The sequence below is a fragment of the Xiphophorus couchianus genome, chromosome 14, assembly GCF_001444195.1.
Source record: "Xiphophorus couchianus chromosome 14, X_couchianus-1.0, whole genome shotgun sequence".
Classification (NCBI taxonomy): domain Eukaryota; kingdom Metazoa; phylum Chordata; class Actinopteri; order Cyprinodontiformes; family Poeciliidae; genus Xiphophorus; species Xiphophorus couchianus.
The window spans coordinates 11,995,452-12,138,328 of record NC_040241.1 but is presented as its reverse complement, the minus strand read 5'-3'; the positions used below and the strand labels follow the sequence as shown (position 1 = coordinate 12,138,328).

The window sequence follows — 142,877 nt, the reverse complement described above, 5'->3', positions numbered from 1 at the left end:
TAGTGAGGAACTAGACGACTCCCCAAGCTGTGAGGCGGTGACCAAAGCGTGTCGATGCGTTTACCTTGCTGGACTGATAGGAAGGCGTCTGCGCCGTCTGGGTCTTCTCTATCCCTCTCTTTGACAGAGGAACCTGGTTAACTCTTCCTCTGGGCCCCGGGTTGTTGCCCTTGTAGCCCCCCTCAGAGTGCAGCTCCTGGACCTGCGAGGCCGGGTGCGGCGGGTACCAGCCCTGCTGACCCGTCTGGGTCTGGGCCGGGGGCCGTGGCGACACGTGCTGACGGGGAGGGGGCGGGGTGTGGGCCTGCTCCGCCTGCCGTCCCGTCTGCGAGTAGGTGACGGGCTGCGCCGTCTTGACCTGGACGCTGAACCTGGGCCCGGTGGGCGTGGAGGCGGTGGTGTAGGAGGCCGGGACGGGCTGCGGAAACGGCTTCGGGGTGGAAGTGGAGTAGAAGTCCTGCTGGTGGGAGTACTGGGGGGCCGCGTGCTCGCCGGGATACGGAGGGACCGGGTGATACGGACTCTGGGGGTGAGAGTTGTAGCCCATGGACGGCCGACCCTGAGTGGAGGCTGCGCTCTGGTGCGCAGACTTGTAGTGATCCCCTGAGATGTATTTGTTGTAAGGCACGTTGTCATAGAGCTGAGAGGAGGCACACATCATGGTTAGTTTTACTCAAAATAAGAAAAACTCTCTTATTGTAGAGATTCAGTGTTAGATGTTTCAGTACTTGGTTGCTGGCGTCCTGTGGGTGGCTGTCCAGATCGGCCAGCATACTGGTGAGGGAGTCGATGTCGGCATCAATCTTGGAGTGGTAGTTGGCGGGTTTTTCAGAGCCACGGTGCTAAACGAAACCAAAACAAGAAATGACACTTTAGTTCACAAATTCACAGTGATAATTTCAATATTTTTGTCTCTTCAAGGAACTTTGAAAACAGACTTGGAGGCCAGAGTCGTTTCCTGAAACTTCTCAATATTTACGAAAACAACTAAATTTACAACTTGTGCGCACAACCTCTTTACTTGTTTAATGGTAATTTCTTTCCCTACGACTGTCAAATTCGCATTTTTGTTTTTTCAACCAAAACAAAAAGTTAAAGTAAGGAAATTACTAGTTGCATTTGCACTGAAATCTATAAATTGTTTTAGAACATTAAATGTTGTGATGACATTCTTCATTAAGGTTGTTAGATGTAGAAATGAGTGGCTCTCACTGTGAAGATGTGTTAAACAAATTGATATTTTACTTTGGTATCATAATCTCAAACTGAAAATAGAAAAATGTAACAGAGTACATAATCAGAATGGAAAAAAAAAATTAATTACTATTTTTGATGAATGAATTTGTGTGAAAGTTAATGGCACTGCGCAATACAACCAACATTTGCCAAAAGGACAGCACTTCGCCTTCCTTCAAATTTCATGGGGATACACAAGTTTTATAAATGATTTATGTCTAAAGACTGATATGGGCATGAAGAACATTGTTTCTTTAATTTTGGTCAATTTTTTTTTGTGCTCAAAGACCAATCAATGTTCAGATTTCTGGCAGAGTTCAGAGCATTTATTCAGTTTTCTTATTTAAAAGGTTTTGGTATTTTTGAAGAAATCATGCCGCCATGCATTCTGACGAGGCTTTCGGGGTCTTTGGAGGAGAAATAGAAACAAAAAATAAGCCAAAATTGAAGGTTGGATGTTTTTACTCCACCAGGGGTCAAATAAATGTGACGCCACCCAAAGCTGTCGAGCAGAAACTTCACCCACCATCATGTCATAGCCGTCCATGTGAGAGCTCCAGCCTCGATCGTCTTTGGGGCCGGGAGGGGGAGAGTAATAGTGATCACTGGAGTGATGAACGAGCCCACCTGGAGACAGCGCAACAACAACAATAAAGCTGATATAATCAGGCCTATATACCATTCTGAACACTTAAATCAGTAGTTTAATATCTATTTAATACGCTCTTTCTACTGAAAAATGTGTTTCAGAGTAAACTCACATTTATGTTAAAATAAATGGAGTTCAAAATAAAAGGTCTGGGCCAAAATCCAACAATTATGCAGTTATTTTGTTTAATGTTAAAGAAGGAAAAGAGCATCACTGACAGCTTATATTTCTTCAGTTTCTCCTGAGGTTAAAACACTGAGATCAGAATGAGTGATTCAGTTTTAAGAAGCGGAGCTGTGAAAACTAACATAACTGAAGCCTCGTCTTCCGCTGTGTTTTTCCCAGAACTCGATTTCCACACAGAGGAAAAAGGAACCGTGACTCAAACTAAAACGTCCACCGGTTTAAAGCAGAGAACAGATTTTTATTGCTCAACCGTGAAAACGTTTACAGAAGATAAAGAATTGACAGAGAGCAGTTTCCTTTACTCATCGGCCCAAACGACATTCTTTGTTAAAAACTTCCTCTTTGTCATCACTCCCAATAATTACTAAGCAAAGCCAGCGTTAGTCACATTGCTGCCATGAGCATGTCTAGACGTTTCTTAGAAACTCTTAGAATGGTCTAGTCAAAGTCAAACCGGGAATCTATAACAAGGCTTGAAAACCAATGTTGACAGATGCTCTCCCTCCTTGAACTATTTTCCAAAGAACGAGTAAACATTTCCATCTGCAGACCTGAAAACTGGTTGAGTCGAACTCTGCAGCCGTAACGGCAGAGAAAAACTGACTTTTGGGAGGTTTGAATACAAACGCACAACATTTCTTTTGGTATGAAATGTTTTAAAGCATAATTTCCATTAACTTCACAGTTACACTGCTTTATGTTGGTTTGCCACATGATTTGTAACAAGATGTGGAAAATTTCAAGAGAAACTTCACAACAATTTTTATTTTTATTTTTTGCAGAACAAAGACTTAATACAGAATCTGCATAAACTACAACAGGAGGTGGATGAATAAACTCAACCTTCAGGACAGGAAGTAAAGGCTTGAAATGCTAATATTGTTCTCTGTTTCCGTATATCAGAAATCTCTTATTATTTTGTAAACTGCATCGTTCTCACCTGTGGGTCCAGTCGCCATGTACCTGTTGGTCATCCCCGCTCCTCCGTTCTGGTCGTAGGGAGAGTATTTTGGCCTGAAGTCGGCCACGCCCTTCTTGTTGACGGTTTGGTAGATCGGTGCAGAGTGGGACATCTGGGGGACGGATCGCTCTGGGCTGTCCAGAGTCCTCGGCGGCAGCCAGGTGGGACCGGACATGGCAGGATTCTGCGATCAGAAAAACCACACGTTTCATTTTTCTCGCTTTAATTTTTGTTTTTTATATTTAAAAAAACAAAAGAAAACAAGAACAACAACAAAAAAAAAACGCTCTGGTTTCTTTATGTGTTTATGTAACCGGTAACCAATGGAAACCGCAGGATGCTCCAGAGTTTGTTTCCTATGGTAACAGGAGGCTTGCAGGCTGAACAATGGACTTCGAAAAGAAGAGGAGGAAAAGAGAAACGAGTTTAATGCTTTTGTGTGCACCTCGAGCCATAAAAAAAAAAAAAAAAAATCATACAAACGCACAGGAACCCCAGCAGGTGTTAATCCACAATAGTTATTGTGTTTGGGTGTTTACACACAAGTGTCGCGCGTTTCCAATTGAAGTCGAGACAAATCGAGACAGGAAACGCTCCATAATGATATTTATCTGTGTCCGTGCGAACACCTGGCTCTACACAATGCGTCATGTGGGATAAACATCAACGCCGAAAGCCGACAGCTGAGCTGCACCTGAAGGCTTTCAGGATATGATGATGATTATGTAAGAAGTCGGACCAATTCAAAAACAATGGGCATGCAGCGCGGTAATAAAACGTCATCCAACAGAATCAATCAAATGAGACTTGAGGAACAACAAGCTTTACTGATCATGAGTTCTTTTAGTCCCAGTTTATATAGGAACTAAATTAAAATAAGTGAGGAACAGAGGCGTCTACTGTGAGCAGCTCTTCTTGAGGCCTGAACAGTGTGAAAGAAACACTCATCCCGTGTTTCCATGCCTGCAGAGTTTAACTGCTTGCTTTGAGGAAAGTCAAAGAGACATTTAACTCAGTTTTCAGCTTCCTTGGTTCTGATGGGTTACTGATCATGGCTTTCATACTCAAACATGTATAGCGCCACCTGTCCATGTCTGTGTAGGTACGCTGGTGCTCAGATTGAAGTTTCTACATAGATTCAGGTCAAAATTATACACTTTTCCAGGTTTAAATTAACACCGTTTTCCAACAAACAGACAGAAGGATAAAAGAAAGAGCACATACACAAGCCAAATTGAACAGACAGAAAAATGGGCAGATGGATGGATGGAGGAATGGATGGAGACAGGTTGAGAAATGGAAAGAGGAACAAACAGATGGTTAGAAATGTAATTAAAGACTCCTAGTTTAGAGGTTGAAATGAAAACCACTGAGACAAATTGCATCTAAACAAGAAACTAATGAATTATTTTGTGGTTTGTAAAACTATCTAATTTATCCAGATTCAAACACAAGCAAAATTAAACAGACGTAAAGTCAGCGTGGAGACAAAAACAACCCACTCACACTGATTGCATGTGGATCGTGTCACCAACCATGTGGCTAAGAGGATTAAAATGATAGCTCCAAATAACAAAATGTACTTTCTTTGTTGTTTTAGACTTCCTGTCTGCGTGGCTGTTGTGTCGGCATTTAAACCCTGCAGGGTCAGCATTCATCAAACTGCGTCCGCGTGGAAGGAGGGGGTTCCACCAAACCCACTTTTTGTTTTTTTCTTTTTTAATTATTTATTGCCTGTCTGAATCTGAACGAGTGCAGACGCTCAAATCCGAGGAAAATTAATCCCTGCAATTTCATCCCAGGCGCCTCGCTTACGTACTCAGTTTTTATTTTGGTTGGGACTAGAGGGCAAAAGAAAAAGTTAGACAAGCATCAAGCAACAAAACAATATCCAGTATACTTTAAAAAAAAAAAAAATAAATCTGCTCTATTGTTGGTATGTGTGTATATAAAATAGATATGGTCCAAATTGTTAAAGTTTCAAATATAAATCGCATTTTTTTTTTGTTTTATTAAACTTTTTAATGTTTCTATAATAAAATGGCTCTTTTCATTTGAAAGCAAACATTTAATGTTTAGATTGGATTTTATATTTTTATGTGCTTATAAAAACAGAACAAACATTAAACTTACAAAAAAAACAATTTAACAAGTGTAAAGAAATATATTATAAACAAAACGAACGGAATTTTAGGTGGGATTTTTTTATATATAAATAAAAGCAAAGCTTTTCCTACCTTTTTTATCGCAACTCTACAGTCCTCCTTCTCTTGGTCTCATCTACAAAACAGAACAAAATCAAATCGATAAACCAAAGCAAAACATGAGCAAACATCCCAGCGACAGGAACCACTTTATATCCGAACTGAATTAACGGTCTGACTTCAGCAGAAACTGAAGAACCTTTACTTTAAATCCCATCCTGAATCTTTACACGCCTCTCATTACTGAAGAACTTACCGCCGATGACATCATTTAGCCCACAATGCAGGAAGAGCAGCGATAATTAACTTTAATAACAGCTCCGTGGACCAGTTTCCCACCGTGTTATGAAGTGGAGCGGAGCTTGTGCCTTGCCCCCCCGGGGCTAACTTTCAACACGACCGAAGAGGAAACAGCGCGGCAACCGACACCCACCGCCCCGAAACAAACGCGGCCTACACCTCCACTTAAACCTCCACGGGTTAGTGAAAGTTATCCGGAAAATCCTCAGTGTTTGCTGAAGCTTTGTTAACCTACTTTGTCAGGGAACCGAAGGCCTTTAGCAGCAGCAGCAGCAGCAGCAGCAGCTACTGGCTGCGTTCCGTTGAGTGACGTAGCTGACGACAGCAGCGTTTCAAAATAAAAGCGCACAGTTAGACGATACGTTATCATGTGATGCACAGCATTTTACACGTTACAATGTGATATGACAGACTATAATACTACGCATTATAGGTTAAAATGTGATATATTAGGCTTATAGCATAATTACCCAAGTCTCATTTAAAAAAAATAGGACTTGGGCAATTATGCTATTGTTAGACTATTTTATGACAAATTTATGAAGTGATTTATGACAGAATGCAAAATTATACATTAATTAGGTTACAATAGCATATGATGTGATATCATACATTAATTTATGAAATTATATGACAGAATAGATTAAATTACAACATGAAACAACAATTATCCATAAAGTTACAAAATGATATGACATGATTTGACTTAATGCAACATCACAAAGTAGCTTACAATATTATTATAATTTGGAATGCAGCTTGATACATTAACATAAATATAATAAAATGCTATGTGACATCAGATAGGTTAGAAAAGTATAAATAGTAGACACTAGGCAATTTGAGAGAATCTAATATGTGAATATAGAGTAAAATTACTTTCCTATTTCAGACATGCATTTACTTCTGAGCTCATTATTTGTTTCTCTCATTTCAAACAACTTCTGAATACTGTTTGAAAGGACATAAGATGATTTGTACATGGCCAGCATAGTATTAAGTGCTAATAGACTGTAGAATATAAAATCTCCAATCTCTTTCATTGCATATAAATGGTTTTCATCTCCCTACACTTTTACACTGAGTGATTTGAGAGATCAGATTACATTATAGGTATTAGTTTTAGTATTTACCCAAAACTGTTTACATCAACAATTTAACCAGCTCAGAGAAACACAATTTTAACAAAGAGCTATTTGCTGTAGTGATAGACTAACATTAGCATGTTTCCTTTGATATGACGTGTTGATGATCAGGTTACGTCAGATATCTTTTATTTGTATTTTCTTTTTTTTTTTTTTAAATAAAGGGGTTCTGGATCTTGTGGCTACAAAAGCATCATCACTTCACTACGGTGTTTAAAGTTTGAGGTGTGTGGGCTGATAATATGGCTCTGTTTTCTCCAAACATGGTGCTATGCACTAGTTGCCATGTGTTGTCACCTTTCCAAAACACATTGCTCCAAAAGTTATGGGACTCATTAAGGCACAACTCTGCACACCTCAGTTGCGCTGCCATATTTTTCATAGATCATCCTCCTCGTGATTCTTCCAAAAACGTGTCCATCTTGTCTTGCAATCAGCTTTATGCATTTGATTTGCTGAGACCTGCAGAGTCTGACACTGAGTTTTCAACAATTATTTTAGAGAATTGCTCAGTCTGGATTTGCTGGATCGAATTGGTCACATCTGTGGATGATTGAAGTGCCTTTGATAAGCAGCGTGTGGTTTATGCTTTCCCTCCTAAATTCTGCAGAAGCAGCTAGGGTGTACTTAGTTTTCCACACGGCTCATTTTGTGGCTAAAAAGTCTTCATTGAATCCCCCTGTGGGTTTTATATTCAGGGTTTAGTGAAGAAGACTCCCATAATCCATAATCGTACAATAAATCACGATTTGGAAACAGTTGCGACATAAAAAAGTTGGTCCTAATTTACTTTCTACCCCCACCTCACACACTGAATTTCACATGAAGGTCAAGTGAGGCTTTATAATTTTGCGCATGATCAGATTTGGGTCAACTGTCTCTTACCCACTACTACTCCCACCCCATTTCCCCTTCTTCTTCCTCCTCCTCTTCCTCTTCCCACACCACTCAGCATGAACATAAACTGCTTCACCACAGTAACTTCTTTCAATGGCATCATTTATTCATATATTCTCTCTCTATGTTGAGCTACTTCCACCAAAAAGACAAACAACAATGGTTTACCCTGGGATCTCCCTTCTTCCTCTTGCTCCTCTGCTGTTTGCCCTTATATGTCCAACCAGGAAGAGGCAGTTTACCCAGATCTGTGTTATTGTCAACCTTTTGGCACTGACTTGGACTTTTGAAGTCACTGCATGGCCTCAGTCCATATGTTATCAGATGGATAAAAGTTCTTTCCAGGCAAACCAGGAAACCACAGAATGGCGGGAAGCCTTACATGTAAAATACAGACAGGTGGTACAGCCTCTTTATTTTGATTTTAAATAACATAATCTCCTCATTTTATCACAAACAAGACCAGTCGGCCGCCAAAGGGCACTCACAGATGGGCTTAGATGCAGGAAGTCACAGAGAGTGTTGCCCGGTTCTGCCAACGGCGTAGACTCAACGGCTTCCGGCCATTGGTGAACCCGTTTAGTAATGTTCTCACTTTTCCTCAACCTCCCCCCTCATCCGTTCTTCTCACAATGCCTGGAAGTAGCAGAGACCTACATCTCCCACTCTGTTTTCTTAATCGTTGTTTTCCTTTATGGTTTCTTCCTCTGTTTTTTTTTTTTTCATTTTAACAAAGCTCACAATTGATGAAACCTTCCATCCAAACACATTAAAGCACAAGGACACTCTCGTCTTACTCTACATCCCATGCAAACAATATGCTTCCGATTCTCATTTTCAAAGGAGCAGAAATCATGTTGGGCAATGTTTAATTAAAACTTTGAAGTCTCAAAATTAGGGTTAGATTTACCTGCTGAGATTAAATTTCTTTGAAGTTATTTTTTGTCACAGTATGAAAACAAATGTCAGTATTCACTGTATTAGGTGTAGCATGTAGCATGTATATGTATTCAGCTCCCTTTAATCTGATAACCCCAAATAAAACCCACTGCAAATAATTACACTTCGTGCAATTTAAGTATAAATGCAACAGGTCTGAAAGGTTGGTTTGAGAGCATTAAAAAAAGCAGCATCATTCAAACAATGAAACAAAGCAGACAGAGTAGAGATAAGGTTATGGAAAGTTTCAAGTATTATTATGCATAATTATGTATCAGAATGACCCAGTCAAAGCCCAGATCCAATTAACAATCTACACCAGAACTGAAAACTGATGTCTGCAGATATTTTTATCCGATTTAACTGCTCTTGAGCTACTTTACAAAGAAAAATGACCCAAAAAAATTAAGTCTTGCAGATGTAAATACAACTAAAGAAGGTTCCACGAAGAAGAGAAGGGCTAAATACAAATCCACGACACACTTTTCAGATTTCTGTTTGTATAAAATATTGGACATTATTAATAATTTTCCTTCCAGTTTGTATACAATCCAAACTGGACCTAACAACCTACAAAATGTAAGGTTGTGGTTGTGACTTGACAGGATGTGGAAAAGTTAACGAGGTAAAAATACCTTTGTCTATGACTTATGATCTGTTTAATTTTGATTAAATTGCCTTCACTATAGATTCAATACGATCAACATTTACCTTTGATGATATTTTGCCTCCTTTTCCTGTAGCGTCGCTTGTTCAACACATTTACAGGAAACATTTTAGTTCAAAGTTCACTTTTTCTGCGACTCTATATTAGGCGCTCAGAGAGTGATACCTGACTGCCTCGATGCTGAGTTACCTTTCCGCTTGTTTTTCAGCTATTCGTGACCTCTTGACCTTTGTCCCCTCGCTCCATGACTACCTGCTCTCTCCATCAGTGTCTCCCTCTTGCTTTATGTCACTGACGGATGTCCTGCACCGGCGTTTTCATCCCTGTCTCTGTGCAGTCTCGCAGGATGTATTCAGAGCTCTGTGTGTATGCGTGTGGGGGGGTGCGTATGTGTTTGTGTATGTGTTGGGGGAGTTCCTGCACATCTGTCGGCTGCATTTCTCTCTCTTTGGGTGGGGGAAAGGTTGTTTTTCAGCACTTGTAGGAGAACGTGTCTCCCAACTAGAAAGATCAAGTTTGTCCCGCTTCCTTCCTCTTCTGGTCCTCATAAACACTTCTACTCCCAGGCAGCAGGCCAGAGGCTTCCGCTCAGCGTCCGGAGTGGTTATTACCTCCGCAAGAGAAACAACATGATCAATACCACTTGTTGTTTTTCCCATTAAAACACAATTTCTTAAATATGTAATCAAGTCTGAGTGAAAATACACTGTGATTTAAGGTTAGCTCAATCCTAAGTGATCAACGTTTAGTTGCATTACTCAGATCTGAGTGTTGATCACTAATTTCTTAATTAAGTCCAACTAAATTTACTCAAAATGAACTGCTCTCCAGACCTTTTTACCGTACAGGTTCAATAGGAGTGATTGTGCTTTAAAAGATCTGTCAATCTCGCATCAATAAAGGATAAAATCTCAATGATTAAAGAATAGCTTGTTTATCAAACAATAAGATGGAGTTCCAGCTTCCTCTCCTGCAGTTTCCTCTCTCCTGGATGGGACTGAAGTGTCGGAAAGCGTTGGTGGGGAATGTTCCCCAGTTCTACCCCTGAACAGCCAGGCACGTACTGCTTCTCCCCAAGGGGTTCCACTATATATTTTTTCAGCGTGGCACAAAAACACCCTGAGCTTTCCTGCCATTACTCCTCACCGAGCCATGGGGGTTTAGAAAAACTAATAGGCCACTAAAAATACTCAGGGGCCCGGAGCCTGCAGCCATCTTTTTTATTTCCTGCCTCTCTTCCACAGTGCGCGTGGGCTATTGAGGAAATAGGAAACAAGGGACTCTGGTTGTAAGGGAGTTTCCTGCAAGACGTTATAAAGGGCTCTGCCTACAGTTGAGCCGGTGTCACAGTGTTGGTGTGAAGGTGAACTCCAGCTCCTCGTCCCTCTGACTGAACACAGACTCAGGGGGGGTCTGAAGGCAAAGCTGCGCGCAGTGTTTCTCGTCCCTGCTGGTCGGGGTAAGTCCTGAGACCACTTCTGTTTAATTTCTTTCCTATTTTGACTGTCGGATTGTTGTCTGGTTGCAAAGGATTTTATCGTTTTGAGTTTTTTAATTGAAGGGATACAACAATCAGTCAGCTCAGGAACTAAAAATAACCAATTTGTCTATTTGATAAGCAGGTCAAATGATGAAAAATACCCTTAGCTTTTATCACCTATTCATTAAATGTATGAAAACAAAGAATTTTCATTTGCTAAGCGCACCGTCCAATAGCATGTATACTTGGTTGAGTTTGATTAAAAGCAGATGAAAGTGAAGGACATTCACTCTGCACGGGGATAATCTTGTAATTACATGTAGTTCTTATTTTCAGGGATTGTATACTTTGTAAATATAACAAAGTAAAACCAGGGCTGGAAACCATTTACATTGTATTTCCACAAAAACTGGAAATAAAGCACAAAAACTCAGCAGCACAACAGGAGTTTCAGAGACATCTAGCAAAAGTAATGCTTAATATTTACTGGAAGCAAAACTGGGGGTAGGATCACCTGGTTGAGATATCAGTGAGAGGGTGACTAATACAAAAGAAAACAAATGAATTAAGTAAAACAAAATTAATTGAACGTGACTAAAAGAAAGAAGACAAAAGTAAATTATAAAAGTGAGAAAGTGAGTTCAAACCATTCAACTCAGGACAGCAATTCCTTAATTTTTTATTCAATCCACAGCTGCTACATCTATTAGAGAACATGCAGAACATTTTACTTCTCTTTTATATATTATAGACATTGGAAAAGTGATTTTTGCTTCTTTTTAATCTCAAAGAAAACCTCAAATTGGCATCATCTAGGAAATGCCTGATCATCTCCAGTTTGTGTTTTTCCCCCTAAAAGTACCTCCAGCTTTTTCTTTAAATATTCTCAGAACCTAAAATCATACCGACATAAAGACAAAATTTTGTGTTTTTGTTTGTTGTCATGCAGGTACGAGTAGGGAGCTGGTCTCACCTAACAGATGTGTCTGGGACACTCCAGTTTATTTATTATATCAGTTAAAACCAGGTACGTCATTCTGAAGCTCCACGCGTCCAAACAGGCGCCGTTCCAGGACACTCACAACGCTTTTCTGTTTTTCCACAGATCCAGGCGAGCCTGATGGAAGTGTTGGGGGTCTACAGGGCGGACAGAGGGCAGACCATGAGGGCTGAGGGATACGTGAAGGAGTTCACTCGCCACTCCGACGACGTGCTGCTGAACCTGAACGAGCTCCGGCACAGGGGCATCCTGACTGACACCACCCTGGTGGTCGGCAGCGTCCAGCTGCAGGCGCACTCCGCCGTGCTTGTGGCCTGCAGGTTAGTGCAAAGGTCAAGATGCTGCATGAAGCACCATTTTTGCTCTAGGAGGCAATGAGGCAGGGGCGTGGTCGTCCCCACCAGAGCTGCCAAACAATTTGTTCACATCATATTAAACATAGATTCACGTTTTGCCCACTCCATATCAGTAGATGACAGAAATGCTCCTTTTGTTGTTTTACAACCTCCATTAATAATTTTTCTTGTTGATTGTTTTCAAGTTGATTTTTTTAGCAAAGTCGCTAATTACGATCTCTAGTCCCATTGGTAAGTATGTGATGTTTAGTAATGATAAGGAAAAGCAACCTCAGAGTACTGTACAAAAAACTCGTTATAAAGAAAAGAGGAGGGAATTAAACGGTAGTTTGCAATTTGTAATCAATTGTGGTGCAATAATTTTGACTTTAAGCTGATAAGTAATTTGAATAGCTTTAGTATTAGAGCTACGACAAGAAAATAATAAAAAAATAAAATAAAATTATGAGAACAAAGTCATAGCCAGTCAAAGTCACAATGAAGTCATAAAAATATAAGAATAAAGTCAAAATGAAGTGGTAATATTGCATCTTTTTTTGGGGGGGGGGTGTAAATAAATAGTGTTGTTATTCCAGTTTTGGCCCGCTGTCTAAGACTGCGGCGCATTTTGGTGAAATTGCAATTTTAGTGCAATTTGTGTCCCAGTAAGAAAAAATCTAGTCAGCATGCACCTTTAATCTCATTTAAATCCTCCTCGCTGTGTCTGTGCAGCGGGTTTTTCTACTCCCTGTATTCCCACCAGGTGATGCTTCAGGGCCGTGGTGGCGGCAGCAGAGAGCCGCTCAGGACCGTGTCTCTCCCCAGCAGCCTGGACCCGTCCTGCGTCTCCCTGCTGCTCGACTTCATGTACACCTCCCGCCTGCCCCTGACACCAAGCATCGTCTCTGGCGTGCTGGCCGTGGCCGCCTATCTGCAGATGGACCATGTGGCGGACACATGCAGGGACTTCATGCAGCTGCACTGGTGAGGGCCTGCAGCAAATCTGCTGCCTCTGCCAGATATTGTTAAAGGGGCAGAGTCGTGTATAATCAACTTTTTCAAACTTTACATAATGTTATTCCGTAATCCAAAACATGCAAGGAGTGTTGTTTTGGTTCTTTCATGTGTGTTTGAGAAATTATTTAATCTCCCACGGCAACCATTCAGCTGTGCAAAATGTCTGGGCGGAGCTCCAGTTTCCTCTGAGCTGCAGTTTCCAAACTTCGGAGCTTCCGCCACACAGCAACTCCCCCAGCTCCTTCAGACTAGCCAGCAGCAATTAGCAGACACCTGGTGGAACTATGCATCTGCTGAGCTCATTATTTTAGCCACTTCTCAGAGCAACGCTGGTAAAAACGTTGTTTTAAGGGTTAATAGAGGAGCAGTGTTGTTATGACTTCCTCAAGACAGAGTTTCAGAAAGAACAGGAGTTGTTAAAAAGACAAAGGCCCAATTTCAAGGTGCTAAATCAGGAACCAACATTTATTTAAGTCATATTTGATAAATTTAGCATATATCACAGCTATAAAATGGTGCTATGTGCTTGAAAAATACATAATACTGCCTGTTTAAGCATGTGTTGTGAATCTGCTTCATGTTTTTGACTTTTCTTTTCCAGCACAGAGAACGTGAGTGCTAGACACACGCGGATGGAGCTGGACTCCAGCGTCTCTGTAGCCTCTGTGTCCCCTAAAGGGGGGGAACTGCCTGGTCCAGGACCCCAGCAGTCCCTCCCAGCAGCTGCAGACAGAAGGTTAGTCTTCAAATGACAAAAATGGATTACTCAGAAAATGGAGGAAATTGTTATTTTTGTTCCATTTGCACATTGCCAGAAGTACAGCTGCCGCTGCAGCTTGTGTGCCTTTGTCTGTCGGCAGGTTGGGCTCATTACAGAACTTCCTTTGTTTTTCCTGCAGGTTCCCTGTTGTTGCAGAAGGCTTTCTCAAGCCAGGGGTTTTCCCACCCTGCCAGCCTGGGTCAGACGAGGTGAAAGAACATCCTGACTCACCCGTCCTGAACGCCCGGACTTTATCCCCAAACAGCCCAGACCGCTCCAGCTGCCATCCGAACTCTCCTGCCGAATCTAGCACCTGCAGCAAAAACCCAGAGGTACGTTCTCCCCCCTAACCTCCCCAAAAAACTGGTGGCTGTTATTAAAAAGAAAACTGAAAGAAATATGACTAGTTTTACAATTTCTTAGATTGAAACCAAAGCCGCACCAGACCCAAAGGCCTGCAACTGGAAGAAGTACAAGTACATTATTCTGAACCCTCTCTGCACTGCTGCTGCTGCGGTGAAAGTAGAGGAGTCAGAGGAGGTTCAGTGTCAGGATTTGGCTCTCAAAGCTCCAACAGAGGCGTGGTCTGGAGAAGTGCCTGGTCAGATTGATAGGTAAACCTAACAAATGCGAGAAATATGAGGATAAAGAAACAAAAAATAAGCAATTATGGTAAATATATTAAATTTCCCCATCAGACAGGGGCAGGCCTCCTGCTACGAGGGTTCTGGCCGAGCCCCTCCCCTCGGGCCGCCTCCCTCTCTGGATCTCCCAAAAGGGTCTACTTCCCACAAGAAGGAGCCAGGTAGGCCCAAACAAACAGGTCATTAAGAAAAGACAAAAGTGTCTAAAGGAGTTTTCTTTTCTTATTTGCTTTTCCAGGCTCACCTGGCACCATTATCCCTAAACTTCTTCCATCTGATCCGGAAGCTGCCCAACTAGGCGAACCTCCAATCAAATGCGAGAATCGCTACCTGCCCTTTGCCTACTCTGGCTCTCTTCAGGGAACCAAATCTGTGTGCTCAGGTGAAACGTTCATCATATATTTCTAGGTTTTTTTATTGCTGATTTTTGTTTTGGTTGAAAAAAAAACAACAAGTGTGTAAAAGGAGTGAATTTTGTTCTGGCAGGAGACAAGCCGTACCGCTGTAACGTGTGCGGAGCTCAGTTTAACCGACCAGCCAACCTGAAAACTCACACCCGCATTCACTCAGGAGAGAAACCATACCGCTGCGACACCTGTGGAGCTCGATTTGTTCAGGTCAGGAAAAAACGGTGCACTAAAACAATTGATAAGCTTCTCATTGAGTTAGCCATGATGGGTCAACACTGACTTCTAATCTCTGCTTTCTTATAAATATCTTAGTATTTTAGATGAGGTTTGAAAAGTTACACTTGTTCTTAAAAGCCTACAGATAGAACATGGTTAAATTGGGTGTGGCAGCACTAACACATATGAGTTTTAACTTCCAAAAAATATCAACACAGTATTGCAGTGCTTAGAATGAATATACTTACAGAAAAATATAGCCTCATGCCAAAAATTGTTCCATGCAGCAGCCATCCATCTGGTTTCCCTCACTGCAACCCCTGGTAAAGATGCACAAAAGCCTCTTTTTTTGGTCTTGTATCAGTTTCATAACATCAAATTGAAAACCCAACATTTAATCTGAGCATACTTACTCACTTGGAACATAATCCTCCTTGAACAACAGCTTTTAAAAAATCTGTTGTTCAAGAGTTTTCAATTAGTAGTTCACAACTTCCTGTTTTTTGGGGGGTTTCAATAAGATGTGACACAGGGGCCCATTTCTCTTAGCCAATCTTCAGAATGGGAAAAACAAGAGAACTGTGTCACGTCTCAACCTTTCCTTTGCTCTGTCCTGGTCTTAGGTTGCCCACCTCCGGGCCCACGTCCTGATCCACACTGGTGAGAAACCCTACCCCTGTCACACCTGTGGAACCCGCTTCCGCCACCTGCAGACGCTCAAGAGCCACCTGCGCATCCACACTGGAGAGAAACCTTACTCCGTATGTTACAGAAACAACTTACAAACCCTCCCACCTGCACAAAAATAAATCCAACCAACCTGGATTAATAACTCTGTTCGCTCTTTAATCTGTGGGGTGTTTGTATTTTTGCTTTGCAGTGTGAGAAGTGCGACCTTCACTTCCGACACAAGAGCCAGCTGCGTCTGCACCTACGACAGAAACACGGCGCCATCACCAACACCAAGATCCGCTACAAGGTGCTGACCGAGCCCTTCCCGCCTCTTCTGCAGGCCTGCTGAGGAGCGCTGATTGCTACATACCAGATCACATCGGTTGTAACTAAGTCTGTCAGAAAATGATTGACCTGATTCTTAATTGACTTACAAAGAACTGAAAGTTAGATCTTGGCGTTAAAATTACTGCAAACGTTATTTTCACAACATTTCAGCCATCTTTACCGAACAACGTCTGGACCGTATGTGGCACGTTTCGTCAGAAATGTTTGGTGAATGTTGATAAAGGAAGAGGGAATGAAAAGGACTGGAGTAAAGTGTTGATGAAGGATTGTGAGGAGATGTAAAGATAGGAAGAGTGCAAGAAAAAGGTGGGTTGATAAAATTTTTGTAGAAAGATATTGGATGTGGATAGAAGGAAGAAAAGAAACAAATGTGTATTAGGGAGGTGGTGAGTGAAGGTTTTGAATGTAGAGAAGCATTTCATGAGTTGTTTTCATAAATATGTATTTAACCTGACGGCCTGGGGCCTCTATATTGTTTTTTAAGCATCTATAAGAAGTAATTTATGATCTTGGAGTTCAAACCAAACTAAAGGGATTAGTTCTCTTGTACTGAATAAAGACTAGAATAAACTTAAATGACGGCATTTAAATGAAATCTTTTGAAGCCACTTAAATGTGTATGAGTTCATTTGCAGGACAAATTTGAAATAAAATAATTTTTATATCATATCAAAGTCTTTTGGGGTTTTATTTACTTTCAATACTTCAAAGATTTGTTTCCTGTTTCTCACTTTATAAACCAGATCTTGTCCTAAAAGGTTGCATGGTGTCGCCGTGTTCAGCGCTGTTGCCCCTTAGAGCAATAAGGTTCTAGGTTTGGCTAGCGATCTTTTTGCGTGGAGCTTCCATGTTCTTTCTTTACATGTAGCTTTTCTCTGGGTACTCTGACTTCCTCTCACATTTAACTAAAAGGATTGTTAGGTTAAGTGGCCTCTCTAAATTGATCTTATGCATGAGGGTGTGTGTGTGTGCAAACATAGTTTGTCAGTATGTCTTTGTGTAGTCTTGTGATCAATAATGAATGATTTTTATCCTAATCCAAATCCATTCCACCAATTTTTTAGGCCGTGTTCCGTGTTTTTCTTGCAGTGGAAACCATGAAGCAGAGGGCACCTGCTTCCTCCAGAGTCCTAGCTCTTCTCAGCTGCGCGCGAGACTCAAACACGTGCGGGGGCTTCCTGAAGGTGATGGGGTGTCTGTGAACTCTCCCACCCTCTGTCATCCCCGCTTCCTGCTCCCTGATGAGCCATGGCTCACCAGGCCTTATTGTCTGAGCTCTGTGGACAAATACTGGAAGTTTGACGGGACTTTCCAGGCTTCATTTATACTCCTACCCTGTTTTCTTTACCTAATATTATCATTTAAAGTAAATTCACCCCCAAGTCAACTTTATTTTGCTTATAAACTGTCTAAATAGGTTATTTAGGGTACTATCTTTGGGTCGGTCAAACGATTCTTATTCAATTTAATTTTTTTATTGGAATGCCAAACAAAGAACTGCTTTCATTGGACGACCACAGTTCGGTGAACACTGGAGATGGAGGACTGTCTGTAGGTGACATGTGAACAATATGGATATTTATCTGTAGGTGACATGTGAACAATATGGATATTTATTCAACATTTTGTACAAGAAATATCAACAGAAGTGACAAGGAGAAAAGTTGGGAGCAAAATTGCTGACGCAAAACATTATTTTGTGCCCATTGTTTTCAATGTAAACATCAATTCAGCAAATACTTAATCAAACTTAAGCTGGCGACGCTAAATGAGACGACAGAACAGAAAACAATCCAAACACAGAGTAACAAATGTTAATGAAAAATCTGAACTCACTTCCATATCATAATGAAGCAAATAGAGCAGCTGCTCACGCTGTCTCCACTCTTTAATGCAATGCCTTTTCTTTTTGTTACGTCTTATCACTTAGAATGAGTCCAGAAACTATTGCTATTGCTTTTGCATCGTCGGCCATGTTTGTTTACTCTAGTCAAGTATGGTATGGCGGGGTTTTTATGGGATTTTCTGCCTAGAATCAGAATGTTGGTGAGTGAAATCGGATAGTGTGTGGTGTGTTGCTCCTGCCGTGTGCTGGAGCAACCGCCCGATACCACCCGATACGATCCAACCGGTTATACTTACGGTTTTTTTATCGTATCCTGTGTGGTTTCAGGTTTTGAAAGTTGGCCTACAATTTTAAAATCCTGCCGTGTGAACTCGAATACGTGGTGATAATTTTTTGTGTCTTGATTTGACTTTTAGTTCCAGCTAACAGATCAGCTTTATTAAAAAACAAGTTAATTTATTGAGTAATTTATTTAATTTTCGTTATTTATTTATTGTTTTTGCAAATGTTCATTTTAGTTAGTGGCCATATACACTGTAAATCAACTGTTCTACGATTCTTTCTGAATGTGATTAAAGCTTGATTGTAATTGAGGAGAGGCTATAGTTGCTCAAGTCGGACTTCAAGACCTTGAGGTTGCTTCCCTCTAGTGTCAATCATGGAAACTAAACAAAAGAAAAACCAAACGGACCATTCGCTTTCTGGACAATCCAATTGCTGGATTAGAAGGCTTTTATAAGACAAAATCCAATATTTTAAGCAACTACACATTTTTACCGTGTTTTATTCTATTTAAAATTAACAGAAAATGTAGAACACTTGTATTTCTCACGGATTTAGTTAATCGGAACCACCGATGGATCCAGTGAGCTGCAGAGTTGACTGCGCAGACTCAGCTGCTGCAGCGGCTCCGGCTCACCTTAACAAACCCTGTTAATGTTTTCACTTTACTGCTCTGAACCGGAACACTGTGGACCATGAGGTGCCGTGGAGCTGACACACGCACACACACTGGGTGAGTAGTTGAGTCGAGTTACGGACATCTCGGATAAGTTTTTTTTTTTTTAAGCAGGCGGTTAGAGACCGGTGCCCTAACTGTCCACTCCGGCCGGGTCAAAGGAAATTAAGTTATTATTAGTTCCCCCCACTTTATAACCGTTATAACCTCGCTCTAAAAATTGTTTTGGATTCTTTCCACTAATAATTTTGTTTAATCTATTAAACTGTGTTAATTGCACACGCTTTAGGCTATATGTTTTGTTTTTATAACTAGTGGCAACAGCACAGCAGTAACGTGACCGTTACGTCACACGACGTAACGGCCGTGTGACGTTACGTCATTGTCCATTTACTAGAGCAGCGACGTTATAAGGTGCAATCAAACTATAAGTGTATGTTTACATTTAAATTTTAAATGTAGCAAAGAAGTCCCTCTAAAGAAATGTTAAGAGTTTTTGAGATGTGGTTTCCAGGTTAGGATACAAATAGTTACAACATAGTTTAACTGCAGACATCTTGGCATCTTCATTTAGTAAATCCAGGAAAATTTAGGTTTCTGATGATGGCTTTATTTATTAGTTGTCATGTAATTTATTATTTTTTTTTTTTAACAGAGTTGTGTAATTAGACATTTTCGGGTGGAACTGTACTGATGACACTGTAATAGCTTATTTGCTTGTGCACACCAGTTCACCATCAGTAATCAATAACCAACATGTGAGGAGCTTCTCCTAGTGCCCTCTGACCTACATCAGGTCAATGAAGGCCAACTTGTTAAGAAGCTTAGTCTCACATACTCCACACCGCGAGAGTTTATTGCCCCATTGGAGGTTAATCATTACCACTTTGTCAACTCCTGCAAATATCTGTGACTTTTTCTGCACTTTTACTTTTCCAGAACCTGACAGGTCCACTTTTAACAGCCCTCTTTTATTTATTTTATATTTATATGTGCTCACGTGTTTATAGATAACATGGCCAACGGAAAGCTGAAATCACAGAGCCAGGGGGATGGAGCAGAAGGCCCGGACGGAGGCTGGGGCTGGGTGCTGGTCGTGGCGATGTTCGTCAGCACCAGCCTCGTGTTTGGACTGATGCGCGGTTTGGGGATCTTCTTTGTGGAGTTCGTCCAGTACTTTGAGGAGAGCGCTCAGGCCATCTCCTGGATCTCATCCATCGGCTTGGCAGCGCAGCAGTTCTTCAGTAAGTCTAATGTTGAACCCTACCTTCTTATCTTTAAATAATGAAAGAATACTGTAATAATCTCTATCAGACGACACTCAATTTCCTTAAAATACTAAGAAAAACTCTAGAATATGTAGTGATTTTATCTATTACACAGTACCTTACTATTTGGTAAATTATTAATTTATTTATTGTGCAAAAAGTACATTTCTATGATAAATATGTATCATAGAAATTTAAAATCAAGTTATGTTTCTTGAATTAATTGCTTGACAACAGCTGTGCAGTGATCAAGCCTGAGTGTGATAAACCACAGTTATGTTTTAGCTGGGGGGCAATCACTTTTTTACACTGGGCCATGTAGATTTGGATTTTACCGTCATTTAAAATCTGCATTTCATATTTACATGTGTTGTCTGTGACTAATATTTAAGTTGGTTTTATGTTTTTGAAATACTGAAAAACATGAAAAATAAAATAAAATAAACCAAGAATTGGGCAAACGCTGTAAATTACGCTGATTTTAAGGAAGTATTGCACTGTGACTCTATCATGGCTTTTCTAAAATGACTCAACTCTTGATTTTCTCAAATCCAAGGAAAACATCCTGTGTTTGATTTGTTTAGTAAGGATTAATTTATAGTGTTTATTTTGCAGGCCTGCTGGGTGCAGCTCTATGTAACGCATATAATACCAGGCTGGTTGTGATGACAGGAGGTTTTCTTTCCGGACTCGGACTCATCCTGGCCTCACAGGCCACCTGCCTGGTTCACCTCTACCTTTCTATGGGAGTACTCTCAGGTGTGTTTTGCGTTAGCTTTTCAAACTTCTGTACTGGTCAGTATTTTTTTGTTTTTCTTTGCTTATTTCTGCGGAATAAATGAATTAAACTGTTTAGATGTGGTTTTTTTAGGGTTGGATGAAAAAAGTACAATTCTATTTCTTCATTTAGCCTTTTGTCCTCCAGGTTTGGGGTGGGGGCTGGTCTTCACCCCAATGGTGGCCACAGTCATGGCTAGCTTCACCCGTAGACGAGCGCTGGCTGTGGGACTGGGTTTCTCTAGCATCGGCCTTTCTTCCTTTGCTTTTAACCCACTTTTCCAGCTGCTGGTGGAGACATATACCTGGCGCGGAGCCCTGCTCATCCTGGGGGGCCTCAGCCTCAACATCATGGCCTGCGGAGCCCTTATCCGACCAGAGTGTCGCTCTAAAGCCTCAACAAAGGTAGAAAATGTTGTCTTCCGGTTTTTATAACTATAAGGAATAAAACTTTGTTATTAAATAAAAGTATTACAGCAAGTTTTCCCTTTATGCTTTTAAGCACAAAGGGAACAGCTATATGTAGGGTTGTGTTTAAAGTTTAAGTAAGGCTGGACGATATGGCTGAAAAACACTATCACGATATAAGGATTTCAGATCAGTCGATATTGATAATTATGGATTAGTTTCTTGTTTTAAATTTCTAAAATAAAGCCAAACTGGTGGCGTGAGCTTTCCTGTTTTATTCATAGTTTCCATTCAAAGTCTTTGGTTTTTATTTTTAAGCAGCTAGGCGGCATGTTGGTGAAACCTGAAGCTGCTGCTTAAACAAGGTATTCAACAAGTTGTTGCTAGGTAACCAAAGAATGAATGAGTTGTTGCTAGGTAACCAAAGAATGAGTGAGTTGTTGCTAGGTAACCAAAGAATGAGTGAGTTCATGTCAACAAACCAGCTTAGCTCGCCTTGACAGGTGGAGCGGGTAAAGTCTTTCTTCTGCCTACATGTCCCAGAATGCTGTGCTGTTCTGGTTCGCACATAGATTTATTGTCCAGCCCTAAGTTTAAGGTTTGCGTTAATTGAAGAATTGAGTAGAAATGGTGAATTTTGTCAGTGATTAGTTATTTGTCTCTGTAGGTGGACTCACAGAGCAGATCATCACTGCCTGACCTCCTACAGAGAGTCTCCTCCTACCTGGAGGTGTCGCTGCTTTGTGAGAGGCCGTATCTCACCTACGCCTTAGGTGTAACTCTTTTAAACTTTGGCTACTTTGTGCCATATTTCCACCTGGTGGCCCACAGCCGCCAGGTGGGCTTCTCCGAGTACCGAGCGGCATTCATCATGTCAGCTGCAGGCATCACAGACATTTTTGGCCGAATTGCCTCAGGCTGGTTCTCGGACTTGGGGCGCTTTCGGGTGGTGCATCTGCTGACCTTGTGGACAGCTTTGGCGGGAGTGTTCATCATGCTGCTGCCCGTGAGCTCCTTGACGCGCTCCTACACTGTAATGATTGTGATCAGCCTTCTCTACGGTTTCTGCTCCGGCGCTTTGACCTCCATGGTGTTTGCTGTGGTGCCGATGATCATGGGCGTGGAGCGCATGATGGGAGGCCTTGGGCTCCTGCAGCTGATCGAGAGCTGTGCAGGACTGCTGGGTACTCCACTGTCAGGTAAGAGTTCACCAATTCATCACAACAATTAACACCAACTGTCATCGCAAGCCACCGAGCAAGACAAACAGGTCCACAGACAGCTGAAGCATAAAGATCTCAGTCATTTCTGTCGGAAAGGAAACAAAGACAATACAGAAAGTGTGTGGCAGTCAGTGTCAGTGATTCTGTCCAGAAAACAGATACATGTAAACACAGCAACAGGTCATTCAATGTCTGACCATGAAGGAGATGCAGCTAAACCCAAATTAATGGCACCAGTAGCTCTGTGACTGGCTCTTAGCTGTGTCTCTAAGGGGACAGAGCTAAACATCAGCTGAGTTTCTATTAACCGCAGAATTGCGCAAATTGAAATCATAAAAATAACCTCGCTTAATGGAAACCCGCCTACTTCGAAAAACACATTTTCTATTGACTAAAGGTTTTGGTAACACTTCATTTGACAGGGTGCGCATAAGACCGTCGTAAACGTGACATAACACCCGTCATGAAGATAAAGGAGTCTTCATGAATGCTTACGACTGTTGTCTTAACGTGTCAACAGTTTTAAATAGTGACACTTTTAATGCAAAGTTGACAATTTTAATGGACTTTTAATGAAAGTTTTTATGCAACTTTGCATCAGAAGTGTCATTTTTTTACCAAATGCAAAGTTGACACCCCCTAAATTAAAGTGTTACCAAAGTTTTGTGCGCTAGGATGATGCGTTTTTTTTTTTTTTTGTTGCATCAAAACACTTTTTCCGCGTCACCCGATTCACATCATCAACAGCTGGCTGTTGAAACTAGCGAGAAAGACGAAGAAGACGACAGGAAGTGGCAGGAGGATGATGGTTTGTTTTTGTTTTAAATGTGCAGCTGGCTCCACCAGAGCTCTCATCGCACTGGTATTTTTGATAAGATCACCTGTAGAGGTTAAATCAACCCATAAAGACAAGTTAGCCTGAAAGTAGCTACTACCGAAATCTCAAAGTTTGCTCTATTTGATTATGCTGAGTGTGCTTCAGCATTTTTCTTGCTTTGTAATTCAAAAGCATTAAATATTCTATGGATGATTTAAGGTGACATTATAACCATCTGCCTTGCATTACCTAATTATCCTGTTTGTTAGATTTGATTTGAGTCACAATGAATACAATTAAAAAAGAGGCACACAAGTAGTGAGAAAAAAATTTGAGACATTTTTATTAACTTGAGATTAGGTTAATCTGAGATTTCCAACATTGTTTTAGAGAAACGACAGAGAGAATTGGAGGAGACGACTCTGTTTGGTTTCATAGAGGAAAACAGCAGCTCTGTAACTCCTTTCTGCTGTTATTAAGTAGATAATTTTAGATATTTTAATGAACAATTTCTTAATGAAAGCATCTTCTTGTGTAATCTGTTTTAATTACTCAGGATGAGACGGCACACTGTTCAAAGGTTCATGCTCAATTTGCTAACTCTGTTTCACTTTCACTTATAGTTGTGATAATATAAGTTATGGGCATAAATCCCAATACAAGTCAATATTAGTGAGGATATATATATATATATATACTGCTCAAAAAAATAAAGGGAACACTTTAAGTGTTAAACACCTGTTTCAGTGTTCCCTTTATTTTTTTGAGCAGTGTATATATATATATATATATATATATATGCATGTACTCTTAACTTTTGGAGAAAATTCTGAAATTTGAACTTTTGTTTTGAAATTCATTGAAGCATTACGTTGATTATCCACCCCACCCTGGGAAAGGAAAACTCTAATCGACTCCATTTTTTTGTGCTGCAGGTTGGCTCAGAGACATGACAGGAAACTACACGGCCTCCTTTGTGGTCGCCGGCTCTTTTGTGCTCCTCGGTAGTTTGACCATGACCACGCTGCCTCACTATTTCTCCTGCGCGGAGCCTCCACCTCCTCAGAGACCCGTCCTCGTTGATAACAGCGAGACTTTGAATTTAGAGCTCAGACAGGACGGCTGCTCGCCTGAATTCAACCATCAAACCGCGGAACAAAGAGAACGGTGATCTTATCGGGGAACGTCTTTGTTTGCAAAAGGTGAGCTGAGTGTTATTAATAAATACACCTGAGAGGATTAGACCCAAAGCTTGTGGATAAGGAAAAGAGGCCAGAGTTGGAGTGGAGAAAAAAAAAACAATGCATTTCAGCGAACGTGCATCTTCATCTTACTTGACAAAGAAATTAAGAAGCAAGAAAACATTACTGTGAACAAGTATTGCTGGGGCAATAAGTGCTGAAACACATTTTGTTTCTGAGTCTATCTGCAGGAAATGTATAAAAGATGTCGGTAGCAACCCTTGAAATCCCCATATGCAACAAAATCAACTGAAGTTAGCTCATAAATGGTTTATTGCAGGTTTTTATTGCAGAATCTCAGGTTTTAAATGTCTTTTTGTGAAGATTTTAAGTTGTTTCTTAATGCTTTTTTGTTGATTTTATACCAAACAGCACACATCAAACCTGGACCAGGGTGCAGTTTTCCACTTCGATGACTCCGTATTATTACTAAGTCATGCGAATGAACGTCTGTTCTGCTCACTGTTAGCGACTCGGTGTTGTCAGAAGTTTTTCCGCTGGAGCACAAGATTGTTTTCTCATCCGCTCTTCTCGATGACCCTCTCATTTTGTTTGCACGTGCTCTCTGAACCTCTGTAAACCATAAACCAAGAATGCCTTTGTAACACCAAATATGTTTGGCCTTGGGAACAGCTGGGTGAACATCTGGGTCACAATGAACTGCTGGTTACTGGCAGGGTTGCTGCGACCAAACAGGCTTTTGGATAATACTAAACGCTGGTTAAGGCAACTGTTTAAAGGTGAAAACGTTTTACTTAGCAGGAATATTTTTTAATAAACTCAAATTATGGTATTTTTATGTAAAGCATTCAAAGCTGCTGCAGACTCTCAGATTAATCACATTAAACAGGTAATCTGTGTGACTATTGGTTCTGTGTATATCCCAGCCTTATGCATTGTTGCCCTCTGGTGGACTTCCACGAGAAAAGCTCTCACACCGAAACGCACTGTCGCACTGTTTGTTTTATTCGGTCAAATGCAAATTTGATGATGATGTCACACGATGTAGACAAAATACACATAAATATTGTCTTTTGTAAAGTTGAAATCTGCCAACTGCATAGATTTTATGGTATTTTATTGGAATAAAAATGCTCTTTTTGTAAAATTTCTGTTTCTTTGTAACAAACATTTAAAAAAGTCAGTATTAAAAGAAGAATAAAAAAACAGCCCATTTTAGAAAGGGGGGAAGCAAACTTAAGAGGAAAGAAATCAGATTTTCTGGTTTTAATTAGGATCTCTTGGCAGAGCGTCGCTCTGTGGGTGATAAAAACACCTCATGCTGGACTCATAAAGCTGCTCCAGTGTTTCCACTTGGATGCGATTGTTCTGCGCTGACGTGATCACACAAAGCGTTCCCTGTTGGGAACATCCAGGCCCCAACAGCTAAACTCAACATGTGGACGGTAGCCAAAGAGAAATGTTTGCAAGCCTCAGAGCTCAATCTTTTCTACATTTGTGTAAAAAAATTTTTTAAAAGTGTGTGTGTTTGGGTTGAGGGCTGTGAAAGGAGGAACTGGACAGAAGGACGGGTGATGGCCGGTTACGGTTTAGGGTCTGCACTGCGGCGCCTGAGCTTCTCCGGGTTATTGGAGGCCATGTGTGAAAAGTCTCTGAAAATGTCCTGGTACGTTTCATCACCTGGAAGATATAAACAAAAAAACAACATGAGCCTTAAAGCTGGAAGCTTCACATTTCTTAAAGGTGCAGAAACTCCCAGCTCTTAGTGTACAATCCCCCGCGAAAGTATTCACACCCCTGGATTGATGTCACATTTTGCTACAACAAACCTCCAGGTATTTTATTAATGTGACAGAGAAACTGCAAATAGTGCATAATTCTTACATAGAGAGGAAATGAAGCTGGAGTTTTGAAAGGCTTTTGCAAATAAATATCTAAGATTTATTTGCATTCAAGTATCTTTACTTTGATCCTCCAAAATATACGACAAGGTTATAAAAAATATTCAAAATTTAACCATCTTCCAGAGCTCTGTTCAATCCAAAATCAAACATGAAAAGGATAAGACAACAAAAATGAAGCAGTCCAGCTAAACTAACAGGCTGGGCAAGGGGGGCATTAAATCAGCGTTGCAGCCAAGAGGCCCACGGTAACGCTGTAGCAGCTGCAGACTCCCACAGACGACCTGCTGGCAGGATGACTATTAGCTGTGCTCTCCACTAATGTGACCTTAATGGGAGAGTGGCAAAAAGAAAACAAGGCGACACAGCAAAAGCGTAGAAGAAAAGTACACCTTCTAGGACCCTAGACGTCCACAATGTTTCTATCGGGACCATTCATGTGTTGTAAAGGCCTAGTCAAAGCCCAAATATAAATCCAACTGAAAGTCCACGGCAAAACTTGAAACACGGTGTTCACGGTCTGTCTCTATCCAATCTGACAGGGCTGGAGTTTCTGTATTTCGCAAAGACTAGGAACAACAACGAGTTGGTCGCTACGCTGGTAGAGACACCAATATCAACTCATGCAACGTTTTCAGACCTTCGTCTGAAAACATAGCAGAAAACAATGTGTCCTTTTCCTTCCACTTCACAATTATGCACTACTTTTTGTTGGTCTATTAAAAAACATGCTTTGAATGTGTGTCTGTAACATGACAGAGTGTGGAAAAGTACGGGGTGTGACCATTTACTTTCTTGTTTAAATCCAGTTGTTTTTGCACAGAAAGCAAAAGAAAAAAAAAAGTTGCATAAACTCGGTCGATATGCGTTTATTCCAAGAATCCGCCAGAGCATATTCAACGAGCAGAAGCCCTGAAGCACAACGCATGCAACAAAACAAACGGACACACACACACACACAGAACGGCATGCACATGCAATTTACCTCTCAGATTTCTGCAGGTGGCACACTGCGCAAGCAGTTGAGACCAGATGGACATCTCAGCGGGCAGAGGAGAGCACACAACAAAGACAGACAGTGAAAAAAGCAGAGCACTTCAAAAACTGACCAGCAGACAAACACGTTTCACATTTCTCCTCCTTGGTGAGCAAACACACCCCCACCCCACTACTTCCCACTGGAGACGGGAGCGAAGGCAGGCGGACCACACTGACCTCAGCAGTCATGGAGGAACGGACCGTGGAGACAAAAAGCAACCAAACCGACCAGAGAGGCACGGAACCTGACTAACAGGAGCTAATAAATTAATAACATTACAGCGTAAACCAAGCCACTATTCACAGAATAGCAGAAAAAACAAAATCGCACCCTGAATTTAGCTTAGATACCTGGGAGAACCGCCATGCTCATATTTACAGGCGATAAAAGTCGTTGTGAGAATGTCGAAATAGATCCAAACATATTGGAAAAGGTTTGTCGTATATTATACCACGGCTAAATGTTGAAAACACATTTAGCATTTTAGTTGTAGGCTTTGCTTCAAAGTGTCGATGTGCATTTAGTGTGAATATGAACAGCACACACTCATGTAAAAAACACCAGGTTCGTGTGATGTGAAATAATTATGACTCCTTTTCAAACTTTTCCTCCTTTGACATCATATCCTGTACAATCTAGATAACAGACCAGTCTGTTGGGTGGGAAAATGTAAGCAATAAAAAACCTGGTCGAAGCACCTTTTGATTCAGTTCTTTGGCTCTGTTGTCCCAAATCATGATGCTGCCACCACCGTGTTTAACAGTGGGGAGTATGGTTTCATTTTGGACTAGATGGTTTAACAAATGCAGGTTTTTAGTAGTTTTTACTCTTTTGTCATGGAATGACTGCAATTAATTTCCACAACAAAAGGTGTTTTTTAGATTGTCTTTAGGTTTGAATCTATGTAGTGTTTTTTTTTCATTATTTACACAAATATTAACATCCCAGAAAACGTATCTGTCTTTTTTTTTTTTTTAACAATGTTTTATGTTTTTCTTTATTTTAAAACCTACCAGAAGAAATAAAACTGCAGTTCTATAGAAATGACAACAACATTCCTATCAGTTCCCAAAAAGTCACGCAACATTCGTGGCTCTAAATTAATTTTGAGTCGCTGTTCAAAACGGCTCTATGCCTAGTAACGGCTGGTTTAGACAAAATGCAGTACATCCTTTCTCCTCTTTCCTGACATATGGATAAATCAGGAGTTTGTCGATACTCTGCGCCAGAAAATAAATGTAAAATACTTTTTTACTGCAAGGTATGAGTTCAGCTAAAGGACGAAATGGGCAGATGTCCAGAAAAAAATGGCCGCTCCATTTAGTTAGAAGTGCTACACCTGATGGCAAGTGTGACCCCAAAACAAACAGGCTGCTGGGCTTCAACTTCGCTTCCATCTTGCATCGACTAGGTGATTATTTTTTAATTGTAATGTACAGAATATCCATCAAATCAAAGGTGGAAAGGTTTTGAATCATTCATTTCTGTTTCATATCACAAAAATCTGGCATTTTAATGGCAGAGTGAACACTTTTAATATTCACAATGTGATTCACAAGGATCTTCTTAGGATAGGATCCCTACATTTCCTTTCATCTCTACTGTTTGGTTTGAATTGAATATAAATATTTTTTTGCTACATTGTTCATGTTTTAAGGTCTGATTTCAGCTCTGCTAATCGTTCCACCCCTCCTAAAGCCCAGTCGCTTATTTGATTCATTTTGGCCTGGATTCTCTTCCGGGCGTGACCCCGCCCACCTCTCGCCCCACCCACCACCGCCCCGCATTCCTGCCCCGCTGGAAGCGGACCTGATTGGCCGAAGGCTCCGTCCATCTCCCGCATCTCTTTGTTCATCTTGGCGATCCTCAGCCTGAAAGGTAAGTAAGAGGGCGCAGTGAGAACGGCGTCTGTCTGCGCCGGATTGCGGAGTTTCTCTTCACACGAGCGCTTACAGAGTGACGATGTCTGCGTTTGCGTTGTCCACGGCGATGGTTATGGGGTCTTTGTCGTTCTTGTCTCGGGCGTTGTAGTCTGCTCCTCGTTTCAAGAACAGGCAAACCAACCTGGACAAACAAGGAAAGCAGATTACAGATGAATATTTGCATTTGTGCCTGACGCCACGGCTGTGGGTTTTTGTTGCCTTTGTGGCTCGGACAGATTTACGGTTTTAATCTGGCAGAAATCAAAACAGGATTTAAACATGTTTTAGTTCCTCATATTGTTTCTGAATTTTTGTATAAACAGTCCTGCATCCTCTTCCTTCTAAGTAACCTGAGCTACATGAAAAGATAGGCAGGCGATTTGTGACTGAACTTCACATTTGTGTAATTGGGTTATTACTCAAGGTTTTGTCTGAATGTTCTTCATGTACGATCATAAAATGATGCATTTCACACATCATGTGTTTTTTCTGCGCACAAATGGATGGCTAAATGGTACTTGAATCGAAGAGAAAAAAAAAACTTCTTTAGAGTGATAAAAAAATCAAGTTTGTCAAACTTATTAAAAACCTTAAACAAAATAAACATTAAAATCAATTCTTATAAAAAAGTGATTAAAATTGAGCATAATTATGCAGTGTGGAAGAAGGTTTTTAAAAAGGAAACTTTACTTGAAAAAAAATATATATATACTGTATATATATATATATATATATATATATATATATACAAACAACTTTATTTCACTGTCATAATCGATACTACAAACAGTACCTGTCAAATAAATTTTTTTATTTCATGCTGAACTTTTTTAAGTTGATCAAAGTTTCTAGGAACTTTTAGTACTCAACGACACACAGAGGCCCGTTTCTACTTTTCAAAAGGGGAAAGACACCAGAACATACCGTCCAGGTAAGTCTCATGAAAGATGTATGTGGATCCTTATAAAGAAGGTATTGGCTGCAAAAATCTACGAAAAGAAAACTGCTACTCCAACTAAACTTCTTCGTATAAATACAGTGAGAACAATAATTAAAACGATGCAACAAACAAAGCTGGGCAAGATCCCAAGTTTATCTTTCTATGATGAACAGTCAGAAGGATAAGAAGGAGGTGTAAAAATATTTTCCATCACTGAAGCAAATATTGACTCCACAACAATCATCAGTTTGTTTTCTGTCCTATAAATATGAAGCTGGACTTTGCTGAGCTACACTGGGACCTTCACTGGAACCAAGTGCATTGGTCAGACGAGTCTAAAGTGGAACTTTTTAGCATTAAACACTTCAGATGGGTTTGATTTGAAACAAAATGAGGAATATCATCTGCTGACTAAGCGTCCCACTGGCAAAAGGTGGTTTATGTGCAGCTGCAGCAGATGTGCCAATAGTTGAGACGTTGGTGACACATTTTCCTATCAGGCTAAATGTCATAACATGTTCTACTGTTTAGGATTATGCAAGAGGATGCTTGTTCCACATCTTTGACTAAAGTGTATAAGTGCGAGTGGTGGCGTACGTATGGAAATATGATTTTTGTAAAAGAAATTGCCTTCAGTTCACTGAAACAAATCGTTTCATTGTTTTTTTGAGCTGCTGGCGGAAAATGGAGGAAGTTGCACTTTATTTGTGTTTCCACAACAGGAACTACAACACACAGCAGTTTATAGAACTGCTTTAAAAAGATGTTTTTTCAGAACAAACGTACGCAAAACACGAAAACAAAAACAATGCAAACACTGGTAAAAGTCAGAAAAAAAAGTAGAAACCAAAACTTCAGAAGAAGACGCCGTCACTAAAACGCAGAGTCTATAGCGTTTTTATACAACTGAGGAGTCAGATAAATGAACCTGCATCTGTTTTTTTTTACAGGTTTTGCAAACAGTCAGACATGCCCTCTTTTGCAGTGTCCAAAAAAAATCATTTCAGACTCATCTGTCCAATAAATGATATTCCAGAGGTTTCCTGTTCTTCTTCAGGTTTCTTTCTTGCACACCTCCCAAAGAACTTCATCTTGTTCAGTCTCTGTCTGATGGTAAAGCCATCCACCATCATGTCTACTGCAGCAAGACTCTCCTGAAGGTCAAGTTAAGACAGTTTAGGGTTTTCTGCCAGAATCTTCCGGTTCTGGTGATTTTGCTTAGATTTCCAGACCTGGACGTGTCGGCATTTGTTTTTAATGTCCTCCACTTAGTTTGGTTTCTGCAGATTAGATTGATTTATTTCTATTCCTTGAGACTTCTATAGTTCCTTTATCAGGCTCACAAGCTACAAAAATCTTCTCTGTAAAGGCTTTGGACAGATCTTCGTATCTCACCATGTGGTTGAATCTCACTTCAAGTAAGAAGCACAAGAAGCTAAAGATCGGAGGTTTAATGCTGCTTTAGAAAGCTGAGTAAATGTTGTAATGATTATGTATATCTGAAGTTTAAAACGTTATTTTCTTTGTTTTTAGTTGTTTTGATTTACTCCTTGAATGTTTCAGTATTAAATACCACATGCCCAAATATGTATATCTGAAGAAGTAGCTTAAGATAAAAAAATAAAAGTAATAATACTCAGCATACTGGAGCTTTCTTTAACTCGTCCAAACTTCACCCGAGGAATTAAGATTAGTTCATTGCCAGATTAACTAATCTGGCAACCAGTAAACTAGTCGGGGTGAAAAGCAGGCTCTTAAAAAAAATAGATAGAGGTCCGACAAACTTCCTCTACCCATAAATCCTTCTACATAGTTTTAAAAAGTTTCTTCCTCCCAGCTTGAAGCTGAAAATAGTAAATACAGCTGAAAGCATTTAAATAAATGGATCATGCAGTGAGACGGGTTGGCTGTTTGTGTGACTGCGGGGTCGGTCGTACCCTGTGTGGCCCAGTATGGTGGCGTGGTGCAGCGGCCCCCTCCCGTTGCTGTCCGCCTGGTTGACGTTGGCGCCATTCTGCAGCAGAAACTCACAGGCTGCCAGAGCGTTCTGGTCCAAACACAAGCAAAAAGTTAGAGAATGACTCAAAAAGTACCAAAGTCTGACAGGTGGCGTCTAAGAGTTGTAAAGGTCTGTAAAATCGGTACTTGTGCACAATTCTTTCCCCCGGTTCTTTATGTTTTTCTTCCAAAGAGCCACATTTTAGTTGTTTTTTTTCACAGGTTTTCTGGCTTCTCAGCTTTTTTAAAACTCATTTTGAGTCCAGCACAAGAGCTTTTTCAGAGAAATGTTATTCATTACTGGCAGTCTGTTACAACAACATAATTTGTTCTCATTTCCTGAGTGGAAACTGAAATATATTAAAGATAACAGAATTTTAGATGTGATTCACAGAAGCACAATTGCTAAAACATTTTGTGAAGATGTGGGAAAACATAAAATAAATCCATCTTTTGTCACAATGGCAGTACTGACTTTCTTTTTTTTACTTGCCTTATCATATCATGTGCAAAATAAATATGGGTCATCATTTTCCACAGTTCCAGCTGCTATTGTAGATATGAGCAAGTTGAGGCAAGTTGCCATTTTCTTGGAGCAAATCCCAGACTTGTGCATATAAACACACAAATGGTAAGTCTGATTAAGTTATAAAGTGGGGATGTTTATATGTTGACACCCTTACAAGTCTGTTTAATGAGTTTATAACCACGTTTAACCTCAGGAAATCTCACTGAGAAGCTGTTTCTGCAAACAGTCGTGGAGTGTGTGTTTACATGTTGCTGCAGCAGAGTGGTGACTTGTAGCAGCCACCTGTAGCTTTCTACAGTGTTTTATCTGATCCACAACAAAAGAAAGAGCTTTACACAGATATTGTTTGGTGAAAAAAATGGGGCAACAGTTGCTAATTATTCTTAATGGCATGTTCTCTTTATTTTCCATTTTTAAAAATGGCTAAAAGTCGTTGACCACCCAGAGAAAGAGGAAGTTACAGGTGTCTAATTCACCTGAACAGACTTATTAACATGATACATTAATGCAAATAATTATAACAGTGATTATAACTATGTTAAAGTTGATTATCTTTTCTCCACCAAGTAAGCATACTCAAGTTAAATGTTGGATTTTTCTAAACTAAGTTAGTGCAACAAAAAAAGCTGACCTTTGTTTTGACCAGGGTTGCTAATGCTAGTTTTAGCTCCACAGCAGTAATTTCCATAGAGTTTTGCTTCTCTCGGGTTCAGTTTCAGGTCTTTCATGGATTTTTCTAAGTTCTTTTTTAAACACATTTTATGCTTTTTATTGTAATGTCAACTTTTACCAAAAATCTTTGAAGGATCCCTGAGAACTGGATATCAAGACCAGTATAAACGATTACAACAAAGTGCCACCAGGACTGAAGAAGACCTTTGGGTCAGTAAAAGTGCTGTCCTCACCACAGACACGGCCTGTATCAGAGGTGTGCTCGAATCCTCGCCCACGTTCACCCAGTTGACGTCGGCTCCGTGGGCCAGCGCGTCCGCCATGACAGGGAAGTTCTGCAGCGCAGCGGAGCGGTACAACAGCGCCCCGGGATGAAGGCCACTGAGATCCTCTTCTTCGTCTTCCTCCCAATCTGAGGACAGCAGGAAGTCCATTTATATTCACTCATTTTATTAATGACGGTGGTAGCTTTCATTTAGGAGAACGGTTTCAAAAACTAATTTCATTTGTTTGATCCCACCTTTATGAGCGCTTGAGTTGTTCTTTAGGATGTCGCTGGGGCTTAGCCCTGAGGAGAGACAGACGGATGCAGTGAAACAGGTTTATCCCGCATGCTGCCACAACACACACATACACACACACAAAACCCTGCAGGAAAATCCCTCAGGGAACACCTCTTCTGCTGAAAGAGCAAGTGCTGAGATTGGCTTTATTATTTATTTATTTAAAACTCATCAGATTGAAGAGAGGAGGTGCAGCGTCTTGCCAAAGTATTGTAGCGGTTAAAGGGTGCTGTTATGTTGTTATGTGTTTTTCCCATGAGGCTTAGCGGCAGAGAAGGGAGCGAACCGTGAGCGAAAAGGCTATCTGTCCGAATGAAAAGACCTGTGTGTTCCGCCATTAAAGTTGTGAATGTTCTGGCTATCCGACCCTGTGTGTGTTTTCATTGAGCCCTCAATAGAGGTTACAGTATTAACACAATCTGAACTTTTTCAGATTTGCTTATTTTTTGTTACATTACAACCACAAACTTCAACGTGTATCATTAGGTTTCACAATAAATTGGTGCATATGTTTGAAGTCGAGGCAAAATAATGGTCGACTTGTTTTTCTGCTGGAAGGTGATTCCTAGTCTCAAGTCTTCTGCTGCCTCTAAAACTTATTGGACATGACAAGATTTGTCCTGATTTCCCCTTCCAACAATCCTAACGACGATTATCTTGATGACTCTTGTCAAGAAAATCCGAGCTCATCCCACTTCCCCATGCTGGAGATTTTAGTTTAACAGTAATAATAAATAAAGTTATCTTTAAAATGAATCACTCAAGTGACATCAAGGCCCAGCAGTAGACTTAAGTGTCAATAAAGTTAGTTTAACAGTAATAATAAATAAAGTTATCTTTAAAATGAATCACTCAAGTGACATCAAGGCCCAACATTAGACTTAAGTGTCAATAAAATAAATCTAGTTGTGTGTGTTGTTTTTGTCTCATGCAAACTTTGCTTTAATTCTACTTTTTTCTATCTAATCATAAGAAATCATAGTCAGTCAGAGAGATTCATGAAACAGGAAAAGCAGGTTTCCTGGAAAAAGAGGAAGTTTCCAGCCTGCAGATTTATAAAAATAGCTGAGACTATTTTAAAGCATGAAAGTTTTAAAAAATTAAATCTAAACATTTTGAGTAATTTGATAAGATTCAAAGTAAAATACTTATATTAATATTGATTTAATTGTAATAATACTTACACTTACATTTGTGAGAACACTTACAAGAAAAACAAGTAACTGTAACTTTAGTAGTAAATAATTAGAATCATGTATTATTCTTGGTTTCTTTTCAGAAAAACATCTGTAATAACTCACATTAAGATTATAATAAATATAATTAATAAGTTATAGTTATAAAATTATAAATGAATGCTAAATCAGAGAAGCTAAAGAAAATAAATGTGATATAAATGTGATTTTGACATTGAACTTGAAATGGTGTAAAAGGTTGTAAAACTGCAATTAAACATCACTGATATGTTGGAGGTAGATGGTAGGTGAAAGGTGACAGGCTAAGGGAAACAGGGGAACTAACAGGAGAGCAGAGATGATCAGCACCTTATATGGAAACAGGAGGTTGAGCAGCCCTGAGACATTGGCACAGATATCATGACATGATGTCTCTTAAGACAGTGACGGATATGAGATCATCTGTCTAAGCAGACAGATGAACCCTATATAAGGTGGGTGCAAAAGAGGAACCGTTCGTTGGATCCTCCGGGCAGCTTCGAGCCAAGATCGAGATGGACAAAGAACTCTGCAGCTGAAGAAGAGCCGGGGCCACGGAGCCGGAGACTGTCCTGCACATGGAGACCAACCCGTCTGGCCCACAATCTGTGGCTTCGAATCGCACTTCTCTCATCGGCTGGGTTCTGACCCCAAAGACAAAGATGAAGACAAAGACAAGGAAGAAGAACTGGTGCCTTTTTTCCTGCCAGCACCAAGTCCTGTGTGACCTCAGCATCCATGCGGAGAGGAGGCTCATCAGACCTGCGGAGATCCTGGCCTTCGCCGATCAACATCTTCCTCCTGCTGCCACACCTTCTTCATCATCAAGCCAGGTCTGGGGTTCGAAACGCCAAACTCCGTCCGTCTCGCTCTAAGGTTCCTTTTTTAGTACTCAGTATCAGCAGTAGGGAAAGATAGACTAGATGATTGATTTTACTTATTTGATTATTTCTGCTACTGAATTAAGCTGTACTGACCCTTGCAAAAATGCCTTACTAATAAAATATTTAGCATAAAGAAAATCTAAAGATGTTGTGGACATTCAGTTAATGAGTCACCTTAAAGTTCTTTGATGGTTGTAAAATAGCTGTGATGTTTGATTCTGGAGAGGAAGAGGTGGAAAATGTTTTTAGGTTGCTGGTAGCCCATATTTAAAACCTCATCCTTGGGACTCGCCCGAGTCACTAAAACCTACCTGGTTCAATAACAAATGCAAGTTGTAAAATAGAGAACGAGCGACCGTTAACAGGTGTGCTCTGTGAAACTAGTTGGCTGTAGGCTGCTCAGTCTGGCTAATTCACAGGGGGAAGAAGGGTGGGACACCTGGATGTAGGCCGTCAGATAACCAGGCGAATCGTTTCTCGAAACCAGCTTAAACAGAGTTTACTTCAGTTCTGGACAGGGTAAATCCCAGCAGATTTAGGAAACTCAACGGACCCGTTAGACGGAGAGCTGGTAGCACATCTCCCCTCTCAGAAGAGGAAGTACGAGAGTGAGAGAGTAGAGACAGAAAGGAGGGGGGGGGTGTTGCGCAACAACACTCTATAGATAATCGGAGGAGATATTCCCGCAGTGTGCGGTGTGCTAGGAGCAATCGGGTTGAATCAGAAGGACGTCAGGACTGCTTCGATCTAAAATCTGGGACACTGAACATGTTTTTATTGCTTTTTCGCTCTTAAATATAGTCCACAAACTACCACCAGTGCTTCTCACTAGTCAGCCATGTTTGTTTGCTCTGAACAGCCTCAAGAGATTTTGGGAGATATCCTGTCTGACACCTGAATGTTTGTGTGTGAAATCAGTTCTATATTTTCCCACTAGAGTGCATCTCTGCAGCTCCTCTGTAGCTACCATTCTGCTGCTTCTTGTCAGTTTAGGTGGACAGCCATGTTGTGGAAGGGCTTACATGTGAGTGGAACTGTTTTCATGTTCAGATGATTGATGAAAAAATTCTCTGTAGAACAAATATCAAAGTTTGATATTTTAAACGCCTCCACAAACTTTTCCCTGACACAATCAGTTAGTCTACTACATTAAGAAACTAAAGTTTGTGATCAGAAAGCGACAAAACGTTCCCAGGCTACGAATACTTCGGCAAGTATCGTGGCGCTTTTTACCGGTGAGCCGAGGCAGCGTGGCGCGGGTCGGCTTGGGCTTGAGAGGCGGCCGCTGGGCGTTCCGGTCCTGGGTGGTGGCTCGGGTTCTCCTGGCGCTGGACCGCCTCACCAGGTTGGATTTGCCGGTCTCAGGCAGCTTCTGGATGAACTTCTTTTCAACGTACTTTGACCTAATCCATGACTCCTTGTCGCCTCTGATTGAGGGAAGAAAGAGAAATATGTCTGCACAAACCTCTGAGAACTATGTTTTTAAAAGAAAAAACTACCAAAGTCTGATAAAAAAGTCTGTTTAAAATTCAAAGTGTCTCTTTGTTTATTAAAGTTCACCTTTATCACACCAAAAACCCACAGCTTTCAGATACAGCGTGAACGTCTCAGTCTGTGTTTAAAAAAAACCCAAAACCCTGAAGCATTAAAAACTAGTTTCCGGATATAACCGCCTCGGCTATCTGCATGAAATACCTGTCACTTCCTGTCTTCTGCAACGTGACACGGTTAAAGAAACGAGGAAGTCGAAGGACGTGTAGAAGTAGTCGCTGTCAGCTGAGATCATATTTCTGAAACGCGTCGATCTATAAACAAAGCTGCTTCTCTGCAGAAAACCTTCTGAAGACTTAATGTTCTTATTTAAATTTTAGGCAGGATTTTATTTTAAAAAAGCCACAAATATCACAGCTCAATAAACCCGCTTCAACAAAATTTGAAAACACTCAAGTTCAACAACGTGGATGAATAATAGGCTTCAAAAATCACCCCAAATAATTAAGAACACAATCCAATTTAAAAAAGCACATTTTTGGATAATATTGCTGATAAAAATGCATCAAAAATAAAAGATACATCATTTTTATTGTGTTTTTTTTTTTAGCTTAATCAAACTACTCAATTGAGTTTTATCATTCCTATTAAGGCAAAACCACATACATGCATAAATTACTGTGCAAAACTTTAAACTGAACTCTAAAACTCACTGAGTCTGTGGCTGCAGACCTCCAGTGAATACCGCCTTGAGAATCGCCTTCCATCATGTTCTAAACATGCATTATTGTTGCTACGACAGATATTAGTATTATCTATTAAATTGTATTTTTGGAGTAAACAACATCGTATTAAACAAAAACCCTACACATATAAATTTACACTGCATTTAACAAATATTCATTCCTCTAAGGGTTTTTTTCCACACCTAATAGTCCAGTAGATTCAGTTCAGTTGGGGACCAAAACTGCAACACTTGTTACATTTTCAGCTAATGCGGTTCGTTTTCACACAGCACAAACGAACCAGACCCTTTGAAAAACCTGGCTGTTCCCCCAATCGCCTGTGGTGGCGCTGCATCAAGAACCACTGAAAGAAGCGACACAAAGAACCACCGAAGGAGACAAGAGCGCGTCGTCTGTCAGTAGTAAATGTAAACAAAAACGGAGTCAGTCCGATTTTAGCAGTGTAGGATTTTTCTTCTGTCTTTGATGAAGGACTACGAGCCATTTTTCCACTATCATTAAACCCGTTCATTTGTTTAGGTTGATTCTAAAAGACCTTTATAGAGAGGATTATAATAAAGTCTGGGAGTGTAAAGGTTTTTACACAGTCTTGTTGTGTTTCATTCAATATAAAGTTAATGTGTCAGAAGTCATAGAGGATTTGTGGTTACTTAAGTTTTCACTGAAGGTTCTGGTTGCTGTCTCAGGAATCGAAGTGTAGTCTTTTCAGACTGATTTCAGACAGACTTGCATGATCTGATGTGTAAAACCTGTGACATTTTCTGGTAAAGTGCACATCTACACGCCGGATCCTCTTGACTGACCTGGGACTGGACGGGTGGGGCTTCTTGATGGTGATCTCATCAATCCGAGCCTCGTAGATCCTGTTGATCACCGAGTTGCCCAACTCGCACATCAACTTGAAACAAAACAACGACAGGAATTTGTTAAAAAGCTTGTTGCTTTTCCAGGGAGACTCTCTCCCCTGAATAATCATTATTCTCACAGGAACTTCTTGTCCACACAGAAATCGCCACAATGTGGTTTGCTAAGCTGTTGCTGTTTAAAGGTTAAATTACCTTAATGAGCTCTGGTTCCCAGGTGTCCAGAGTGAGGGAGCGCACTTTGGAGAAATGGACTCCCAGGCTCCTATTGGGAAAGAAAACCATTACAGCATATGACTCAAGCTAGCACTGTGTGTGTGTGTGTGTGTGTGTGTGTGTGTGTGTGTGTGTGTGTGTGTGTGGTCTAGTATCTGATGCACTGTGAAGACCAATATCGACAAAACTACGTTGTGGGGACCGACGGCTCATTAAGCAGAAACTGTATTCGGGTTGGGGTTAAAGTGAATCGAGTTCATTTTAGGTGTGGGGTTAGGAATGGCTAGGGTTAAAGGTCAGAGTTTGGCTATAGAAATGAATGAAAAATGAAAATGCAAAGGCCCTATGAAGATAGAAAAACACAGTGTGTGTCTAGCTATTTTGTTCAAGACCATTTCTGTCATATTTACTAACCTTCTGAAGGGTCCAAAGCCTGGTGCTAATATGTTGGACCCTCTTGTTAAGAGTTACAGGTTAACTTTAGAGGTATGGTGTGAATTAGGTTTTGGTTAAGATTAGGGATAGAAATAAACTAGTAATGGTTATGGTTGGGGAAAATGTCTGAGTTAGGCATAGATGCTGTTATAAAAATGATTAGAAGTCAATTCAAAATCCTACTTTGATAGTGAGGATATTTTCTGACCAGTTTTGGTAACAACTTATAATAACTATATTAGATATCAGGATTAAGCACTTATCTGTGTTAGGCCTTTGACAAAGGCATTGCTAATGTTATTTACATTTTTAGATTCAGTTCTGTTGTCCATCTGAGCCAATCCCAAACATGACTATTACTTCCAGGTAGAAGAAGCTTGTGGGTCAAATTAAAACATTACTCTAAGCCTAAATCATGGCAGGAGAATGAATCATTCTGGGATTCACTGTGCGCCGAGGTTACGATGGCACTGCTGGTAATGTGGTTTAATTAGAGAGCATTGAGTTTTGCTGTTAGAACAGGGAGAAGACTGCAAAGTGAAAAATAAGCAGAATGTTGCCATGTACTGTGACAACTAGGTGACCGATTTAAATCTTTTCCCCCCGCAGAGTTTTTCTCACAAGGTTTTATGGCTACCTGTGTATCCCCGAGCAGACGATGCACAGAGTGATGCCCAGGTTGATGGAGGCCCAGTCGGGCCCGGGCTCTCCGCAGTCGCAGCACTGCTTGTTTCCTGAGATCGCCTGAATCTCCTCCAGAGCCTTGCAGCCTTCGTTCTCCTGATCCCCGATTCCTCCGCCTCCTTTCTCCAAGCTGCTCATCGACACTGAGGTGCAGCGCGACCTCTTATGAAATACGGACACACAGGAATTTAGAAAAGATCAGATCTGGAAGCTAAACTTTAGATGTTTAAACTTCGTGTGTTGGGTTTTTTTTGTCCTCACGGGGCTGTGTGTGTCCTCTCTGCGCTCCTGGAAGGCCGAGGCGATGCTGTTTTGGACGGCAGTGATCCACGCTTGCTGCTCCCTCTCTGAGTCTGCCTGCAACAAACAGCACCTGCACACAAACACACACACACACAAACCCATAAACACACACACCGTGATCATCTGCTGAAAAACCAACCCCCTCCCTCCTTTGCAACGCAGGACGTTTTAATCCTCACACTCATCATTGATGAGCATGGCAGTGGCCCAAACACACGTCCGCAGCGACGGCGCGCTACGCGGCCCACGCAAACTCACTTTGACGGAGACACCACTTCAAAGCAGAACCGCCTCTCGTTTTCGGCGCTGGGCTTGACGGTGCAGAGGCGCAGGTCCTCCACCACAACCGTGGGCTGGTCCTGCACGAAGAACACACAGTGACGACCGGGCACACCAAAGTACAGCCTGTCTGCTGTGTGTGTTTTAAATAACTCTTTTAAGAAAAAAATACCTTAAATTTCTTCTGATACACCAGCTGATTCTTCTGAATTGAAAACCAACGTCTGGGACGAAGGAAAACAAAGAGAATTTAGACACCACTGAGAGACATTGCGTTATGTATTAGTTTGTTTTTTTTGTTTTGTTTTCTGTGTGAATTATGTAATGGGTAAAGTTCTACCTGCTCCAGGTCTTGAAGGCATTGCTGGCTCGCTTGTAAAGGTAACCATCCATCGCTATCCCGTTAGCCGCATCAGCATTAAAATCCAAAATTGACTCGTCGTAGGACATGTCCTTAAAAGTGTAAGGAAAGACACAGATCCGTCTGACTCAAAGCGGATTTCTGTAGTTTGTAAGGTGTTTCTAAGTGTGCCTTTTATAAACTTTTACCTTTTTCTTGATAGCTGCGTGCCTTTGCTCCATGTCCCTCTTCTCCCTGGCCGAGTTTAAGACGAACTGGGTGTGCTGTAAACAAAAACCAATCAGAATTTATATACAGATTTCACAAAACTGATTGTACCACTTCAAAGTTTTTACAACTAGTCACGTTACAACCATAAACGTCAGTTTATTTTAACGGGACTCTGTGTGATGGAGCTTAATTGTGAATGGGAAGAAAAGAGATTGCATTCACAATAATTGAGTCGACATTTTACATTTTTAAAACATCAGCTTTGCACGTCTAGAAACTTAAATCTTTGTTCTTCTTTTCAAAATAGATCAACTAAAGTCAGACTTGAAGGAGAACAACTTTGAAAATGAATTTTAAAGTTTTGCAACTCTAAATTGACTTATGTCTGGACTTTGACTGGACCGCTCCAACTGAAGAACATGCTTTAATGTTATTCATTGCATTATAAAATATGTAGGGATTTTCTGTTGGAAGGTGAAACTTCCAGGTCTTTTTCTGCGTCTAATATGAGTATTTAACTCATTCCGTCTCATCCCCTCAGCATAATACTGCTACCACCATGTTTCACCATAAGGATGGTGTGTTCAAACAGATGTGCAGATGGTTCTCCATTACACATGTCGGTCAAAAAGTACAATTTTGGTGTCAAGTGACTGGACCACCGTCTCTCGTGCGCTTGTTGTATTTCCTAAATGGATGGCAGCGAGTTGTTCCTTTGTTTTTGCAGCTTTTCCATAAATGCCAGATTTGTGGAACAGATTGCCACACCCGAGCTGTGGATCTCAGCAGCTCCTCCAGAGTTACCAAGACTCTCTTTAATGCTTCTCTTATTAATGCTCTCATTTGTTGTTGGGTTTCCATTGGTGCCATACTGAGATGCTCAAAGCTTAAGATATTGTTTTACAGTTTAGCTCTAAGCTCTCCCTGATATGTCTGATGAGATATTTGGTCTTCATGTTGATGTTTTCTTCACTAATGTTCTGGATTTACCCTGAAATTAAATCACACGGATGAACTCTATGCGATAACTGGGTTACTTCTGAAAGTTTCACTGGATTTTAATTGAAGAATATCAGAATAAAAATGCAACCTGGAAAAATGTATAGAATTTGAAAGCACATAAATACTTTTGCAGTCTGAGTACTTTGCATTTTATGTCCTGTAGTCAAACAAAAAGCTACCCAAACTCATTTTACTGGAGAACATTGTTAAATTTACATTTAGTGGTGTAACTCTAGATCACAAACAGATGTGAGAAAACAAGCAAGACCAAACCAGTCACTAAGAAACCAGTTAAACTACAACTACAGTCAGGAGTTGAGATGAGTTGGCATGAATCTTTATTTCAGGAAAGGGAATCAAATCAATGGGAAACAAAATCCTGCTCTTATGTGTTTTCACTTTTTCCACATTGGCCATCGATTTGTGGAGTACGCCAGCTGCTGAGTTACAATAATTCTCTCTTTATTTCCCCCTCAAATGTATTTGGCTCTTGGACAAAAAGAGAAATGGGAGATTAAGAGGTAGGATTTCCCTCCTTTGGGCTTCCCTGAAAACAGGAAGTGGAAAACGTTGAACTCCTTTGCATGCCAAAATAGTAAGAAAAAAAAGAAAAGTAAGAAAAACAACACATGGATCATGTTGCTCTTGAAAGTCCAGATTTCAGCGGTAAAAGTTGAAACAGAAGAACATTTTGGCTCTTCTTGGTCAAAACGACGGACTCAGCAGTCACTGCCAGAGTTGACGGTGCAGAAACGTTGCTTCCAGCTTCCGCAGACTAAAAGCCGGAGCACAGAGATAGAGTCACACAGACATGTGAAATATTTCCTGTTGTTGCTCATTTGTTCCTGTCACGATGAAACCGTGATGTCATCCTGTGACTCTGCTCCCGCCCCGGTTGGATGTGGTTTTACTCCGTCAATGGTTCGGGACCTCTCTCGCCGGGGTTACCAAGTTGCTTCACCAACACAAGCAGAGCGTCGTTACGCTCAGCTTGTGTTTTTGTTTGTTATTGACGCAACCTTCATACCTCAGGCCTCTGACTCGGTTCTGCTATGCAGCAGATAGAAACAACACCCAGACTTGGAGTGTCGTTTTGGGATTGAGGTTTGCAGTGACAGCAGCGTGGCTCAGACCCAACGTGCTTCAGGGTTTAACCGACACTTATCAAGCTGTATTCAGTATGAAAGAATAACTACAAGCAATTGAAGCACATTTCTTATCTGATTGTATTTCATTGCAATATGTTTGGAGAAAGTCTTATGTATGATCATAACGAGAAGCTACTGGGTCATTTGATAAGTTAATAAGCTTCTCATCAACAGATTATGTTACTTTTTTGTAAATTTTTCAGAAAGTCTTTTCTACTGCTACAACACCTCAGCAACATCCAAACTTTGGCTACAATATTCTTTGGATCAGGCACCAAGTAGCAGCACTGATGAGTCTCTACTTTTTCTTGTTTGTTAATTTTTGGAAAATTAGAAATTGGAAGTTGTCGCCAAGGATGACCCAGGCTCCCAAAGGTTCAATTAATTCAGATGTTTTCAATTAACCTATTAAAGGTAAAGGTAATTTCATTTAAATAGCACATTTTCAGCAACAAGGCAATACAAAGTGCTATTAAGAGCTTGCAAAATCATGACATTATCATCTTTCACAAACTAAATAGCAACCTTAAGTCTACGCAATATTGTGACTTTGAGGACAGTCATGCAAATCTTCCCAAAATTCTCTTTAATTTTTATTCTGAAATATAGAAAAATAATAATTCTAGTAATCCCAACTAAACTAGAAGATTACAAATGTTAATGTGATAAAACGACGGCTTTGTGTTATTTTAAACAGTGCATGTAAATATCTGGTTTAATTTGCATGTGGTTAAATGAAGTCTTTCCATCACTGGAGCATTTAATTGTGGTATTAGTCAGGTTTTGAGGCTTATATTATATAAAATAACAGAACGGCCAACTTCTGAGCATGTTATGCTCACTTTTACACAGGAGGCACCAATATTAGCACAGTTAATTCGGTTTAACTCAAAATAATCCCACCGGGTGAAGCTGGAGCAAGCAGATATTCTTTGCGTTTATCAATAACATTTAACAACAACTTATTACAATAATTAAAGAAAAACAAAAATCTTACCTCTTCATTCAGTTTCTGGCAATATTGATCCAGTTCTGACAGAGACTGGTGGCCTTGTTGAAAGAACTGAGCCTGGGACTCCAGGAGGGACAGCATCTAACAGGCACAGGACGGCTTTTAATTCAGCAACAAAAACAGGGAAAAATGTAAAAGAAAAATGCAAACAAGCAGCTCTGGACTCACGGCAAACAGAATATCCGCCTTCTTTTTGGCCTCGAAGACGTTAATCTAGAACAAAGGAAGGGAGAGGTTAGACACAATTCAATGTGCAAAAGTTTCTCTCTGACCAACTGGGAGCCACAAGGCTGGAGAAAACACCGCCATCAATCAAAACGAAACTATAATCAGACTCGCTGCTGCTGCTTATTTTACTCGGGCTAACTTTGGAATTTAAGCTTAAAAATATGGATTTAAAATTTAGAGGTAACCTGACTATTATTTACTGTAGCGTCACACTTACCTCCAGGACATAGTCTAATGCCCCCGACCGGAAGGACTTGCGTGCGTTGAGCAGAGCGTTAGTCGCCTCCTCCACTTCGTGCAGCTTCCCCCGAGGAGCCTGGGCATTCCTGGCCAGCGCGCCCTCCAGGGTCTCGCTGCTGCGCTCGAACTCTTTACGGACGTCCTTAAACTTACGAACATCTCTGTGAGTCAGGGAGTAAAAACAAAACTGGGATTAGTTTTGTGCAGTTAAATATTTTTATCGTATTGAAGCTCAAACAGTGGCTGGAAAAATTCTGATTTCTGAATAAAATATATGAGAAGCAACAATTATTTATACTGCTGCTAAAATATCACAACCTTCCCAAAATTTACTGTATTCTATTGTTTTGTTTTTTTTAATAGAACAGTCCAACACGAAGTAGTGCATGAACGTAGTGGAAAGGAAATGACCTTGTGCAGTACGTGAAAAATGCTAAAAAGATAATCGTGGAAGAAAACCTGTTAGAGGCTGAAAAAGACTTGAGAATTATTGTTTCTGCAGAACAATAAAAACTAGCATTTTTAATCGAGTTAATTGCAGGGTGTATAATTAACTCATCGCAATAAACAGCATTTCAATAGAAAACTGTATACTGACCAAAGAGGCAACATTTTCAACTCAACTAAATAATTGAATAAATAGACATAGAAGCTCCAAAACTAAAATATCTGTTGTTTTTATTCTGTTATTTGTTAATTTCAGCCACCAGATTGGTGCAAAGTGTTGCTATGTAACAACTTTGAAAAAAATACTTTTTTAATGTGAACTGTGGACGCTAGCATTGGCGTCGTCTCTGCTTGCTGCAACATGTTTTGCATTGAGTTGGTATTTTTGACTGCTTCCATGATAGGCCAACTCTTTTCTAGACAACTTGCCCACGACAACCGTCTTTTCCGGCGTCGCATCAGATCGTTTTCGAAGCAAAAATGAACCCTCAGAAAACCTGACTTTGTCGTCCGTCGCTGCTGTTTGCCGATGCCGCTTACGTGTCATTTCTACTGGTGTATCAGAAATGGCAATTAATTAATTAATCGTAAATAATAAAGTTGCAAATTTAAGTCCCAGCCATACCTAAAACCTATTTATGTGCTGGAACATTCAGACTCAGTTTGAGCTGAGTTTTAACACTCCAACTGTGCAAATCTGGCAAGAAACCCTGAAAAACAAATATTTTTATTTGATTTGTAAAAACCTAAGAGAGCAAAGAACCATATAAAATTGAACCTCAGCTTCATAATTACGCATCATTTTGTGTTGGCCATAACAACCAAATAAAATACATTAAAGTTTGCGATTGTAAACAGAATTGGGGAAGGTTCAAAGGAAGTAAACCCATTTGTTTGGTGTTTTATTATAGATTTAACTTTCTTTCATAAAATTGTGTCATCATCACCTCCAATGGCAGCTGAACAAGCTGAAGTTACACAAAAAACAACCTACTGTAGCGTTACATAATTCAAGCTAAATAAGAATAGGCTTTTGTGAACTCATGTCACTATTTTTTACTGACCTCTAAAAGGAAACCAGTGAGCTCACGAGGTCAAACCACATCGTAGAATATTAGTTGCTATAAACCTTTCCAACATGCTATTCTAGTCTCTTCTAAACACCCTCCACTAATGGAGGCAGACAGCAAGACACAGTCTGGAGAAGGAGACCCGCAAAACCGTGTTGATGGTTGGCAGAAAAGCGAGGGAGTGACTCAGTGTTCACATGTTGGCTAATTGCACAGATTGCACCGTTGCTGTTGGGAAAGAACCCTGGGAGGGAGGCGGCGTGAAGGCAGCTCACTCACTCCTTCACGAAGGTCTGCAGCTTCGTCCTGACCGACTTCTGAATCGTCTCAATCACTTCCTAAAAGCAGAAAGAGAGAAGAAGATGATGTGAGAAGAAGAACACGCGATGTGTTCGACAGTGAGCTGCAGCCTTGCACGACCACGTACTGCAGCCGATAACCACCATGACAGGAATGAAGAAGTTGCGGAGGGGGAAACGGACAGACTGGCTCTCTAACTCACCCCCTGTGCGTCAAAGATGACAGACAGCTTTTTGGAAAATTTGTCCAAGCATTCCTGGAGGGAAAACGTCTCAAGTTATTATCGTTTTATTTTAAATCGGATCTTAAATGCGTTAAGATTTTTTTTCCCCTGTCTAAACGACAAACTGTGAATTTATTTCTAAAACAAAAAGTGCAGAAACATTCGACTATCAAACACTTCCTTTAGGTAAATTGGTTTTCATCAGCATCTTCTTTTACGCGAGCTTTGAGCAACTCAGAGGATTGTGTCAGCGCGGTTTTGTCACCTCCATCATGCTGTCCGTGGACAACTGGTGTCCGAGCTCCCGCAGGCCGCTGACGAAGCTCTTGCTGGTCTGACAGTAGACACGGCCGGCCTCCAGCATGGCCTGGCATTGCTTCACAAGCTGGAAGACACAAACGAAGCAGCTAACGTCATTACCGCGTGAATAAATAAACAGAAAACCTATTTCAGGATTTCGCAGAACATGTGCGACTCCAGCTGTTGGCGACCGACTTTAAACTGTTTTGTTCCCAGACTCAGGACCTCGTTATCTTTTTGTGAGAGGCCTGGAAAAAAAAAAAAAGCCAGATGATGATCATTTTCTCCAGCTGTGTAAAGCTTAGAGTCTGACAGAGCTATCCCTTCCCCCACCTGTTGCTACTCATTGCCCATCAGCTGACTGAAAGAAGGTCGGTGAACTCTTTTTATGCCTACAGCAAAGATAAATTCGGCTCCTTCCATCACTCTCATTGCATAAACATTGTTTTACGGTGGCGGCTGGTGAGCACGTCTGCCAAATATGGCTACTCCTAAACCACTAACAAGCTTGTTTTAACTGTGTTAACCTACGCAGACCAGGTTTAAAAAACACTGATGAAACCACTACTACCAAGTGGTTATTTTAGATTTTTGCTAGGAATAAATCAATCAAATTCAAAATTACAATAAACGAATGTTCTCGTTACTGTAGATATGGCTGGAATAGTTAATATCTTGTTACATTTTAGCAGCAGCAGGAACAATTATTACTTTTTTTTGCTTTAAATTAAAGCAATTAGATAATATTCTGCTTTAATATATAAATGCAGCAATAAAGTGCTTTATTTTCTCAGTGTTGTCACGCAGTGAGAATCTTCCATGTCTAATCAGAGTTCATTATTCAGTCTCCACGCGACCACATGTTGGAAAAACTTGACTCTTGAGCTGCCACATGTTTACCGCTGCGTGATTAAGCTGGTTGTGCAAAATGTTGCTGCTGTGTTTTTCCACTTCTGCTGTTGAGAACAGAGCTGCACCTTCAGCTACTGCAGTGCATCCAAAGATTTGCTAACAGACGATGTGATTTCTAGGGAGAAAGACCCGTTCATTTCCTGGTTAACATGTAGGCCTGTGAAATCTCCAAATGTTCACGCTGGGTCGTTATTCCTGAACTCCCACATTGGGACGTATTTGTACCATAAAGCTGACAAATGAAAAGTTTAGCTCTTATAATATAAAGCAAATATTCCATCTTGAGTAAAATGACTTTAGCAAACGTTCGCACAACGACACAAGTCATGGACCAAAGTACTTTGTGCTGCCACTTGGACCAAACATCCAACATGGCTTCCACAGAAAATATTAGAACATTTTCTAAAGGAAGCCAGCTTTTGTCATAGTAATCTTTTTAATCCTCTGCATCCAAAAAGTTTAGTTTAAAGGTACATGTTCTGATTTAAATTTTTTTTTTTTGTAAAAGTAAGTGGATGTTTTGATGCGATGGTGTGAGTCCAACACGTTTGAGTCACATCAGTCACTGCTGCTCTGACGTTTGTTTACATCATGAACATATTTTACCTTCTGGTCTGCGCTTTTTTGTGATTCACACATTTTACTTGAGCAGATCGTGAGCTCAAATTGCAGTAAAACAATTTGCGTTATTTGATAGATTAAAAGCCTCCTCCTAGTAATATAGTTATTTATGCACCTCTAGCCTGGTTAACAAGTGATTGAATACTAATTAATGAACTGTACTGGCTCTCTTGCCTTTATTGAATGTTGCTTTCAAAACTTGATAAATGTAGCACCTTGTGTAGTACTCTGTTACAGATATAACACGTCAACACAAGAGGTTTTTCTGTAGGAGGAGCATTTCACCGAACTTAAATGAAAACATTTTATCAACTGAAGCAGCTCTCTACAGACTAAACATAAAAATAACCACTTTGACGGGGATCTTGTTTGACTCATTTTTCTCCTCTGGGTTTTCAGTCAATTTAGAGATTTATCAGCGAATCGGCTAGAAATCGAATAAGGGATTTGTGACTGTCAACAGTTCAAACAGAAAAAAAAAAAAATATGCTGAACAACAGCAGGAGATCTGTAAAAGCCTTAATGGTGCATCTCTAGTTTAATTCAGATTTCACCATGGTAGTGTAATGTTTGTAAAACTGGTTGGTTTGGAAGCAAATCTTTAAAAACAGGACATGGTTTCTTCTTAGCGAATGACAAAAACCCTTTATCTGAGAATGACTTTTAACCTCTGTGCACATCAGGAATGCTAAAAGATAATATTATGTGAAACAGGAGGCTCACAAGAAAAACATAGATCTGATCTCGTAAAGTAGAATCTGATGCAACCTGCAAAATTTCTGTTTCTGTTTCCTTTCTGTGACGCTGAGGTCAGAGTTCAGCTGCAGAAACCGAGGAGGATGTTGCACAACACAGACAAAAGTCTTTTCATCTCCTTTCCATCCAGTTTTATTGATTTTGCGGCTCAATACATCAGCCCTGATCCTGTCCACTTGAAAGGCTGCGGCAACAAGGTTGTGTTGTTGCATTTCAGATGAACCCATACAACACATATGACATTTGATTTTGTGCTTATTAGGTATGAATTGGGAACAGAAACGCAGCGTGTGGACGATTGGCCTATCAGCCAAATACATCTGAAACCGTAACCTATTTGTGCAGCAGGGAAAACAGGCTGAAGCAGAACAAAGTGTTTGTTCTCTGATTGGGACGGTAATATGATGGGGAAGCAGCACCTGCAGCTACTTCCTGCTTGATTCAGGTAAACTTTCCCCAAACCGCCGACTCACTCATGCTTCTCACTCCTGATTTAAAGGGAACTCGTGACAACGGAGTGTATGTGTGGGATGTGAGTCTTACCTTGTCCAGGCGAGTTTCCAGCTCGCTCACGTCATTCTGGACGACTTCGATTTCAGCTCTGAAAAGGACAAACGGCAAAAACGGAATTTTAGTTATTTTTCTATATTAAACCACCCATAGATATCTAAATATCTCTAGTAGAGCAAGTAAAAGAGTAAAGAGCCACAAAATTGCAATGTGCAGCACTTTTATCATTTTTCCTGATTGTTGTGGTCTAACTTAAAAGTTTTTGTAAATGCTTAAAAAAAAAAAAAAAAAAAGTTTATTGTTTATTTTTAGTCCCATTAATGTAGCTAGAAAATCGGTTCTGAATAATCAACTGAAAAATGTACAACTAAAAACTATTGTGAATAGTTAAATTAGCGAGATTTGTTTCTGAAATTGGACATAAAAACTGCTTTATTCTGAAACACAATTTCTTAATCATTCCTGCGATTAATAAAAAAAAACAACAACTAAAACACCGCAGGTTTCAAACAGTGGGAGTTACAAAGACTTTGAAATATTTCCCAAGTTAAAAACCGGGGCGGTATCCAGTTGGGGTGACATGTCATTAAAAATACCCATGATGTCACTCAAATGAATCAATTTCCATTTCTAGTTCTGTAAATTGGCTTTCACATTTAATAAAACGGCACTAAACAAATCAAACAAACAAATCGGGTGAAGAGGTTTACTCTTGACTCAGGATAGAAAATGATGAGATCAGCATCAATCTAACTACTATTTTCTCAATTATGAGGTGCAGCACAATGTCAGTAAAACATCTACCTAACTGTGTAACTATTTCTGAATATTGTAATTATGACACTTTTATTTCCTTTCCTCACAAAATATCCACTGTTCTTTCTGAGTATTAGCATAGCAGCTAGATAGTTATGTATTGTTTTATCAATATTCTGTATGTGGTTAATTATTATCATCATCATTCTAAGTTCTATTTTAAAGCTAAGTGATTAATTAATTGGAGTTGCAGACGAAAAGGAGCCCTTTCATTGCAGAACCGCCACTGAAAAAGCAAAACATTACAATTTTGACACAAAAATCTCAAGGAGAAATCTCATAAAATACCTTTTTAAAAAAATTAAATACTTAATAGAAGTGTAGCTTATTGTCTTGAAAAACAGCGTTTATTGTGAGGCGCCACCATTTTTGTTTTATTTGCAGTCCTGCATTTTGTGTCAGAGTAGCTTCACTAGGATACATCAGCGTTCCAGAAACAGAATAACTTGACACCATTTCAGGCTTTTACATTCTGATTTCAGAGCAACTTATGACGCCTTTGGTATTTTTTTAGAAACTTCGCTGACCTTCTGCGTACGAGAAGGGTTTTTGGACACGTCACTCATAGTTTATGCTTGTTTGAATACTAAATAAATCATCCAGAAGGGGAAAATATGTGTTTGAATTATACTTCAGAGCACAAGTTTGAGGCCTTGTCAAACTCTGTGCCTCAGGTACGCAGGCAGGGCACGGAGCTCGGCTGGTTTTCAGGGGCTTTTGGAGCATTACTCAGTCTCCGTTTCTGTCTGTCTTCTCATTTCATAGCAGCAGCTCAAGCATGTGGTTTCCGCTGCCTTCCACCAACAGTACAGCGAGCAGCAGAAAAAAAAAAAAACAGAGAGAGAGAGAAAGAGAGAGATGAGTCTGAGTGGGGAGGGAAGAGAGGAGCTCTGGGACAGAAGCTGCTTGTGTTTATCAGTGCAAAGAGTCTGAGGTCACGGCCTTTTTTTTAAAAACACAACGGGTCAATGAAGGCGTGAAGTAGAGAAAGTGAGCTAAAATGAGCCCGCAGAGGAGGAGGACTGATGTATTCCTTCAGCAGAGGAACATCCCTAATCACCTCTCCCCCTCTGAGAGGCACGCAGCAGCAAGCAGAGCAAACCGAGACAGCGCTGAGGCTGAGTTTCCGCCGCGGTTCTCCGCACAGAGAGGCAGAACTTCCTGCCTCCTGTTGATCAACGCAGCACATCTCGCCTCACTTCCTGCTGCCCTCCCACCCCGCCTGTTACCCGGCAACAACACATCTGAGCGGCTGACCAGAAGCTGTCACACTTTTTTTTTTTTTTTTTTTAAAGTTTCTCCTCAGCTTCCCATCCAGGCTCGGTCCATCAGAATGATACATTTCAGCAACACTGCCACTTTTTTTCTTTTCTTTCTTTCTTTCTTTCTTTCTTTTCTCTTCCTCTTCGCCTGACCCGATGAGACGTCTCCACAGAAGGGTTGCTGCGGCTCAAACTTTCCACCGCATAAAAACTACGTGGGTAACGGAGAAATAAAAGAGAGGAAGACTAATGGAGGGTGTAAATTAGCTGGGGCAGAGGACAGCAGTGACTCAGGCAGGATGCCAGAAACCGTGGGGGCACACCCAACCGTCTTGAGCCTTTTGCAGAAACCAGCGCAGTGACACTTCCTTGTAGGTTACACCAGATGCCAATGGTGAAAGAAATAATTGCTGGCATGCCGTAGTTGTGCAGTGACAGCTCCTTTTACTTAAAGCATGATTAATACAGCCATGAAGATGAGTCAGCAAATACCGCGTGGTTAACAAATGGGGGGAAATATTTGTAGTTAAAACACGTTAAGGAGATAATATGCTATTTTCAGGATTCCAGTGTTCCTGTAGCATTCGACTCTGACAGTGGTATGATCAAATTTGTCCACGCCCCGCCAACGTGTGCATGTGAGCCCCAGATGGATGGATATTGGTGTTTCCATTCATCTGGAATGGATGGAAACACCAGATGATGTCTCATCTTGGATGTCATACAAGATGATTTCATCTTGTATGACATCCAAGATGAGACAAGATGGTCTCATCTTGGATGGCATCCACCTGCGTCAGCTTACTGCATCCTCATTGCTTATCGGGTTCCTTATTGCAACACAACAAGGATGCAATGAGGATGCGACCCTTATTGGGAAAACCAGTTTTGCACCCTACTGGTTCCTGTCAACATAGGAACCAATTTTTGGTCAGTTGTCCCACATTCAATCTACGCAAATGGCCGGCCCAAAGCATTAGCGACCCTAGCTGCTTCTTAGAGCCTCCTGGCCAGCAGGGGGCACATAACTTCTGACACAGAATATAAGGCACAAAGTTTTATATCCCTCCACAAAGCAAAAATAAAAAAAAAAGGTATCTGCTAAAGTTTCCGGAGTACTTTGTTTAAGCACATTAATGGAAAGTTGAGTGGAAGGAAAAAAATGAGAGGACTGTGAAGTAAAGTTCAACGAAGCGTTTGTGGGAGATTAATAAGGTTTGGACTGCAGCTTGAGTCCATGTTCTGGAAACTCAACACAGACGTATCCAGGCTGTGACATCTCACTCCTAAACCAGAGACGATATTACTGTCCCAGAGTCAACACCGCTGGAGGTCCAGTGTGAAACCTTAACAGTTAGCAATAATTTGGGGAGCCAAACCAAATGGTAGTGGTGGTCCACCATGTGTTACTGAGTCTGAAGTCAGTCCATCAAGCACGCACTGACAAAGGTCACCGAGTTTTACCCTTATTCTTATTACCAAAGTGTCCCAGAACTGGACAGTTTGCCCTGAAGCAGCGAATCTATGACGACTTTCTTAGCACCTCCGCGGAGCCACCGCCTGATTTCCTCCAGGCCATGCTGCACTGATTAATTCATGCAAATGGAACCCCAACCAAGAAAATATCGGAAAATACTGTACAGTATTCAGACGTCAAAATTTCTGTATTGATTTTTTTTTTCATTCGTTTTATGTAAAATTAAACTTTTTTTAATCCAAAAGTTTGGGTTTACATTAGCTGTAAGCCATAGTCATCCAAAACGAGTGAAAAGTTTTACGTTTTCCATACAATTACTGAAATAAATAAACCTTTTCGATTACGTGGAGAGGCACCTGTGCAACCCCCTCCTGGGCCCGTGTGTACACGTTGACTGGGCACCAATGAAATCAAAATAAGGGCTCTTGTTATTTGGGGTTTTTTTTGCAAATGGTTGCGCTTGTAAAGTTGAGACTGTGTTTTTGTTTTTCATAAAGACTGTATTTCATCCGTCTTACCTGAAGCGAGGAGAGTCTTTCAAACACTCCTCAAAGTCCAACTTTACTGTCATTCTTGCGTTTGTTCTGCACAAAACCAGCCCTGTAGTTTCAATCTGGGCCCCTTCTCTGGAGTTGGAGGTGAGCAGAAACTCAATCTGTCCGGATTCAGCGCTCCACGGTGGCAGCCTGGCGCATGGTTGGACAGGGGAAAAAAAAGTCAAAAAGGAAGAAAAGTGTATTCCTTCACCCCCCTCCAAAAAAAAAAACAAGACGTCCTGTTCGTCTTTTCCGGCTCACATCCGTGTCTGAAGTCGACTTGTCACCACTTTTGAATGAAGTCAGAGAATGTTTGAAGCGTTAAAATCATCTTATTCTGAGATCAAGTCTGTCAAATCCTTCAGCTTCCGCGAGAATGATGCAGCAAAAAACAAAACAAAACAAACAAAAAAACAATCCCGCAGTGAATGTTCAGGAAAGAGATTGTGCGGATTAATATTTCCAGATGACAGGAGTCGAGTCAGACCAGCAGCCGGTATGAGTCTGATGAGGACTGCTTAGAGGAGATCTGTTTAACGCAAACACAAAGAAGGTCCAACCCCCTCCCGTCGCCTCCATCTCCATTTCCGTGTTTCTGACTCGGAGCAAATTATGGTTTTGAATGGGTACAAAATGACAGGTTAGGCTGCAAAGAGCCGCATGTTCTCTACAGCAACTCCACCACTTTACATCTTACAAACCCACTAAACCTGACTCATAAAGAAGTTTGTAGCGTAAGGAGGAAATGTGTACTCGTTCCTGTATCTGATGTTTGGGTTTTAAACTCCTCAGTTTCACTGAGCTGTGAGCTTCTCACACACACACACACACACAAATACACACAGTGCTGGGTGTGTTTTCTTGTCCTGCGAGCTGCTCTGCTTTGTTGTTGCTTAAGTGCAAAAACCTGTTCACAGGTTTCCCACAATCAATGAATCAGTCTGTATGGAAGCACGTTGCTGCCTGAAACTAAAATAAATAAATACTACCTCAAAGCATGTGGAGGGAAATCAAAACCACTTCACTCATTTATTTGACAAGGGTGATATGGCTCACCACCCAGAGCGGCCTGTTGTCAAGGGATGGCAAGAGCGTTCAAAAAGAAATAAAAGCCTATCAATTATGTCTAGTGCGTTTTCTGTTGCCATTTCCAGTGAATATGGAGCGAATTTTGCTTCGAACTGTCGAAATTATGTAAGAACATGTGGTATCAGTTTTAAGATTCCAATTTGCCACTAAAACAAAGATTTATTTTGTTTTGTTTGTAGAAAGTAATAACCTGAATTAGGTTTTTATTTTTGGCATTAGTGGCTTTTGTCAAACAGTAAATAGGGAAGAATTACAAATTCTTTAAGACACAATCAATTTACTAATTGTACAACGTTTATGTGTAAAAACAAAAAGCAGGTATTATTTTTCCACATTAACAATAAAAACCCATTTAAAATCTTGTACAGTAGACCCCCGCCTATTCGTGTTTCAGATTTTTCTGTGGAACGTGACTTCAAATTATTTGAGGAAAATCCGCCTAGTTATGGGTTTTCTTGGAGAGCATAAAATATTCCACAGAAAGTGTCTTATGGGGAGCTTAAATGCCTGGACGTGATGCTACTTGTTGATGTTTGCAAAGTGACATTTAGTTTCCTTGTCACTGATGGACTATACCCCCGAGAGCGGAGATGAGGAAGAGCTTGGATCTCGGCTTCTGTGGTTTGGCTTCGACCATTTCCAGTATGCGTAATAAATGCATATTAAGGCACATTTGGTGTTTGAACTACAAACACACATTTATAAGCTTTTTTTTAAGAGAGGTCTTACATGACAAGTTATGTGGGTTGGTGGTTTAGCCAGAAAGTCTGCTGAAAACCCTAATGTTTGCTATCAGTGGTGGTTTTTGATAAGGGCCAGATGGGTAGTTGCTCAGCGTGCCATTAATTAAAAAAACAAACAAACAAAACATGTTTCCTATGGCTTCTGTAGTCAATGTGGCGTTAATGCACCTATGTCTTGAGGAGCTCTCTTTTTGTGGGAAGGGGAGTCCTCACGATATTAGTTCTGCAGATGACTCGTTGGACTGCTTGCCACTGCAAGCCATCCAGAAGCATGAATGCATGACATCAAAACCTCAAGCCTGCTGTTGAGCTGCAACCATCCCAGATAGCTTTATGCGGTTATATCGGCTGGTTATAGATCCACACCTGGTGGTCTTCTGAACACACAGGGCCTGCACAATATCCAAAATGTATGTATTTATTCATATTTTTCCTTCCACTTTACAAGGATGCACAATTTTTTGTTGGTGCATCACATGAGTTTGTGGCTGGAATGTGATAATTTGTGGAACAATAATATGACTGAGGGAATGATCCATTTATGGGCTTCTGTATCGATCTCATTGGTGTGGCTCCCCCTGCTGACCGCAGCCTAGCTTAGCAGGCTTCACAGGACTTGACTCATCTGAAAACAATGTGCAACGAATGCTTTTCTTGCATCACGTTTTCTTCTTGCAGCAGATGTTCTTGTTCTCTCGAAGTTTTGTCTGTCGCAGGTCAGATGTTAGCGACGCCTTCGCGGCTCGTCGGGGTAATGAAAGGGATTTTATTGTGTTCTGTGGAAAAACAAAGCTCTCTCGCATATTTCTTCTCAAACGTCACGGAAAGGGCGTAGTGTGTTCTTCTGTTACTAAGGTATTTGTAAACAAATGTAAAATAAACTAACAGTTCGTCCAGAATGAATCTTTACAAATGGAGACTATAACAGCGTTATACTATAATTTATGATCATCATAGGATTTTTTTCCCCTTTATTTTTACCCAAATAATGTTTGTTGGTCTCGTGGCCGCCTAAATAACCCCAGTTCCTTAAGTGAGGCATCTGAACACACTTTCGAGCGCGCGGCGGCGTCAACTGTTACGCAGCGACAACAATTCCAACATGTGTGCGTGCGTAAGTGACGCACTCAGAGCGCAAACAGCTGGGGCAAACAGTCTGGTCGCCCCCACAGATAAAAGACTTGTTGTTTTTAAATTCCGGAGTAAAACCTGGCCTCTGGACAGGTTCTTGTTTGTCTTTGACAGGAGATTCCCCAAAGCGCAAATCCAAGAAACAGGCCAGACATAATGTCTTACTTCACATCCGGCAGGATTTTCAAAGTAATAGACAATGATACATTTATTTGCATAGCGTTGCCATTTGAAGTCCGTTACAAGGAATGAAATCTCTGGCAAGAGTACACGTGTCATCAAAGTGCAAAGATACTGAAATAAAAGATAAAAGCAAATGAAATTGAGAGTAAAGTAATAAAAATAAAAAAATTAAAGTAATTATAGGTGCAAAAATAATTTCAAAATGGTCAGTGGAAAGTGAAGACAGGTGAGTAATGACTTAAATAGTACCAGCTTATGAAAATCTTCAGAAAAATTCTTAAAAATAAACATTAGCATAAAAAGGTGCTTAAATGGAAATACCACAGTTGCTGTAGCTTCCATGCTTCCATAGAGCTACCATTTTAATTTACACAGATAAAATCAAGCATAACAACCTTCACTGATAGACCTGACTATCAATAAGTGTCCTTATGACAAGAAATGGGACGCTTACTACCAGTTACCTTCTTTCAGTTGCAGTGATCACACTATCACATTTTCATTCAACTGGACAGGAAGTCGGCTGCAGGCCTTCATCCATTTCTTGCATTATTCCAGACTCCTTTTGGGTTTTGGAAATGTAATAAATTGTATTTTTTCCCTCTACACACTGTGGTTAACAGCTGTTGCATGTTTCCCACTGACATTGTTGGACCATGATTTACTATTATTTTCCTCAAATACTTAAAGCCGGAATGGCGTTAACATTGATGAACCCCGACAATGTTTACGATGTTGCTTTAAATAGGGGACGTGCGCTTCTGGACAAATAGCGACTGCCGATTGGTCAGTCGCTGACAAACCCCTAGAATGACCGACAGGTGGCCATGACAATTTCCCCATTTAGATAATATCACTACTAAACTCAAAAATTATTTTTTTAAAATATTTTTGACACGCAACCCGTTTATATTGGAACCCAATTTTGAAAGCGCCACCTGTTGTCTCATTTTATTCTGAAGTAACTATGTTGTACTTCCGGTGTGATTTCGTGGCCTCTTCTGTCCAACTTGACGCGTATCTCCTGCGTGTATGCGTGTGTGTGTGTGTGTCTGTGTGTAGCCTTGCTCCGGGGCTGAAGCCGCAGAAAAGCCTTCTCCATAATGCGGGGCGTGAGGCGCTCCGTGCAGTGATCGGAGTGGCTCCAGGGGGGAGGAGCAGGAGGTGTTTTCGTACCGCTTCCAGCCCGTGTCTGCTGGCACCGGCCAGATACAACCATGTCGAACCGAAAGCACCGGGACAACCAGGAGATCTGCTCCCGCAAGGTCCGAGAGCTGGCCCAGTCTGGAGTAAACAAACACTGCTTCGAGTGCAACCAGCCCGGGGTGACATACACGGATATCACGGTGGGCAGCTTCGTCTGCACGTCGTGCTCCGGAATGCTGTGAGTAACCGAGCCGTTTCTGCACATCTAGACCTAACAGACGCAGACGGAGCTGTGGAGTAAAACTAACCAGGCCTGAGATTGCACCGTGCAGCCGCCCAGGCTGTGCAGAGCAGGGTATTATTTTATATTTCCCCCTCCCTACATTAACAGGCGGGTGTCGGTGCAGCAGCCCTGTATGATGATGATGATGATGACGATGTGTGTGTGTGCGCACATTAATTTACGCAGTGTCTGCCTCTGTCTCTCCCTCTGCCTGTCCTCCCAGCAGCTTCATAAAACGACAGACCGCTAGTTGGTCATTTTCCAGCTTTTACACCGTCATGCCGCAGGTTTGATACACTCCTCTCTCTTTCCAGGATCCTCTCCAAATGTGGGCGTGAATGTGTGTGTAGTATCAGAGTTTGTTCTGCATGATCAGTCCCAGCACTCCACAGGAAGGCGGGTTGTTAGTTATTGCGCAATCTTGCACAGCAGTGTCCCACTTTGTGTCCCCCAGCATGGAGAAAGTAGGAGGCTCTGGTTACCGAAAATTTATGTCCCCTCTTTCTCTTTCTTTCTCACACATACACACCCGGACACCATTTCCCTTAACAAATCTGTCCCCCCCCCAAAAAATCCACAGTCACGTGTCGGATATTTCTCCTCCCACCTGCTATTTATCCGCCTACAGGTGCATCTGAGTGAATTGTGTTTTAAAAAGTTCATTTGTTTCAGTTATTGAATTCAAGGAAAAGTCATGGATCGATTAGTTGCTGTCATATTAACGGAAAGTTTAGTGGAAGGAAAAAAAAGGTGCACTGCCTTGAGAGGAGTATTATATATATGCTACAGCTGCTCAGTGGTACAAATTTCTCTTTTCCTTACTCGTGCATCCCTTTTTCCTTCCACTCAACTTTCCATCAACAGCCACAGCACTCTCTAAACATTCAGCTTCTTTACCTTTTGACTTCGCCTCTTGACTTTAGCAGTCATCTACAGTGAGGAATCATCAACTAACAGTTTGACTTTTCACTTTTTCGTATTGAATTACTGAAAGAGAGAAACTTTTTCACAACATACTAATTTATTGGGATGCACCTGTCAGCTGCCTCAGACATGCAGACTCACTTTAAATCCTCACTGTTTGCCTCTTTGATGTATGAATATATTTTTGTTACTTTTTCTATCTCTCCTCTACATCCCAGGAGAGGCCTCAACCCTCCCCACAGAGTCAAATCCATCTCCATGACAACTTTCTCCCAACAGGAAGTGGAATTCCTCCAGAACCATGGCAATGAGGTAAGTGACGCTCCGTCTTTTCAGTTCCTAATTGAGTTGCTTCTTGTTTCGTTGCCAGATGGAGCCAGTAGGTTGTTGGCTTAGTTGCCAGGTATTTGATTAGGGAACGAGAGTAAGAAGAGGTTTTGGAAAAAACATTTTTTTAAATAGTTTTGATGTAGAATATAAAATGATGCATGAGGTCATCAGTTGAATTAATCTCATAAGTTCTGTATAGATCCAAAAGAAAATGTTGTCCTAAATAAATCTGTGCAAGTCAAAAATTTTATTTATTTTTTTTTCCAAAAGTTTTTTTTCTAAAACTGAGCCGCTGCATGAAACAAATTGGAAATGAAAGATAAAAAGTTTTCACTGGCCTAAAGTGATTTTTTTTTCTTTGTTTGTTTTGAAAGTGTTTTTTTAAGCAAATAAGTTTGTGTCATTCTCAGTTTTTAGTTAATAATAATAATAATCTTAAACCAACTTAAATAGGAAACTCCAGCTGAGAAATTTATGAAAAATTTAAATAAGATTTTGCCTTCAGAACAGCAATTATTGCATTTTTCCTTTTTAGTATAATCTACATATTACAGGGAGATTCATTTATATGGTTTTACACCTGTTAGATAAGGACTAATATATTTTAAGTTAGTTATCATACATTTATGGGGTGGAGTAACCTGAGACATTTCTGATGTCTCATAGCGTTGTCTCATAGCCCCAATGGAGCAGGACAGACCTGCTCCATTGGGGCAGGTCTGTCCCCATGGAGACCTCACACGCAGTGAGACCCCAGAGGACCGGTCGCTCACCGCAGAGCATCCGTTCAGATCTGGCAGTTTCTGTTTGATTGACAGGAAGCTGTACAGTTACACAATTTTTCCTTTTTCAACACCCACAGCAACACTGGGCCGCTCACTGGTTCGTGAATTACCATCGTGAATTACTATTAAAGTAAGATTAGGCCGAAGGGCACAACGACCTGCCTAATTTCTTAAAGTGTTCATTTATTTAACTACCTATAAGTTCGGAATGCTATTAAATTAATTAGGACCTGAAATGTACGGAAAATGTTTACAGCTAGCGTCAGTTACTGAATCAAATTCTCAGACATTTAGTTGTTTATTTTTAGAGATTCATCTGTAAGCTGGCCAGAGATCAGCCAGGAAAAGCCTGATCAGTTCATCTCTGATTATTTATTCTCTGTTTTCTATTGGATCTGTTGCTATCATATTATAAAAGTGTCAAATATTTATCAGCTGTAAAATTCAGTTTGTTGAGCTGCAGTTACATCGCTATGACAACTACCACCCTTCAGCTGATCTGCTGCTTATTCCACAATCTCTTTAATAGGTCATTTTGCATAATCGTTGTTGATGATTTTCCACATATATTCAGCTGGATTCTAATGAAAATGAATGGAGAGTTCGTCACAGTGTGACTGTGGGAGCCTCGGGGATCGGTTGCATGACACAGACGATGAATGAAGCACATCAGGCATGACTGCGCACTGATCTGCTTGGTGGTAACCCAGATCTGCGTGTGTTTCCAAGTCGAGCTTCATGTGCACCCAAGCTGAAGTGCGGAGGGTCAAGATTGCTCCCGTCATCATCCTCTCAGTGATCTAACCACTCATGACTCACAGGCAGTGTTTATTTGCTGCACTCTGACTCCTGCACCAGATGAATCACTGAGGAATAAAAAATAAATATCTTCTTATTTTTGTAAAAGATCTCTTTCATTAAATGTAAATGAAACAAATAGGGATTATGGTCTAATTTTAAACTCCAGCAGTTAGAAATCAACCATTACTCCTATTCAAATCCAATTGAAATCAACACTGCCCTCTTTTTAATGTTGTCGACATGTAAAATGTGTGTGTGTTCAGGTTGGTCGAAGAACCTGGCTGTGCGTGTTTGACCCGAAGGCCGATGGCTGCCCCGACTTAAAGGATCCTCAGAAGTTCAAAGAGTTTCTTCAAGATAAATATGAGAAGAAAAAATGGTGATAACTTTTAAAATACCTTGTTTCAATCTTAAAATAGGTTGTTTCATTAATGCATTTTTTTTTAAACTACAAAAAAATGTTTGCTTTTAAGGCAGGAAACATTCCTATCTGCTGATCAAACGGCAGTATCTGTCAAAGGTTCTCTTCTTTATTTGGCTCAGACCCACAGGAAATAAACATGGCTTCCAGAGCTAACAATTATACAAGAAGCTAAAGCTGCACTCATTGTGATGGTCTGGCTGTTAACTATCTGCATTATCGATGGGAGAAACTGTGTTGTGTCCACACACACTGTGTTGTTACTTTGCTTAAATCCAAGATATCAGTTGATTACTGTTCCCAAAAAATGTTTCCTGTAGAGAGACTGTTTTGATGGCTGAGGAGATAACCATGCTGTGTTTACATCCACAGAGTTCACCCATATTTCCTGCATAGAAGGTTTATGTAGCATGGCTGCACATTCCTTCCTTTTTCTGTTTTACCAATTGGTTTCAATAAATCTTGAAGGTGACCTGCTATGCTTCTTTGGACATATTAGGATAGAGCAATACAAAACATGCTCATTATGTCTTTTTTGCACAAAATAATTCTTAAGAGACAATGAGATTTTAGTTTGCCCAGTTCTGTCTACTTTAAGCTTATTTCAGAAGGAGACATTTTAATGCATCTTGTCACTTTAAATCCAATTAGCTGCTGCTGGCCACGTCCCCCCCAACTCTCGCGCAAAATGGCGTCAAACAGTTGCGCAATTATATAACCGTACATCTTTGGAAAGAAGAAGAAAAGCCTCTGGCACAACTAACAAGAATGCAGCAAGTGGTTTCTGGACAACAAGTCAACAACAAAACAGTTTTTTTTCCCGAGCAGCCGCTGAACAACGCAAACAGCTCACCAACCGGGTTGCTAGCTAACAGGCTGGGCCTGGCGCGGGTTGCCAGGCAGCGGCGCAGGTGTACTTGGTTGGGCTCTTTGCACGTCGGCTTCCGTGTTCAGGGAAAAGCGGTTCAGTCCCTTCCGGTCATTTGCAATTCTAGCCCAAGGTAAAAATTAATGATACATCGATCCAAAGCCTCAACAAGTAAGTTGGAGAACGGTTTTAAGATGCACGCCTCTTCATAGATTCACAGACACGATGGTGAGTTTTACTTTCTTTAAACTTCGTGGCTAACATTAACTTTAGCTTATTCTAGTAGGTAATATTCTCGGACATTTTTCTTAGTAAATGACTGTGCCATTTAAGTATCTAAACATTCTACTGGATAATGTTATTTTTTTTTTTGTTTTTTAAATTATTTTGTACTTATTTTCAAGTATATATGTTTATTGTCGTTAGTGTCAAGCAGAGTACCGGGGTAGATTACGGTTCGGGCTTTTTGCTTCCACAGCATGAGGAAGCACAACAAACCCCATAGCTTAAAAGTAGGGCAGGTCTGGTGTCAGAGTTCTAGTTCAGTTGACTGTCCAGGTTCAAAGTTGCTGCTTTTAGAAAAATATGGCTGTGTTCCTTAATATCTCCGTGTTATTTCATTTTGTTACTTTTGCATGTTTTTTGGGAAGAGCTCAAATAGGATGGCGTTTACAGCAGTGTGCACAGGCGGATCAGTTTCTCGGCTGTCTGGCTGTGGTCTGCTCACTCATTCCCATGCACTCCTTTTTCAGGCTGAATACAGAAGTTATTCCATGGAAATAACACAAGGACAGAGGTTTCTCAGCTCCTTTATTTACCATCCGTCTCCCCCCGGTAGTTTCAGGCTGAAGAAGTCGATCCGGAGTGATCAGCATAGCAAAGGCTGCAAACCTTGCTATGCGGCGTTAGCTTTAACTGGTAGCGACGAATATTTACCGCCTTCTGAATTCAAGATCGTTTGGAAATCCATGAAAACTTAAAACCCCATTATTTTTGGAAGACAACAGTGTGCATAGTATTGCTTTATTTGCGTCTGAAATACGACTGTCTTTCCTAGCTGTCATGGCAACTCAAAGAGGAAGTAAGAAAGCCGCATTTCGCTCATGCGGATGTGACGTCAGCGCCGTAGGTGCAAAGAGCCCAACGGGGTTTTTAAAACATTTAATTTTCCATACACCAGAAAACGTACTTTTCTAATTGCTTGGTCTGTTTTTAGAAGCAGTTGAAATGGAACCGAAATGGAAGCACAAAAACGTTCAAAATGTGAATTTTTCATAACAAGCCCCCTTAATATTATCCTGTAACAAAGCGTACTAAAAGCCTGGTTCTCCCTGTCTTTTTACAGGCATTTTTCCAAAAGCAAAAACCGGAGGGACGTGGAAGGCCCCTGGAGTCCCGGCGTCCAAGCCGTGCCCTCTTCCCATGGTCCATTATCGAGCCAGGGCCCCTCCCATAACTTGCCACCTAATGCCAGATCTACGAGGCCACTGGTAAGAAGCAAGAGATACATTATGTGGATGGAGATGCTAATGGAGGATCAATAAAAGAAGGGAAATAAAGTGAGAGCAGAAGTAAAAACTGCATGAAAAAGAGGAAATGAAAGGAGGCAGGATATTCAGAGAGAGCAAAAAAAAAGAGAGGAGAACAGCAGGTGAAGAGATGACCTGAATTCACTTCAGTGCTGCAGCAGAGAGGCTGATAGTTTGGGCAGTCGGAGGGCCAGGTAGCCTCCACATCAAAGGCTAGACTTATGAATTATTGAGAAACGATGAAACAGACTCACCCCGTCTGCCTTTTCCATTTTTAACTCCTCTTTCTATTTATCTCTTTTCCACCAGTCACAGTCGCAGCTGCCATCATGGGATCGCGCTCCCACCATCTCGCCCGCTGACATGCGGACCGACGCGTTCACGGCCAGACCTTCGCGCTCACAGAGCTTTCGAGATCACCCTCTGAAAGGTTAGAGGTTGATCCCCTGTGGGAGGAATTCTTTTCTTTCTTGTTTGTGGTATTAGATTTTATCACGTGTTTGTTTTTTCTTATGATCTAGACTCCACACTGTGTGGCATAGAAAGACAGCGACCGGGATCCTTGTCGTCAGCACTGGGAGGTCAGAGCCACGGCCCCTCGTTCCCCGCCCTCCCAAGACCCTCAGGTGGGCTTTGGTCTCCCTCTACTTTAGAGAAACATAGATCAATGTAAGGCCGTTTGTTCAGGTTTTGAAAGTGAAGGAGAACACCTCATGCTATTAGAAAAAACTATTCACCTTTATTGTTTTATTCACAAGTGAGATTGTCTCCCCTACATCAGTATTTAAATATCTAAAATATTTGTGAAGTGTGGTTTTTCTTCTTTGTAATTGAAATGTGAAAATATAGACAAGCCGTGCTTGAAATGTTCATTCACACATTATACAGTCCCTTATAAAAGAACTCATTTATCTTGAGCTTTTTCACAATTTGTCATATTAAAACCACAAACTCCTGTGCATTTTAACAATAGGCTTTTATGCAATTTAGAGCTGTACTTTAGCAGAACCATTCGTATAAAACTGCTAACTCTACTGTTATCCCCATAATCGAATGCTAATACTAAGTGTTGCCACCTTTCAAATACTAAAATAAGTGCATTGTCTTTAACTTATGTAGTTTCTGAAATATAAGTAAGTATATTATCTCTACATAGTATACTTTTGGAAATCTAAATATTATATCTACAGACTATTCCTCTTTAAATTACCAAAATGTTAATGCCAGCATTAGCCTGTTAGCTAGTGCTAATGTTAACACCAATGTTGCTTGCGTTTGGAAAATGGAACAAGTATCGACGAGCCTTGCATTTATATGTAATAAATGCTAATATTAAAATTAAGGTTGCCATGTATAGAATATATTTTGGACAAAATTTCTACTTCTTAATATTTTTATTCTTTACTTAAATATCTTGAGAAGAAGAAATTGACAGAAAGGATATAGAGATTTTTTGTTTTGTTTACAGTGTATATGTAGCATCTCACTGCAGTAGATGTGGACACACACATCTACTGGTATATCCACACTCCACACCAGTAGATGGCGGTAATGCACATCAATACGTAGCTTGCTAACCGGCATAAAAAAAAGAAGGTTGCCATGTTCCACACTTAGAAAAAATTGTTATCTCTAGACAGTAAACGTGTTTATATTTTATAAAGTCGACAAAATTAACATTAGGATGTCTGCTAATGCTACTGTTAGCAGGCTAATGCAAAGATTTCACTGCTAGATAGTGATTTTGTTGAGTTTTTTTTTTAATGCCCAGGCACACTTAGGCAGCTCCCTTGGCACTTGTTAGGCAACTCATCCAGAGCCAGAAGATTTTTGAGATTTTTTAAGTGCATACCAAAGCCAGATCTGTGATCTTCAGCCTAAACTGTAAACATGTCAAAAACAAGTTATAAATTATAACATGAAAGACGAGACAAACTTTTGTGTCTTTAAGAGCTGCTCTGAAAAAAATGTATGTTGGGTATTAAACATGTTTAATTCTCTGATGGCTAAACCCAGAAATTTTGAGAAGCTAAAGCTTTTGTTGATGCGGTGGCCTAATGGAAAAGTGTAACATTGAAAATTGTATCGTGGAATTTACAGTCAGTGCCATGATAACATTTCAGGCTACAAGGGGTTTTCTGGACTGAGTATTGTTAAAGATGCAAAAACAGCTGCTTAGCGTAACATAGCAAACGAGTGAACATTTTGAACACAGCTATAATGTCGGCGCCACGCTGTTTCTCACAATCATCCTTGTATATTCTCTCTGATTTTTGTTGTTTCATCACGTTGCCACACTGGGTTTGCTTTTCATGAATCTCAAAACCAAGCAGGCTGCTCAGCTGTCAACAGGAAGCAGCAGGAAAGATATGGTGATCTAACATGAGTGACGTTTTCCTTTTTCTTCTCTCTCTCTGTCTATCTGATGTTTCTTCGCTCTTTCCTTCAACCTCGTAGCCAGTAGCTCGTTCAAAAACCACTTCACTTTAGGTAAGACTCATTGCTTTTCGAGTTTGTGCTGAGTGGCTGGAATCGATAAGTACTTCCTCTGTGTATCATTTATAATAGATGCCTTATCTGTGGATGTGTCAGTGCTGGCCGCGCCTTACATGCATGTAAATTTACAACAAACTGCATTTTTTTTATTACAAACTTTAATGTATTTTTTGTAATTGACCATCACAAAGTTGTGGTTAATTGGAAAGTAGAAGGAAAATGACACATGGTTTTCAAAATCTATTATGATTGAAAATATTGGAGTTTGTTTTCAGACTCCAAGACTCCACTAAATAATCTTTTTCTGCAATTAGGGCTGCAAATTGGATCCAAGTGATTATTTTTACCTTTTTTTGGGGGGCATATCAGTGTAACGGGAGCAAAATACTACAATTGCATACCAGGGTCATTGTAGATAGAACAAAGGAGGAGTAATTTCCACTAAAAAACACAACTCTTAGGACTTTTCTAGAAAAAAGTGGAAATTTCCGAGCTTGAAATGTCAAAGATTTGCTAGAAAAGTCAAAATTTCTATAATTTTCTCACAAATATTTCACTTTTGGAGCTCGAAAATTTCCTCTTTTTTTCTAGAAATTTTCAAAGATTCATCTAACAATTACTGAGTTTTATCTTGCAAATTTTTACCTTTTGGAGCTCAGAAATGTACTTGTTTTTTGGCAAAATTTTCCTTCTATGTACAATGGCACTAATACATCATCGTAGAATACAAACGCACGCCACACTTTCCAGATTGTTTTGTGAGATAAATTTGAAAACTGTGTACTATTTTACTTCGTAATTATTCGCCTTGTGTTGATTTTTTTCCCCCCCATTAAACTGTATTGCAGTTTGTTGTTGTATTAAACTTCAAAAAGGCTCCAGTGTTAGAAATACGCTTAAAAGGCGCTGTATGTTACAGCAGATGAGCAAAATCTCCTCACTGCTTTCACCCATCTAAATCACTGCAGACAGGCATCACCTACTGAAATTGGGGTCAGTAATTTTCTTCATCAGTCAGGTTTGCCACTTCAAAAGCTGAGGTCTGAGGCCTGGGAGGGTCAAGGAGACACATTTACTCAGAGGGAATAGAACGAGCTTAAAGCAGGGCTATTTTTGGGCTGCGCCTCCCTCTGCTGCGGCCTTCGTCAGCACAAGGCCGCTGATATTTCGCACCGCGCTGCCGCCGAAGCTCTCGAAAACTATGTGGGGCGCAGCTGTAATCCCATTCCAAACAAGTATTCTTAGAAGTTCGGGTATGCCTGCAGAGATAGGGCCTAGCCAACACTTCACAAACGCCCTTCGCAAATGACATCGGAGCCCAGAAACATGCGGCATGGGTGATGCATGCCTTGAATCAGTGGATTATCGGAATCAGGTCAAGTCTGGTCTCTGTCTCTGGCTCATCAGCTGACAGGGGGGGAGGATGGATTCACCTTTTCGTCTCCATGCTAGCAAAAGCTGATACCCAGCATGCTTTGCTGCTAGCTGCTGCTCACTACATGGAGGCTATTCTTAGGCTCTAACTGTTGTTTTTAAAAATCTTGTCGCCCTTTCTGCTGTGCTTTTTTTTTAAGTTTAAAGCTTAAAACTTATAACTGATTTATTCCACATTCCTCATGCACAAAGCTAACGCTGCCACCGATTATCTTCAGAGCATGAAAATAATGTTAACTTGGCGTGAGATTGTTTTTCTCTGCTTGACGTTTATGTACAACGAGCCGAGAGCGCATCAGTTAAAAGAAAGATATTTAAAAGAAAGCCGCAGGGTTTAAAAAGATCAATTATTTCAGAAAAACAACAGCGGAAAGAGTCAAAACAACGCATTGGAATTTAGTCCTAGTGTATCAAAACAGCACAGTTCTTAAAACCCAACTTCCAAATACAGACAAAAATGGAAAAGCGTGTGGAAATCTAAGTACAGCCCATGCTTCCTTAGCTTTTGCAGATATTAATTTCTCCACATCTCAATTAGGCTGCAGTCTGGACTTTGATTAGACCATTGCAGGACCACATTCTTTTCCATTACAGCCAAACATTTCTACTTTGTTCTGACCTGCTCAGAGCACAATCATCAGAAATCTTGAGGCTAATTGAGGCAAAACTTTGCAAACCGAAGTCATGATGCTATTTTCTTTTTCCACTCTGGCATTGTGTTGAACCACACCTGTTCACCACAGACCAGGAAGCATGTCCAACTCCTGCTGGTCATACTTGTTGATCATCAATTAATTTAGTCCAATTAAAGCTGCAGGGGTGTACTTATATTTTCTGACAATTCATGAAATCTATATTTTTATAGACTGTGTAGGTGTTGCTAATGTAAAACTTTCTAGAAGTCATATTGGTGTCTAGTTTTGAAATATTTCCACAGTCAGTCTATTGTTCCCACAGCAGGTTTTTAGAGCTCCAAAGGTCGTAGTTCATCATCATTAGCTGTTGTTTTCTCTCCCTCAGGTCGTACAGTGTCAGTCTCAGGAGTCACAGGGCCCTTCAGAGCCTTCCCAAAGTCTCTAAGCGTGGATTTCGGAGGTCTAAACCATCCTCAGCAGCAGAACCTCCCACAGTCTCTGTCCCAGCCGCAGCAGCAGCCGGTCAGCGTCAGCCAGACGACGCCACCGGTCAGCGCTTCCAGCAACCGGGACAAGTACGCTGCCGTTTCGCAGCTGGACAGTGTCTTTTCTGAAACATCTTCAGCTGCAGGTATCCAATGTTTGTCGCTCGCTGCTTAGTAATCTTTCGAAAGCCCAAATAAACAGAAACGGATCGTAGTTAAACTTTGATGAAGAGGTCAAAGTCCAAAGAAGCATTTTGGGTGACCCTCTACCAGCAACTTTATTAAAGAAATGCTAAGGATTCTGGCTCATTTGAGGACAAATATAAATCCTTTATCTGGCAGGATTCCCTGCACACTCTTGAATTATTAGTAAAAGTCGTAACATTCAGGTCTGTGTGGGAAATAGAAACAATTTTGGGGGGTTGTCCAAAGGTTCTGAATTACTGGAAAGATGTTAATAAAGTAAATCAACTCACTTTCAAAACTCTCATTCCTGGTGATTTTAATATAATGTATCTACGATACAAACCTCCACAACTTAAGGGAACAGATGAAAATCTGTGTGATGTTCTTTTGGCATCAGGGAAGAAAAGAAAAACGAAAAGACGGACGGTACAACGTGAACCCACTGTTAGGGAACGGAATGAGAGGCGGCCATGGTTGTTTAGTTTAACTTCCCTTTGGGATCAATAAAGTTTTCTGAATTGAATTGGAATTGAATAAACAGAATGGGGGAAAAATAAGACATTTGCTGTTAATCTACAGATGGATATTTTTATTTAACTCTGGGAGAAGTGGTAGAGATATGCCAGAAAGTGTACATTCAATTTTATTTGAAGTAAATAAGGAGCTACTTAAAGCATGAAAATGCTCCTAAATCAACTGCAAATGATCTACTTTTTTAAAAGGAGAAAAACACAAGATGGAGACAACATGAAACATTTGTTTATCTTTTGCTCTGCCTATTTTCTTTTCTGGATTGATTTGTGGCTATAAAGTGGTGATTGTGTCTTTGTGTTTCTACCAGGCCTGTCACGATAACAAAGTTTGCTGGATGATAAATTGTCCCAGAACTTATTGTGATTGTTGTTTCGAGAACATTTCCAAGTAATATAATAGGAATAATGGCATAAAATGCAAGAACACATTCTCAAAGAACAGAAACAACAATAAAATAAATTATGAATACTATTATGAAGAAATTATGAAGATTATCTTTAAAAAAAAAAATAGGGATACTTGAGACAAAAACACCACAGGCTGAAAACGTTTGTCATTCAGTTTTTGGACAAAAGAGAAAAACGATAAATCAAGCAAAAGAAAATTACCTGGTTTCTTTTCCTTGATCATGCGATTTAATTGATTTATTGTTTATCGTGACAGGCCTATCTACCAATGGGGAGAAGACTAAAAAAATAAAACAAGTTAAAAAACAGGAAAACACTTCTTCCCCCGGTCCTGTAGCTGTAGTAATAGTCTGGGTTTTGACTCTGACTCTGACACAGAGGCAGTGTAAGGAGTGCGTGTGATCCAGATTTTGATGGCCAGCTCAGCGTAGTTGCGTAACACCGTTACTCTCCAAATGCCAAGACTCGCAGTAGCTGAATTATGCTCATTGTGTTTACTCCAGATTCTGCGCAGTCGGGTTCAAAGGACCCTGTTGACTCGTTTTAAAGCGATCGGCCGTGTTTGTCTAAATACCAAGCTGGCTGCTTTAATGGATGTGAGGAGCCCTGGGGCTTTCCGCAAGAAGCCTTGCTGTTGTTGCTGTTGTTGTTTTCCAGCTTCATCACAGCCTTCTCTGTCTGGCAGGAAGAGCTCTTTATTGATTTTGTGCTTCAGCTCTCTTTGATCCATAAACTCAGAATTTTTTTTTTCCTTTTCTAATTCGGTTAATTCTTGTTTTCCCCCAATGACTTACACACTGCAGCACCACAGTTTGAGCCCTTTATCAGAGTTTTACTCATGTTTTAAGGTAATAGTAGTACTTTTATCTTTTAGAACAGGGTTAATGACGGGCCTGAGGTCATATCATGATGGGGGTTTTTCTCTGTGAAATGCTTGCTTGCAGCTCCACCTAGTGGCCCTCTGCAGTACAGCGCTATCTTTGGCAGCAGGCTGTCGTCCAGCTCCACTCCTGCCAGGTATGAAGAGAAAAGAAGCTTTTATTTCAACGCAGTCAGGCTTGGATCGATTCATGAGTATTTTTATTTCTTTTTATCTTCTTCTGCTCCTCCGCCCCCAGCTCCCCTGGAGTCGATGCTGTATCCAGCTCCCAAAGTTTTGGAAGTGAGTACAGAGCACAGACCGCCTTGATCCAGCCCCGCGCTGCATTTACATTCAGCCCCTTTCATCCTGAAGGAGCCGTCCAACACCACCACTCATTACGCTGAGACTTAGAGTCAATCTGAATAGGCAGGAATTTGCCCTGTTAACCCGACGCATGGTGAATTATCTCCCCACTCCCCTTTTCTCCTTGTGTGTCTCAGATTTCCCAAACCCATTCAGCTCCAGCGCCGGGTCGGCTTCCCAGCAGCCTGTTGCCCTCTCCCCCAGTAACCCCTTCAGCAGCGCCTCAGGAGGTAAGCCTCATGCCTTGCAGGAGCTGTAAGATTTTTTTTTTCCACATTTTGTCAGTAAGAAAGCACTCAGAGTTCAGAGTCTGGCTGCCTGGAGGCAAACAGTACAGAAATGAGGGCTGCTTTAAAACGTCACTCTACTGTAGGCAGAGTTGGGTTGTAACTAGTCACACTGTAACTTTTTGGCAAAATTTACTTTTAGGAATATTTTTCTGCACTGTACTTACTCTTTATCATGAAGTATTGCTACTCTGGATACTCTATCCACTGTGAGAAACTTCACTGAATGAAGAATAAGCTTGTTTTAAGCATAGATTTGCCACACACACACACACACACAAAGACACACACGTGCAATTTTTGTTAAAGTTTCATAAGTCACTTCCTGGACGGCTACTTTTTACTTTTACTTGAGTGAAAATATGTTGAAGTAGTGCTACTCTTGGGGTTTGGATACTCTCACTGCATGCCGTTGTCCCTATAAAGCAATTAAGATCCAGATTTTTCTTTTTTGGTATCAACCCATAATCAGATTTTTAAGTTTTTATTAAAATTTTGTAATAAAACAGACAGAATAGCGACACATGTCTGCGTTGTCAGCACCAGTAACCCAGTAAGGCGTTACTTTGGCGTCTCCACACTCCTCTTGCTTCTTTGTTCAACATAGAAATGAAAAGTGGAAGCAGCTCTGTGCCGTCTCCTCTTCACCTGAGTAATGATGTCTTTTCCCTCTGATTTCTTCCCTCCAGCTGACTCCAGCGCGTTTCTCACTTCGCCCACCTCTGTTTTCCCTCCGTCTGCTTCCTTCCCGGCTCCTGCCACCCAGAATGCATTTCACCACGAGTCAGTCACCAATCAAGAAACCAACGGTGAGGTTTTGCTTTATTTGCTGTAGTATCATGTCTTATGTGCCGAGAGGACCATGAAATTAAACCTTTAATCAGGGAAATATTGTTGTTTTGTCATAAAAACACAAACTTTGCAAAGAAAAGGTCTTAAAATATGTTTTTGTTTCCTTGAATGGCTCAGAGTTGAGGAGGAAACAATGTATTTCCTCAATATAATGAATAATAAAGAGAAGAAAAACATAATGAGCTCATTAGTTATTCAATAATATTGTATATTTATGCCGCTCAAAATTGTTCATACCCTTGAACGATTTAAAGTTGTTTTCATTCAAGTTTCTTCCCATATGAGGAATGAGAGGCATTGCCTAAACATTAATTAAAGAACAATAATAAATAATAAAAATTGACTTGTTTGTCTCATAAAACCCCAATAAAAACATCTAAGTCTCTGGTTTTTACTGCAGACCAGACCAGAATACGATCCATTCAGTATTTCGTCATTCACCAACCGGTACCCAGAGGTCAGCAGGTCAGAAACACCCGCAGACGCAGCCAGTGCACTGAAAAAAGATTCAGCTCAAACCTTTTAAAAAAAAGCTGTGTTAATTGGTCAAATTAAGGTAATCAAAGTTAATTTATTAAGTTGTAAACAAACATAAACAAAGTGAGTTCGATCAACTTCATTTAATTTCTTGTGACTAATTAACATATTTTTTTTAAAGTTGGCGCGGCATTGTTTTTTGTTTTGTTTTTGTTTTCAGTGTGTCTGGATGCAGCTCCTGTTTGGGTCTAGTTTCACCCATCATGTTTCTGTCTCCTGCTGCAGGTTTCGCCTCGTTCCCCGAGCCTGACTCTCAGCCCAAAGTCCCTCGGCCCATGTCTGTGAACCCGTTCACGGTGAGTTCGCTGCCCGGAGAGCCAGTGGGGAATGCGGCTTGCTCTGTCTAGGAGGCGTTCTTGCTGCTGTTTCTCACTCTGCCTCTCTCGTTCTGCAGGGGAATGTTTACCCAAGTCGGGGGACATCGAAAAATCCCTTCATCTGACCCTCCTCCCCCCCGCCTCTTCTCCATCTCCTCATCCCACACCTCTCCTCACTTCGCTGGGAACCGAGGGAGGAGTGAACTTGAGGAGCTGCTGCCATTTCAAAGCCTCTGGAGTATTTCCACCCGGTCAGGGAGGGGCGGACCCTCCTCCATCGCGCCCTCCCTGCCTCCTTCTCTCCTCTGTGTCTGTGTTTACGTGTTTGTGGAGGAAAGAAAAATAACAGAAAAGGGTGTGAATGTAACAATGAAACTGTATGTATGTGTGTGTGTGTGTGTCATAGGATGTTTTTCTGTGACAGTAGATGCCACCTCAGGGCTCTGTGGGAGTCACGAGTGAACAATGCCTCTTTAATTTTACCCACAAACTATATCACACACACACATGTTGCTGCTGCTGCTGCTATTGTGCTTTCATCTCCTGCTTATAAGTGCAAAAAAAAATATACATATAAATCTATAAAAGCAACACACACCCCTGCAAAAGCAGCCCACCGGTAAGAACGTCCTCTGCTTTAAAATCTTTGAATCTCAGCTGGTGGAACAGAGACTTTGACTTGTCATCGCAAATGCCCTGCAAATAATTTTGAACAGCCTTAACAACCTCTTGATGCACGTGAATTAGCGTCTCAAGAAAAGACGAGCGTGTGTGTGTGTGTGTGGAACATGTTTGCATTTCTCACTTTTTTTAAAAAATTCCTGGTCAAAGTATTGATTAGTGATTATCAGTGTTTTTCACTCTCAGGCTGCATGCGCTTATAGGGCTAAAAGGAGATGCTACTGAATGTAAAAGCAAATTTCAGAGAGAGAAAAAAAAAAGAGAGACATAAAATATGTATAAAAAGTTCACAGCTTCATTTTACTGGACCAAAATGCTTTTTGTTTCTTTTAATTGAGGTAAAGGTTATTTCTTTTATTTTGCCAAAAAGAACAAAAAAAGTAAGAGTTTCATGTATTAACCTCTTTGTAACGACACGTATTCATGTTCATAAAATCCAATTCTTAATATAGTGAGGCTTTTTCTGTGTTTCTGACCATTTTATTCGCACATAATGGAAACATCTTCACCACTTCAGAATGACTCGAAATCTGAAAATTCATCCGATCATCCGATGGTAGAAAAGGCCTTTTTACGGGTATTATAATAAAGTTTTGTTATTACGTTCACACAGCTGACATTACAGTGAAAAATGACTGGGAACTCTGGAACATTGAGCTAAGAAAGTTTACAACAGTCATGGTGAAATTAAAAAGCCCCCCTCCCTCCTGTTGTTTAGCAGTACCTTTTGCTAAAAAACAGGGGGCGGTAGACTGTTATTTTATGTTTGCCCTCCTGCACAAGGTTACTTTAGGATGCATATTGCATAACAGCATGCATACTGCATAAGCATGCAGCACGAAGATGGTTCCCGTTTTGGGTGTTTTAAAATATTCATTTAAATCTAAAAGATTTTAATGCACTTTTCCTTTCTCTCCCCCCCCCCAATATTTAATAAAAACAAAGGACTGGAGATTCCACTGGGTGTAGAGACGATTTTAAACAGAGAAAACAGTCAAATGTCTGATTTTTCAATTTAATACAGCAACATAATCCAAATGAAGAATAGAAATAACAGCTCCTAAAGATGTCTAAAGTTGACCCTTGATTTTGCTACTGTCTGGAGAATTTCTGCTGATTTAATCACTGTTCTTTGGACAGAGTTGCTGAATCTGCAGAGGTCATGCGTCAATATATCCACATTTCAACAGGAGACAGATAGGGACTGCTTTTTTTTATTATTATTTAAACAATAAATAGACCAGGATGGACCTCCTGGAAGCGCCAAGGCTGAAATCTTACGCCACAGTGGAGAGGAGAAGGGATGCTGCCTTCACGTGCTGTGGGAATCTTTAGGAGCTAGAGATGGACATGCGAAAACACAAACAAAATAGGAAGATGTTGGTTAGAATACTGTTGTAAATAATTATATATGAGCTTATTTATAAATACATAATAAGAGTTTTATATTATCAGCACTAATTTAGAGTCTGGTGTTATTTTTTTCAGTTTATTGTGAGGTGCCAGGGTCAAATTGACGGAAAAAAAAAAACAACAAAACTATAGGGACATTCACCCCACCGAGCAAAATTGTCACAACATTGCAGTCTACACACTACAATTATTTTTGGCAAAATCCCTTTAAAATAACTTTCAAACTGTTCTGATTTGTGTAATGAGAGAAACAAAGCAGAAAAGTTTGGATATCAGCACCAAATATTTTTGGTTTGAATAGTCGCCTATTTTCATATAACAGGTACAGGTATTGTATATCTACACCTGTTATGCACACTTTTGCATAACAGGTTAATTTAATGAAAAACATAATAAGATTGTGCATTTAATTTTTTGATGATATGTGCAAATATATTAGACTAGTTATAGATCTTCCAACATCCATGTCCAATAAAAAAAATGCAAGTTTGCATCATTAGTCCATGATCAGTGCTATTGAGTAAAAAACGTATTTATTTTTCTTTGTCTTTGTCTTTAGTCCGTTTCTTCAATAACTGTTTTCATCGTTTTATATTTCTGCATTCTTCCCCTTTAGTTGTTTAAGTTCTCCCTTCCCAGGTGAGACTGATTAGTTCTTTAGTTGTCAGAACTGCGGTGAAGCTCCTGAACGCACCGTGTTCTAGAGTACTATGGAGGAGAGTTTAGTGAAGGGAATTCCGGTTCTTTTTTAAGATCCCAATGGTTTGGCTCAACTCGAATCTCCCGAACGGCTCTTTACTTCACATCTCCTCTAAATTTCACATATGTCAATGTTCTTATAGTTATTTAGTATGTGTCCATACCTGCTGCAAATGTAAAACACTAATAACACTCCAAGCATAAATGATGTTATATAAATTCTAAAATAGCTATCATTTTAAACCAATAGCGAATGATACAAAATAAGGTCAAATCTCACTCCCTAGTGTTGCCTCCATAATTACTCCTTCTTCGTTCATTGTAGCACATCTAAGAGAAATAGGTAGAGTGGATAAAATATCCATATGAACCCATTAAGAAGGAAAGTACATGACGAACTGTCAATAGTTTGTGTTATGCAAATTTTGGCAATGGCCTTTTGAGGTTTGCTCTCTCTGTGGGGGGTACCAATGCTTGTCTGCTGGACCCTCACAATGCGGAATAAAAAAATGCAAAGTGAAATTAAATGTTACCATAACTCATTTCATCCAAGTATCTTCAAAGAGTTGCGATGGTTGGTGATGTTATGGCCAAGAAGGATCTCAGGTAGCAGTCAGTCTTGCAAAGTATCTGAGGAGGCCTCTGACTGAAGACTGTTGTATGACAATCTAATGAGAGTTATGGTTTGCTAGCAACTCAATGTCCAGGCAGTTGAGATGATATTACGCAGTGACATGTAATTGGAAAGCAGAGCTAATCCACTCATTTGTTTTTTGTCATTCCTCTTTAAATCTCTGTCTGGCTGTGTGGTCAGAAAACCATTGGAGTAGGGGATAATCATTACCCATCATGTTCAACAAAAGGGATGGTTTGAACTTTCTCCTTCTCTCTCTGAAGCCTCTTTCCAACTTCTGGGATTTCAGGTGATGCCGATGCTAATCAGCTGCTCCCATTTGTAAAAACAACACACTGTTGTCCCGGTTACACGCCATAACAACTGTCTGAAAGCAAAAAACGTAAAACCATAAAACCTTCTAGATGCACAGCATTAAAACCAGAGGGAATAATAATCCAAACAAGCAATGCCTCAACAAAAACAGTTACCCACGTAAGTCCAAAATGCTCGACTATGAGCTGGACTACATTCTAGAAAATGCTTCAAATATTGTGTAATCAGTTGACATGAGTTTCAGCTTTTGAGTCAAATTACTGAAATTAAACGATTTAAAAAAAAGATATTCGAATTGTTACATCCCCGAGCTTAGGTTGTGTTGGGATAATTTTTTCTCTTCGTGACATTAGGAACGAAGTAGAACGTTCGCGGAGATGAGCCGGCACGTCGAATCGGCTCGGTCACGGACTCCTCTCAAAGTGAGCGACTGTGCGGCTCCACGGTAGCAGCTCCGCTTCGCACTTCCAGCCGCCAGAGAGCCGAGCTGAGCAGAGCAGGGCCGCCGGGGGTGGGAGGACAGACGCCTGGGCTCCGTGCGCTGTGATGTGCAGCAGATGGGATTAACCCGCTCAGACAGCTCTGGGAAACGCTGATAGTAGTAGCGGTAGTAGTGGAGGAGAGCAGGGAGGTGGCGGAGGAGGGGGGGAGCCCCGCGTAAAAGCTGCGCCGCACGTGGAAAACTTGCGCTGTTCCGTCCCTTGGAGAGAAAACAAGCTTCCAAAAAAAAACAGACGCCAACAAACAGACCCGGGTCCAGACTCGCAGCAGCCGTCCGGATCGACCTCTAGCACTCCTCGCGCACATGCCTGCTGTGTTGATGTGGAGGAGAGGGGGTCAGCGGACCGGGGAGCATGTTTGAATCATCTCGCTGAAAGTTGCAGGGGAAACCCAATTCCAGCTGACCATCTCGCTTGCTTTTCTTTTTTTGTTGTTGTTTAGTTTTTTTTTTTCTTTTTTGTTGTTTTGCTTTGGTGGAAACCTAAACTCGATGGAGGGCCAAGCGGGCGAGCTGCACGGCAACGAGGACGTGCGCAAGAGCGGCTACCTCCGCAAGCAGAAGTCCATGCACCGGCGCTACTTCGTGCTGCGCGCCGCCTCGGAGCGCGGTCCGGCCCGCCTGGAGTACTACGAGAGCGAGAAGAAGTTCCGCGGCAAGGCCCCCGTCCCGAAGAAGGCGGTGGCGCTGGAGACGTGCTTCAACATCAACAAGCGGGCCGACTCCAAGAACAAGCACATGATCGTGCTGTACACCCGGGCGGAGAGCTTCGTCGTGGCCGCGGAGAACGAGGAGGACCAGGACGAGTGGTTCCAGGCCATGGTGGAGCTGCAGTGCAAAAGTAAGCCGCAAACACGCTCCCCGAGACCCCACGCTCAGGCACTGGGATGGTGGATGAGGAGAAACGTGGCAGTGGCTGCAGTGGCGCTCTGCAGGGCAGCTCGGGACATGTTTCATTGGTGTTTTGGGGTAACAAGAGGGGATTGTTTAAAAGCCATTCACAGCTTGACTAGACAAGTTAGTCTGCGTGGCGTGGCGTGGGTTCCCACCCTCTCTGACCTTTTAAAAAAGTGTTTATAAACATTGTTGTGCTCGATTTTAGAAACCCAGCGCAGTTTAAAGAGGTGGCTGGATTTGCCTGAACACATGTCCTCTTAGTATGGAGACCCAAAAGGGCCACAGTCTACATAAATAAAAATAAAAAAAACAACTGATGGAATGAATGAGTCATTCATTTCTAAAGCTGCTTTCACAGACAGGCGGTTAAAATCTAAATATTAGCTGTATTTATGTGAACAAAGCGCGCTGTTTCTACTCTAGCTTTTATCGCCATGCATGTAAATATATTGGGAACACTACTCCAAATGAAAAAGGCTGCTCAAGATAGTGTTTGCTTTCATTTCTGCGCAAAATTCAAACATCTACCATAGAAATGTTTGCAGGTTTAACTCATCTATGTCTCGTTGAACTAATATTTAGCTCATTATAACTACTGCTTCTGATAAACAACATGTTTTCCAATAGATTAATGCTACTTAACACTAATTATGTCAGGATGCCGGATGCTGTTGCTGCGTTACCTGAAGACCTCTTCAACACCTGACATTTTTTTCTCAAACGGGACTTTGCAGGGATCTGTTAACGACAGCTTGGCTACACACTGGCATGTCCTGATAATTACTGTCTTTACAAGTAGCTGTAGACGTTCTTTGGTCCGTCTAATCAGTCTAGCTCTTCTTTGTTCCATTGGAGTGAAAGTTTCCCGTTTTCTTGCACATCTTTCTGCTTTTAGTTTCCATTTTGAAGGATTTAAGGTCATTTTAGCTATTAATTTCTGCGTTTCATTATATGTTTCCGACTTTTCAATAGTCTTCTTAATACAAGTACGCTGTATTTTCATCCTTGGATTAAAGCCAGAGTTTTGACACCTGTTTTTATAGAATGAATTACCTCACTAATTGCCCTTTAAGCTGTTATTATTACGAACAACTCCCTGTTGATTGTTCTGGTTGACGATGCTGGACTGCTAATATTTTAAACACAACTACGGTCATAAAACGCTGTTCAAGATGAGATACCATAAGTCATAAAAATCCAAATTACAGGACATAAAAATATAAAATATGTGAAGAAAATCAATAAAACCATAAAAGAAGAAAAAAGTACAGGAACAGGCATAAGAAGTTAAATATTATCAAATGGTAATTTTAGTACAAACTCTTAACACTTGACCTAATAAATGGATCTTTAACTGTTTTTCTTAGGAATACATATAAATAAAATTACCCTCCAGTTATGAGCGCCGACCTTGGCGAATGGACAGAAGCAACCAGTTGCTTGGCGAATGTGTGAGCATATTTCAGGCGGGGCTCTTACCATTTTCTGTTTTTCTGGCGTTCAGATAAGTTATCAGCCTTTTATCAGAGTGAGGCAGTAGATCAAGGCAGATAGCTTCATCACACTGGTCTGGTTTAAAAGACTAGTACAACTGTACATGGCAGACATATAATTGTTAAGCAAATACTGGTTAATGTCTGAAAGAGAATGTAAATAAAATGAAAAATAACAGTGGACCAAACGTTGAGCCTTGGGGATCCCCGCAGGATAAAGAAGCTTTCGCAGTTGCTAGCTTTTACTCCTATCTTTTAAATATATTACTTCAGTGTGTGAATAATTAATTCAAAAAGCAGAAACAATTGAGATTTATGTTTTAAAAATCATCGTTGTTGAATTGTGAAGTTATTTTAGCTGTTCCCCTTCCCAGTGGGCGGAGCTAATGCGGCTGTCATGAAGCCGCATTAGTGAAGTGGAGTCGGTGTGCAGGTTAACCAATCGGATGTTCCACTATCCACATTTATCGTTTCATTGATTCACTGCAGCCAAAGGACCAGAAAATATAAATATTTTTACTAAAATAATGACATATGCATTCATCACATTATGACAAAAAAGAGTCAGATTTAAAAATTAGTTTCTTTTAAAATGATGTATTTAAATAACAATTTTAAATAATTTTGAATACATTAATTTAATACATTTTACTGCCATTACAACACGTAAAATTTTATTAATAGATTTTACATTCATTCTTTGCTTGTAATAAAACCATGAATATTATTAAATCATTTTGCATACATTAATATACATTTCTGCATTTATAGCACAAATAACATACAATTTCATAAATGGATTTTTAAAGAATAAGTAAAAAAATAATAGGGGTTTCCGCGGTGCGTTAAGCACAACCCACATATGGAGGCCTTGGTCCTCGACGCGGCCGTCACAGGTTTGATTCCCGGCCTGGTGACCTTTGCAACATGTCTTCCTCCTTCTCTCATTGCCCAGTTTCCTGTCAATTCACTATCAAATTAAGGGCCACTAGAGCCAATTAAAAAAAAAAAGTTGAACTAATATAAAGTTTTACAAACAATTCTAGATGTGCACAGTATATTGTTGTTGACATCGTTATCGATAGTCATTTCTCTTTGTCCTGTTCTATTAAAATCACGGTCCGTATAAATAATTATTTAATAAGGTGTATATTGAATACATTTTGGCGCCCTGTAACCGGACAGCAGCGTAGGAGTCTCTCCTCCACGGCTCTTATCGTGCTGGTGTCACACTAGATATTTACTCTCAGGCTTCTAGTGTGTGTTTTCTCCCCTCCTCTGTTGGGCCTCAGCTGTGTGCGAGCTTTTTTTTTTTTTTTTGCCTCTGTGTCCCAACAGCTCAAACACACCCTGTCCTCATGTTTTCTGCTGATGCTGCAGAATCGCACGGTGGGTGGTGGGGGAAGCGAGGTGGGGAAGCGTGGATCCAAAGTAGAGATCGGAGATTTCAAAAGTAGGCAAAGAAACGCCGGTCAGGCTTTAACCAATCGTTAAACGTGTGAAAAAAAGACCCCGCAAACACGTCATCCGTGTGGATATTTCTCAAACAGTGTCTGTCAGCCGCAGTGCAAACACAGCTGTCACAGTAGCCCCAGATCACCTGTTCCCTTGCGGCGCGGACGGGCCATAAGGGACACATGACTCAACCTCAGCAAACCGAAGATATGAGTTCAAGGTGCCTCTCATAACCTGCTGGTTCTCTGTTGCATAAGGAGAGATAAGGAGGCTGATAAAAAAAATAAAAAAAAACTCTCCAGTTTTTTTTTTTCTTTCTTTAGAGCTGGGCAGAAAGTCGAGCAAGTTTTTCTGACCTTCGGGAGGATCCTGTGACATCATCGTCCACTCCCCCTCGGCGGTTTGTGTTTTAGTGTAAAGCCCAAAGGCCACACTGTCCTGCAAAGCCTCAATCAGGTTCCTGGTAGAAAGATCCTGTAGAAAAGCCCAGTCCAACACAAAGTAGTGCATATTATTATGTAAAGAAAAATAATATGTGGTTTTCTGACATTTTTGCAAAAAAAAAACAAAAAACCCTGAAAGGTATGTATGTTTACAAAGCTACAACACATATTTTTTTGGCTAGGCATCCAACAGAGGTTGAAACTTTTGCCTGTTCTGCTTTGCAAAATACTAAATAAATACAACCGAAATATCACAAATCTTATCAGATTCTAAGTTAGACTTAGGTCTGGACGTTTCCTGGACCGTTCTAACATATGAATGCTGTACGATGAACCTCTTCCCCAGCCTCCTAACTGTTTTTTTTTATATGACTCTGCTAAAGAAACACAATCCCACAGCATGATGCTGCCACCACCATGCTCACTATGGGGATGGTGATTTGTTTTGATTTTTTTTCGCCAGAAATGCAGCACCGTCCTCCATATGTCCCTAAAACCTTTGTGGCTTCTTCTTGTGCTTTTTCTTTATCAATGGATTTTTTCAGACAGAGACCAAATTATCTGTCCTGTTGACAGATCCTCTCACCCGAGCTGCAGTTCTCTGCAGTTACCATGCGGCTCAAGGCTGCTCCTCTGATTAATGCTCTGCTGGCCGGCCCTGTTACTTTAGGTGGGCGGCCATGTCTTGGTACTTGTGCAGCTGTGCTCTCTAATAAACCTCTGAGGCCTTCGTGGAACAGCTGGATTTCTACTGAAATTAAATTACACTCAGATGAACTCCGCTAACCATTTCCTTCTGAAGGCAGCATGGGCTGGATTACATTAAGGTATCATAGTAAACAAACAAATCCACGTCACACTTTTCTGATTTTTATTTGTGAAAACTATGTCTTGAGAATTTTTCAGCAACTTTTGTTAGTTTGCCTCATAAAATCCCCACCCAAGATAGAATGACGTTTCGGATGAAAGAGTGTCTGCGCATCCTTAAAAAGTCTTAAATTCACGTATACAAAATTAAGACCTTATTTTACAAAAAATTAATACGGCCTTAAATACGTTAATCGCAGAAGGTGCGATTTAATTTTGCACATGTAGTTCTTCTTTTCTCATGGAACTGTTCTGTCAGGCAGAAGCTTGAGTTGTGCACAGGCGTCTTCCTTGCAGTAGCGGTTGAGGCTACTGCTAACCAGCTGCTAATATACCCCTGCTAGCCATCTAGCTAGCTAACTTTTCTGCACCTGTCATGGCTAAGTGCAAATTTTGTCGCCAGCTCCCTGGATGTTTGTTTTCGCCACTGGGTCGCTTCTGTTGCCAAGCCACATGAGGTTAGGTGCATTCTGTGCCAACAAAAACACTAAAACAAAAATGAAGCTTAACACTATTGCGGTAGGATGCCTCAAACCCCCCACCATATTTATAGTCTCAAATTTAATTCAAGGTGGCATTAAAAATGTATTAAAAAGTCTTAAATTCGACTTGCTGATTCCTGCAGATACCGTGCATTGTAACAGGACAAAAGTGTAAGAACAGTTCTATAAATGGATGCGCTTCTCTCTTTGAAGAAGACCAATCTACCATCCTCCTTCAGACGTCGTTCCGGCTGCCATGTTGTCCCTTTGGAGCGCCACCGCCGCACTAAAGGCTTCTCGTCCTCTTTGTCGCTACAAGTGTTGTCTTTCTTGTACAACTCAAGCCTCTGTCTGTCAAAGACAAAGAGGCTGCGGCTGGCTGATGCGTAAAACTCGCATGTGGGTGTGCAGTGTTGTTTTTTTTTTTCTTCCTTTTTTTTCCCCTTGTGGTATGCACTGCTGCTGCATGGCTGCTGCTTGCAGGAGAACAAGGCCAACTCTTGTCTATCACACAGGCTCGCCTCGCTGCCGGTGCAAAGACATGGAGGCGGCGGCAGGTTCGGCGTGTGAAAGACACACACGGAGTCAGGATTTCGGTCTGTAGTGCTGTTGCTCTCAGAGACGATGGCACACAGTTTCCACCGCTCCCTCACATCCGCTCAGATCAACTTCTGTTAAATCTCAGAATATCTCCTCACTTTATTCCGGAGAAGTTCACTGAAAGCAGCTCGGCCTCCCCCGGAGCCGGCCGTAGTTAAACACGAGCCGGACAAAATCCCCGTTATTTATTCAGCTGAGTCCTCTAAGACCCTTTCAGGCAGCGAGTACAGTATCGGGCTTTAGGGCGGCTGTTTGCTCAGCTATTAGGAGGCGGCGGAGTGTGTGTAAAGGTTTAACCTCTGTGAAGCGGGTCGCCTCATGGCGAGCTGCAGTTTGACATCCACCGGAAAGTGATAAAGTCCAAATGAGAGCGAAACACTATCATCAAACACACCCACATGCTCGCCAACGTGCCAAAATAAACAGCCTAACAGCAGATAAAGAAGAAGGTTTGATTCACTCCTTGAAAATTCATGAGAAGCTGTTTGATTATCAGTCATTTATTTGGGTTATTAGACAAGAAAACAAAGTGTCTCGCTGCACGTGGCTTTTATCAATTCAGATGGTTTTCCTGTCAGATTTAAGTTTCTGGATGTTTAAAGCCAATTCTTCTATGTATGAGAAAACCTTACTGCACACGTTTTCTACCTTATTCATCTCGAAAGGAGTCCTGCACCCTGAAGTTCTCTCTGTTCAGATCTGGTTATCTTCATCCTGGACAAAGTCCTGAATAAAGTTAAATACATAGTTTTATATTTTTGGAACTGGATTGAATCTGTTTTCTTAAAAAAGTGCCTTGAGATGACATTTTTTGTGAGTTTGCCTCCATGTAGATAAACTGAACCAAATTTGAAACTACGTTTGACGGGTTTCTGACTGCATTCGGGCGGTTTAGCTTAACTACCTAAAATAGAAGATAAAAACATTTTAAATGCTGACCAGCCGGGTCTGTTTTACTTCCCCTTAAGCTTGACTTTGGTCATTTATTTGCCTTATTGTAATATAACGTCTGACCTTATGAGTATTAAATGTGTGTTAATTAGGGTAAAATAATGCTGGGGTTGGTCATTTCACGGTAAGACATTTTGCTGGACGATAAACTTGTCCCTGAAATGATTGCAATGAAACATAATGTTGTTTTGAGACAATTTTCAAGTAATATTTTGATAATGACATAACAATGCAACTTGTCTCTTTTATCAGCGGAAGATTTTAAGTATATAAAACAAAGACATGAGAACCAAAAACAATAAAAAAAAAATGGATAATGAAGTCTCTATAAACAAAATCGCCCTTCAGAAAGTATTAATCAGAACAAAAATTATATATTGAGCTCATTTTAGTTTAGAATGCGGTGTGTGGATTAATTGCTTATCGTGACTGTCTTAGCGGGGTTTATTAAGGAGTTTATTAATTGTTTGTTTTTGTAGCTGGTGTTAATTCATTTTATTTTTTTGTTGATCGTGGAGCGGCTTTCCACCCTCGAGATCTGGACCTCCCTAAGCAGGCTGATAAAACGTTCAGCCCCGGCTGAAGAACCTCTCATCTCCCTAATTAGGCTGTAATTACTGTCTCGAGGGTCGGCTGATGGCGGCGCTGCGAAGGCTAATGAAGTCAGAGACTGGAGCTTTTTTGTTGCAGGAAGCTGAATGTTCACCGATAGCTGCAGGTTTCCCAGCTGGAGAGCGACATCTCACCGTTTGCTCACGTTAACACCCTGTAAGTTCACAACATCCGGTCGGGTCCGTCAGGCTGCACCGCACTCCCGGCTCTTTGAATTGATGTAGTACAAGAGCAAAACAAAACAACAACAAAAAAGAGTCCCCAATGTCCCAGAGTTCCCGGCTTTGTCTCTGCTGCTGCTGACGACTGTCAATTAAGTGCTCCGGGTTGAGGATGGCCAGCAGAGGAAAGCCAGAGGCAGGATAATCCATTTAGTCAATGAGTGCCAATATGTTGAGCGCTGTAGAGCTGCGGGGGATTTTGGATGAATTGTAACCTTTTTACAGCAGGCTGCATCGATCGCTGTCGGCTGAAACGGGCCCATAAAAGTTGGAGGGGGGTGTCAGGAAGTCCTCAGGTGACCTGCGTAATCGGCCTCACAGCGAATGCATCACAAAGTGGAGAGATTAGAGGAAAACCTCTGTGCTGTACCCAAAGCCTATTGCAATAAGCAGTAAATCAATTAATTGCAGGATAAATTAAAACAAGCGCAATACTTTCCATTTGCATGATTTATAATTTTTCTCTTGAAAGCTGGAGGACTAAAGTTTTCAGTGTTGTGCGCAGGCTTCAACTATCCCTTTTTTGAAGGACAGTTTTGTTTATAGGGATTTTATCATTCACTTTTATTTGTTGTTTCGATTGTTTTGTGTATTTATTTTGGATATTTAAAATGTCTTCCAGTTCCAGAGTTAGTTGTTCACAAGGATTTAAAGTCTATTGATCTTTGAGAACATTAACTTGTGGATCAAAATGTATCGTGACAGAACTAACTGTACCTGTAAGATGTTCTTCTTCAAAGCTAAAAAGCTAGTTTTAAAGTTAGTTAACTGCTGTAGTATAAATGATGCCTTAAAGGGTCTCTCCTCTAATTTGTTTTGGAAAAAAGTCACCGTGTGGCTGGGGGCCAACTAGCCCAGTAAGCAGCACAACACAGAGGAGTCCTATCTCCGTGTCACAGCATCCAAAAACCTGCTGAGATAATAAACAGCTGATGTCACCCACATTTAAAAGCTGCTGTCTGTGGTGAAAAATGGAGCAGGAGAGAGGAGACTGCAGCCAGTCTGAGTGTGAAGTAATAAAGTTAGGATGGGCTCTGGGTCCTCGGTAGTTTATTTTTTGCAAATGTTTTTCTGCCTCTTGGAAGTGTTTTTAGTTCTTGTCATGTAACAAACGCACACTTTAGTGAATTTTACTGGGATTTTATAGGATTCGGTTACTAAGTAATGCTCACTTCAGCTACAGTAGCAAGTCCTTTTGGGTCAACCGGCTTTTCAGATCTGGAAACTAAAATCTTTGCCTATTCAGTCTGTCACAGTCAGTGAAATTGAATGGGGAGCATCTAGCATCTAAAGAATCTAAAGAATTTCCATTGAATGTAGGTCTGGACTTTGACAAGGCTGTTCTGACACATAAATACTCTAAACCATCCTGGGAGGTGAAACGTCTGCTCAGGATCTCTTCTGTAGCCGTTAACAGGTTTCCTGTGTTGTGAGCTCCGTCCATCTTTCATCAGCTTTAGAGGGACGATCTTTTAAACATTAGCTATGAGTTTAATCTGGTCCGTGACACATTTAGAGCACCTTCTTCCACTTGTTTGCTGTTTATTTCCACACGATTTGAGGCAGCCATACCCTTTTTCATACAGACCAGATTTGTATCGTAAACAGTTATCCTGACAAGAGTTTGTGCTATAAGCTAACCCTACTCTGAACTTCTCCACGTCTTTCTGATCTCTCTGCTGTGTTCATTGGTCTTCCGGATTTGCCTCGTTCATTATTGTTCTCTAATAACGCTCTGAGGCCTTCACAGAACAGCTGGATTTAGTGGGTTGAAGTTGAGCCTCTGCTTTTGGGTTGCAACTGAAGTTTCATACTAAATTTGTCAGCAGGCATTATTTCACTGCTGTGTTCTGATAAACCGCGGGGCGCCCAACAGGGGATAGACTTTGCAGCTTCATCTAATTGCTTAATTTCTGTCCTCTGTTGACTTTGCTCCCTTGCTTAGTATAATTTTTATTAACTCAGCACCAGACCAGCCTTTCACTTCGGTTTGGGCACGAGGGAATGGCAAACCTCACCTCGTTTGTGTCACTGATTGTTTCATATACTGAATGTTTGTTTTGTACTTTACGACTAACGCAAACCACATGTGTGATTTCCCCCCCTTAACCTCCAAAGGCAGATGATGATGTTGAGGAAGAGTTGTGTGCTGAAGTTTTGGCCCGGACCAGGAGGGGGATTACCGATACTGGAGATGGATGAAGAGCGAGGAAGTAGACGCGTTTTAAGGAAAACGGTTAAATGATCAGGCCCACATGGCAGCCAGAGATTAAACTAAAGTCGCTGCCTGGAAATCTTCCTCCTCTCTCACTGTTTGCACCAGTCTCTGCTGGGGAGCTGGCGCTGGAGAGATATTGGGGGAACGGTAGTGTACACTGGAGTAAAGAACGATGGTTTAGGCCTCAAATATCTCAGCGCTGTTTTTTTGCGGTCTGCTAGCTCTGCGCGTTCAAGCAGTGAGGTCAGAAACATGAAACAGAGCCCAGCGAGCGCCAGAATAGTTCTCCGTCATTTACAGGCAGCATTAACTGACTAGAAAGAAGTGTTCCTATAAACTCGAAGCATTTAAATTTGTTCTCTTGCAAATTTTAATGGCTCTTTTATAGATTTAAGGTAGTGGTGCAAAGACGGCTTTTAAAAAAAACAAACTTCTAATTCCTGAATCCTGTCAAGTGGCTTCAGGAGGCCAGGTTCCTGAGGATTTGCGTGATAACCTCAGCAGTAATTAGCCTGTCACTCTGAGACCTGCTGACAGCGCTTCAGCGGGCTTCTGGCAGCCTCTGGGGTAAATACGGCACCCCTAATATTCCCTTAACAGTCCCATTCATCTTCTTAATGACTTAAGGCCGACCAGGGGAGTGCACACTCTGCCAAAGCTGAGCCATGAACTGAGTTTTAAAGGAAGCGCTCCAGATCTGGATCAATCTCCACCAGGATTTATGGAAAGTTAGCTGAGAAATATCTGCACAATTACATGTTTAGATCCCTCGGTTACTTGTGCCTTGTGCTGTAGTACTCTATTGCGCAGAAAATAGCAATAGTCAGCACTAATTGGAGTTTTTATACAATTTTTTACATTAAAAATACCCACTTATCCAGATTTAAAGGTTGCATTTTGAATCATAAACACTTCTCTCAGGTGTTAAATAAAGAGCCTCCTTTAGCCACACTCAGATGGATGGATAGATGGACAAACCTATAAGATGGTGGATGGACCGGCCAGCAGATTGACACGGAAGGATATATGGATACTAGAGGGATGGATGAGATACAAACCTCTTGATGGGTGGACAAATCGGTGGATGATTAGATGGATGGAATAATGGGCTATAGGTGGATGAATGTATGAAGCAGGTGTTTGCAACCTGTAGCTCCGGAGCCTAACTAATGCTTTTAAGTATAGATATAATAACATTAACATTGAGGCATTTTGCTAGTCTGTGTGCTTTTTAAACATTTTTTTACACCATTTTCCACAAATGACATCCAATGGAAGGAATTGTGTCCGTCGTGTTTTGGCAGACATTTGTTTTTCTTTTACTTTAACAGCTTAAATTAGAAATAAAATGTTGGTTGTTTAAAACCAAAGGTCACATAGCAATTGTGGCTCTAAATGAGAGCAAATTTGCTGCACTGTGAGTAAAAAGGGGCTAAAATGTTTGCAGACCCCAGGGACGGGTGGATGGAGTCTCGGTATCCTGGCTGGGCATGTGTGTGGTAAACTGGTAAAAGATGGCATTTTTACTTTCCGACAAGCCAGTCACCTATTAGCTTGTTTCTCTAGCTGAACCAAATTGGAAAAAGGTTTCTGTGATTAAGTTTATTTTGGTTCTCTCAGCAGTTTCATTCCATTCATGTGACCCATCTTAAAACCAACCTAGTATTCGACGCAAACTTTCACTTTGAACGCGGCACCCGTAAAGTCTGGAAAACCACATTTCTTTCCGTCTTAAAGCTTTCTGCCGCGACCGCATGAACTCAGCTGCGCTAACCGGTCGAGATCACAGCCTCCCGCGATCTCAAAGGGCTCCAGGCTGGCATATAAATGACCATGACTAGACGCCAGAGTTGGGATTCCGCTCGCAAGCTGCACGTACGTCCACAAAGTTCATGCTGAAATAGAAGTTAACACATGGTGTGTGAAAAGAGCCAATGCGGGGTTGTTTTTAGTTTATTGAACAGGGAGGCGGGGAACGTAATGCTAAAACAAAACTCTTCCTCAAGGTTACATGAAGGCCAGCCGAACGTTTTTGCCCTCATGCAACCAGCAAGGCTTCATCACCGGATCCTCAATCGACCTGCAGGTGTGTTTAGTTTTCACATGCTTCCGGCATCGGCCTTTGGCTCAATCTCCGGCTGAGGGCCGCTCTGTTTTCTGAGGGCTTGTTGTAACTTATAAAGGCGGTGCCGTGCTGCATGGAAGATCACATGCTGATAGTTTCTCAACGGACGTCTTCTGGTCGGTGACCAAATAGAAACAGACACACAAAAAAAGACATAAGAAGAGCTCCAGAGTAAAAGCTTTGGGTGGGGGGCAACTATAATTTATGCTGCTCCGTGTTGGAGCAAAACCAGTGTTATGTAACCATGAGCAGAGGGTTGTGATGTTTGGCAGAGGAGCATCAGTTTCTGCAAGGGTCTTAAAAGACCTCTTAAAGTTCTTGAGGGGTTTTAATATTTGCAAGAGAACTGACTCTGGATGAACTACATTGCTTGGCAAAATTCAGAACGTAATTGGCTAAAAATCTATATTTTTCTGTAAATCTTTTCTAAAGCAACCACTCCTCACACTTGTTCTTCTAATATCTGTACAATCTCCTACAATCCCGTATGTCTTTGGACCCACTGAATGGTCCTCAAACTACCTCTTCCTGTTGTAAATCTCATGTCGAGGAAGCATAACGGAGTGAAAAGCAGCGCATGAAAACACCCATCTAGTGCATGGGGGAGTGCCTTCATACACACACACACACACACACACACACACACACACACACACACACACACACACACAGAGCCGCCAATCCCCATCCTCTCTGGCTTTCAACAAAACATCTATTCTCGGTCTCTTTCGAGTTCCTATAGTGCGATCTTCCATTTTTGCGGGGGCAAACTGAAAGAAGAGGCAGCGGGACGCTTCAGGCCTGTCACTTTTATTGTTGTAAGATTTTTGGGTGTGTGTGTATGTGTGTGTTGGGATTTTGGAAAAATATTCGTCATGACAGAAGCTCGTCTTAACAGGGCGACCACAGTATACGCAGAGTCCCTTGTCTCCATATGGTAGTCATTGCAAAATTTGCAGCAGGAAAGCAGAAGCTCGCACATCCAGACACAGAAGCCTGGATTTGTTATGCTGTGGTCAAACTACTTTCTGATTAGGATAAATTATTACTCCATTGCTAAAGTACATCCTCTTTCAATTAGAGGGGTTCTGTCATCATAACTTGATAAAATTATGTGGTGTTTCTGGAATAAATGTATCCTGTGCACACAGCAGATTCAACATTCTCGTTTCTTACAAAAATGTTAAGCCCAAGGCAAAAAGTAAGCACACCCTTGTTGCTTCCATGGGATTTAGAAGCGAAAGTGGCAGTCAGGTGCTGCCAATCAAAACACTTAAACTGGTCACCATCAGGTGTGAGCAGATTTGTAAAGCTGCTCAAAAACCTTTCAACTCAAATATTTTATTTATCCCAAAATTAAATTAAATGTTGCCATAACATGAATCTGTGCAGATTCAAAGTGTCATTGTGGATGGTGATGCAGTGGGCAGGAAGGATCTCTGTTAGCAGTCAGTCTCGCAGCAAATCTGATGAGGCCTCTGACTGAAGACACTGTTGTTGTGTGACAATGTCCAGCTTTTGGAGGCAGGAGCTGCATGTGAGACTCTATAGGTCCCAGTTAGCATTTTAAACATCATGACAGAACAATTTGAAAGAAAATAAGTATGGCTTGTAATTTATGAAAGAGGTGATGATTTGGGCTTGCTTCCCAGCAACAGGACTCGGGCGATTTGAAGACACAAATTGGACCATAAGCTCCAATTATGGTCCAATTATCTAAGGCCAGCTGATAACTGAAGGCTTGTCCAAAGTAGGTCAGAAAAAATGTATGAAAATGTAAAAAAAGTATCATCAAGGCGTAGCATTGGCCAAGTTAAAGTCTAGACTAGGGATGCACTGATATGGGCTGAAGTCGATGGTCGATATTAATACTGTTGTTATGGATGTGTAAAAGTGACCACATCACTTACTTTGCTTCTCTTGTTCAGTTAGACACTCCCACCATTTTGTGTCACGTCACTCTGACCGTCATATGACAGAACAAAACACACAAACAGCACCAACATGGAAACATCAGTTATAATTGGCCTAGTTTAACTTGTTGAACCAACACTAATATGTTAAAAAATGATTAAAGTCATTCATGACCACTGTTGACTCTTCTTCAAACCACAATGAATTGATGTACAGTACAGCGGACCCAAAATGAATCCACAACAAATTAACTGCAGAGGCAGATAACTTTCTTTACACCATAATTGTATTTGAATCTTTACTCGTTCAGCTGTCAAGAAAACACTTTTTCTGTCAACACCAGATGTGGTAGACTAATGAGACAGGTGCTCAAACTTTTTCTAGAAGTTTTTCTGCTGTGGTTTTGACGTCTATTTATCCTGCTTGGTAGAAGGATATCATGTTCAGACACATGTTCAGTCTGGGAACATAATGAACCTGGAAATGTGGGACACTGAAGGATAGTGGTCATGTTTAAAGATATTTAGTTAGGGAGTTACCTAGTCCACCCAAAACATGAGTCACATGATTTTTTTTTTTTTTTAATGCTAAAATGCTTTTCGGGAGACAGATGTTTTGTCTTTTGTGGGTGGAAGTAATTGAGCCTAAACATAAACCCTGTTCTTCACGAATCCCATGGCATGACAGAGTGAAGGTACTTTTTGAGGATAAACATCACATGCTGAGTGTCAATAATCTGAACAATACAGTGACTTTAAACCCAAAATATGCACGCAAATAATAAAAAAGTAGCTAACTAAGTCCTCAGCTTTTGTTAAATAAACATTTTGAACAAAGCAAGTTGAAGACATAGAGTAGACTTTCTGTATTGCTACATCTCTGTGGAAAGCTGTTCCTTCAGCTGCGAACAGTTTCATAGAGAAGCTTTTATTTTAGCGCATCATCAGTTTGCTTTAGTTCCAAAGGAGGTTTACTTAAGAAGCATTTTCCATGATGGCTTGCCGAAGATTTTTCCATAATTGCGGCTTTTCTCTCACAGTCATCATTTTAGTGCAGCGCTTCAATTGTTGACTGTTTGGCTTTTCCATACCGGTTGTGGGTGTGAGGCTCTTGAGATGCCAGTGTGCTTGACAAATGGGACCTCAGATACGAGGCCTGCAGGTACTCTGAGGCGGTCTCACAAGCTGATACATGCTGACTTTGTGCTCAATATCTGATTCAAAATCTATTTCAAAGCCCCAGCGTAAGCATGGCACTCATAATAAAAGCCGCTTGCCTTCTACCAACAGATAAATAGTGGCGGCTACATCTGGTAAATTATAATACAGTATGTGCATAAAAGTCAAACTCACTCCTTGATTTTCTTCTTTGGTGCGTTTTATTTTTCTCTCCCGTAACCTTCAAATGTCTTTTCTGTCTTTGAAGGTAAAAATCCTAATGACAGTGCGAGTTCAGGGGACTACGGAGCGCCAAATCCAGGACCTGCATTCAAAGAAGTTTGGCAAGTGAAGGTGTGGCCTAAAGGCCTGGGTCAGCTCAAGAACCTGGTGGGCATCTATCGCCTTTGCCTTACTGAAAAGACGGTAAACTTTGTGAAGCTGAACTCCGACGCAGCCGCTGTGGTGCTCCAGCTGATGAACGTCAGGCGTTGCGGACATTCAGAAAACTTTTTCTTTGTCGAGGTGGGACGCTCTGCTGTGACGGGCCCCGGCGAGTTTTGGATGCAGGTGAGCGTGCAACTAGTGTGTGTGTTGGGTTTTAACATTCTCCAGTTGTTAGAGAACCAGTGAACAACACTAGAAACTGCATTCAAACTCAAGCACTATGCACTGTTTTAGGTTTTAATCCGTTGACTTTTATGTGTTGTGTTCTAGGTCGATGATTCTGTGGTGGCCCAGAACATGCATGAAACCTTGCTGGAGGCCATGAAAGCCCTGAGTGAGGAGTTTCGCCAGCGCACAAAGTCTCAGTCAAACTCTGGTCCTGGAGGAGGTGCCACAGCTTCCAATCCTATCAGTGTTCCTTCTCGCCGCCACCATCCCAATCCCCCTCCAAGCCAGGTGGGCTTCCTCCGCCGTCCCCGAACTGAGCCTACCTTAGGTGCTAACGTGGGAGCTCCATTAGGCAGTTCCAGTGCCTCTCCCACACCTCGGCACAGCTTCCCGAGGTCCCGCACCGCCAGTGATGGAGGGAAAAGTGAAGATGGGATAGCAGGATCCACTCCGCTACACGGTGTAAACACAAGTCCTTCTACCAATGGCTCCTGCTCTACCACCCCAATCCTCAGGTCAAAGTCAGCCCGCTCAGTCCCAACCACAGCTGCTAAAATTCCTTTTGGGTTGATGCGTTCCATTTCAACTCCAACCCCATCCCCATCACCAGCCCCAAGTCTCTCGTCCAGCTCTGGGCATGGATCTGAGTTTGGAGGTATCACATCTGCTGGTCCTGTTCCAGGGTCTGGTGCTTATACTCGTGTAGCCTCTCATCATACCTCAGTCTCGTGCTCACCCAGTGATTACGGCTCCTCAGATGAGTATGGTTCCAGTCCTGGAGATCACACGGTTCTACCCTCTCCAAGCCTGCCAGGAAGCTCTATCAGCAGCACTGGCAGCCAGTGCCTTGGTGAGGATGGAGCAAATTACATCCTAATGGGTCAACGAGGTGGGACCAGCAGTAGTATCAGCAACAGTAATCAAGTCAACATGATGTCCAGCTCCCAGCCTGTGCCAGGAACACCAACTAATGGCTCACTGCCCCAGACTAGGAGAGTACTGCGTCGATCTTCTAGCCGTGAATGTGAGGCTGAACGCAGGCTTCTGAGTAAGCGTGCATCTTTGCCTCCTATGGCCCTGGAAAGACTGGCCCCACACCAGCGCAGAGCTGAGGAACCTACAGATGAAGATTCAGCTGATTATGCCATTATGTCAAGGAGCACCAGTCGGGAGTCCTTTGCATCTACCTGCTCATCTATTCAAAGGGAATCAACCTTAGGCTCTTGTGTAGGGGGAGGAGGGTACTTGGATGTAGCAGGAGAGTTAAAAACTGATGGTGGTCCAGGAGCAGTTGCAGGTGTGGACAATGGGTACATGTCCATGCTACCAGGAGTCACCCAGCCTCCTGTTTCCTCATGTCAGACAATGACTGTGTGTGTTCCAGAATCAGATTTCAAACCTGCTGATGACTACATGGCCATGACCCCCAACAATAGCGTGTCTCCCCCGCAGCAGATTCGTCCCCTGCCGGTGTCTGACGGCTATATGATAATGTCGCCCAACAGCAGTTGCTCCCCTGACCAGCGTGGAAGCCTCTCTGAAGGTGCTTGGGTTGGCAGTGCCGATAGCAGAGCTGGTAGCGACTACATGAACATGTCTCCTATTAGTGCACCTTCTGTGAATGGCAGTCCCCCTCAAAATGAGCACACCTGCCATTTAGATACCAGTTTGCAACAGCCGCCTCCAAAGATGGTGTATTCCTATTATTCCCTTCCCAGATCGTACAAACATAATCCCACTTCTGGGCTTTTTGATGATGGGCCCGGACGAGGTAGACGCCCCAATGGGAACTGTAGCAGAGGAGGAGGTGGCAGCAGAAACTCAGGGGGGCATCTAGAGCAACCAATTGGCAGTTCAGGTATTGGACGGCACCAATCACTCTCTTCATCCTCATACTCCTCCAGCTCAGCTAGCAGTGAGAGTCTTGGAGAGAACGATGACAGGACTAACCAGGCTCTGGGTAATGTGACAACTGGATCACAGCCCAAAGAGGTGAGCAAGATTACTCAGAGACGGGGCTCTGGTGGGTTAACAAAGCAAGGTAGCCACTTTAGAAGCAGACCAGTAAGCCTGTTTGTAGATGTATCTAAGGCCAACACTCTTCCTAGGGTTCGTGAGAATCCCTTGCCCCCAGAACCTAAGAGCCCTGGAGAGTATGTAAGCATTGAATTTAAAGGGGAGCAGTGCAGCCAGACTGGTGTAGGAGTTGGGCGAGGTAGAGGACTGAGACATGGATCATTGCTGAATCATGGCTCAAGTCACCAGCATTCTCAAAACAGACCAGCTCCATCTCTAGAAACCTTTATTCCCCTGTTTCATAGTCCTTCTGCCCCTGTCTCTCCACCAACTCCATCAGAGTACGTCAACATGGACCCTGGCTCTTCACCATCCCCTTCCCCCCATTCCAATACCCAGTTAGTTTTTCCACCTTTCCACACCCCTCCCACACCCCCAGTTCTTGCTCATGCCCCTAAAACCTGTACGGAAGGTACTGATAGTCTGTGTCAAGGAACTGTTGAAGTTGCTGAGCCACCTCTTCGGAAAAGCAGAGACAGTGTTCCCTCAGTGATTGAGACAGAGTCTCCTACATCCTGTGGAGACTACACAGAGATGGCTTTCAGCTTGAGCAACAATACTGCCCCTCGGTCATCACCAAGTGTCTCCCCCAAAGTCCCCTCTCCTACAAGAACTGATCCTTCTGTTTCAGTGCTCTCCCGGGGTCTAGACTTCCCTCTAAGCAAATCAGGACTGAACCCAGACCAGGGTGCTAAAGTAATCCGTGCTGATCCCCAAGGACGCAGGCGGCACTGCTCGGAAACCTTTGTGGCCACACCCTCCCTGTCCACCTCTGCTTCTACTTCTTCTTCTACTGCCTCCCTCTTTCCAGAGCACAGCCAGGCTGTTTCCCGCCGCCTCGGCTTTGAGAGCATGTTGTGGGGGAACGGTGCCGTCACTGATCCTCCAACTCAATTTCCACTCCCTGCACAGCAGTCACTTCCCACAAACAATCAGACATTATCCACAGAGCAGGGTCTTAACTACATAGACTTGGACTTGGTCAACAAAGAGAGTCCCCACGCTGGCCTGGAAGGTGCCACAGGAGGCCAGCCCCAATCTCGGCTGTTCTCTGTTCTTGGTTCGGGCTCCATGGTTGGGGGAATGGGGGCATCAGCTGGAGGGAGCAGCAGTTCAAGCCTCAACACGTACGCCAGCATTGACTTCTACAAATCCGAGGAGCTACGGACACATCAGAACGGGAACAAAGAGGGAACAGGTAGGAATTTTAACCCTTAATGGCATTGTTTTAATTTCAACCTTAACCCTTTGCAGCTGTGTTTGCTTTTTGATTGGAAGTGAAAAGAATATATTCTGAAGATAATCCAGTGTCTTTGATCAATGCTTGCGATTAAACTACAACTGGCCCCAAATTAAAATACAGACAGCTGTCTTACTCATATGACTGTCAATATACCTGCATATGAAACCTAGTTTGGCTCCTCCAGCATTGATTCCCATTAAGGGCCTTAACCTTCTGTTTGTACAGGATTTGATTAGGGTAGGCCAGATAGTCCAGTCATAAAAACAATGAAAAGAAATCTATGTTCTGATATCTTTCTCAGTTTTATTTCTCCAGTGTTGTGTAATAATGGATTGTGACATCTTCTTAAGTTTTACTGTTGGCATTCATCTTTAATCATCATTTGCTGCTTATATATGAAAAGAATTATTCTGCTCCAATTGAGCTTTTGTCCTTTTTTTTTTAAAGAGAAGAAACACTCAAACAAATCTACCATATGCGCAAGTTGTATCAAGGGAAACCATTCAGTCTTATAGAACAGATGCATTATTGTCCCAATAGGAAAGTTCTGCTCAGTTAGTGAACACATAGCACAAGCCATTTAAATCAACCTATAAAAACCTATATAGACAAACTTAACTGCAGACAATGTAAAACAGAATCAACAACATTCACTGCAGCACATGCTTTCCCTCCATACTACTTACTTATGCACTATAACATTGGTTCTCTGAAAAAAACAAATGACAAGACAATAAATACATAATTGATTAAAAAATGTTCTCATCAGTCTTCCCATTGAAGCATTGCACTTCCAAACTCAGTTAGGCTGACGCTAGTTTTAATTGACTTGTCTATATAAAATCCCTCACTATAAGGCCAGAGCATTGGGAAGGGCAAATGTTGTGCTTTGAAAATCATATTCATATTACAATGAAACAGCAGAAAATATTCACTTTCACGTTTTGCTTTACACAATTTGAGCTACAAATAGGGCCCAATAATAAGATACAAGATTTTTTTTCAGAAAGATGTAAAACCATGTAAAAAAAAAAAAAAAAAGGTTTCAAAAGGTTTTTCAGCCATGACTTAGTGTTTTCTTGAAGCATCCCAGGGAACAATCTCAGCTTCAAGTCATCTTGGGTTTCTCTCTTCTACCTTGGTACAGCTGTTTTTGGCTGTCATCTACAATTTCCCTCTGCAAACCCCCTATTTCTCTGTCTGGTTGGATAAGTAGCGTTAATGGGCGGTGATTTTTAGGTTTTTCCAGTGATGTTTAATTGAATTCAAGTGTAGACTTTGACTGGGCCACTCAAAGACTTTCACATATTTCTCCTCCTTTCTTATCTTGGCTGTTTTCTAAAGGGAAATTGGTCTAATGTCTAGTGCGCAGAGGAGCAGGTTCTCTTGAAGAAGATTTCTATATTTAGCTGATGTCAACCCACCGTCTACCCAGACTAGCTTGTGGCAAACAGCTTCCCCACAGCATGATGCTAACACCACCATACTTCACATATGATGTGTAGCGGCCCTAACCATATCACCCCTGAGCCGATAGGATTAGGTGGTTTGTTTTGGTTTTATTATACCAAAGGATTTTGCTTGGTCTGGTCTGGTACTTTTTCAGGCTGCCATGTGCGTTTTATGGAAGAGCAGCTTCCGTCTGGCCTGTCTGCTGTAAATAGATAAAGTGCATTAGCAATGGTTGACCTTCTAGATATTTTTCCTATCTCCACAAGGGAACACCTGGTTCTCCGTCTTAGTTATAGTTGTGATTTTTGCCACCTCTCTTCTTTAGCTACTCCGTTTGGTTGCGAGTATGGATACAGAGGGTCTTTGTAGATCCAATCTGCTTCCAGTCTCAAACAATGGCGACCTCAGTATGTTTCAGGACACTTCATGCTGCTAGAATTGCTTTGTGACCTTCCTCAGATTTATGCTTTGACACAATCTTCTCTCTGAGATCTTCAGACCGTTCCTTTGACATCATTGTATTTGCTTTATGCACTGACTGTGAGGCCTTACATTGACAAATTAATGCTTAATCAGATGAACTTGGCAGAGGTGGATTTCAGTTAGGCTGCAGAAGTATTTCAAGGATGATCAAGGAAGTGTGACCATCTCAATTTTGCGTGTCAGCGCAATGCGTTTGGATGGTCATTCACCTGTTATCGTGTTTAAATCTTTACATTTATTATAAATTTAAATGTTTCTAAAAAGTAAAATAGTCAAATCTGTATTGGAATGTGGAAAAAGTAAAGACTTTCTGGCATCTTTTTTTTTTTTTTGTCAAGAAATTGAAAAAAACCCCAATGGGAATAATCAAAGGAAGTGGTTGAAAAGAGTATGGTTCCTGCAGCAATCAATGACATTTATGTTTTCATTTCCTGCATCTACATCTACTTTATTTTATTTTTCCGTGTTTCCATCCATTCTTACTCTAAGGCACATTTTTCCAACCTTTGAAGGACCACCCCAGCTAAACAATGACTAAGCTAAGTCTCCACGAGACATTTCGTCATCGGGGAAACATTCTCTTCGAACCGCTGTCTGCACCAAATGATGGGTACTTCCTAAGAAATAAATGCTTGCAGCTAAAGCAGATAGCAGAGACTGTAAGTGGATATTTGGATTTATATGCGTCAGTGAAACCCTTGGTAACCTTCCACACTGGGGCTTCTGTCTTGTTGTTGAAGTAGCTCCACTTGCCTTCTCATGATTTGCACTGTAAGCTGCATTGGAATTAAGCCGCTCGGGAGTTTAGTGGTAAACATTTCATAGCTCGGCTCCACAGATGGATTTAATGAGAAATTTAAGGCATTAGCAAGATATTCATACGGGGGTTGTTGTGGTTTGTGTGTGTGCAGGGAAGCTGAACTTGACAGTTGGTTTTTATAGATTTCTCGGATGGAAATGAGCAATCAGTAGCCCGCTTCCTTGCAACAACGTGTTGGATTTACTGCCAAATGATGGCTACGTTGGTAAAAGCATGGGGTGTTTTGACATAAAAATGGTTGCTGGGTCCCACCGTGGGGCCATTTGGCGGCCGGGAATGTCACGGAGCAGTATGGAGGGGGGGGTGTTACACGTTGGCTGTGAATGTTGAGATGGGGCCAGTGTTTCACTCCTGCTGCTCTCGAATACCTCTGTACAGTGGTCCCCCTGCTTTCATCCTCTGCGTCCAGCTTCCCCCTCGTCCCTGTGCCAATAAATGGTCCTTTTGTTTGCGTGTGTTTGCTCCAGCGCGCTGGCAGTCCTCAAAAGCGACAAGTCCCAAGACCAGTGGCCTCTCCTGAGACACTTCTCCTCGGCAGCCTATAATTTTCCCCCTTTCAAATGTTGGTTTTCCTCTCTCTGCGTCCATCTTCACTTTTTGTTTTTGGATCTTTTCTGCTTCCCTTTGTTTGTCCATCACATGGTTTGTCCTCGACTGACATCTGGGCTGATGGATTTTTGGAATTCCTCCCCTCCCCTGTTTTTGACGCTCTCTCTATTCAACGTTTTATTTTTTTACCATTATACAACTGGGCTTCGTCTGCTTCCACACAGCATTTCTAGCTTTCCTATTACTGCAGTTTTACAACTCTCTCATACTGAGCTCTCATCCCTTAGCAATCAGCAGCGTCGAGACAGTTTTTACCCCCAAAAATGTACAGTATGGGTGTGTCTTTACGATTGCTTGTAATTACAGGGGAATTTTTCTTCCTCCAGCAGTCATAAGCTAGTATAGGTAATGACTGTGTGTATGTCCCAGGGGCGAACACCAAGGGGGCCAAAGGCTAAAATTAAACATGGGTTGTGTGCCAGAAATGGTCCTATTAGATGCTGGTTATGTAATGTGTAAAAGGAACCTCATGGTTAAGATAATGAAGTGAACTGTTTCACTCTAAATGATGCCTGCTGTAGAAAGATATTTAACTTTGAGGCAAACGTTTTAAGCCAGGAATATTTATTCCCAGCCACAGGAAATACTGTGCTGCTTTACTGTGGGGAAACCCCTCCAAAAAGCATTAAGTGCTAATTTTATTTTCAGGTAATTTATTGAATTGTCTAGAGATATCCAGATCAGGATTTGAGTCACAATCATTTTGTTAAAATAAATGCAATTTATGTTGGGAAAGCTCCAGTAGCTTTCTGTTTTGATATGTTTCACTGAGAGTTTGTTCACATCTTTTTAATGCAGTCAATGATATTGGAACAAAACCTGTAGGAAAAGTTTTCATGCTTCATTAATTTAGCTAGTCACTAATACTTAATGACTAGTGTTTCAGCTGCTTTCCCAGAGAGCCCAGAGAAAGCTTGCGAGGGAGCTGCAGAAGCCAGCGGAGTGTAAAGTAAAGTTTCATTAAACTATTAATACAGCTTGCAAGTCGTGCACAAGTGTTGTTTTTATGAATTGGGTTTAACAAATTGTGGCCCTTGAGCAAAGTCACAGATATTACACCAGCAGTTGGTATCAAGAGATTTGGTCAAAAGTACCCATCTAGTACTTTTTTGATTTCTAATTTCTTACGGGTTCTTTTTTTTCTTATCAAAAAACTGCTCATTTTCATAAAGTTTGACAAATTTAGGGATGGGGAAAAACCTATTTCCTATTAAGAAACCTGCTCTAAGAAAAGGTTTTGAAACATGTTAATTGTTCCTGTTCATTTGAGAACAAAACTCTTGATATATATATATATATATATATATATATATATATATATATATATATATATATAAAATCTACAGCAGTGCTACAAGGCAAACTAGATGCCATACACCTCCTCGGTTCGCTTACGCGACACGGACTTAAATCAGACATAAACTTCGAAACTTGAGACTAAAAAACATTTGAAATTTTAAGTGGCAATCCTGTATTTAATCATTATGTCTTCATGTAGCCACTGAAAAGTGAAATGATAATCAGCTGAACACATCTGTGCTTTGCAGCTCCGTGACAAACAGCCCATTAAGTGCGCTCTTACTCTGCAGAAAGCAGTCTGCCTGTGTGCGACAGACCCGTCTGGCAGGGTGTGTAATCCACGCCGGTGCTAGTGTAGACTGACAGCGCTAGTAGTGTTACGTAAAACACAAGCTCGAGGATTGGATGTGACCCCTTCCTCCTCCTAAAGAGGGTTAGGCTCAGGGCAATGTGTGTATATATATATATATATATATCTACATACATATATGTTTACGTGTACATGTTATTGTTTATCTGCTGAGACGTCTTGCTTTGTGCTGAAGGCGGAATGCCTCGCTCAGCACAGTGACTCACAGCCCCGCTCACATTAATGCAGAGTGTAAGTGCATACAGATGTGCAGCAGAAACAGCAGGACTGAACACATGGTGGCTAAATCCAGGGTTGGTAGAAGTCTGAATCCTGAAGCGCTTCATGCAAGTTAATTTAGATCTTTAGATGCTGTGTTTATTTAGCGTAGACTTTACATAACTACTAATTCATCCTTCAAACGTTCTTCTTTTTCTGGTTGGTTTTTTGGTATAATTGATTGTATAGTCTGGGTGGCTCAGCCCACCGTCTTATGATTATGTAACTGATATTAAAATGGAAATTTGCTGCAAACTCAACCTTCGTTCATTAGCCTAATTACAGCATTACACAACGGGATTTACCCAGACAGAGTGAAGCAAAAATAAAGCCATGTGTTTGCATGGGGACGGCTGCCAGGCCCAACAAACTCCATATTCCTCTGTTTATCCTTGTTTTATTCCTCAGACATGTATTTGGATGTCTGTGGGATAATTTCACCGAGCAAATCTGCCAACGATCCATTTGAGGGAGCTGGAGCGTGTTTTTGTTGAAGTCAAGGATGCGTCCTTCTCTGAAGTCCGGTCTTGATTTGTTTGGGTGGTCTGCTCAAGAAGGTGACGTACTAACTCCACGCTCGGGAACAGCTACCCACTGTTTGGTTTTTTTTGGGAGCCTTGAAGGCTGTGTGTCCGTGTCCGTGTGCACGCTGCACCTGTAAATGCCGGAGCGCTCGAAGGCTCCTGGTACAGAGCATGTGATCACATCATCGTCTCATCTTGGTCTTCTGACTCGGTCTGATTAGGGAAATCCGAGGGGTAATCTGGGCTGAGACCGAGACGCGCACACAGACAGCTCTGTGACGGATGGTCGGGCTGACGACAAGCACTGTTCTAAATATGCAAAGGTCTGTGTGACCCAGTGAATTCAGCATCCAGAGTTCAACAGTACAACTACACAGCAGCTGTAAACTATTGATCAATACAAATCTGTGCAATTTCATCAATTTCCCTTTATTCTTTCTTCAAAATGTGATCATTTCGCCATAAAACAGCAGTTAAACACAGACGTTTCAAAACTGCTCTCTTTTAGTTCAAGCTACCATATGGCTGAAAAACATACCACGACATAAGGGTCTCATATCAGTCGATATTGATAATTATTGATTAGGTTTTTTTGTTTTAAATAACTGAAATACTTTCAAACTGGTGGTGTGGCCATTCAAGTTTCATCCATAATTTCCTCTCGAGCTGTTGTTCTCATTTTCTCCCTTCACTCTTTTTATTTTTAAGCAGTTATGAGGCACAGTGGGGAAACCTTTAGACAGCTGCTACATGTTGCTCAACAGGTTGTTGCTAGGTAACCAAAGAATGAGTGAGTTGCTAGGTAGCCGAAGAGTGAATGAGTTAGTTCATGCCACCAAACTTACTTATCTGGCCATGAGAGGTTGAGAAGCTGAAGTCTGTCCTTTGCCTACACCCCCCAGAATGCCGTGCGGTTTTGGATTGAAGTTCAGTGAAATTATTGATCGAATATTATCTGTTGGTATCGATCATGTGTTTATCGCGATATATTGTTTTTGATGCATTGCCGAGCTCCAGTTCAACTCTAGACGGGGTTGGGTCGTCTAGCATGAGAGTCGTGTTTAAGGTCATGCCGCAGATGTAGGTCCAGACTTTGACTAGGCCACTCTAAAACCTTAATTTTTAGCTGTTGGACTAGCTGGTGTGTTTTGGATCTTTGTCTTGCTGCATCATGGAAGCCTGCTTGAGAAAAGAGACAGCTGGACATTCCCCTTCAGGATTTTGAGCTAGACAGCAGAATTCATGATTCCATAAGTTAAATGAAATTAGTCCCAGGCCTTCACACTGCCGACACCATGTTTGAGTTGTTGAATTCTGTACTAATTTTACCCCAGATACAGTAGGATATTCACCCTCCAAACTTCGTCAGGTTATCAGGTCTGGATCAAGCTAGTAAAACAGAACCAAAACCCTTAGAGCGTGACAAGAAAACTGAAACTAAAGAAGTCTGCAAGTACGTCTTTTTAGCACTGTCAGCTGTTTTTAGCTCCTAAATTAGTTGGCTCTGATTGAGCCGCGATCGACTGCTGAACAAACCTGCTTCTCCGGCTTACCAACCGGTGATCTGGAGCAGCGTCATCTTAAGATGGTTCTCCTTTATCTTTCACACTTTGACTGAGTTTTTGTGACCAGAAATATTTCCAAATAGAATTAGTATGTTTGTAATTGAGCAACAGGTGGAACCTTGGTAGTGTGCAGCAACTAGTGTGGGAGGGGCTTCGGCACTCTGATTCAAATCGTTTGAGAAAAACCACTGCCTCTTTCTCTGAAAGAGAAGGAATGGTTTTATTAAAAAAAAAAATCTTTGTTTACCTCGATGCCAGTTATATCAGTATTTTCAGCTTTTGTGCAGCTTTATTTTTTGGGTTTTGTTTTTTTCTGCTTCAAATTAATAGTGCGCTGATTCTGATGCAGTGGAAGAAACAGAAGTATTTGGTTCTGCGTGATGAATAGAGTCTGAATCTGCAGTACGTGGTTGCTTCATGCACCTTTCTGCTCACTAACCTGACTCATCCTGCTGATTGGAGGAGCAGAAAATGAAGTCAGTGTGCGTCAGTCTTGCGTTGACCCTTATTGACTCGCTTCCGCATCCAAAATATAAAGGAAAGAAAATATGTGACTCCACAAAAACTGTTTGACGCAAATCTTTGTTGCCTTGGTGAAAACCGGTGATGAAACCTTGTGTATTTTTTTCCCTCCCTCTTTGTCTCTTTCACTCCTCCACCGCCAACAGATCATCAACTCACTTTGCTTTCGGTTAATCTCCTCCGGAAGACCTCGACCCGGTTGGATTACCCGCCTCACAGGCGGATCCCTGCCACCTTAAATTCATCGCACTGTTGCAAAGAGACAGTCTTACGTTGTCACGCGCACGTCAACGCCTCTTTATCTGCTAATTCATAACTGCCGTGATTCCTCGACAAGGTTAAGCACACATGTACAAACTCCCTCTGAAGTCACGGATCACAGATCAGATGAAACAATTGTTCAAAGACGCAGTTCGATGATGCAGTGCGAAGGAAGTTATTGGACTAGAACGGATAACTTTTTTCTTTGGGGATCATTTGTAAAAATAGATTAATCTGTGAGTTTATTTTATTATCCAATTAGTCCCGATGAAGCTGAGCCTCATTAAATACTGCAAGATTAAAAAAGATAAAATCCAGAAACCAGCTTATTTGCTCTCAAAAGCGCAAACAGTTATGGCGCACGTTCAATTGCTCCAAATAGGAAAATATGTAAAGCGTGGGTGGTTTGCTGATTACATTTTGTGTGTCCTGTTTAAACATATTTTAAAAATAAATTTAACAAAGTTTTACAACCTTTTCTGACCGTGATGGCCTTCGCTGTACAGTAAGTAGAGAGTGGGTGAAGTCGTAACTCTGTATTAATGTCTTAGTATTTAAAACATTAAGCAAAATTATCTGACTTCATCTTCTAATCATTTAGAATTGCAGGAAATTTGAAAAAGGTATTTATTGTCATTCAGATTTTGGTACATAAACTTACATATACAACAAATACCTGCTTCAATTAGAAGTTACCTTAACCGGAGTGATAGGTGGCACTGACAGCAGCCCAGCAACAGGTCGGGGAGGAGCAACTTTACTTTATGCTTCTTTCAGATGGAGAAAACTTGGATCGAGCAAGCCCTGTTTCTGGTATCCTATTAAAAAGGCCTAAAAATCCTCAACAGCCACGTCATGAAAATGTGGTCTGATTTGTGGGTGTAGTTAAAAACCTCAGCTGAAGGCTTTGCATTGTTGAAGGAACAAACGAACGCACAAACAGTCCAGCGTTATCGGTGAAGCACCAACGGGCGAATTGACCAACGGGCGAATTGACCCGGAGCATTTTTTAACTTTTTTTTTTTTTTTTTTTAATCTTCGTTCCCATAAAATTCCTCCTTCAGGTTTCTGCACTCGTCTAATGTTTGTCGGCCTTTGATCGTTGGATGGTGACTTCCCCCAGGGAGTGCTTTACACTCCTTTGGGCGTACATACAGCTCCTCAAAAATGGACGAAATTTGTATTTTCAGATACAATAAATCAGAACCAGAGCAGCTAATTTTCAGTAATTTACCTAATTTCCTTCGTCCGGCAAAAACAACAACCAAAAAAAAAGCATTTCTTTCAGTTGAGCTGCCAGTGGATAGGTTCTTTCACAGGAGATCGACTGCTGCCCTTTTTGTTTTTGTGTGTACGTGTTTTTGTGTTGTGCTGGTGAACTGCCCGGCCATCCGAATGGTAATTAGGTAGTAAAACCTCAACTAATGGTTCAGTACTCCAGTCATGTTTTGACTGACTAGTGCCTTATTCACATGCAGTTGGCACGCATGCATTCGCATGCAGGGGAGTGAATTGTGTTGGCAGCTCGGCCAGTCCGGGAGGCGCCGCTGGACGGACCGAAGTGTGGGTGTGTGTGTGAGATCTTCTCGCTTTGAACTGGTCACTGGACGTGACTGATTGCCAACCACACCTGTACTCTTTCTTACGTACTTTTTCTGTTTCTGTCTTTCTTTCTGTAACTTCAAAGTGTTTTAGTTTCAACAACACATCTTGGGCTTGTTTGGTTTACTCGCTTGCATGACAACACATAAATCACAAGTCTTTTGGTGGGAAAGAAACTCACAAACGGATCGTCTGGACCACCTTCCAGGAAGCGGGATTCGGCCAAAAGCGTTTCAGCTAATGGATAGATTTCACTTCCCTACCTCTGTCTCAATCACACACACACCTATTTTCTCTTTTGTCCGAACTGTTTCGCCGATTCTGTCTTCCACAAAACCCATCTGCCCCTCACGCTGCCCCCCCCTCTTCTCTCTGCTCTTCCTGCCCTTTCATTTCTCCCCCTGCAGACTTTTTGTTTGCCCTCTTCTTTTATTCTAAATCCAGACTTTCCCCTTTTCTCCCTCTCTCTTGCAATCATATTCCAAGGATTTTCCACTCCGGTGTGTGAGCGGCGCTTTTGTGCAAAATGAAAACACTTCGAGGATGATTAATAGAACCTGATTTACATTTTTCAGATTACTAGACGCAAGATTTTGGTCTCAAGCTGACTTTTTATTTGTGCTTTCAACATGACTTTGTTTTATGTTGGATGAGGTTCAAACAGGTCAGGGTTTTTTTTTATATAAAGTAGGACTTTATTTTTAGAAGTGTAAGTGGCCATTATTAAAATAATTTTAAACTTTGTTTGAGCGCGTAAATGTTGTCTTAGCAGCAAAAGAAAGAAGAAACAAAAGCAGGATTTTTATATCAAAAGATTTTCATTTGAAATTATATAAACACAATGTTTTAATGTATTTTAATTTGAGTTTATCAGATAAACCAAGACAATTTAGAGCACAGGTACAATAAGAGGGTTCTGCTGCAGATTCTCAATTGGATTAAGTCTGAACTTTGACTGGGCCATTTCTCTTTGATGCTTGGATCTAAACACTCCATTGTACCACTGCCTGTGTGGTTAGAGTCATTGCTTGGCTCCAAAATCCAGTTTCACAGCTCAGATGTTCCAGAAAGATTGACCCAAACTCTGATTTTAAAATTCTCTGTTCCTTGATCGTCACACTCGGGGCTCCGATAATTGATTTTTTTAGGTTTCCAAACTAATCTCTCAATTGTTTCAAAATTAGTTGACTGGTAAACAGTTAGTTTTTTTTTCTTTGCAAATCTGCACACGTGCAGTTTTTTTTGTTATTTTATGAATTCTCATAATAAATTAAAATAATCGGCAAAGAAAATAGAAGATACTTATTTCTTTATTTACACAGTAATTCTCAGCTCTAGTTGAAACTTAAATACTTAAGTCAAAGCTGAATTGAGTTGTATGTTATAGATCATGTAAACCAGAGTTTGTGATTTGTTTAGAATATCATTGGATGTTGAAAAATCGCTCATTAATCTGCAATATATCTACTTAAATTTTGTTTGTATTAATTGGGGGTCTGTATTTTATTAAGAGGTACAAGAGTAAAGTGTGTAAATACAAATAAAGTCCACACTTATAGCTGTAAAATAAATAAAAACTTTTTTTTCTTTTACTTTGCAGTTTGTCTTGATCTATCACATAAAATCCTATGAAAACAACGTGAAAGGTGTAAAAGTTCAACAGGTAGCATGTTTGCAATGCACTCTTTAATAATAAGTCAAACTATCTGAGTTGAGGAGTTTTTATGGCAAACAAAGAAAAGCAAATCGACACATGAAAACTGCTACATTTGAGGTGTGTGTGTGTGTGTGTGTGTGTGTGTGTATTGCTGTGTATCCGCTTGCGCTTTCCGGGCGACGTTCCAGCTCTGTGTGTGAGAGTGATCCTGGCTACAGAGCAGCGATTGTGCGCCGTGGTATGGGATGTATGCTGGGCTCTGAGTGAGTCGGGCGCTGCCTTAAAGAACGGAGTTGCCACCCACCGACCTGCCGGGGTTACTGAGTGCACTGGGGTGAAAGGAGGAGGAGGATGAAGAGGAGAAGTAGGGAGTTTTTTTTCTCTTTTCACACACACCATTCTTATTTGTGTCCCTCCCTCATTGTGCTCCCTCTCAGCATTTACTTCTTCTTTTTCTTCCCATCAAACGCCTCTCTCTGCTGCCTCAGGTGTTTGCCACCATCACCACCTCCTTGTTTCCTCTCATGCTTCAGGCATGATCTGTTTGTGTTTGCGTTTGTGTGTGTGTGTGTGTGTGTGTGTTCCCAGCCCTGGCATCAATCAAAATCTACCTCTCTAACTAGGTTTGTCTGTAAAGAGCTTAGCGCCGGTGGGCGTTTGGGGAGCTCTAAGCTGATTACCGTCCACTAACGAGCCACTTCTCACATGCAGACCTGCCACCGCGCTGCTCGTCTTTGAGGTTGTGTGGCTCGACGGCTCATATTCCGGTTGCGTGAGCTGGCACTTGAGCTGCGGCGAGGCCGGGTGAATCAGACGGTGGGCGACAGGAGGTCAGAGTTGATCCCAGGGCCTGCTGAAGTGCTGACTACGACAGCGCAGCGGGCATTCAGTCTCCCGCCGCTGGGGGTCAAATTATTCTCACGAGGAGGGCCGCCTTGGAATCCTTCTTTTTTTCTTCCACCTGCTTGGGCTTCACTACTGACCTCTCGGACCGATTAGACGGCCTGAATTGGGTTTAGTTAAGCCAATTTAAACTGGATGACCTGTTTTGAGCGACTGATGCGCTCTGCTGATTATTTTTGTTGTTTTTATCATTTCATTTTTAATGTTTTTGTTAATATTTCCTGACTTGAGTTGAGTTTCTTCTTTTGTTTTGTGTTTGAGCCAGTAGTATTTGCATAAATTGAATGCTTGTCGGGGTCGGAAACAAACATTTCCTTTTTTAGGAATATGTCTTCAAATGCTTGAACTAGACTGGATTTCTTAATCTGAACTTTCCCAACAAATCCAGACATTAGAAGTGTATAAAATCTGGGGGAACTTATCCCAAGTGTAACTCACAAGTGTGTACAGAAGCATGCTAAAACTTTACAGAATCTGTATTTATCTGTATTTTTTTTTGTTATTAAAATGGTCCAAAGCCGTTGCTATGAGAACTTGAGCTAACGTTATAGCTACTGTACATCAGAAGTGACTGATTAGGTTCATGTCTATTTATTTAATAAATTTTTTAGCCAAAATTTAGTTAAACTGAATAGCTTAAACAAATTTGATGTAAAATTATTTAATCTCCTTTTTTGCAATTGTTCATGACCTCTAATATTTTGCTAAAATTAAACATTATAGCGCAAAATAAAGCAAACGCTAATGCATGATAAGGCTAAGCAGACTGTCTCACTGTTGTTTTCTCAAAACCTAAAGCTAAACCGTTGTTCATTTAAAAAAAAAAAAAAAAAAAAGAAGAAGAAAAAACCTGAGAACCTTGAGAGCAACGGGGCCATCTTTGACTTCGTTTGGGATTGCTCAACCCCAGCGGCCTGCAGAGAGGAAGCTATAGGAGGAACTTCCACATGCAGACCCCCTGCAGTTGCGTAACCCTGACACAATGTTCAGCTGTTTGCGCAGCGATCAGGAAGCCAACAGGAATCTTAAAGAAACCAGCGCCCCGGCTGACAGTTTCCAGTGTAAACACGCGCAGAGTTGTGTACGTTGCTACGAGTCGACATAATAGCCTCCCCACCACCTGAGCACATCTGGGACAAGTTTGCTTTAATGCTCTGGAAGGGTAACCGAGAAAGGGAACACATGGCACCTAGACCCGCCTTACGTAACTCACAACACTGCGCCGTTTGAAGCGGCGGAGGTGTTTGTTCACTGCTACCATTACTGGCTGCAGAACGGTCATTAACCTTTAGAGCGCTGCCTCACCTCAGCGTCACCTCAGCGTCAGCGCCGCTGCTGGGCCTCCCTCTGATTTAAGGCGTGTGCCTTTTTGTCTTGTGAATCGCTCAAACTGCAGCGTTTAGCAGACCGTGTTTGCGTCAGGGCTATTCACCAGCCCGGAAAAATCTGGGATTTAACTTGATATAAGTTTTTTCAAGGTCTGGATAAGTAGGAGACAATGCAAGCGATTGACTACCGTCGCTACCTGCTTGGTGAATATTGCAGGACAATGACTTGATGCAATCTGCTGGGTTTTCCTGAGGCAGAAAACTTTTTAAACTACTTTGAATAACAAACTGAGCTTCCTGTACCATTTTATAAGTAAAATGATTTGGAATGTGTCTGATTGAATTGAAAGTGCCTCAAGATGACATTGGTTGTAAATTGACGCTATATAAGTAATAACTGAGTTGAACTGAAGCTGGATTGTGTAAAGAAAGAAAAGAAATGCTGTGGAAAACGTCCAGATTCTCTAAGCATCGATCCATTGGTTTCTTCCTCAAATTATTAATATACGCAAACCATTCATCCATCATTCTGGTAATCAATCCATTTGTCGTTATACTTTCATCCATCCATCGCTCCATCCATTCATCCAAAAAAATCATTGGCTGCTTCATTCGTCTGTCCATCAATCTGTCTGACCATTCAATCATTGGTTTCTTCAGCCGTCGGTCAGTACGCTCATCGATCATCCCTAAATGTTTCAATATTTTATCATTAATTCTTTAGGGTTTCTCAAGGTACTGAAAGTCCAAAAGTATTTGATCATTTTCCAGATGTAGATGAGCATGGAAAGAAATTCTGCATAAAATTGTCTGTGTTCAGGTTTTATTTGTGCTCAAATCTCCCAACCAAAAAATAATCGTAAGCATCCAATTCTGGAAAAAATTGAGAATTTTGAAAGTGAAATTTTATAAGAACAATAAGCTCCTATACAATTTATGGATTTTAAATTTATATCTTAAAAATGGAAAAGTATGACTCCGGTACTTTAGGAGGGGCGTGTCGAAGCAGAGAGGTGTTGGTTCAGCTTGGTGTCAGTTTGCATTGGGATTTACCTGGTTTGAAATTGGGTCCATGTTTTTGTATCTTAAACCAGGGGACTGTATTTGCTTTTAGGGCTAAATGGAAACATTTCCCTATTTAGAAGTAACACGTGCTGCAAACATTGGCAACCAGCTGATTAGACTGTTGAAGAACCATCAAGGACCAATTTCTCCTAGCCACTCTTTAAAAGGGGTTAAGAGGAGGAAACATTCGATTCAGGTGAGGCAGAGGTCTTTTTTCATCCTATAAGTCAGGAAATGGGCACAAGGAAAAAAATCAGTAAGACAAAACAATAGTGTTTATACTGTTGGCTGCAACCACACTTGTTGCACAAAGCTGTAATTGAGGAAGCAGTATTGAGAAAAGAAGAGTAATTTGAGCATCTTTATTTAGGTCAGTGGTTCCCAAAGTGTGGGGCGCGTCCACTATGGGGGGCGCCATGTCTTTGCAAGGGGGGGCGCGGGAAGCAGTATGGATGAATGAAAAAAACAAAAAACAGTTTCACTGTAAAGATGGTTTATAGTTTGTTTTGTTGCAACCTGAAGTGTGAAATAAACTTCAGTGGAGTTTGAAAACAAAATATATGTATAGTTTTTATGGCTGGTTGAACGATGTGTGTGCCCAGTTGATTTTTTTTGGGGCGGGGGTTTTATTGTAATCCATAGGGGCGCCCAGAAAATCTTTGGGAACCACAGATTTAGGTGAAGAGAAAAATCCCATGTTAAAAACATAAACATTACAGATTAGCAAACCGAGGTGTTGACCTACAAAATAACAATTACAGATGAGCACAAACAACAACAAAAAGAACAAATTACTGATTAAAATCTTTACATTGAGAACAAAGACCAAACGCAGAACGTAACCAAATGGTGTCTCAACGTTACTGCAAAGAAATGGTTGTGGTGCCTCGACTACTGGACTCTTGGGCATCAAGGGTGGTTGAAGTGCCTCAAGCAGGGAAAATATATTAGAGTTTTACTGCATGGCACTTGAATTATAATGTGGTACACAGTGTGCGTGCATGTCAAGTCAAGTTTATTAGTGTAGCACATTTCAGGGACAAGGCGGCTCAAAGTGCTTTAGCTCATAAAAACATCAGTCATCACTAGTATGATGTAATTCAATAAACATTACATTTATTTTAAAATGCTACCATCAAAATCATCAATACACATCCTATGTGTTGATCAATGTTTCAATTACTATGAATGAAAGGGAACTCTAAACAGGTGGGTTTTAGTCTTGATTTAAAGGAACTTTCAGATGCTGTTGACAATAAAACCCTTTATGTCCTAAGTTTAAAATCTCTGCCTGGATATTTTTTGCTTATCTTAATTCTGTGCACTTCTTTAAATGTCCTGTGAGTATTTATATTTGCCCTTTTATTCATAACAACTGGAACTTTTAATACCTAGCAAGTTATTTTTGCAATTTACCGTCTATTAAAAGATCTCAGATTAATATCCCTTCCTGCTATGGCGGGGGTGAAATTACCGTAATAACCCGATAGTGGCTGAAAAGCGCAACGTCTCCCCTTTCAGAAACCGCTGGAATTTTTCAGATGGGGCAAAATGTGGCAGAATTGTGGTACTGCAAATTTGGCTGGATCGCCTGGAAGGGTTAATAGAAAGTTGGGTGGAAGGAGAAATGTCATAGTTAAGGGTGCACACATTTTTCTATGATCTAATTTAAAGGAACTCATCTGTCCATATTTAGTAAAGTGACGACATCTGTACGTCTGCTCAGTATTGAAAAGACTTCCTATCCAACAAGCCGCTTTATATCCCTGGGAAACGTCCTGCTGTCGCTTTTCTGTTGCGAGAACACGAGGACCTCCTCCTCCTCTTCCTCCTCTTCCTCGTTCACACTCACCTCTCTACAGCCGTCGACACAATGTTCCTCTCCACTGCAGGCGTCACGGCACCCTAAGTGCAGCATTAGCAGCATCAAATTGGCAGTAGAGAGGAAATGAAATGCTCTTAACTCTCTTGTTTACTCATTTAGTCATACCTGTTCAAGAGTAAACAAGCTGAAATTGCACATTGAGGAGACGGGGGGGGGGGGGGGGGGGGGGAGTTGGAGGAAGGCATCAGCCTTGTTTACTGCTTCTGTTTCTTCTAGAGTGTCATCTCAAATTAATGAAATTGTTTATATTTGTGATGTGTTTTTGTGCCTAAATTAGTAGGGTACAGGGTGTCTGGTTCCGTTTTTTGTTCCATTTTTTTGGTGCCTCAGCAGAATCTGAATATGAATCATTACGTCCCGTATGGAACGGAACGGTGATTTCGTCACAATGCGGTTAATTTACATGAAACGGGAACTTTGTGTCCCCGGCAGCCTCCACCGACCTTTAACAGGACCCATAAATTCATCTGATGCTGGATTTATTTATTTGTCCTCTTTATAATTAGACAACAAAGAGTACCTAATAAGAGATTTCTCTTAAATAATTTGATTCAGCTGAAGCTAAAAAAACCCTGCCACTTGAGGAGTTCTGGGTAAAACGTTTTTACAGACAAACAGTTTTTTTTATCTTACATCCAAAATGTCTATATATATTCTGCACAGTTTTGTCATAATTACTTCGCTGAGTGTGCTGTTCCTTTAGCAAATGGCCTTTTTTGAGTCTGTATTCTCCATTTAACAATTATCTGATTACTAAATTAGTTGATAATTATTTCAATAATCAGTTCATCACGATAAATCCGATTAATTGTTTTAGCCGTAATGTATTTCTACATTTATCATCCAGATAGATTCTCTGTGTCCCAGCAGACATTACAAATATTAAGACATGTGATCAATGTCAATAGATAATACGTCTGATAGAATATTCAATATTCAATACACAGAATATTTACTGATCTTGGGTCCAGAACTGCACAGCATTCTGGGAGACGTAGGCAGGGGAAAGGCTTCAGCAGCTCAGCCCTTCACAGCAAGCTAAGTAAGGTCTGTAGCTTCAACCAACTCACTCACGTTTTAGTTACCTAGCAACAACCTCCCGGGTAACAAGCAATTCATTCAAGTGGTTACCCAGCAACAACCAGTCGAGGAAGTGGCGCAGCAGCAGTGTAAGGTTTTAACCATTGTGCCTCAGAAATGCTTAAAAATAAAAATAAAAAACGGCGTGGAGTGATTAAAAAAGTGACGCCACCAGCATTTCGCAGCATTTCAAAAAACGAATCAATAATTATTGATATTGACTGATCGTCCAGTCTTAATTAATGACTTGTCTGTAAACAACAAGTCACCGTTTGAGTCACTTGAACTCAAACTAAAAGATGTTTTACTGCACCGCTCAGCGGTTTCCTCTGTATGCCGTTTTACAGCAGATCACATTTACTTTACATGACATTAGAGGGTTTTTTTTTTTGGTTTTTTTGCCAACCGTGCACATGTGATAGCAGTCAGCTTCATAAGACTAGAGTGGCCTTTTCTTTCATTTTGGTTTACAGTTCAAGCCTGCAGATACAACCTGAAATGGGGTGACGGGATTTGGTTGCATGGATTCTGCTCTGAGTCTACAAGACATGTTTTGTTTGAAGAAATTAAAACTGGCTGGCTTCTACACACATACTGTCGCTTTTACTGCAGGCGTACAGTTGCCGTGTCTTCTGAATGGGTCAATACGAAACATGGCTATCGTTTTATAGCCAGTGACTCCTATTTCTTTCCCACTTTTATGTTAAAATTGTACTTTTTCACACCACACAAACACAAAATCCCAACAAGCATTTTTGTCTAGTTTCTGGAGCAAATATCACAGTACACTTGGAATGACACAAAAGTAATTTACAAGTAACCTTTCAGCAAAATAGGAGTTTCTTTTAAGTCAATTAATCTTTAATACTGATTAAAAATTACATGTTTTTTCACTTATAACAAGACATTTTCCCATGTTTTAAGTGAGACAATCTGTCAGTGAAACCAGTGCTTTTTAATTCAATATCAAGGAATAATTTACTTTAATATCAAACTAGTATATCTTGCAGAAAAGTTACTTTTTCGTCTTATTTCAAGAGTACTAAGATATTGACACTAGAAACTAGACAGAACTACCACATTAATGAACTAGACAGTTTCAAAAGCATAAATACACAACATCACTATGACTTTGCTGAAGATGGATGGATGAACAGATGGATAGACAAATAAACTGATAGGTTAACTGGATGGATCGTTGCCACTTTTAAAGAACATTGCAAGACAGCAAAGTTTGAGATTGCATTTATTTTTCCACGCTGTATTATTTTTCCCTGCAGTGATAAGCTAACACTAATTGTGCCACAGCTTTAGGAGTGAGGGAGTTCAAAAAAGAGAAGGGTGGAGATTTTCTACGGAGAGAAGAGGAGCTGACAGAGCCTCCTGCGGTGTCCTGGATAAATATTTGCTGTGCATGTTGACCAAGTCTCCTGTCTGCAGACAGTCCGACAAACAACCCACTCACTCCCCGCTGCATGCCAACACAGTCTGCATTGACATCGATGTGCACACCAACACACACACCCCCCCACACACACACACCGATCTGCCCCACCGTTTGGAAAGCAACATGCTGCCGAACTCGGGTTAAAGAGAATCATTGAGTTTCTCTGTAACGACGAGAAAAGAGCTCAATATGTCACTTGGTTAATATAACTGGACCGCATTTCAAAGGAAGCAGCTAAAGCCTCGCTATTAGTAATTACACACTCGCATCATGAGACCGCAGCGTAAGCCGAGGGGCGTCGCACGAAAGCAGACGCCGCACGTCTGCTGCTGCGCCGGACTCCTTCACACGGAGTCAGTTCAGGTCAGCAGGAGACGGAGGAACAAATATATTATTTAAAATCATCTCAAGACGAGAAGAAGGATGGAGGTTTATTTTGTGAGAAGAAAATGTCAGTTACTGTGCAGAAACAGGCGGATAACCCAGGTTTTCGGCGACAGAATGCGATGCTGCCTCTCTTTTGTGTGAATCCTTTTTTACAAACGTGTCTCATTGCATATTAAAGCTGCAACCGAAAATGTGCTAAAAGAGGCTTAAAATGCTCAAGAGAAGGCTTGAGCGTTTCAGTACACAGGGCGGTATTAAAACGTGCCGCTTTAGGAAGGTATGGGCAATATGGACTTAGAGAGTTTTATCACAATTATTCATTGACAACTTGAAGAATTATTGTTACAAAGCTATTTATTACTTCTCTTTTAGGTAACTGTGTGGCTGTGACCGCATGGCACAGCAATCATACCCGAGTATTATTCTTGAAAATCATTCCCATTTGAAGTACGCTTCTTCATGACTCCACTTTCTTAAAGAAATGTGATTTCTATCATGAAACTGCACATAGCAACCACATTTAATCATGTTTCTTTTTAATTTACTAGTGAAATACAGCAGTGCTGCTTCTCATGCATTAAGTCCTTCACCCTCAGAACACTGTCCCCATGTTAGAGCATGGCAGTGGCAGCATCATACTGTGGGGATGCTTTTCTTTAGCAGGACAAATATCTAGAGAGGTTTTCCTGATCTCTGGCTCTCAGGATCCTTCATGTTTTAGATGTCTTTTCTGAGGAAGGCGCGCCACACTTTTCAGATTTTGTAAATGTAAACGTTATTAACCAGGAATAACCAGGAATAACCCGGCTTCCACGTAAATTAATTTAACCCGTTCATGCATGAATTAGGATTCTTTATGTCGGAATTTTTTCCCAATTTTTTTTTGTTGATTTTCTTAAGGTATATAAAAAGGTGCACAAACAAATTTTGTAAATAAAATAAATAAATATAAAAATCTGAATTTTTTTTCTAGGTGATCAGTTGTATTTTTATCCAAATACAAAGTTGTTATTTGGAAAATACATCACTAGTATTAGTCTTTAGGGGTTACTTCATGTTGCAATATTTTTATATTTTCTAAAGTAGACGTTGGGACTGGATAATCTTGAGTTGCTTTTTTGTTTGTCTGCCGTTTTGGATTTATTGGATTTTATTTTTGCACTTACAGTGGACGGCTTTAGACAGCTTCCCACTGCAGTGGCCGCTATGCATGAAAGGGTTAATCTGCTACGTTTGCTTAAATATCCTCTGGCTTCGGGCTTCACATCATACAGTGTGAAGTTTTCAACAAATCCAGAACTGTTTGTGTGGCTACCTAGAAAAAATGTCATCATGCATTCCAAGTTTCTTTTCCAGCACATAAAAAGGCGCACTTTTATTTGATAATATGTAATTAAATGAATGAAACAATATTAAGTCAGTAGCTGTAAAAGTCTGCCTTCCTGCGTGCAGGTTTGAACGTGCAGGCAAATCAAAGGAGCTATGTTTGTGGTCGAATCTGCGAAGCTCTAAAACGTTGAAGGCTCAGCGGCTCTTCACCCTGTCCGAGATGGAGCAACAGCTTCTGGTGTTTCGTGTCATTATCCGTGTCAGAACCGGGGCGATCCGACTTTCTGGGAGAGGCCTTGCTTAGAAGTGGAGACCCCACCTGCTCATCCGATCAGTCCGTATATCACCTCTCTCAACATGACGCCGTAATGTGTGTGAGTGTGTGTGTGTGGGGTGTGTCCTAGTGGCAGAACTTGTGGAGCAACACCAACACAGACAAATCATCAGAGATTGCAATCAGCAGACAAAGAGCCATGTGAGTGCGCTGGTGGTATGTGAATGAGAGGGATCATGTTTCCAAAAAAAACACTTCAGTCCCGTCCAGGAACACGGCGTGCCGTGGCAGCTTTCAATACAGTAGCCAGTTTGTGCAACGCAGAAAATACCGACTTTATATAGATCGTCTTCCGCTTGACTTTTGAAACTGCAAAGGAAATCTATGATGCAGCTTGTTGCAGAGATAAATGGAGATCTTTATTGGCACTCGGGGAGCTTTTGCGCTCTTATCGTTGGTATTTTGGTCAAAGGTCAAGATGCAGCTCGCTCTCACTCGGGAGTTTGTTCTTCCCGTTTCATAACAGATGTCCTTTTGGGACGGCGGAGTCTTCTTCTGCAGCAGTGTAAACAGCGGCATGCAAGTTATTCATTTCCCGTCAACTTATTTGTATTTTGTCACACCAAAACCACAAATTGTAATCGTTTGCTTTAACCAGTTAGAATGTGAAAAGTGTGGTGTGTTTTTGTATTGAGCCTCCACTTTGCTGCGGTTTCAGCTACATGTCTGTTGGAGGTTTGTTTCCACCAGCTTGGAAACAGTCTCATCCACAAACTGAGATTTACACAGAATTGTTCAGTCAGATGACTGTATCCGGTTTCAACATATATTCAACTTTGACTAGGCCTTCCCAATCCGGCTCTTGACCCTGTTATTTGAATCAGGCATGCTGAAGTGGACTCGCATCTAAAACTTGCAGGACGCTGACCCTGAAGGCCCAGCTTTAAGACTTTTGATCTGAACCATTCTTTCTGCTGCCACTGCGGCTGAATGTTTTGGGTTCCTGCAGAAAAGGTGGAGCTCTATCACTTTAAATCTTTTTTGCAGCTTCTAGCAGGTTTTGTTCCTGCATCCATATTTCCCTCAACGCCAAAGAAAAACTTCTCCCACAGCATGATGCTACCACCACCACCATGTTTCACTGTCCTACTCTTCTGCCACAAATGCACGTTAAATTACAAACTCTAATATTCAGGTGATTCTGAAAAGAACTGGATTTATGTTTGTTGGCGCTGAATACAATTGCACTCTACACTTTTCAGTTCTCAACTTTTCCAAACGACAAGTTTCCAAACGACTAGGGATTATTCTAGTAATCGATTATTCTATAAAGTATTCTGACAATTAATTGAATAAAAAAATTGGCACATTCTGCTGAATTTTTATTTAACCACTCAAGTATTAGAAAATCAATTATCATTTGCACATAAACAAATAATTGAATTCATTTTTTGAATAAGAAAATACACTTTTTTGTTTTAATGCAGCGAAATAACATTAATTTACCAATTAAAAATTGGATAGAAAATGTGCTTTTTTTATATAATTATTGTAATGTTTATCATTATATTATTTTTTTTTTGTTTTTTTTAACAGATTTTGAATTTGAACCAGGTGAAGTTAAAACTTTTCCACTCAAAGAGGTTCAGGGTGATCATTTTTACAGATAAAGTTTCTTCTTTTTTTGCTTTTTACAGAATGTATATATATTTTTTGGATAGTTTTGGCTTCATTACCATGTTGCTCTTTCAGCAAATGGCCTTTTTTGCGTCTGTATACACCAGTTAGCGACTAATCTATTAATAAATTAGTTGACGATTACTTCAATAATCATATAATCACGATTCATCGCGATTAATTGATGAATTTCAGAGATGTGTGTTTTCTTCGCTGCTGTATGTGCCAGGAGTTTACAGGCCGTTTGTCCAGCTGGTTAAAGGACGGCTTGTTAAGAAACATTCACTTCTACAACAACACTCAAATGTGGAGGCAATCATGGGAGCGCTGGACGCAGTTTTCCTGCAAATTCGCCTCTTTTGCTCCCCCACCCCCTCCGACTCGGCTGCTCTGTCTGTCCCTCTTCCTGACCCCACACATTCCTGCTCCTCTGTGTGCCGTAACACACCCCTCGGGCTTTCCCGCTGTCATATTTGCAGCTTGATGACAACTATCTAAAGCCGCTGGTGCTTTCTGTTTTCACCCGATACATCGGCCTAATAAAAGGTAGAGCTAGAAATGACAATGACCTCACCCCTCACAATGCCACCTCCTTCAATTCCAGCTATTCCTAATGATCCACCCACTAAGACTTTTGGGCTGTATTACATGTAAATGTACGTTGCACATTCACGCGTTCCCGGTTTGAAAGCTTTCTGCACAGCTGCAATAGGTGCTGCGGGCCTGATTGACAGCGGCAGAGTTAAAGACGGGACAGAGTGGGTGTGAAAGCGTAGTCAGAGCACATACCAGTCGCCTTTCAACACCCAGCAATCTGGTTTCCACTGCAGCTGGCGCACAGCGATGTATGAAAACGCACTGTGGACTGTAATGTGACAGGATGTCGAACATGTGCTGCGTTCATCAGCTTCCGCTTCGAGTGTTGAACTGTTGCTAAAAGCCGACAGGTTTTGAAAATCGCTGCTCCTACATGAAGACTCCTGCTCTTTCTGCGGAGGTGAGCGGCCCCGGTCACGACTGATGCCGCTTTTGTCTTTTCCAAACAAGCCGTTCCTGTTGGTTCGGCAAACAATCGGAGGCCCATTCTCGTCCTGTTGGTTCTGTTTAGCTGAGCACTCGGTTTTCATTACCTGCTAAAAATACAGGTTAGCTAAGCACAAGCTTAAAGGATCCAAGCGGCTGCTACCAAACTGTTGCTAGACTTTCTTTTGGGGGTGGAGAATAATAAACCAGAAGTCAGGGTGTGATACTGAACCTTTCTCTGAATAAAAACGTTTTAGAATCGAACATGATGTACTTTCCTAGGGCTCAGAAATGTCCTGTTTTTGCAAAAATCCAGTTTGTAACAGTTTTCTCTGTTTATAATGTCAACATAAATTATTTTAAATTTGTTGAATGTTCATAAATTGGACATTCTAAATAAAAATGACAACATAAGAGCAACTGGTTTTACATTTTCTCTGTGTGTGTGTGGGGGGGGGGGATTCCATCCTTTTTCCACTTGCCTTTTTCCGGGCAAGTTTAAGACGGGATCCGTTTTAAAACTTACTCCCATTTTGAAGAGTGGCTGAGAGAAATGAGCCTCCATGTTAATCCTTGTTTATACCCCAGATTAAAAGTTTCCAGATCATCAACTTTAAAACAGTGAAGCACGAATTGCCAAAAAAAAGCCTCACTTAGATGAATTTCAATGCTTCCTGCTCGTGATGTAAAGATATTGGAATTTGATGCCCAGATAAGGACAGGAAAATTAAAAAGCAGAACGGGGAAAGAAATTACTTGTAATTGTTCTGCTGCCACTCGCCAGGAGACTCTTGTAAAAGAGTTTTTATCCTGGTTAAATAAAAAATAAATGTTGATGTCTGTGTCCAATTATCTAATTTCTTCTTTTCTTTCATTCTTTTTGTGTCCTTTCTTCCTCTCTTGGGTCGTTTTCTTGTTTTTTGTGTTCTAACTTTTTTCCTTCATAATTTTCCTCTCTTCCATTCTTCCCATCCTCATGTCCTTCCTTTCTTCCTTCTACTCTTAGTTCATTACCTCCTTGTCATTTTTCCTTCCCTCTGCCCTTCCATTGTGTCCCAACACACTTGTTTCTGCCTTTTAGCATCCTTTCTTGTTACCTTCCTTCCCATCCTTACTTCTTCCCTTTTCTTGTGCCCTACTTCCCGTCCTAATTGAGAACCTCAGTAGGTTTCCAGAATTTGAGCCTTTCATACTTTAACTTAGACCAAAATACAAGTTATTTTGTAGTGCCTTGCCTCAACCAGACACTTAATGTGGGAAAATTAAACAGTTTGAGCTGAGACGAGACACGAGGAAGATGATGATGAGTTTTTTATTTGCTGCGGGGATTAGAGAGACTGATCCACCTCTGGCAGTGACTCCAAGCATTGTGAAACCATCAGCTGATGCAGCTGACGCCCTCCGTGAAGAAGCAGCTTTCAAATCCCGGAGAGCCTTTCGGGCAGAGTGTCGTTTCGGCCGCGTCGTCATCCTCGGTCAGACCCAGATTCGCGACCGAGCAGCGACTACGGTCAGAGGGCAACAAAACACATCCCCTTGACTGACAGACTTCCCGGCGTCTCTGGAAGAAATGAAATGAAGCGACACCGGAGCCGTCCCGCGGGTTGCCAGTTCTCTTCCTGCAGCTGTCTTCGTGCTGGAGCCCAGCTCAGGTTGCGCCTCTAATCCACTCACAGGAGAGACGAGTTAATGAAGTGAAGCATGCAGAGCTTTGCACAAGGATCTGAGCCTCTTTGACTTTTTTCCACGTTGTGTCATGTTTCGTCCGCAAATTGTTTTTTTACTGGGATCCAACGTGACGGGCTTTGGCTAGACCATTCTATGGCGTGATCAACTAATCGCGCGATAGAATGATATCGCGTGATATCATTCACATCTGATGTGAAGATGTGATCCTTCTTCACATCGACTCTAACCAGCTTCTCTGTACCTGCTGAAGGTACAGCATACTTTAATAGTCCAAACACAAAATACAGGAAACCTTAATATTAGCACTACTGCTAAAGCTAACGTCAATAGTCTTCCTGTTCTTCGGGTCACTGCCAATCAGGGTCATGGAAAATAAAATGCAGCTCCTGGATTGGCCAGTCAATGGTGTGTCAAGTAGCATCGCGCCTTGTTCTGTCAGCTTCCAAAGCTGCTTTTTTCTAAAAATATATTTTTGTTATGCTCTTCAGAAAGTCAGGAAGTGAAACACTTCACAGGAAAATCCACAAATACTGAACTGTAAATGGGTGGAGCTGCTGTATTGTGGCAATATTGATTATAATTCACCCTTCATTGTGTTCTTCCGTGACCCCATTGAAGAAAAGCATCCCACTGTCACCCTCAAGGGACTGGTGTGCTTAGGATGATTAGTTTTTTAAAATTTTTATAAAGATTTATTTTACATCAGAGTACAGGATACGTGGTCCGGTACGTAGTTTTGGTTTCACCAGACCAGAGCGGCTACATCGGAAAGTTGATACTATCCCACACATGGTTTGTGGTTAAAATGACGTCGTACTTTGTGTTGGCCTATCGCGTAAAATCCCAATAAATTGTATTGAAGTTGTGGTTGTGATATGAAAAAAATATGAGAAAGTTTAGGCGCTTGGAAAGCTTTGTAATGAGAGCTCTGGATGGTTTCAGAAGTGAAGTTGCTCACTTGGAAAACTTGCTGGTTGGAGAGATTTTATTTCATCCCTAATCCTGTGGTGATTCTGAAATCCTTCGTTGTGGATCGCAGGTCATGGACGGCTTACCCCTGGACTTTGAGTGAGTCTGTGTTTTTCACAAACAGGTCTCAGATTGCAGGTTGGAACCACACAATTTTCCGCCTGAATGGGAAGCACAAATCATCTCGGAGGTGAATTGCATCGTTTTCCATGTGAGGTTTGCAGAACTCGCCTTCATTCCCTCACAAATGGCCCGGCTCGCAGCGATTCCCCTCATCGCTGGTGCTTACCTCCGTTTCCACTGATGGAGTGCGGTACCTCCGGTCTGCTCCTGTTTCTTTTCAGGCGAAATATAATTTTAGCCGACTGCAGTGACCAGTGGACACAGTGACTCATTTCATGTTGCTCAGGGCTGCTCCGCGTCATGTGGGGAGCTGCAGCGGCAGGAAAATGACAGACTGACACGCTAGATTTACGACCAGAGAACTGGGTGGCTTTCAATTTTTAAAGCAGCCATCTCACACACACACACACACACACCAGCGGAACTAGAGAGCAGTAAAAGTGGCGAGACAAGGACTGCGGAGGCAGATAGTCTTGTCAAACATCTTGATTTAAACAGTCTGGCTGCAGGAATAAGAGGAAGAGAAGCACGCAGCCATTGTGATATTGATTTGCCCACAGATGGTGAAACGGTTCGAGGAAATGAAGGTGATCGATGTGCGAAGCCCCAGGGGAAAAAATAAGAAGCCGATATCTGCTTAGTGGGGCCGGGGGAGGAAACGTTTAATTGTAGCATGTGAGGCAGTCAGTAGCTTTTATTTTGTTATCCATTTGTATAAAGTTTTTATTGGGGAAAGGTCAAATAATAGGCCTATGTTAGCCACAGGATTACGCTGCGATGTGAACAATAAATTGCCCTCTTACAGATTTCTTCAATTTTTCTTGTCACACTTGAAAGTTTCGAAAAAATATACTGTATATATATCAAAGATAACCTGAGTAAATTCAGCAAACAGTTTTCAACCGATTTTATTAAAAGTTGAAAAGTGATTCCTCCGGAAATATCTGAAATGAACCAGTTTTTTTAATTTGCCTAATAAAAAAACCTGCAGAATCGAGAAATAATTGAAACAGAAGCTGTCTGACAGCAAAAGATCTCAAAAAGCAGCACTTCACATCAAGATCTAGAGATATTCAAGAAGGGAAGGCTTAAAAAACTGTTGGGACTCTGTTGAGAACTATTATCCACACATGGAGAAAACATGCAATAGTTGTTGTTCTTCCCAGGATTGGCCAAAATTACTCCAACATACACATTCAGAAGATCACAAAAGAAAAAACATCTGAAGCAAAAATGCCGTCTATCGGAGAGTGCACCAAGAGGAATATGTTTCCAGATGGCATCTTGATTATTCCCAAATATTTATATAATATTTATATTTATTTTTTGGTAAATATTCAGTGGACTAAAAAGAGTGTAACTTGTTACAGCCGGTGTAAAACTATCACCACCATGTTTGCCAATCATCAAACATGGTGGCGGTAATGTGATGATCTGGGACTGATAAAAATTTTTTAAAAAAGTTTCCAAAAAAGGTTTTTTAGGGTGGCCTAGTCAAAGTTTGTTCATAAATCTGATTGAGGTGCTTTGGGATAACCTTAAATAGGTCATTGGTGTTTGAAAACCATCTTCTGTCTAAAACAGTTCATAAAAAAGAGAGAACCAAAATGCCTCCGCAGTGATGTAACCGACTCATTGGCAATTATCACGAACACTTGATGACAGCTGTTGGAGCCAAGGTTGACACAGGCAGTGTTTAGGTTTGAGGCAGTCACTTTTTTTGTTTTTACACAATTGAATTTGGAGAGCTTTTACTCGGGTTGCTTTCATCTGACTTTAAAATCTCCGCAAAACCATTTAAGCTACCTAAAAGGCAAAAACTCCATAAGGGGGTAAATACTTTCCCTCCCTCGTTGTGCCTTTACGTCGTCTCTTCAGGGTCCTCCAGTCTCATGGCTTGTTGTTGTTTCTGCTGAAGAGAGGGAGGCGATGTGCTCCGCTTCTGTCCGCCGGGGACCGGCAGGCGGGCCGGTGGCCACCGCCTGTGCCAAGAGTGGGGCGGGGGGGGCTAAATATAGCACACTGCATGAAACTTGGGAGAGAAGGAGGGGTATAAATATAGAGTATCCTGGTGCAATTAGAGAGCCGAGCGCTGCTGGGAAATTTTAGGGAACTCTCTCTGAACTGGGTCTCTTCAGTAACTTTATGATGTTGTTTAGATTGGCCAAAACAGACGGAGTTCCTTCACCGTGAGTCACTGCGTTTTGAAGAAAGTAGTCCAGTTTGGCAGTATTTATATTGGTTTCAACCCTGTTTGCAATACAAACTACACAAGCAGCCACTCATTTACTCCCAAATGGGACATTTTAAAACCGTAGACGCTCACAGCAGCAATTACACGCAAAGACGCGTCAGTTTGAACATCAACGTGATCTTTAGGAGCTTGTCGCGCTTTTGTAAAATCTGTCAGACTGTATGATAACAGTTATAAGGCATTTTGTAAGAAAAACAATGACGGCATCAAATTAGGGAGCGGATCTGTCAGACGTGACAAAGACAGGACTCATACAGTCAGAATCTCATTTGGGGTCCAGAAGGGAGGAGAGCCTTGAGCAAAAATGTTAGCAATTATACGTCCAAATCTCCGCAGATGCAATTCTTACTATTAATGCTGATGTGATAATCACAATGCATGTTGGGAGGATGAGACACTGCTGTTTGCCGCTGTTTCACAGACAGACATGTAAACGCTTGAAGTGTTTTTGTTTTTCATGTGTCTGCTTCACATTAACCTTAAAACTCAGGACTCACCGATCAACGTTCTATTTGGTTATTAGCAGGTTATATACTAAACAAATTGACCAAAGAGGCTTTTTCTATTTTGTCTATTTTGTGTTGAATAAAACTCTGATATAGGGTTAGGGTCACATGCTTCGGCACATGCTTTGAAGCATGAATGGGGATAAACATTTAATTTCTCCATTTTCTTGCAACTCATATTTATTTGTTTTAGTCTAGATTTATTGTGTGTCATCGTTCCTATTTTGGCCAAATGTTCTTAAACAAACTAGCTTGAAACAGTGGATCAGACCTCAAGGCAACATGTTAGTAACTTTCATTAAGTGAAAAAAAGTTTGGGATTTTAAGTGGGAAAAAAATCCATTCGAAGCACACATGTGCCATTCCTACTTAAATTATTTGTAATTTCTCATGCCATGCTATGCAGTCGCTTTGGGGAATCTTTGGAATAACAAAGATTCCCTCACCTTGACATGCTGGATGCTTCAAGTGACTGAAATGCCAGGGAAGTTGATAATAATCTGACTAATTAGGAGCTCACGTATGTTAGCTTCCCAACATGGTTAAGAAAAACAATCAGTGCTCAATTTAAACTTTACATCATTCATCGTCATTCGTGTACAATTGGACGTTTCACAAATTGTGCCTCATTTCTTCTCAGTTTGACTCGTATGAAACGCATTTTTAGACTCTCTCCATTTCACTGTGCTTCATGGAAGCCTTGCAAGTTCCAACATTGCTGTTTTTAAGCCCAAAAGTACAAGTTGCAAGCCTGATGGCACATACAGAGTATTATCTGCAAAAATATTTTAGCGCTTTGAAGATCTGGCCAGGACATCCTCAGATGGCTCATTGTGTGTGAGACTGACAGATGGCTTCATGACACCATGTGATTGTTTTTTAGCCTCTGAACCGGGACTTTAATCCCATCAACGCTGCTGGGGATGACTGTTTAAACTTTAAATTCTTGCTGCGGAGGACATTTTTGTGCATACTCGTGTGTGCGCTTCTATCTCTTGCACTGCAGTCACGTAACCGCACGGCCTGAAAAACGCAGCATCCGATCTGAATGTTCCCTGCTGGCCTAAAGTCAAAAGCTTACATTTGTGTGACTGCCTGTAGCAGTAGGTGTCCTCGATGTCTTCGTATCTGCCGTCCCCCTTTATCTCTCTTCCTATCTGAATCTCTCTCTGGTTTTTTTTTCTGCCTGTTTGACCGTCCTGTAAACTTTAGTCTTTCTTTCTGGGTCACTAAGTTCCAGAACCCGTAAGCAGACACTTGTATCAAACATTACCCATCGTAATAAACCTGATAAATTATATCTTCTGAATGTCCGTTTTATTGTTTGCTCCACATCTTACCCGATTGTGTTTCTTTTTCTTCCTCTGCAGAGTGCTGATGTCAGCGATTCATCCTCGGAGAGACAATCTGGTATCACTCAAAGCGCTTCGATGCTCCACCTTTTCCTCCTCTGACAGCCAATCAGACGGACAGAGCTGCTGGATTGGACGCAACCCTGAAGCACTTTGACATAAACTGATGGAAAATGTCTTTTTTTGTTTGTTTTTTTCCTCTTCGCTTTCATCCGGTTGGTTGAGCAAACCTACAGGGATGTGTGCCAAATGATATTCTTAAAGAGTAATTCACTGCTCTCATTTCATGAAGTGAAAGCCAATCAGAAGACGGTACCGAATGGAGAATAAAGTGGGTTTTTTGTGTGTTTTTCTCTTTTTTTTTTTTAAACCTCTAATGACAAAAATGTACAAATTTGGCTGAGTGGTATGTTTTAAAAGAAAAAGAAGAAAATATATAAATCATAGCTGCTCTAAAAGTGCCTCATTTTTGTATTGTAGCCATTCTAAAAGCTAAAGCTTTGGGTTTTGTTGTTTCATTCTTGACTTGATGTAATTACAACTGATGGTGCTGATAGACATCAGAAGCATTTTTTTTTTTTTAAACCACCGATGCGTTCATGTCATATAGGATCAATGCAAGAGATTGGAAAGTTTGAGCTCTAACGACGGATTTTTATACACAAAATATTTAAAGTTTCTCTAATCAGAAACAGTCATGTTTTTAGAAAATATGCCATCTAAAATTCCAGACAGATGCTTTGGTTTTAGTACAGTAGGACCTTTGTTGTGCCCTTTCCTCTAAAAAAAAAAAAAAAAAAAAAGATATATAAGCATGTTAAACTTTTTAAGTTGATAATGAGCCACAGCTTGAGTTGAAAAAACAAATTAATATGATCTGCACATTTCCTAATTTTATTGAAATTAAATTTCCAAAGTGACTAAATGTTATTTACCTTTAAGTGCATATCACCAGTGATATCTCATTAGTAATACTTAAAAAGACTCAGGGCTGTATTTTCATTTAATATATATGTATTATTTTATTTACTGAGGTGCTAGCTATTTTGATTAACAAAGTTTTTGGGTACTTCTGCCACTGCCAGTGTTGACGTTTATCGGAAGAAAGGATGTAGAGAAAGTAAATAAGACATTCATCAAATGAACCCCTTTAATGCAGAAAATCATTGGTTGCCAGTATCGGCACGTTTCCAACCGTTTATGTAACTCGTGAAAATAAGCATTTGTAATTCCAAAGAGTCACTTGTTTATGAGTGGTTAAAAAAGGAGAACTATCTGTAATGCACAGATTTTTGTAAAAAGTATATTTTCGTAATTGTATGCCATAAACTTTTTAATTGGGCATTTCTAAGTAAAGTTTTAGCATATATGCTAGGACGGAAATCAGCGCTATCGCTTAAGAGACAATTCAACAGTCTATTCATTTATTTAAATTAGATTAATCACGTTTAATTAACAAACTCGGGTCTTTATTTTGTTAGATTTTTCTTTTTTTTTTTTTTTACTGAGATATTATTAGTTTTAATAAAGAAAAATAATTCTGGAATGTGGCGCTAATGCAGTCAAAAGAAGATTTGTATTTTCTATTTATTTTTTAAGTGATCAGTCAATACCAATGTTTGGCACTCTTGGCTTGCCATACTTTATTACAGATTGGACAAGCACTGAAGTTCACCAAGGTGACACAAATAACTCATATTTAGCCATTCATAGTTTGATCTGAAGTTATAATGCCTGAAAATGAGGAGTGACCAGACCTTGTCAGGGTGAGTTAAGACGTGTATTTTTAACACATGCCGATGTGCATTGCCCATTTGTCTGTGGGCATCTAAAACTAAACTTTTCTAAGTTTCTTTATAGTTTTATAGGAACTTTGTCAGAATTTAGAAACAAACTTTGTTTAGCTGTGTCTGCATGAAAAGTTCTCAACAAAATAAAAAACTTGCTACAACAATAACTCCAATATGACATGAATGCAAATATATGTAAACGGTACTCGCAACGTGCTAGCCTTCTTTCCTACTGTGAGAAATATTAGCTAAGCTGCCATTAGCTCTCTGCTAATCCATGTGTTGCATTTTGATGCTTATACTTTTCCTCCTGACTTCCTTTTTCTTTTTTTAACTGTTTACTTTCATATTTGCTGTTCGGTGAGCCATAAATGAAAAGTGTTCAAATCCACAGGCTTGAAAGAAAATGGCACTTGTAGCAGGGAATAGTGTAGCTTGCTCGCTAGCTTAAAGCCAGCTGGCTCAGATTAGCATATTAGCCTGGACATAAATTCACTGTCCTGCTGACCACAACCAGGGTTAGACCCCCTGATATATAGCGACACAATCCCATTAGTGCTATTAGCTTTAGACAGTCGCTTAATCCCGTTCATCTCAGGATGCTAAATAACAAACAGTACACAGAGCCGAGGACACTGTCCCTGTCAATAGCCATGATTATGCTAACTTTGTATGCTCAGCAAATATTGATTTTAGCATCTGTAAATGGGCTAGGACTCGTTTTGCTTTTGCATAAATCTGACAGCCAAGTTGTTCTCAGTTGTTAATGTACAGCACCAATCTGTTTTAGGATGTTTCATTTGTCTTTTTAAACTGATCAAAGTGAAAGTGCTTTAGCCTCTAAATCCTGCTTAACGACTCCTTCTTTTTCTCCCTTTCCTTTCCTCTTCGCTTGCCTCTTTACTTTAATCTTCGCTATGCATAAGCGCTGAAGTGCCTGTCCTATTTCCTAATCTGTCCTTCTCTTTCTCTCTGCCCCATTTTAGCACATAGCACTAATACATTTGTCATAGCAGAGTATAACATGTCTATTTTTGTGTCTATTTCTCGGCTGTACAGTTGTGGCAGAAAAGTAACTTGCTTCAGTTTGTTCTGTGTAAAATTCATCTGTCAGCGGTCGTGGTCTTGATCCCAGGATCCGAGGACTTGATCATCACGTTGTCAGCAGTGCCAAAACACAGCAGCAGCAACATCGTGCTGCTCCTGTCTCCGACACCACCTCAAGAAGCAACCTTCAGTACTCAATTTTGGACACTTTGCTTTGTTTTATGATTGAAATGTACATTTTGATTGTTTTGCATTCTGTCGCTGTTTGGCTGGAGGCTACTCTCGCATATCTCTGCCCACAGTCGGCTGATGAGGCTCTCTCTCTGAGATAAAGGTCACTGTGGGAGACTTGTGTATGCGTTAACCTTGAATTTGCCTATGACTTTGACTGGAGGCTTGTAAAAAAAAATGCATGGAGAGAAAGAAAAGGCCACCATGGAGATATACAACTTAAGTCAGAATACATATGTCTGTTTAGTATAAGCCTTTCTTAATAATTCATACCAATTGAAGTTTTTCATATTTTTTTGCTGTTACAACCTCAAACTTTGAGTATGTTTTACTGGGGGTTTTATGTAGCACAGCATCACAAAATATTTCATAACCATAAACTGAAAGACAAAACAGTTTTCAGGATTTCTTAAAGATGAAATTGAGAAAAGTGCAGCATGGGTTTTTTCTCAGCATGGTAGGGGAACACGTTGAAGCTTTGATGTGAACATCAGTGATTTATTGGAGTTTGGTCTGGACCACTTTGATACGTAGATACGCTTTGATTTGATTTAAACCGATTTAAACAATTGTTGCTCTGGCAACAGTATTTATGGTGTTCTTGCTTGAAGGGGAACCTCCGTCTCAAAGTTTTTCTACATCTAGTAGATTTCTCTGCATTTTGCTCCATCACCTTTAAATCAACACAGATCAGATTCACTGACCCTGCTGAAGAAAAGCATGCCCACAGTATTATGCTGCCACCGCCATGTTCCACAGTGGTTTGCTCAGGAATTGCAGTGTTAGTTTTCCACCACACACTGACATTTAATTGCACACGCTACATTTCCTTACTAATTAAGGACTTGTAAAGGCAAATGGCTGCACTGGATTTAATTTAGGGACATTGAATGATGAAGGGGTGTGTATGTGTGTGTAAATGCATAGAACATTTTTATTACATTTGTTATTTGGAAGTTTATGGCGGTCCATCACGCTGAATCCCAAGTAAAACACATTAGAGTTTGTGGTTGTAACATGAAATGTATTTTTAAAAAAACTGAAGGGGTTTGAATACTTTTTCAAGTCACCGTATCTCATGTGTTTGCCTGCCTATAAGTCCACAAACTTTCTCAGACCGGTCACGCGACGTTTCAGACTCTGCAGCGTAACAATGCGGCTTTATTTATGAGCTGATTGGGATCTGTGGGTGGAATTGCTCCGAATAATTCAGGAAAGAAAAAACCGTTTGATCCTGATGGCAGACATCATTCCAGCAAAACCTACGGGCAAACAAATGAGTCGAAACTGTAATGTACTTTGGAGATGTTCTCATATGGTAATGCCGTTGTTTTCAGCCAAATGCTTCAGTGTACTTTTAGCCTAGAGAAAAAGTAATCAGACTTTCTCTCCAACCTGGCGATTAGGCTTAGTAACGCTGCCCTTCAGAGAGCCGTTCAAGGCCTGAGCTGTTCAAACTTGGTCAAACTCCCTGCATTTCCTTGCAGCTGCCCGTGGCAAAGCGTTCAACAACCGCAAGGTTCGTGGTGGAGCTCTGGCAGAGCAAGGGGTGTAGGTGGGCAGTTTAAGTGGCTGTATGATCTCACTCATTGCATTGTTAGCATTTTTTTTGTTTTTTTTTTATATTCTGATGTGCAGAAGAAAATGGTGCTGCTGCTTGGACTGAATTGTTTTATCTGCTCCTGCTGCGCCCCCTGAGGGATGGTACTGAATGGAAATATTGTAAAATTTAGTGTTGATGTAGAGCGTTCTACTTCTGTTGCTTGAGAAAAAAAAAAAAAACTGACCTAAGAGAAAAAAAAACTTATTCAACAAAAGTTGTTGTGGTTGTTTATTTTCCTCTTTAAATTGTGCAGCTTGCATTTGCTTATTGTGCAGAATATTACACCTGTACAGTTCTAGGAATGCAAGTCATCGATTGAGTTAATCTGAAGTTGATTGAGCTTATCGATCGACCAGTGATTAATTGATAGGCGGCCATTTACTTAAAAACCTGAGTTTACTCTTGAATCTACAGGGCGGACCGTTTTTTCTTTAACATAAAGGGCTAATGTTTGCATAATGTTTGATTTAAATAAAAAAAGATTAAATATTAAAATTTTATTACATGTATTAAATACAGACTAGATAAACAAAATATTGTGATTTTGTTACGTTATTAAACTTAGACATATTAATAAAACCTAACAAGACAGGAACTAATTAAGTTGCTGAATAGAAAAATAAAGGGAATAAAGTAGAATTTAGTTTTGGTTAAACACTTAATTCCCCATGAAGAGAGAAATGTTCATACTGGACTCTATGTGGAAATGTTAAAACGTCACTTCATGAAGGGATTTAACTCACAACAGTCATCAAAATCAACCGTGCTCATTGGCATCATGGTTTTTCCATCATGTTACAATTTTTCTCTTGTATTCCTTCTGTATTTCTAACATTATTCTCACTTTCTTAGCAAATCAGTAATTTTTGAGTGATAAGTTGCTGCTGCGCTGCCATGCAACTTATAGAGCTTATCAATATTTCAAAACAAAACCGCATAAAGTGCATTTTGCATCACACAACGGACTCTGTTTGGTCTGTTTCTCTTTCTGGTATGACCCCACCATCATTGTTTCTGTATCAACTGACTCCACTTAAAGATGTCGGCGCTCTAGTTGATGGCAGACAAATTACAACACTAAAAGAAGGTCCAATCAAACGTTATTAGTTAATTAAGTGGAACTAATTTTAATCTAATAAACCATTAAATGACAATCGTAAGTCCATTAATTTTTTTTCATCCCTAAATAACAATGGGTCAGTGCTGCGGAAAACTATTTACTCCATTGCCTGATCTGTTTTTTGAAGAAAATGTTTTTGTTTAAAAATAATGATAAATCATGAATATCTTCCAGTTTGGAACGGGTCAATTTCTAAAGCTTTGGTTCTTCAGAAAATATCAGTAATTATCCACAAAAGGAGAAAACATGAAGCCCAGGCAGACAGGAGAGACTTAAGATTAATCCAAGAGTTCATGGAAGAATCCAGATTAACCTATAATGCACTGAAGGTCTCACTTGCATCAGTTCAAGTCATAATTCAGCAATAAGAAAGAAACGAAGCAAAAAGGACGTTCATGAAAGTCCCAAGGCTAAGTCCACTGCTGATTAAAAAAAAAAAAACAACAAAGCTCCAGATCACATTTACCAAATAACATCCCAATTATCCCAAATTTATATATAAAAAAAATCAACCAAAACTAAAACATTACTTTGGCTTGTGAGACAAAAGAAGAGCATTCTAGAAGTGTGTCCCGCTACATGTGGACATTCATCTTCAGAAATATGTAAAATTGACAGCACTTCATATAAAAGACCAGTACACCAACTGGAGCTGCACAGTATATCAAATCACAGTTCTCACCGCACCAATGTTGGCAACATTTACATCTCACTGGTTGGATGCATAATTTAGTAGGATATCATATTTCAATGGCAGTGCTCTCAGGCTCTGCATGCCAGTAACATATTTGGCTAATTGAATTAACTCTGACTGTCCTGGACGCCCAAGTGGCTGGGACTGATGAATCTAAAGCAGTTCATCTGGAACTGCTTTAGATTGTAGCATAAGTTGCTATTTGAGGACTTTTAACCTGCTTCACGTTGTCATACAGGTTCTGTTTTAATAACTTCTTCATTTCAGGAGTCAAGTCTGTGAAATTGAACTCGGTGGTCTAAAAGTTGTGGTAAATCGCTGTAATTTCATTACTTAACCAGCAGAGTAGCTACCTTTTTATGCCAGGTTGGGTTGGATAGTTTCTGCAGTTACTCAGGTTATCTTTGTCTGATAATAAAATTCTGCAACTAAACTGGAGTAACGTGTAAGGAGGAAAAAATTATTATTATACAGCTGTCTGGTCAGACTGACTGCTAATTTAAGGCCTATGATTGTGAATGAAAAACTAACAGAAAAAACAACAGAGCAGCGGACTGGAGGGGAGAGGATGAGGAGCAGTCAGCTCCTCATAGGAAGGGAAGTGTGAACATCTGCGTGAAGTGGCACAGCCACAGAGGGACGCTTATATCCCACCACCACATCACAGATGTCCCACTGTAATGTGGAAAACAAAATGGCCTGATTGTTTTTTATTTGTTTTTGACGAGTCTTTTGAACTCTGTTAGTCACACCAGCCACTCCCGCAGATAAGATCGTTTTCACTCCAGCCTGGCAGGTTGCCACAGGTTTTAATCACTCGCCGCCCCACCCCCAAAAGAGAATTTAACACCTACCACATGCCTTATTTGATACCGGCTAACTTAAGTAAGCCTCCTTCCTTTTTTTTCTCTCCCAAAGTTGCACGGGATCTTGTATCGCTCTCGCCCACAGATGGTAATTGAACCTAAGCTGGGAGTAATTGTATACCGCACTGCAGGAATAATTAGAAACGAGGACACACAGGCAGCTCACACCTGCACCTGCAGATGCTCCCGCTTCCCCTCACTGCTGCTTTGTGAGGACGATAAACAGGCTTTCAGCACCTGTATGACAGACGAACCCCCCCTCCCACACACACACACACACACACACACACATGAAGGCGACTGGAGCCTCTCATCTCCTGTTTTACGATCTCGTCTTGTCTTAACTTTTTGTTCAGCCAAAGTGTACATGTTAGATGGCGAAGTGCCACAGGGGGGATTTCAAGCCCTACTTTTAATAGATCATCTAGTTTTCTCCTTTTGCCACATTACTCCCCCTCTCCTCTTTTTTTTTTTACATCATGTGATCAGACAAGAATTAGTGAATTAATTTAAACTTTATCAGCAGGAATGCTCCTCGTGATACTTTTCAAAGTATGCAGAATGTATAAGTGAGTTTATTGAGGGGAAATAAAGACAGTCTAATTTCAACCTACTTTAACATCTGAGTCATCTGAGGACAAAGGCAGCAAAATCATTCAGCAGCTTCCTTCAACAGCTGCAGTTTTTAAAATGCTTAAACGTATTTTAGCAGGACTTTAGTGAAACAGTGAGTTGTAAAGTGGAAGGAAGCTGAAAAGTGGTTTTAAACATCTCATAGAAATAAGAATCTGAAAGAGGGATGCACAATAGTCCCCTATAATTTTGCACTTTGCAGCACTTTTCCATGCAATTACAGTCGCAGGTTGTTTCAGATAGTTTTGATTTGCCCATCCACAGATCAGTCAGATTGGACAAAAAGCTTTTGTTAAGCAGCAGTTTAAATGTTCTCATTTGGATTTAGGTCTGGACTTTGACTAGTCTAATATGGAATGAATAATTATTCATGAATGTCACATTCTTCTGATGGACATCCAATTTTTATTGGTAAAATAGTTGTGGAAACGAATTTGCTTATTCTTCCATTTCGCTGTAATGCACCACTTTGCGTCATTTTACAGAAAATCCAAAGTACGAGGTTGTATTGTGCAGCAAAATGAGAACGATCCAAATGAGTGAATGCTTTTGCACTGCACTGTATAAGAAGAAGAAGAAAAAGAAAAGAAATGCAGATTGGCAGAGAAATGGGCACAGATGCCATCTGGTTGTCGTGGTGACAGGCTCGCCTCAGCTGAGGTGACAACGTCTCTGTCCAAGAAAGAGGAGCAAAAGGAAGCAGAGGAGGGACGCTGGACGGGAGCCAAGGTAAGAGGACGTGGAGTTCATTCACAGAGAGGGTGAGCTGGCCTCAGGCCAACAGATGGACCCACTGCCCTATCATCTCCTCATCCAGATGGGATGTTTTTCTTTTTCTTTTTCGTGAGCTCTGTGCAAAGATTTACGCAACAAAGAAAGGACGATTCAAAAACTATCCTAAGAACAGGTTCACGCCTTTGCTAAAAGCCAAATATTAGAGGATCCATGACGTTTTGCATCTTTAACAAGACATCTTTCCCGATTCAACTGAAAAACAAATGTGTCATAGGAAGAAGTGTAAAAGGTCAACAGTGATCGGTTGACCTTTTACAACAGATAAAGGTTGCATGATTGTGGACCCGGTTTGTTTCAGCATTCAGTCTGCTTTGGTAGTTTATGAGCATGCAGCATCTCAACTTGACAATATTTGCAGATTCCACCTTGCAAGATTCTCACATCTATCAAATTATCCACAGCCCTCTTCAGGAGAGCAAACAGGTGTCATGTCTGGTTTGGTCATTTCCAATCTTAACGTCTCTTCTTGTAAAGCTATTTATTGAATTGAATGAATTTCCAACTTATTTTCAGCTTCCTGGCAGACACTTAGTTCAGAATTTCACCCAGAAATGAAAAACAAAACAACCAGTTCCAATCTGAGATAAAGCCACAGCACGACGCTGCCACTGATGTATTTTGGTAATGCACAGTGTTGATCATGTGTGAAGAATTTGACATCAACGCAAAGTTTTAGGAGGTTTTATCCTGGTCTGGATGTTTTCTTTGGAAGAAGCAGCTTCTGTCTTGTAATCTTTCCCCTTTAGTCTAAACATCTGGAGGATACATTCCTGCTTCCTCTTTAGTGCTTCTTTTCATCCAACCTCCAGGTTGATTTTCTTCATGTTATATACCGTCCTCCTGAGGGACATAAACACTGAGATAAGTCCTTTGTAATTTCTCTGCAAACTTTGGCTTCAGCTGAAAAAAAAGAGAGAAAAAAAAAAGCAAATGTCAGGAAAAACTCCTACTTGTATCCTACAGGTTAATCCTATTAGCGATGGCGGGTGTGAACAAAAGACCGTAGGACGTTGGATTTAAAAGTGCGCGGACTTGTGTAAGCAGGTAATTACAGTTTTTATCTTTACTGTGTTTCTATCAGAATGTCACAAACCTTTGGCATTGTGACATCATGTACACACTTTTCACATCTGCTGTGCCTGTAGCATCACATAGAGACCCATTCTCTCTGCTTTCTACATGCACCCATGTGATTTATGAAACATGCAACGTCCCTCTGGTGCCTTTGATCACTTTCACATGATGTTCGGGTTCCCAGAGTTGTCACTTCTTAAGCCAGTGGGGACGGGGAAATCTTTAAAGAGCTCAGCTTAAGATCCAGACTGTTGTTTGAACATATATATGATTAGTTGTGTTGACATATATAACACAGTTAAAGCAGCGGAGAATTTCTCCCCACTGGACGGATTGTAACAATTTCACGCAATAATACTGAGCATGGCAACTGATTTGCTCTGTTGAAATGTTTAAGATCATCTATCTATCTATCTGTCTGTCTGTCTGTCTGGATTGATCAATATAGATATATAGAGTTCAGAAATCAATATTTGGTGGAAAAACCAAGAGATTTTCAATGGGGTTCAGTGCAGTGGGCTCTTAATTTTCCAGACTTTCCACTTCGTTTCCACTATGTTTACTTCTCTAAAAGCTGTTAGTTTTACATCAGGTGTAACAAGATGCGCACATTTCAAAAGGTAACATCTGAAAACTGTAGCAGAGATTTTGTATTCAGTCCCATTTCCATTTACTCTGACATAAAAAAAAGAGATAAAACAAAAAATAAAAAAAGTAAACACACTGTCCAGAACCATCGAGACTTGCTGGTCAGTGGAGTTAAGCTGTGGTTCAAACAGACTCAAATGATTCCAGGTCTACTTTAAAATCTGACAAGTTGCTTTTCCACCATGAGGTTTTCTAATGACAGGTAATCAGCTTGACTCCTGTGATGTCATTAACTCAAATACAAATAAGGCAGGATTAGGATTTCTTCAGTGAACTTAAAAAACCCCAACATATATCATGGTATATAAAGGAATCAACACTTCATTACCCACATGTTTTAGAGAAAGAAATATGTAAGATCCTCAAGTGTCCTTCATTGTTATAAGAGATATGATTTTTGGACAACCTGTGCCTTGCATGAGATACGGCGATGTGAAAAACGTTCATTAAATGTGTCCAGATGAGCGGTTTTTGTTTTAAAGCCACTTTGATGCATTAACGGGTCTGCTAAGTGCTGTAAAAAAAAGAAAAAAAAAAGAACTGGTGGCATAAAACTGCTGTCCGACAGACATCTTGGCTGGCTCATGTGGATGAGAAACCATAAAAGTGTTGCACATTTTTATGGTTTTACATCACGAGAACCAGGGATTTCTCTGTCCGAGTACTGTCTGTACCTCTGAACACTGGAAACAATACAGGAAGTCTTCCTGCCTTTATGACTTCCTCCTCGGCTCGGGCCACAGGAAGCGCTGTGGATGTAGGACATGGATGCAGCTTTTGTTCCCACAGCTGATGTGGGAATGTTAAGGTCAGCCCTGTTCCCTCGCTTGAAAAATTGCTTCCTTCCCCTCATTTCAACTCGAATGCCAGCGGTGACCTCTGATAATCTGATTTGGTCCCATCTCTGCAGGGATTAGGGCTAACAGCACCGCCGTGGAGTCGATGCACATGCGAATCCGACGGGGCCGTGTGGAGTAGTCATTCGAGCCTCAAAAACCGCAGCCAACGCAAACGTCCTCTAATGTATTTCCAGCTCCCGTTTTCCTCACCGCCCCCTCTTTCACATAGTGTACTTAGCCAAACAAAAAGCCTTTCTCTTCGTGCCCCGGCCTCCCTCCCGTCCACATCCCAACCACCCACCCAACACTCACTCTCAGTCTTCACCAGAGACTCTTTGCCACCGTTATGGAAGTGCCTGTGTTACACGACGTGCAAAATTAGCTCTGTCACTCCGAAGCCGGGTGGCTGCTCCGAAGAGGAAGGGAGGTCAAAACCATAAAAACGTACCACATGGAGTGTGTGAGGGGGGGCAAAATGAGAAGGGGAAGTAGAAGTAGAAGGAGGAGGAGGAGGAGGAGGAGGAGGGAGTAGTGGCAGTATGTCAAAGGAGGTCGGAGGGAGTCCGGGAGGCCTCTGAGTTTTACTTTTCCTTGAAAGCTCGCTGAAAACCACAGACACATGGGAGGCAGAATTCCCCTCACAGCAGGAGAACCAGAGAGGGAGGGAATGGAGGGCGGGGGGACTGCTGGTTTCGCAACTCCACAGCGTCTGTGATCAATCTCAGTCAGACTCAGGCTGAGAACATTACAGGTAAGAACATATGCAGCTAGGAAAAGTTGTGAGAACCTGGCAGGGGGAAAAAAAATCCAGCTACACAAAGAGAGGAACTTAAAGGAGCCAGTGCTTCGACATGCCCAGACACAGAAACCTCCCCACAACATAACACCGTAAGCCTCTCCAACCTATGGGAAAGAGGTGCTTCCCACTGTGACCAAATGGGGATGACTGCATTTGAGGGGTGGGTGGTGGGTTAATCCTTCTTTTGGGGGCCTCTTCCCTTTGTGGATCAGGACAAGAGCAAAGCTGTTTTTTGAAAATGTAGGAATGAGGCAGAGGTGAGAGGTCAGGCTGTGATAATAAACTTTATGTTTATCAACTTAACACTTGACAGGTTGATTTTATTTTAGTTCAGAATATTGTTGCATATTCCTGATGGCTAATGCTAAACTTGCATGCAGATATTTTCCATTCAACTGACAAGTTCTGTGCAAAAACATCAGGACGGCAGATCACGAGAACCGCCATGTGCAAAATGAAGAGGAAAAATAATGAAAGAGTTGCGCCATCTAGTGGAGCATTTAGATTTTGTTTTATTTATGTCGTAAACTTGAAATAAACTCTAACCTGCTGCCAAAGTTAGAAAAAAATTTAGTCTATCTTGTGATTTCGATCTTAAATTAGTAAAAGTTACCCAGACAATTACCTTTAAAAAACAAAACAAAACACAAGTTCATGATGTATTCAGCTAATTTGTATAATATATTCTAATTAAAATAAAAATCTTTGTGTAGTTGTGATAATATAGGTTTCTGAAGGAATGACTGGTCAGTTTTTCTCAACTGTAATGTGCACTCATGTGTTTTTATCTCTTCATTGAAAGCACAGTGCTTGTGTTTAACTGTATCTCATTTCCCCTAATAAATGGAGCTATTGCTGCCATTAACTGTATGGTTTTTTTTTTTTTTTTGCTTTTTTCTGGGTATAGCGTTTCTGTGATGTGCTTTTTTTATTTAGAAAATATTAGATATGCTCTACATTTAAAAAAAAAAATCTGTGAGTAGGTGGATTTTTTGTGAATAATTTGAACATATGTTCCACAGAAAAGTCCACAGATTTGAGAACACAAGTGCAAATCTGTATTGATGTCAACACTTAGTTTTTTTTAGCTCAGCGATATTGTGTTTAGCTATGAGCTGTTGCCGCATTTGTCCCTGTAATTATTGTTTTTTGTTCATTGTTTAAAGTTACAGAGCAGCAATGTTGCCATAAAATCTGTCAGGTCACTGAATTATGCAGCAGTCTGCATGGGAATGAGGACCTGTGCAAGGGGAATATAATCACCTCACAAAAAAACTAAATCTCTAGAATGACCTTGCCTCATTTACATGGAATAATTACATGCAAATCCTTGAAGAAAAAGAAAAAAGCAACAAAAAAAAGCAGAGGTCATACTCAGACGGCCTCGGTGGACCCGTAGTTTTCCCCTCATTACAGAGGTTTTGATTTTCCTCCAGCGGAGGAGGAAATCTGAGGTCAATGCTGGAGGGTGGTGTTTAAAACACAACAAAGCGCTGTTTTACGAGAAGTGATTTACAGCACATGGTGATTTAAAATCTTTTCCAGCATTCCAGTAATCTGCTTGTGGGGCCTGATGATGGGTTTCACCGCTCTGGATACAACAAGGATACCACATAGCATGAATCAGGAGAATGTACGTTCATTTGCTGCTAGGACTGGTAGTTTAAGGCACCCAAACTAACAAGGCAGCTGTGACAATTTTCTGTGACTTATAATACATTTAAACTTGCCTTAAAAGGAAGATAAAGGGAAACAAAATGTCCAAAGATATTAATATTAGAATCTCTGAACTTTCCGATCAGGACGATGAAGCTAGAAGAATATCTTTTAACTTATTAGGTTTAAAACAGTGACAAGCATAAGGGTTACTATCAAAATACTGTGGCAAGATATTGCTGAAAGGAAAACACATTTCTTTGTTCTATTGCTGAAATCTTTGATTATTTTCTGTGGATTTTTTTTCCTCCAGCGTACAAACGATCATGATTAGCAAATAAAAAGTCAAATGCTCTGTCTAGCTGTTGCTGCTTTTTTCTCTTCTTTTTTCCTATATTTTTAGCAGTTAAAATCTCAAAAAGAAGAAAGAAAAACATAGTAAGTAAAAGTGAATTA

General features: G+C 40.9%; 6 protein-coding genes across 14 annotated transcripts in view; 4 read left to right on the top strand and 2 right to left on the bottom strand.

Annotated features, from left to right (window-relative positions):
* trip6 (thyroid hormone receptor interactor 6) overlaps positions 1–10,378 on the bottom strand; it is a 14,497-nt gene extending 4,119 nt beyond the window's left edge. The window contains exons 1-6 of one of the 7 annotated variants that reach the window (XM_028038460.1): positions 9,374–10,378; positions 5,270–5,312; positions 3,012–3,216; positions 1,763–1,863; positions 729–842; positions 65–640 (exon numbers count right to left, since the gene is read on the bottom strand). In XM_028038460.1, coding sequence (XP_027894261.1) covers positions 65–640; positions 729–842; positions 1,763–1,863; positions 3,012–3,207 — 987 coding nt within the window. In that variant the 5' untranslated portion in view covers positions 3,208–3,216; positions 5,270–5,312; positions 9,374–10,378. Of the gene's footprint in view, positions 1–64; positions 641–728; positions 843–1,762; positions 1,864–3,011; positions 3,219–5,269; positions 5,313–5,492; positions 5,632–5,771; positions 5,979–9,373 lie in introns of those variants that run through there. The other 6 variants (XM_028038458.1, XM_028038461.1, XM_028038459.1 and 3 more) reach the window with 6 other exon arrangements.
* On the top strand, positions 5,576–16,735 carry bcl6b (BCL6B transcription repressor). The gene is made up of 13 exons (XM_028038463.1): positions 5,576–5,715; positions 10,429–10,643; positions 11,614–11,691; positions 11,770–11,984; positions 12,732–12,983; positions 13,618–13,752; positions 13,916–14,108; positions 14,200–14,390; positions 14,475–14,581; positions 14,659–14,802; positions 14,907–15,037; positions 15,670–15,807; positions 15,927–16,735. The coding sequence occupies exons 4-13, from the start codon at positions 11,785–11,787 to the stop codon at positions 16,065–16,067; spliced, it is 1,632 nt and encodes a 543-aa protein (XP_027894264.1). The 5' UTR covers positions 5,576–5,715; positions 10,429–10,643; positions 11,614–11,691; positions 11,770–11,784; the 3' UTR covers positions 16,068–16,735.
* Positions 16,736–17,165: 430 nt separating this feature from the next.
* On the top strand, positions 17,166–26,073 carry slc16a13 (solute carrier family 16 member 13). Its single transcript, XM_028038447.1, has 8 exons — positions 17,166–17,621; positions 17,656–18,927; positions 19,881–20,114; positions 20,754–20,897; positions 21,064–21,320; positions 21,991–22,522; positions 24,299–24,565; positions 24,977–26,073. The coding sequence occupies exons 3-7, from the start codon at positions 19,886–19,888 to the stop codon at positions 24,532–24,534; spliced, it is 1,398 nt and encodes a 465-aa protein (XP_027894248.1). The 5' UTR covers positions 17,166–17,621; positions 17,656–18,927; positions 19,881–19,885; the 3' UTR covers positions 24,535–24,565; positions 24,977–26,073.
* Positions 25,550–55,282, bottom strand: acap1 (ArfGAP with coiled-coil, ankyrin repeat and PH domains 1). The gene is made up of 23 exons (XM_028038446.1): positions 54,658–55,282; positions 50,618–50,675; positions 47,751–47,870; positions 47,465–47,518; positions 47,242–47,300; positions 45,423–45,606; positions 45,146–45,190; positions 44,963–45,058; positions 41,794–41,868; positions 41,585–41,697; positions 41,417–41,468; positions 41,224–41,324; positions 40,924–41,035; positions 40,616–40,824; positions 39,523–39,592; positions 39,268–39,362; positions 37,461–37,654; positions 34,087–34,134; positions 33,800–33,978; positions 32,305–32,414; positions 29,459–29,569; positions 29,315–29,376; positions 25,550–26,245 (listed from the first exon to the last, which is right to left on the bottom strand). The coding sequence occupies exons 1-23, from the start codon at positions 54,708–54,710 to the stop codon at positions 26,148–26,150; spliced, it is 2,298 nt and encodes a 765-aa protein (XP_027894247.1). The 5' UTR covers positions 54,711–55,282; the 3' UTR covers positions 25,550–26,147.
* Positions 55,283–58,828: 3,546 nt separating this feature from the next.
* agfg2 (ArfGAP with FG repeats 2) lies at positions 58,829–75,259 on the top strand. 3 transcript variants are annotated; one of them, XM_028037699.1, is made up of 14 exons: positions 58,832–59,205; positions 60,393–60,486; positions 62,354–62,469; positions 64,725–64,869; positions 65,218–65,338; positions 65,430–65,534; positions 67,366–67,398; positions 69,859–70,104; positions 72,030–72,102; positions 72,204–72,247; positions 72,448–72,540; positions 73,287–73,406; positions 74,212–74,282; positions 74,381–75,259. In XM_028037699.1, the coding sequence occupies exons 1-14, from the start codon at positions 59,039–59,041 to the stop codon at positions 74,426–74,428; spliced, it is 1,476 nt and encodes a 491-aa protein (XP_027893500.1). In that variant the 5' UTR covers positions 58,832–59,038; the 3' UTR covers positions 74,429–75,259. The 3 variants fall into 3 exon arrangements, with proteins under 3 accessions (XP_027893498.1, XP_027893499.1, XP_027893500.1); XM_028037697.1 differs by lacking the exons at positions 74,212–74,282; positions 74,381–75,259 and adding an exon at positions 73,850–74,019 and having other exon boundaries at positions 58,829–59,205; XM_028037698.1 differs by lacking the exons at positions 67,366–67,398; positions 74,212–74,282; positions 74,381–75,259 and adding an exon at positions 73,850–74,019 and having other exon boundaries at positions 58,829–59,205.
* A 293-nt stretch (positions 75,260–75,552) lies between these two features.
* On the top strand, positions 75,553–132,722 carry LOC114157029 (insulin receptor substrate 1-B). The gene is made up of 4 exons (XM_028037696.1): positions 75,553–79,385; positions 94,248–94,549; positions 94,697–97,868; positions 128,645–132,722. The coding sequence occupies exons 1-4, from the start codon at positions 79,037–79,039 to the stop codon at positions 128,650–128,652; spliced, it is 3,831 nt and encodes a 1,276-aa protein (XP_027893497.1). The 5' UTR covers positions 75,553–79,036; the 3' UTR covers positions 128,653–132,722.
* The last annotated feature ends 10,155 nt before the right edge of the window (positions 132,723–142,877 follow it).

Bases quoted from the DNA above. Each gene is read 5' to 3' on its own strand.
- bcl6b (XM_028038463.1), top strand. From the start codon at position 11,785: ATGGAAGTGTTGGGGGTCTACAGGGCGGACAGAGGGCAGACCATGAGG. The intron at 12,984-13,617 runs GTGAGGGCCTGC...TTTCTTTTCCAG, and splicing joins GACTTCATGCAGCTGCACTG to CACAGAGAACGTGAGTGCTA. The intron at 15,038-15,669 runs GTCAGGAAAAAA...TCCTGGTCTTAG, and splicing joins GTGGAGCTCGATTTGTTCAG to GTTGCCCACCTCCGGGCCCA.
- slc16a13 (XM_028038447.1), top strand. From the start codon at position 19,886: ATGGCCAACGGAAAGCTGAAATCACAGAGCCAGGGGGATGGAGCAGAA. The intron at 20,898-21,063 runs GTGTGTTTTGCG...TTTGTCCTCCAG, and splicing joins TTCTATGGGAGTACTCTCAG to GTTTGGGGTGGGGGCTGGTC. The intron at 22,523-24,298 runs GTAAGAGTTCAC...TTTGTGCTGCAG, and splicing joins GCTGGGTACTCCACTGTCAG to GTTGGCTCAGAGACATGACA.
- LOC114157029 (XM_028037696.1), top strand. From the start codon at position 79,037: ATGGAGGGCCAAGCGGGCGAGCTGCACGGCAACGAGGACGTGCGCAAG. The intron at 79,386-94,247 runs GTAAGCCGCAAA...CTGTCTTTGAAG, and splicing joins GGTGGAGCTGCAGTGCAAAA to GTAAAAATCCTAATGACAGT. The intron at 94,550-94,696 runs GTGAGCGTGCAA...GTTGTGTTCTAG, and splicing joins CCGGCGAGTTTTGGATGCAG to GTCGATGATTCTGTGGTGGC.
- agfg2 (XM_028037697.1), top strand. From the start codon at position 59,039: ATGTCGAACCGAAAGCACCGGGACAACCAGGAGATCTGCTCCCGCAAG. The intron at 59,206-60,392 runs GTGAGTAACCGA...TCTACATCCCAG, and splicing joins ACGTCGTGCTCCGGAATGCT to GAGAGGCCTCAACCCTCCCC. The intron at 70,105-72,029 runs GTATCCAATGTT...GCTTGCTTGCAG, and splicing joins TGAAACATCTTCAGCTGCAG to CTCCACCTAGTGGCCCTCTG.
- acap1 (XM_028038446.1), bottom strand. From the start codon at position 54,710: ATGACAGTAAAGTTGGACTTTGAGGAGTGTTTGAAAGACTCTCCTCGC. The intron at 47,871-50,617 runs GTAAGACTCACA...TGTGTCTTCCAG, and splicing joins TGGAAACTCGCCTGGACAAG to CTTGTGAAGCAATGCCAGGC. The intron at 45,191-45,422 runs GTAAGTGTGACG...CCTTTGTTCTAG, and splicing joins CATTAGACTATGTCCTGGAG to ATTAACGTCTTCGAGGCCAA.